The sequence below is a fragment of the Bufo gargarizans genome, chromosome 5 (genome assembly GCF_014858855.1).
Source record: "Bufo gargarizans isolate SCDJY-AF-19 chromosome 5, ASM1485885v1, whole genome shotgun sequence".
NCBI classification, from domain to species: Eukaryota; Metazoa; Chordata; class Amphibia; order Anura; family Bufonidae; genus Bufo; species Bufo gargarizans.
Window position 1 is genome coordinate 62,653,343 of NC_058084.1, and position 144,179 is coordinate 62,797,521.

At 45.1% G+C, this 144,179-nt stretch overlaps 1 protein-coding gene across 2 annotated transcripts; it reads left to right on the forward strand.

The window, feature by feature from the left end:
• Positions 1 to 11,233: 11,233 nt before the first annotated feature.
• Positions 11,234 to 119,955, forward strand: JPH1 (junctophilin 1). Of its 2 annotated transcripts, XM_044293372.1 has the most exons (6): positions 11,234 to 11,710; positions 29,538 to 30,291; positions 79,022 to 79,140; positions 110,445 to 111,079; positions 117,473 to 117,569; positions 119,876 to 119,955. In XM_044293372.1, the coding sequence occupies exons 1-5, from the start codon at positions 11,332 to 11,334 to the stop codon at positions 117,551 to 117,553; spliced, it is 1,968 nt and encodes a 655-aa protein (XP_044149307.1). In that variant the 5' UTR covers positions 11,234 to 11,331; the 3' UTR covers positions 117,554 to 117,569; positions 119,876 to 119,955. The 2 variants fall into 2 exon arrangements, with proteins under 2 accessions (XP_044149307.1, XP_044149308.1); XM_044293373.1 differs by lacking the exons at positions 79,022 to 79,140; positions 110,445 to 111,079; positions 117,473 to 117,569; positions 119,876 to 119,955 and adding an exon at positions 50,661 to 50,790 and having other exon boundaries at positions 11,236 to 11,710.
• The last annotated feature ends 24,224 nt before the right edge of the window (positions 119,956 to 144,179 follow it).

Genomic DNA, 144,179 nt, shown 5'->3' on the forward strand with positions numbered 1-144,179 from the left:
GGATGCTTCTTACAAAACCTATGGAAAGTTAATTCAGTGGGCCAGATTTATCATGACTCTGACAGCTCACTCCACTTTCATATGTGAAAGTGGAGTGAGCTGTCAGAGTCATGATAAATCTGGCCCACTGAATTAACTTTCCATAGGTTTTGTAAGAAGTCCATTTTAGCCAAGAAGTCAGTTTTAGCCAAGTCAGATTTATGATTGGCCCTTTAAGACTGTAATAAGTGTGGTTTGACGGTAGCAGTTTATCCGTCAGTAAGCAGCTTTACAAAAGTCGCATATCTTTACGAAAAAGTCGCACGTCTTTACGAAAAAGTCGCATGTTCTATTAAAAAGTCTCATAAGATAAGCATGGTCCTCACTGGAGTGAAATTGCACAATTTTTTGCGACTTTTAATTCGACTTTTTAAATAGTCTCAATAGTAAATCTGTCTAGAGATTAATTTACATAAGAAAACACGCCCACTTTCAGAAAACTGGCGAGCATAGTGCAGAGCAGAAAAAAGTTGCAAATTTTTGCGCAGTTTTAGTGATTGCGCAAAAATGTGTGACTTTTTCACTCCATTATTCTGACTTGAGCTAATGATAAATCTGGCCCAATGAGTTTAATAATATATGATGAATATCTGCAGAAAAAGTTCTATGCAAGGTATATTTTCTGCATTCGATCATGTATCCTCATTAGTTCTACCTAACGCAATGTCAAGTTCAGGATTTCATCCAGCTACATGAATCATTCATGTCATATGAATTCATAATTTTCCTCCCATGCTCACAATTTCAATTCCAGCTAAATTTGGAAACGTTATTACACATCTGCATCCAAATTTTTGTACACAGAGGATCATATAAGGCTCTCTCCATGTTACAGACGGTGCATAAAGCTCAGGCATATGTTTTTTTCTGTACTGTATGCCTATAAATGTATACCTAAAGGGGACCGGTCAGCTCTCTTGATGCATACCTCCCAACCACCCCAGATCTGGCAGGACAGTCCTGGATTTCAGTGGCTGTTCCGCGGTCCCGGAACGACTGAGGTATGTCCAACTCTCGTCTATAGAGACAGTTGTCTGTAATGGTGAAGCTTCACCACTCAGCTCAGTGGCCGGTGCGCCCCAGCACGATGCCCTCACATATAGCTGGGCTGTGTAGGAGGAGCGGTGCAGCCTGGGAATCAGCCTTTGTACTCAGCATGTGTGACAGTACCCTGCCTGCGGGAGTGTCAGCAGCTGAGCTGTGATCATCGGAGGAGCTAGGTGAGTATTTACTGTTTTGTATATTTTTTTACTTACTGTGGAGAGGCACATATTTAAGCATAACTACTGTGAAGGGGCACATCTGGGCATAGCTACTGTGATGGGGCACATATCTGGGCATAATTACTGTGAGGGGGAATTTCTGGGCATAGCAACTGCAAAAGTGCCACGTCTGGGCATACCTACTGTGAAGAGGGCACATGTAACGGGGTGCCGCAGACCTGCTGCTTAGCTTCGGGAGCGGGGATCTGTGTTCGGCCTCGTTCCCAGGGCGGCTTTGCTAGCTGGGAGGCTCCCTGCTGCTAGCTTGAGCGCTGAGCTGATCACTCGGTGCTCGACTTGTCTGTCTGTTGGTCATGTGACGCTGGCCACGTCACATGACCCTCACTCCCCACTATAAATACAGGCAACCTGCTGGCTACTGTGAGTTTGGTCCCTTAGGCTGTGTATTATTATTGTTATTAAGCTTACCTTTGGATTTGACCCTTGATCTGCTTCCTGACAGCCTCTTCTGCCTGCTCCCTGAACCTTGACGCTACCTCTCGGATTTTGACCTCGGCTTGCTTTTGGATATTGTCTTTGCCTCTTCTCTTGTACTGACGTGACCTCCCGGATTTTGACCTCGGCCCGCTCTCGAATCTGTCTCTGTCTCCTCCCTCGTACTGACGTGACCTCCTGGACTGAACCCCAGCTAGTTGACCCGCCTCGCCCATCCGTTTTTGGTGGCACCTTGCTTGTTCCACCTCTCTGTCCGGTCGAGTGCTACCTCTCATTGGCTGTCCGCTTCCCTGCTGTCTCTATCTCTCTGCTTGCACTTACAGTTGCGCCCCGTCACTTAGGGCGTATGGTGCAAGTAGGCAGGGACAGGGGACTGGGTGGCAGCTCAGGGGGTGCACCTCCGCTCTATCTTTTTACCCGTGACGCTACCCCGTGACAACACATGTGAGCATTACTACTGTGAGGAGGGCACATTAGGGTGGCCACTGGCTTCACCCCAGAAAGACTGACCTTACCGACCACACCCCCAAACTGCTAAACTACAACCCCGAATTTGTTAAGCCACGCCCTGCTATGTTAAGCCACATCCCCATCACCGGCAAAAAAAAACTTTCAGACGGGAAGTTGAGCTGGGGGCTCTAGTGACTGACTGGGGGTGAGAGAAGCCTCATTCAGTTAATATGTTGCTGCAGCTCACGCTCAGACAGAGCAATGCTGCTGTCTCAGTATGAGCTACTGAAAAGGAGGACATCCCTGCATCCGTCCAGGCCCTGTGCCGGATGGAGGACAGGGAGACAAAAAAACGGTCTGTCCGGCCTATAACCGGACGTCTGCCCACCCAGGGCACATATTGGCATAACCACTGTGAGGGGTCCATCTGGGCATAGCTGCTGTAAGGGGCAAAACTACTGTGAGTGGCACTTCTGGGCATAACTACTGTGAGGATCATAACTACTGTGAGGGAGACACATATGGGCATTACTACAGTGAGGTGCACATGTGAGCATAACCACTGTGAAGGGGGCAGATGTGGGCATTACTACTGTGTTCTGGCACAAAGAGGGATAATTACTATGTGGGGGGCATTGAGGGGACTGGGTGTGTATAGTTATGCATTGGGTGGAGTTAGAGGCGTGGCTTAGTATGGAAAACATTGCCTGTGGTGCGCACTGCACATATTGTTCCTCTATGTGAATTGCAAAAGTTGGGAGGTGTGCTGGTGTCAGTCTATTGACAAGGAATGGTAACGCCAGTTGTCACTTATTATACATTTCCAGGAGGAATAAGTACCCAGTCACACAAGCGATAGAAAAAACAGCATAGATTGTCCATCAGTTTTTATTCAGTGTTTTCTTGTGGGTATTTTTCTCAGCAGATGTCATCAATTTTCCTGCATGTGAAAAAAGGCTGAAGAATAACACACTGCATGTCCTAGTAACTACGAGTGACTTATGGACAGTCAATCAGCGTGGTTTAGTTTTTTTCACTGACCCAAGTCTTGCACGTAAAACGTAGCTTAACGTATGGGTCACTCACTTTTCACTGTGGGTGCTGTCCAGTTTAAACAAGGATGTCACATCAAGGTGCTAATGCAGAAACAGCAGAAGGCAGAGTTTAAAGGGCATCTGTCAGCAGATTTGTACCTATGACTTGGCCACATTACTGAGAAAAATGGTGTACAAATGAGCCTCTAGGGGCAACAGGGGTGCCCGATGATTGACAGGGCCAGGCATGATGACGTTTTCACCGCCTGGCCCTATCAATCAAAGTGCAGAGGGTGCGGCAGTTGCAGAGAGAGTAAAAATGATCATCTAGGAGCAACAGGGTCGTTGCCGTTACACCTGGAGGCTCTGCTCTCTCTGCAACTGCTGCGCCCTCTGCACTTTGATTGATAGGGCCAGGCGGTGAAAACGTCATCATGCCTGGCCCTGTCAATCATCGGGCACCCCTGTTGCCCCTAGAGGCTCATGTGAACATGGGACCAACACAGATGCCTTCAGCTGCCAAGCGCACATGGAACAGGTCAGCCAGTGTTTTTCAGTCTGGCGCTATTCGACATTCAGCATCACAACTGATACACCAGATGTATGAGAACATCAGTTACCCTCATTTGTTTTCTGCTTCATGCCAGAGGTAAACTGAGAAGGATTACCGGACATATGTGGAGGGGGCCATAGAAATCATTGGGCCCCATAGCAAGAATCTGAATTGGGCCCCCATGCCCTGTTCTTTACTCCTTCCCACCATTGCCCATAGCCCCCCTTCCCCTATACCTGCCAGTGGTGTTTGGCATGTACCGTATCCAGCGGCAATTTCAGTAATTCTGCTCCTATGCTGGAACAGAATACCAGATTCTGATCGCAAGTGTGCACCTAGCCTTACCCAATGAACTGTGCCTGCTGCTTATCATATTATTTGCCATACCCCTATGAACTGTGCCTACTGCTGCTTATTTTATAGTGTGCCATTGTGATACCCCGCCCATGAACTCTGCCTGCCTGCTGCTTAATATATTGTGTGCGATCGCCATACCCCCTCATGAACTGTGCTTGCTACTGCTTATTTTATAGTTCACCACTCCCATACCCCCTTTATGAATTCTGCCTGCTTCTGATTATACAGTGTACAACTGACATTGCCCTTTAATGAATTGTGCCTGCTACTGCTACCTGCTGTTTATTATATAGTGCACCACTGCCATACCCCTCTCATGAACTGTGCCTTCTGCTGCTTATTAAATAGTGCACCACTGCCATACCCCCCTCATGAACTGTGCCTTCTGCTGCTTATTAAATAGTGCACCACTGCCATACCCCCCTCATGAACTGTGCCTTCTGCTGCTTATTAAATAGTGCACCACTGCCATACCCCTCTCATGAACTGTGCCTTCTGCTGCTTATTAAATAGTGCACCACTGCCATACCCCCCTCATGAACTGTGCCTGCTACTGCTTATTAAATAGTGCACCACTGCCTCACTCCCCCTCATGAACTGGGCCTGCTGCTGCTTATTTCATAGTGTACCACTGCCTTACTCCCCCTGCCCATCATTGAACTGTGCATGCTAATACTACTGCTGCTGTGGATGGAGGGCACACCCTTTCTTCTCTTGGGCACACCCTGGTTTTGGGGCTCCTGTCTGGTATTAGGTAGGGTGCCCTTGATGTTAGTTTTTTTTGGGTGCAGGGCAGGAGTACTGACAAAGTGGTCAGTGGATGATGAAGTTAATAATCAGCCGGTTGATTGCAACTGATAACAGTCTCTTTAGTGAATTGATGATAGGAGTAGTAGTAGTAGTTCATATTGCACAAAGGCAAAGTTCCAAAGTATATCAAAGTTCTCTCAATAGCAGTTCAGAGGCAGCAATGATGGTAGTCGTAGTACTCCCTGAGTCTGAGTTCAAACACTTTTTCATCGTCCCACGATAACCACAAGCATGCTTTACTATCCTTATTAACTCCTCCTGCAGTTCCCGGGCTGAGGGGCGCAGAAACTTTAGAGACAGGCAGCCATTCCTCCTCAAAGTGTGGTAGGTGCCGAAGGCAATAATCCTTTCCACAGCAGCAAAGCCATTCTGCCATAAACGAGCGAATACCTTGCTGTCTGAAGCTTACGTGGCCTGGAGGTTTCTGGACCCTCGAAGATGACTGGACACTTCCTCTCAGGGGTCCTTAGGTGATAGAACAACTTCTCTGGCAGCTATGGTCTCAGGGACAGATGTTCTCTGGACATGTCCTAGCTCTCAGGAACTTGTACATGTAGGTCTTCTTCCTTCCTCTACTAGGCTCACATTCATTAACCAGAGGGCGGACCAAGTCCATCACCCTAGTAACCTAAGTATTCTGCCAAAGTTAACTCTATGTTTCCCATACTTTCCTATGAATGTGCACAGTGAATAGAAATACAATACAATACAAACAATACATCAGGACATTTAACTCCGCAAACACTGAGTTACACTAGTTAACCCTTTGCAGTGCCTCACTGGGATCCTGCAGTTGTTCTAAAGAGCTCACTGAATTTTAGCCTAGTAGTGTAGAAGGATGCCACTGTTGTAATAAGTCAGTTTGTGACATTTCTAGATCAAATGTGAGTAGTATTATTGCAAGGTGGAAACATTTAGAAACCACAGGAACTCAGCCACGAAGTGGCACTGGCCATGTAAAGGTGTTGAGCCGGCCTGGCACGTGGTGAGGTGCTCAGTACATAATAGTCAATGCTCAGTCAATAACTGCAGATTTGCAAACCTCCTCTGATATTAACATCAGCACAAAAGCTGCTCCAGTATTTTCATGGCCTGGGTGTCCATGGCCGAGCAGCGGCACGGATGGAGTGGTGTAAAGCGCGCGCCGCCACTGGACTCTGGGGCAATGGAAAAGTGTCCTGTGGAGTGATGATGAATCTATCTGGCTCTGGGTTTAGGAGAGGGCCACCTGTCTGACTGCATTGTGCCAACTGTAATGTTTGGTGGGCGATAATGCTATGGGGTTGTTTTCCAGGGGTTGAAAGATAGGGGTTGAGCGGCACTCCTGTTGGAGAGTGGGCAGGTGCTCTGTGGTAAGGGTATGTCCAAATTTATATAAAAAAACCACGGCACTCTATAATGAATTTATAAGTTGCTTTTTTTTTTTTTATTATTCTATTTCATATCTTTTTTTGTTTTTGTAAATCCATCCAAAATAGTAGCCACTGGCCAACGTTTCGGTCTAATCTTAGACCTTGTTCTTTATACTAGGCCGTGAACAAGGTCTAAGATTAGACCGAAACGTTGGCCAGTGGCTACTATTTTGGATGGATTTACAAAAACAAAAAAAGATATGAAATAGAATAATAAAAAAAAGCAACTTATAAATTCATTATAGAGTGCCGTGGTTTTTTTATATAAGTTTTCCAGGGGTTGACCTAGGCCAGCGATGGCTAACCTATGGCAATTAAGCTGTGGTGAAACTACAACTCCCAGCATGCCTTATTTATTTCTATGGAGTTCTGAGAACAGCCAAGCAAGTGTACATCTTGGGAGTTGTAGTTTTACCACAGCTGGCATGCCGGAAGTTAGCCCTCACAGGGATAGGCTATTAGTTCCAGTGAAGGAATGTGTTAAAGGGTTTCTACCACCAGAATTTCTGTTATGTAGCTGAGTGACATTGGCGATGCGCTAATGTCCGCACTACATAACAGTGTGTTTGTTACATTTCCCCCTGCGGCCGGTCTCCTAAAAAAAACACTTTTACAATATGCTAATGAGCCTCTATGTGCTATGTGGGCGTTGCTTCAGCACCTAGAGGCTCGGTCCACTCACCCTTTATCCCGCCAGGTCCTCCGTCTAGCCCGCCCCGCTCCTCTTGAGTGACATCTGAGTTCGCAGCATCGCTGATGAAATCCCGCGCCTGCGCCGTCCACTTTTTTATTCAGCGCAGGCGCAGTGATTTAACGACGCACTCCTGATGCCGACTTCCTCACTGTGACGTAGTCGGCGCAGGCACAGTGAGGAAGCCGGCACCAGGAGCGCGTCCTTCACTCACTGCGCCTGCACCGAATACAGAAGTGTACGGCGCAGGCGCGGGATTTGGTCAGCGATGCTGCGAACTCGGATGTCACTCAAGAGGAGCGGGGCGGGCTAGACGGAGGACCTGGACGGGATAAAGGGTGAATGGACCAAACCTCTAGGTGCTGAAGCAACGCCCACATAGCACCTAGAGGCTCATTAGCGTATTGTAAAAGTGTGTTTTTTAGGAGAACGGCCGCAGGGACAAATGTAACAAACACACTGTTATGTAGTGCGGACATTAGCGCATCGCCAATGTCACTCAGCTACATAACAGAAATTCTGGTGGTAGAAGCCCTTTAAAGGGGTTCCCATTATTTTTATATTGATGGCCTATCCTCTGGTTAGGTCATCAATATTGTTGGGGGTCCAACTACTGGCACTCCGCTGATCAGCTCTTTGAGGAAGCCGCGGTGCTCACTGTCCATTGCATAGTGGCTGTGCTTGGTGGTACAACTCAGCTCCATTCACTTAAAGGGAGTCTGTCAGCAGATTTACCCCTTTTTAACAGTTGCCATTATGCTGTAGCCGCAAAACAGACGATTAACACGGTACCTTTATACGCTTTGGTGGACTTTTAAATCTGCCAAAAACGAACTTTGATGAGGGCTCGCAAGTGCCCAGGGCGGAGTCCACCGTGTTGGAGCCCAGGCAGCTCTGCCTCTTCGGCTCTTATCCCCGCCCAGCCTCCTCCTCTGCTCGCCTATCTGTTGCCTCTCCCCCTCAGCGAGATCCCGCGCCGACGCGATGACTTCCTTGGTCGGGGCATGCGCATAAGCTACTGCGATGCCGTGCCAGCAATGGGCATTGCAGTGCGCATGCCCCAGCCAAGGAAGTTATCGCGTCGGCGCGGGATCTCGCTGAGGGGGAGAGGCAACAGATAGGCGAGCAGAGGAGGAGGCTGGGCGGGGATAAGAGCCGAAGAGGCAGAGCTGCCTGGGCTCCAACACGGTGGACTCCGCCCTGGGCACTTGCGAGCCCTCATCAAAGTTCGTTTTTGGCAGATTTAAAAGTCCACCAAAGCGTATAAAGGTACCGTGTTAATCGTCTGTTTTGCGGCTACAGCATAATGGCAACTGTTAAAAAGGGGTAAATCTGCTGACAGACTCCCTTTAAATGGGACTGAACTGTGCCTACGTCTTCTAACCGATGAAAATGATGTCACCGGCCTAGGAGGAGGCCTAAGTGCCCACGAAGGAGTGCGTCCTCTTCAAATAGCTGATCAGTGATGGTGCTGGGAGTCGGAACCCCACTGATCTTATGATGACTGTGCCGCAGTGCACAAAGCAAGGTCCATCAAGGTGTGGTTGGGTGAGACTGGTGTGGAAGAACATGACTGGCCTCAGTCCCATCAAACAACTTTGGGATGAACTAGAATTGAGATTGAGAGCCAGGTCTTCTCATCTAACATCAATGACTGACCTCACAAATGAGCTTCTGGAAGAATGGGAAAAATTCCCACAGAAACCCTCCAAAATCTTGTAGAAAACCTTCCCAGAATAGCAGAAACCGACGGGGGAGACAAACTCTACACAACTACCTATGGATGTAGATGTAGGTGGAATGTGTAGGTGACCAAGTACTTTTGTGCAGTTGAGGTTTGACCAAACTGTGTGCGAAAACCACAGCAGGAAAAACCTGTTAAACACCTTCAAAAACCACATGGTGATTCTCACCTGCAGAACTGCCAGACTTCATCTGCTATGATAGCCCCCCCCCCTTAGGCCTCATTTACACACAACTTTTAGCGCTCGTGCACACGACAGTATTTCGCGTTCAGTATACTGGCCGTTTTTTTAGTTCAGTATGCGGCACATATACTGAACCAGTCATTTCAATGGTTCAGCAAAAAAAAACTGAAGTGTCTCCGTGTGCATTCCGTTTCAGTATTTCCATGCCGTGAAAAGATAGAACATGTCCTATTCTTGTCCGCAAATCACGGTGCTTGGCTCCAGTCAATGGGTCCGCAAAAAAACTGAACACATACGGAAATGCATCCGTATGTCTTCCGTATCCGTTCCGTTTTTGCGGAACCATCTATTGAAAATGTTATGCTCAGCCCAATTTTTTCTATGTAATTACTGTATACTGTATATGCCATATGGAAAAACGGAACGGAAAAACGGAAAGGAAACAGAAACACAACGGAAACAAAAAACGGAACAACGGATCCGTTAATAACGGACCGCAAGAAACACTAAAAAAGGCCTCATGCACACGACCGTTCCGTTCCGCAAAGTGGGGTTCCATTATCCGTTTCCGTGTGTCTTTATTTTTGGAGGATCACCAGACATGAAGGAAAGTAAAAAAAAGTCTAAGGCCTAGTTCACACGAACGTATGGCTTTTATAGTTTTTTACAGTCCGATTTTCACGGATCCGTTGCTCCGTTTTTGAATTCCGTTGTGTTTCCGTTTCCTTTCCGTTTTTCCGTATGCCATGTACAGTATACAGTAATTACATAGAAAAAATTCGGCTGGCCATAACATTTTCAATAGATGGTTCAGAAAAAATGGAACGGAAACGGAAGACATACGGATGCATTTCCATATGTGTTCCGTTTTTTTTTTTGCGGACCCATTGACTTAAATGGAGCCACGGAATTTCTTTTTGTGGAACCATTGAAATGAATGGTTCAGTATACAGACCGTATACGGAACACAAAAAAACGGATCGTACACTTGCAAAAAAAAAAGTTTGTGTGAACTAGGCCTAAGTCAAGTTTGCCATGCAAATGATAGGAAAAAAACGGACACGGACGCGGATGACAATCTTGTGTGCCTGCGTGTTTTTTCACTGTCCCATTGACTTGAATGGGTCCGCAAACCGTTTTCCGTGAAAAAAATAGGACAGGTTATATTTTTTTCACGGACTGGAACCACGGATCACGGACGCGGATGACAAACGGTGCATTAGGCGAGTTTTCAACGGACCCATTGAAAGTCAATGGGTCAGCAGAAAATCACGAAAAAACGGAACAATGGACACGGAATGAAATAACGGTCGTGTGCATGAGGCCAAAGCCATACTGTCGTGTGCATGAGCCCTTAGGTGCACTTCAGTTATTTGGTCAGTTATTTCCATCAGTTAGGCCTCGTTCACATTTCCCTTTTTTTTCACTGACGTGTGCTGTCCGCATTTTCTGCGGACAGCACACATACCCATTGATTTAAATGTGACCGTGGGTCAGTAAAAATATCACAGGGACATGCACTACTTTGATCCGTGATGCGTACCAAGCACGCCTATTGAAGACTACGGGTCCGTGAAAATCACTGACACAACATGGATTGTTCATGTTGCGTCCGTTTTTCATTGAAGACTAATAGGAGATACTTTGGAAATTCATTTTCACCTGAGCAACTTCCGTGAATTTCGGACGAACCATGGATCCTTTACGGACGTTTTAACAGATAAAACACCTACGCTGACATGGATTTCATTTGCACCTACATTGTGTTTTTTTTTACCTGCACCTGGTTTTGGCTCACAATAAGGGCTCATGCACACAAACGTATTTTATTTCCGTGTCCGTTCCGTTTTTATTTTTTGCGGACCGTATGCAAAACCATTAATTCCAATGGGTCTGCAAAAAAACGGAAGTTACTCCGTGTGCTTTCCATTTTCATATGTCCGTATGTCCATTCCGCAAAAAAATAGAACATGTCCTATTATTGTTCACATTACGGACAAGGATAGGACTGTTCTATTAGAAGCCAGATGTGGGTATGAGGGAGGCTGGCACCCGGGCTGTCGTCCTCCCCCCTGCCGGCAGAGGGCGCTTCTCCTCGCGCGGAGCCTCCATCCCGGTTTCGGACATTACAGTGGGATGAGGGTGATGATAACGAGGAGGAGTGCGGGCGGGGGGCGTGGTGAGCGGCAGATGATGCTGGCGGGCTCGGCCGGGGATTGGCCGGGTGTTGGCAGCTGTGAGTGGGATGTGGGGGGTGTACATGCCGCGCCCGGACCAGGGTGCATGCCGCCGCCGCCGGGACACAGTCACTAGCTCCCCGCTCCTCTCAGCTCCCCTGAATGACGGGCGGACGCTTTGACTTCGACGATGGCGGCACTTACTGTGGCGGCTGGGAGGATGGCAAGGCGCACGGGCACGGCATCTGCACGGGGCCCAAGGGTCAGGGGGAGTTCGCGGGCTCCTGGTCGCACGGCTTTGAGGTAGTCGGGGTGTACACCTGGCCCAGCGGCAACACCTACCTGGGCTACTGGGCTCAGGGCAAGCGGCACGGGCTGGGCGTGGAGACCAAGGGCAGGTGGATGTACCGGGGAGAGTGGTCCCATGGCTTCAAGGGGCGCTATGGGGTCCGCCAGAGTCTGTGCACCCCGGCCAGGTACGAGGGCACGTGGAGTAACGGGCTGCAGGACGGCTACGGCATCGAGACGTATGGAGACGGAGGTGAGTGACCGGCTGTGTGTGCCCCCTGCAAGTGCTCCAGAGCCAGGTGGGCACCTAGAGTGGCACCTCCATGTCAGGCATGTGGTTCTGGAGAAATGCTTTTTGACTGCTGTATGCCAGGTGTAGTCTGGGTATACTCTATGCCAGGTGTACTACCGTATATGCCAGGTGTACCCTGGGTATACTCTATGCCAGATGTAGCCCATTGCTCCTGGGTGCCACTTTCAGTGTACCACTGTGCTAAACACCTCACACTACCCATCCCCTGTGGCATAGGTATGGCATAACATATCTCTAAGTGCAGCACATGGTTCCAGCGCCATGTTATGGTGTGCCCCTCACTGTGCCTATACCAGTCCCCAGTCGGTGCCACCGGCCATGTAGTTTTATTTTGTTCCAGCTGGACGTGGGCGGGCAGTTTGCCAGTCCCTCATCTATCATTGAACTATAAATCTTAGCATGCCCTAATTCAGGGGTGCACAACGTTTCCTGGTTGGGGGCCACATTGCCAGACTGAACCAATGACGAGGGCCGCAATTACAATTTAAAGGTGTATTAACATCTGAAATATTGTACTTATGGCATATTGAACACACATTATATACCATTAATGTCTAGTTACACTTCTAGGACTCCCATCTAATAGGAGAAATACATGAAAAATACATGTGAGCAGCCACAAGACATAGGCATACATGTCTGTTACCAGATGGTTGGGGGCCGCACAGAATGGTATCAAGGGCCGCATGTGGCCCCCGGGCCGCAGGTTGTGCACCCCTGCTCTAATTCATAAAACTGGCATACCTGGTGATGGTAACATGAACAAGTGACGTCACCGGGTGCCGCTAGGCAGCTGTCACATCTATAAATAATAGAAAGGGGGTGGGGTGAGAGACTGGCATGTGTGGGCACATGTACCAGGGTGGTCTGGCATGGCATTACATGTGGGTTTTGCCAGTATTGGCGGCCGCAGTTCTAGCGAACGTGGAATTTCTGCGGCTGCTGCCGCACAGTGTGAACAGTGCCCATGGTAATGTCACAACTTCTGCTGCAGGAACATTTCTCCATTTCAGGATAGTGACTGTAATAACGGACAGGCTGCACTGGGCACTTTCAGGGGCACGTGTGCCAGTAATGTCAGAAGACTGGTACTGAAAGTGCAGGCTGGAGAGAACTGGCGCGCTTCTTTTCCTAATGCCACCACATGTGCCAGTCCGTGTAAGGGTGAATTCACAATATCGGCAGAGAATTGTGACCGTCCCTGAAGTTTCTGCCCGTGTGAATGTACCCTTACAGTTGGCATGGACATTGCAGGTTCCCAGTTTTTTTTTTTTTTTTTTAACTCTTCCACTTTCGTGTACATGGCACATGTCTTATTTGCTAAATGTGCCGCGTCGTTGGGTGGTGCTGAATGAAAATTTCCAACAGTCTGCCCAAAAAGCTGCCCCCTGTCATGGAGTTAATTTCTGTCTGCCCTTGTATATGTTTCTGCTTTATAGAACTACAAGTTCCAGCATTCCTCCTGTATCTGGTGTAAGTCTGCCAGAAGGGGAAAAAAAAGTGGAGCTCGCGACAAAGCTGCAGTTAATTCCAGGAACAGGACAGTTACATGTGCCCCATTGTGCCCTGGCAGATGCCAGCAGATCAGGCTTCCAAGTAAAGCTGCCACCTGTCATGGCCATGCTGAACCAGAACCTTTCCAGCTGTTGTGGGACTACAAGTCCCAGCGTGCCTCTGCATGCAGTACGTATAGGAGTTACCTATGACTAGTACTAGGCTGATGTCCTCCAGCCTATGAGCGGATTGTGTCCTGCTGGCAGTGAGGAGGTTAATTTCCAGAATACACTTGGATTCTGTGCGGACTTTTTTCGGGGGAGCAGGTGGCCAGCGATCATGTTTCCGTAGACTCGGCTGAGCGCAGCTCTTGCTGCTTATGTGAACGTCTCGCAGAAGATGTGCGGGCAGATTTGGGTCAGTGGTGATCGCTGGGAAAATAGCCCACGTTGTATGTGTCATCAGTGCTACTATCTGCCGTAGCCGGTCCCTGCAAGGTCGTGTTAGGGCAGGTTCACACTGAGCTTTTTCTGTCCTCACAAAAACAGACAAGAATTCTGCGTCGGGATTCCACTTTTTTTTTTTTTTCTTTCTTTTTTAGCAGCATTTTTTTTATTCCGACGTGGTTTTCGACCCTAATCATTTCAATGGGAAATGAGGATGCGGAATCCGCGCCAGGAACTGAAGTGTCCTGTCTTTTTTCCACGCAGCGTTTTTTTTTTTTTTAAACCTTGAGCGGAAAAACAAACGCACCATGTAAATGAACAAGCCGTTTTCCCATTGAAAACAATGGAGATGAATATCAAGCATTTGATGCTTTTCAGGCACACGACCGTAGTCTTTGTCCGCATCCGATAGGAACTTGAAAAATACAGCGGGACCTGCGGAAGGGAAAACGCAGGATGCACAGGGCTAGAAGCTGCTTTTTGCAGACTGCAAAAACGGATACGGCCGTGTGCGTAAGACCTAAGGGTCACCAATCGATGATGCAGTAAGTCTATCGCCACTCGTTTAGATCCATTTACATGGAGCGTTCGTTGGTGCGGTATGTAACTGTAAGGGTCCAATCACACATCCGCAAAATGGGTCCGCATCCGCTCTTCCGTTCCGCAAAAAAAATAGAACATGTCCTATTCTTGTCCGCAATTGACAAAATTGACAAAACACATATGGACCCTTAGTGCGGTCATGTGAGCACATACAGAACAGCCCGCCGGATATCTGCATTCCGACACTAAAGGGGTTTTCCGAGACTTTAATACTGATTACCTATCCTCAGGACAGACCATCCGTGTCTGATCGGTGGGGGTCCGACACCCAGGACCCCGCCCGTCTTACAAAACAGCGCCGTTCATACTATAGCGGCTGTGTTGGTATCGCACTCGGCCCCATGCAGTTCTATGGGACGGCAGCACTACTGCAGCACTGCTTCCTTCTCAGCTGATCGCTTGGGGTCCCTGGTGTCGGAATCTGACCAATCGGATACTGATGACCTAGTATTAAAGTCTGGGAAACCCCCTTTAACGGCGCACAACAGTTGTCTTCCGACTGATTCTCAGCATCTTTGCCGGGTTGCGGCCGGATCACGGCCGGTCCCCGTTACGTTCGAGCTTCCAGCAGAGAAGATCCTGGGAAGAGCCTGCCGGATCTCTAGCGCTAGTGTGAAACCACATCAGATAATGATTAACCCATTATTGACCACCTATACCTGTTTTTAGGGGGGTCATTACTGGGCATCATTTATTTATATTTTTTTTACAGCAGCCTAGAATAAGCCCGTGCAGCGGAGAGCAGGAGCGCCGCTCTCATATGAGAGACGGGTCGGCAGAAGCGACAATCGGGACAGTTTAACCTCTAAGACGCCATGGTCAATAGTGACTGCAGCATCTAAGTAGTCTTGGAGGGATTGCACCCACACTTCTGTATATTGACAGTGCTGCTGTGTTATATATATCTCGGTGTATATACACTACAAGTTCATACAATTGATCTTATGGTGAATTATCATATTGTCTGATTAAATTGTCGCCAGTCGCTTGCAGCAGATCCCCCAGTGGTTGGGAGGTGAACACACATAGTATGTCATATGCCTCACCCCCAGGCCATGCTGGTCACACCCTAGGGCAGGCATCCTCAAACTGCGGCCCTCCAGCTGTTGCAAAACTACAACTCCCAGCATGCCCGAACAGCCTACAGGTATCAGCCTACAGCAGGGCATTGTGGGAGTTGTAGTTTTACAACAGCTGGAGGGCCGCAGTTTGGGGATGCCTGCTCTAGGGAAATAGATGTGTGTGTGTGTTTGACACCCACTTTAAACAGTATTATGAATGACTTCCTGATACAGCCGCTGCACCATTCACCTCTATGGCACTGCCGAAGCCGAGTACAGCGTGCATGAGCCCCCACTCCATTGCCTTATGCCATTCACTTCTATAGGACTGAGCTGCGGTGTTTGGGGGACACATCTGCTGTCTCCAGAGACGAGATATCAGAGATGCCTCTATGAACGTGTTTGGGGTTAGGGTTAGGATCTATAAAAAATAAATAAAGGAAAGGAGTAAATCTGATTCTTGTTTTTTTTGTCACTGGCAGGTCGATCACTGTTCCCTGATGTGACCATAGAAAGGCTGATCAGTGTGGGTGCCAGGAGCTGGACCTCCGTTGATCAGAATAGGACTGGTACATATGTAGCAGTGCCCAATACCCGTATTCTGGGACTGGGGGGTTGTCTCACCTCATACATTGGGACCTCTGGGACCGTCGCCTATCTCTAGAACAGAGCCCACAAAGTGAAGAAGAATGGACCAGGCATGCGCGGTCGTCCTCCATTCATTTGTATGGTCCCGAGCACTGGATTGGTTATTTCCATCAGTCCTATACAGGTATATGGAGCGGTGGCTGCGCTTGCTCAGTGCCCTTCTCATTCATTTCTATGGGACTTCTGACAATTCTTCCGTTTTCGGTACTCCTATTGAAATGAATGGAGCACGGTCCGTTCTCCACTTTGCAGGCTCCATTCTAGAGATAGATGCGGGTCCCAGAGGTGGGATCTGCAGCTATCAGACATTGGTGGCCTTTCCTATCGATACACCACCAATGCTTGAGGTGCCACCACCCCTTTAATGAGCTTTTAGTGCTGAAGTAAATGAGTCTTGAAATCCGACATATGATGATAGAAGAACTATTGTGTAGATAATGAAGTGGGAGCCAAGATGACGTGAAGACTTAGCACTATATATACAGCGGGCACCTGCTGTACAGGCTGGTAAGCCGGGGCATTTGTCTCCTGCCACTCATGCCTGAAAGCTGTTTTTCATTGAACATATTTGCTATGAGCGCACACTCCAGTTCTTGGATAAGATTGATGTGTGTGGGCTGATTGCTGCATTGCTATCCTTCGGATCGCGGAGAAAGGTTTCTATGGGAATAGCTTTTTCCTTGTTTGGTAAAAATCCAAACATATGAAGAGTCTTCAAGTGTCATTTGTAAAATGTAAAATGTTTAGAATGAACTGGCATCTGTTGTATAATGAAGGCACTGGTTGCATCTGTCCGCCCTTGTATCTGCTCCTCATGTTAAACTGAGCATGTTATAAATGCCCCACGTGCTTATTTATATACTGTGCATTTTGATTATTTTCATAGCCTTTAAAAAGTTGTATATTATTTCGCTCCATAAGACGCACTGGACCATAAGACGCACTTAGGGTTTAGACTAATAAAATAGGAAAATAAATATTTTTCATCAGACCTCAGATCAGAATCTAGACCCCCAATTTTCATCATACCTTAGATCTGACCCCTAGATCAGACCCCCATTCCTCATTAGACCTTAAATCAGGCCTCAGATCAAACCCCCATTAATTATTAGACCTCAGATCAGAACCACCCCCCCCCCCCCCCTATTCTTCGTTAGACCTCATATTAGACCCCCAATAAGTAAATAAACTTACTGCTCCATCTCCAGACTGTGCAGATCCGGCGGTCTCTCCTGCACTCACCGCTCTCTGGTCTTCTCCAAGCCCCCACAGCATCAGGTCATAGTGTGCGCAGTAGGTCCTGGCGCTGTACGCAGTCAGGGAGTGGTAAGTACAACCAGCAGCCTGAGTGCTGTATTCACCGCTCCTGATCATACTCTGGATACTGGACTAGTGATTGCATTTATAATGGAAGCTTTCACCAGTATTTAAACCATAAGGTGCACTGCCAAAAAAGTGTGGCTCATGGAGCGAAAAATACGGTAATATATTTTATCCTGTTATTTAAGAGTTCCTCATAGAATTTTTTACAGGCGTTTTTGGTGAGTTTTTGTTTTTACTTTTAAAACTTGCCTTTTTTTTCTGGCATTTTCCAAGTTACAGAGAAGCCTATAGGCAATAGTGGTGCAGCTCTTTGAGGGGAAAACAGATCATTACATTATCTTTAAAAAATAAATAAAAAATGAACAAAAATATATTTCCCAAAATTAAAGGTAACCGGTTACCACAAAAGGCAGTGCAGCCTGTAGGCAGCATGTTCTAGAGCAGGAGCTGTTCTGTCACCTGTGGTGACGGGTTCATTCAAAGCTATAAGAAATGCAGAATAAGTAAATATAAGTAACCAGCAGGATTCCAGATTTCACTAAATCCTAATATTTGGATTTGCTTGTTCCCGGCTCTTCCACAAAGGAATCATTGATTTAGACCTCTTGCACGCAAACATATTTTTTTTTGCGTTCCGTATACATTTCAATGGGTCCGCAAAAAAAACAATGTACTCCGTATGCCTTCCGTTTCCGTTCAAAGATAGAACATGTCCTATTAGGCCTCTTGCACACGACTGTATGGCTTTTTCAGTATTTTGCGGTGCGCAAAAAATACGGATGATGTCCATGTGCATTCTGTTTTTGGTGGAACAGAATAGCTGGCCCCTGATAGAACAGTACTATCCTTGTCCGTTATGTGGACAATAATAGGACATGTTCTATCTTTGAACAGAACGGAAATACGGAAACGGAAGGCATACAGTCGTGTGCAATAAGTCTTACAGACCAGAGACATAACAATTAACGTCATGTAAAATATTTTGTGTAAGCACACATGAGGCCAGCATGTCCCGTGTGCCCATAACCCCCACCGATTGCCGACGCTAGAATGAAGGGACCTTGCTGCTATGCCTACAGCATTTTTGAGTGAAAAAAGCAGTTAAAAAGTCATGAAAAATGTATAATATCTGTAAATCCAGCCTTAGGGCTCTGTGCACGACCGTTGGATATTTTGGGGTCCATAAGTTGCAGATCCACGTATTTTGCGGAATGAAACGCCCTTTATAGAGCAGTCCTATCCTTGTCCGTAATGCAGACAATAATAGGACATGTTCTATTGTTTGGCGGAACGGACATATGAAAACGGATTGCACACTGAGTCATTTCCTTATTTTGCGGCCCCATTGAAGTGAATAGTTCTGCATACAGGCCGCAGACACCCCCCCCCCCCAATTTGTGTGCATGAGCTCTTAAAATGCCATCTGCTCACCTGCTTTATAGCTTTCTACCCGTAAAATCTCTTACTTATTATCCAGATCTTGAGGGCATGTCATGGTTTTTGCCACAAGTTTCTGAAATTTGTGGAAAAAACACATTGGGGGAGATTTCTCAAAAACTGGTGTAAAGAAAAACTGGCTTAGTTGCCCATAGCAACCAATCAGATTCCACTTTTAATTTTCCAAAGGAGCTCTGAAAAATGAAAGGTGGAATCTGATTGGTTGCTATGGGCAACTAAGCCAGTTCTACTTTACACCTGTTTTGATAAATCTCCCTCAATGTTTTTACCAAGATTTCAGAAAATCACAGCAAAAAAAACTCCTACTTATTTTAGCACTGAGGGGCTGTCGCTTTCTTTCTCCGAGATACTAGACGAAGTGCTGGGATATGCTGTAAAAGCGTAAACGGAGCAGCTCCAACTATTGGGACCACAGCTGACCCAGAGTAGGCATGTTCCTGCACCCCAGGTCCCGCTGCAGAGGTGGGCCTGCGTTCACTATGACTTTTTATTGATATTTATAGTTGATACGGGAAAAGTAAGGGCACAACCTGGTAACGCATATCACAGTTGCGATGTGGCCATGCAGCGGCTGAGTACCATGCAGATATACCGGCTGCAGGGACATGTACCTGAACTAATGAAGACTGCGCTGTATTGAAGGTCCAGTGAAGATAGCCCAGGAGCCATGGGACTGCTTTCTTCCTGAAGGAACAGTGCCATGTTTGTCTGTAGGCTTTCTCAAGGCCTTGTTCACATTTCTGTTTTTCACTGACATGTGCTGTCCGTGCAAAATGCGGACAGCGCACGTCAGTGAAAAATGGAACCCATACCTATTTATTGATTTATTTATTTTTATGTGCCTTTTCACCCATTAGTAACGTTTTGCTGACTGTGGGTCAGTGAAAAAATGACGGAATAATTTTCAGCCTAGCAGTGCCTATGGAATAAGGATGGCACACAGACCAAACGCGGATACTTCATGGATGAAACACGGAAATGTGAACGAGACCTAATGCTGCTTTCACATCAGCGCTGTTTATTTCTCTTGTAACGGAAGAATGAAAATAACGGAACTGACAGATTCGACACAGATTCAGGAGAACGTTTTTTTTTTTAGCTGGGACTGCTTTTCAGGACTTTTCTTTCCACTATTTTTGACTATATTTTTGTGACGGAAGCCCCAGACTTGGCTTACGACGCAGATGTGAAAGGAGCCTTAGTACCATATAAGTAAATCAAGCTGGGAAAATGTGGCCCCACCGTACGTTTGTAAGGACGCTCCCAGTGAGCAGGAAATCGGTGCAATGTCTGTGCATTTCTTACTGGTTTCTGTGAAGGTTATGGCTCCTGTATTAATGTTTGGGTAGCAGCATACAGGACTGGCGGTGGGGGGTGACGCGAGGGATCCGGTTTATTACACCACTGCTCATTAGGTCCCGGAATGAGTTTACATATGGTTGGATGACGCTACAAGTCAGAATGGCGGCGAGCGCTGGAAAAGTAAATATTTCACTGTTGCGGTATTTTGCACAGCAAAGTGGTGCTGAGTTCACACGTGAAAGTATTTCCTTCATCTTGCTTGTACCCACATGTCGGTCTGCAGCGTATTCTGTTCAGCATGATAGCATTCCCAGAATCTTCCACTCTGGTCATCCTTTCCCCCTGATATCTGATGTCCGTATTGATAGAGAGCCTTTCACCTGCTCGTATTTGTGTGGGATAGTCCATGTGTCTCATATCTGGCGATCTAATAACATGGCAAGGAAGACTGTAGCCACTTGAAATTAAAGGGGTTGTGCCAAGGTTGCAAATGATCCCCTATGCACATTCTCTATGGGACTGCCGGAAATAGCAGGCCACATGCCCGACCTGCCACTCCATTAGATCGGGGGGGGACGGGGCTCTCGTTCTTGGAAACGGTGGGGCTTCCCAGTGGTCGGAACTCCAGTGATCAGTTCAAGTTCCCCTATTATACCCTGTGGATAAGGGAATCCTAAGTCTACTTTCCGTTTGTGAAATCCGTTCAGGGCTCTCACAAGCGGTCCAAAACGGATCAGTTTGCATTCTAATACATTCGGAATGGAAAAGGATCCGCTCAGAACGCATCAGTTTCCCTCCGATCAGTCTCCATTCCGCTCTGGAGACGGACACCAAAACACTGCCTGCAGCATTTTGCTGTCCGCTTGATGACACGGAGCCAAACGGATCCATTCTGACACACAATCTAAGGCCTCGTTCACACTTCAGTGTTTGGTCAGTGATTTCCATCAGTGATTTGTGAGCCAAAACCAGAAGTGGAGCCTCCACAGACATGAGGTAGAAGGGAAAGATCTGCTCCTGTTCTGTGTTTAGAGTTGTACCTGGTTTTGGCTCACAAATCACTGATGGAAATCACTGACTAAACACTGAAGTGTGAACGAGGCCTAAGTCAATGGGGACGGATCCGTCCTCCATTGACTTTCAATGTAGTTCATGACGGATCCGCCTTGGCTATGTTAGGCCTCTTTCACACTTGCGTTGTCCGGATCCGGCGTGTACTCCACTTGCCGGAATTTCACGCCGGATCCGGAAAAACGCAAGTGTACTGAAAGCATTTGAAGACGGATCTGTCTTCAAAATGCTTTCAGTGTTACTATGGCACCCAGGATGCTATTAAAGTCCTGGTTGCCATAGTAGGAGCGGGGGAGCGGTATACTTACAGTCCGCGCGGCTCCCGGGGCGCTCCAGAATGACGTCAGAGCGCCCCATGCGTATGGATGACGTGCCATGCGATCACGTCATCCATGCGCCCGGGGCGCCCTGACGTCACTCTGGAGCGCCCCGGGAGCCGCACGGACGGTAAGTATGCTGCTCCCCCGGACTTTAGCGTCCCGGCAGCCATGGTAACCATTGAGAAAAAGCTAAACGTCGCATCCGGCAATGCGCCGAAACAACGTTTAGCTTAAGGCCGGATCCGGATCAATGCCTTTCAATGGGCATTCATTCTGGATCCGGCCTTGCGGCAAGTCTTCAGGATTTTTGGCCGGAGCAAAAAGCGCAGCATGCTGCGGTATTTTCTCCGGCCAAAAAACGTTCCGTTCCGGAACTGAAGACATCCTGATGCATCCTGAACGGATTTCTCTCCATTCCGAATGCATTAGGATAAAACTGATCAGGATTCTTCCGGCATAGAGCCCCGACGACGGAACTCTATGCCGGAAGACAAGAACGCAGGTGTGAAAGAGCCCTTACAGATAATACAAACGGATCCGTTCTGAACGGATACAGACGGTTGTATTATCTGAATGGATCCGTCCAATACGGATCCGCACAAAACACGAGTGTGAAAGTAGCCTTACTTACAAGCTTGGCACAACCTCTTTAAAGGGGGTTTCCAGGATTTCTATTTTGATGGCCTAGATTGACAACCCCTTTAATGACGCATAAAAATAAATAATAGTAATAAACAATAACTCGGACAACCACTTTAGAGAGTTTTCCCATCATGCCTCTTGGCCTGCATCTATATTGAGAACAGGGTTCTGTATTTGTGTGGCCGTGCATGGGTGGCTCTCTACATCCACCATTATGGGAGTCCCAAATACTGGCGAGCGCGGTTACACTACATTAGAAGTGGATGGAGAGAGTCATGCATGCTGGGGCACCTCTCCATAAGCTGCAGCCCTAGGACGACAGGCCGCTCTTTTTGGCTAGTTGAAGGTATCTTTTCTTTATCATATGTGGCTTTTGTACCTCAGGCCAATTTGTATAAGAAGCTTAGGCTACTTTCACACTGGCGTTTTGAATTCCGTTTCTGAGATCCGTTTCAGGGATCTCACGAACGGTTCAAAATGGATCAGTTCAGCCCCAATGCATTCTGAATGAATAAGGATCCGTTCAGAACGCATCAGTTTGGCTCCGTTCAGCCTCCATTCCGCTCTGGATGGGCACACCAAAACACTGCTTGCAGCCTGGCGATGCGGAGCCAAACGGATCCGTCCTGACTTACAATGTTAGTCAATGGGGACGGATCCGTTTTCACTGACACAATATGGTGCATTTGAAAACTGATCCGTCCCCCATTGACTTTCAATGTAAGTCAGGACGGATACAAGCGTTTGCATTATAGGTGCGGATCCGTCTGTGCAGGTACCAGACAGATCCGCACCTAACGCAGGTGTGAAAGTAGCCTCAGATGAAGTAGTCGCGCTGTAAATAGTAGCATTACTTGTCCGGATATTTCAGCACATGTAAAACTCTTCAGAGGGGTCGGCACCTCAAGAAAGGAAGTTTAGCTTCTATATGATAAGACAAGAAGGATAAGATGAATTGGAAAATAAACAGGGAAATAACTAGGCATAGACCTGCTCTCCAGGATGTGAGGGGCAGCTGCGCGCTCGGAGGGAGGGTCTGATGTGTAGTCCTGATATTTGGCTGTGAAGATGAATAGAAGTGGTGGAGATTCCAGTGTTGTGTACAATTGTCTTTTACTATTGGCCTTTGAATGAATAATATTCAATTTTGAAATGGCTAGCATAATCGTAAAGGAGATGAGAAGTAGTGACTAGGAAGGTCTAATATGGTTCACTGGAAAATGGACCAAGCTAGACTAGTCAAAAAGTTTGACCCCCATGAGAAGCACCAAATCCCAAAGTGTTTCAGAAAAAAATCCAACAGATCAGCAGGTGATTAATCATCTGCCAGTTAACTCCTTAGATCACCTGCTGGTCTTTTGGATTTTTTTCTGAAACACTTTGGGATTTGGTGCTTCTCATGGGGGTCAAACTTTTTGACTAGTCTAGCTTGGTCCATTTTCCAGTGAACCATATTAGACCTTCCTAGTCACTACTTCTTATCTCCTTTACACGCTGATCCCTTTCGGCGTGAGCGCCCCCTTAGCTGCCTTCCCTGCTACTCTTGATTTTCTCGTTCTTTTTCCACTTTTTTTCTCTCTCCTCCATCCACTGGTGCCTCTAGTTATATCCTATCTCTTGGAGTTCTCCACTAGATTGGATTAACCCTCGTTTTTTTTCTTCTCTTTATACCTATAATAGTAAAGGAGCATTCACTTTTAAAATGTTCAAAAAAGTACCATAAGTGTGACCAATAATATGCTGGATATACAGAGGCAGCACCTCGTGCCTCCAGTGCAAAATCTTTTACACGGTCTTCAACCCACCATGTGCCATTTATAATACTGGTGTCTTCTTCTGTGGCAGAAGAACCTCTAAGCCCCACCAGGCCTGTGCCCCACCTGTACAAGAAGCACCACTGATTGAGTACCTGACGTATGTCCATATTTGTCTTCTTTTATATATCATTTGGTCAGGTCCCTGTATAATAGGATATAGCATGAACATCAAGCTGGAGCTCTGCCTTTCAAATTCTGCTGGAGAATACAAGGTGCCAAGTATAATGACCTGTATTCTGTCAATGGCATTAAAGACGTTGTCCTAGATATACAGATTACCTTCCTGTACTTCCTTAGTCCCAGCGTCTTCTCTCGTCCCTGCCATACCAGTGATGGTGTTTCGTATTGACTTGACAGCTGTAGCCGGCCTCGGTAGTATACGGCATGCGACCGTGGAGGGTAGTGATTGACTGCAGCAGTCACATATGTTATACAGGCATGTCACCGCTGCAGTCAGGACAACAAAGGCTAAAGGAAAGGATGGAGCTGTGGCGTGGGACTGGAGTCGGGCAGGAAATTATACCATTTTCTTTTTATTAATCTGAAATACCTGCTTCCAGTATTTTGCGCTCAGATGCCGTGGTCAGGATTGAACACGGCATCTGAAGTGAAAATTTTCCGCAACCGGTGACATTAGCCGTGGGTGTCTGCTGTGGAGCAGGTGCCATCTTTAAAGACCCGGCCAGCGCTGTACTAATACGGCGCTGGTCGGGAAGGCGTTAAGAAGCCTCTGTCAACATGATCAACCCTATTAAACCGAGCATGCTAGCTGGTAGGGTTTATCATGCTGATTAAAATGATAGCTTTCTGTTGTCTGAAAGTTAAACCGCTACAGCGATATCTGCATATAGCGCTGCTTTTGTAATGTCCCTGTGCAGCAGATGCCTCCATGCTTCTCCTATTTGTGACACTCCGCTCTGGCTCAGACCTTGCCTTTACAATGAGAACCAGATCTTGAAGTAGATAAGGGGAGTATTATGTGTAAGTTTCAGGAAAGAAGTAAAATTCGCCCTAGAGCTGTGTCATAGCATGAGGTTGTATACACTACTTACTAGCAAGCATAGCAGTACTTTCATCAGGCTATTTTGCCATACATATAAGATTGTAATTGTAACTTTTTATCAACTTGTTATGGGTTAAATGAGGGAGAAAAAGTAACAGAAGAAAACATTTGTAAGACTTCTCTCCAGATTATAGCCCTGCCATTTTAAGAATAGTGGCTTTCTATGCTTAGAAAGCTAATACTTATCACTGATTTTCAATATGTACAATATATTCTTGTGAAGAAACCAGTAATAACCGAGAGGTCCCATAAAAATTAATAGAAAGCGCAGCGTGCAAGTGCAGCCACCGCTCCATTCACTTCTATGGAGCTGCTGGAAGTAGCCGAACCAGTTTCCACACCCATAGAAATGAATGGCGTGCAGCTGCACATGCGTGGTGTGCTCTTATTCACTTTGGGGGCCCTGTTCTAGAGACAGGTGCTGATCCCAAAGGTGAGACCCACACTTATCTGACATTGGTGGCATATCCTAGCGATATGCCACCAATGTCTGAGGTGAGAGAACTCCTTTAATATTGCAGGCACATGCTTACCACAGTGACTGCTTCGCCATGCTTTCCTCGTGTCTTACTGTCTGGACAATCAGGTTTCTTGAAGAATGCCTGCTGTGCAAAAGTGTTTGCTGCCTGTGATCTGATTTTGCCCTTAAGGCTACTTTCACACTGGCGTTTCTGGGTCCGCTTGTGAGATCCGTTTCAGAGCTCTCACAAGCGGCCCAAAACGCATAAGTTCAGCCCCAATGCATTCTGAATTGATAGGGATCCGTTCAGAATGCCTCAGTTGCGCCTCCGTTCCGCTCTGGAGGCGGACACTAAAACGCTGCTTGCAACGTTTTGGTGTCCGCCTGACGATGCGGAGCCAAATGGATCCGTTCTGACTTACAATGCAAGTCAATGGGGACGGATCCGTTTTTTACTGACACAATATGGTGCAATTGAAAACGGATCCGTCTCCCATTGACTTTCAATGTAAGTCAGGACGGATCCGTTTTGACTTAGACTTTTGTTTTAAAGAATAATGCAAACGGATCCGATCTGAATGGATATAAGCGTTTGCATTATCGGTGCGGATCCGTCTGTGCAGATTCAAGACGGATCCGCACCGAACGCAGGTGTGAAAGTAGCCTAAGTCTCATTGCACGCTCACTTTTTGGCTTTCCGCCTGTGAGATCCATTCAGGGCTCTCACAAGCGGTCCAAAATGGATCAGTTTGCATTGTAATGCATTCTGAATGGATAAGGATCCGCTCAGAATGCATCAGTTTGCCTTCGATCAGTGTCTATTCCGCTTTGCAGGCGGACACCAAAAGGCTGCTTGCAGCCTTTTGGTGTCCGTCTGATGAAACAGAGCCAAACGGATCCGTCCTGGCACACAATGTAAGTCAATGGGGACGGATCCGTTTTCACTGGCACAATAGAAAACTGATCCGTCCTCCATTGACTTTAATGTTAAAGATAAAACAAACGGATCCGTCCATGACTGATCCGCACAAAACGCTAGTGTGAAAGTAGCCTAAAAGATGAGAAACCAATAAAAACGTATTGAACACGAGAAGTGTGCGGAATAAACCTTTGTTAGTGAGCAGCGGCCAACAACAAATGTCTCATTACGTAGTGTGAGAGGCTCGCTAATGAATAATTACAGCGGAAAGTCCCTTTTCCAGGATCTTCCCTTTATTTAAATTCTAGAAAACGGAATTGGTATCCGTCCAATGCTTTCCACAGAGCATTGTGGTAGTGGTGTAGCTAATTCACGTACAGAAAGGAGGGGTCCTATGCCTACAATGGCCGGGCCGTCTGTGAAAGCAGGACGCCTGACTTCTTTACCTCTATGTCTACAATCATACAAGGAAGCCTTGAAAATGACCTCTGTCTTCATTTATAAAGTTTCCTGAACCCAAAATAAGGTGCACTCGGTCATAGCGATGTACGCTGTGGTCCTTGGTGACTGGGTGGATGGGCATTTACCTGCTGCAGACCTATGTCATGTATGGGGTATCACTGGGGAGATGAGAACATAACACGGACACCGGCCGCGTGCTTCCCTCCTTTTCCCTTCCGCTGGTCCCGCGCTATGTTACAAATGTCTATTCTTGTCCGCAAAACAGACAAGAATAGGACATGTTCTATTTTTATTTTATTTTTCCCGTTGACATATATGGGCCCACATACGATCCACGAAAAATGCGGAACAAAACTATGGTCGCTGGATAAGGCCTAAATTTGAGTCTCTGTTCCTGAGATCAGTCCTCTGGGACCACAATGAATCCAGAGCATATTAGGGCTTGTTCACATAAGGGTTGTGTTTTCCATATTTCTTTTCTGCCAAAGGACCAGTAAAATGAAAAAAATAAAAATAAATCTGTTAAACGGATTGAATGACAGATACAAACGGCTCTGTATCCTCCATTGACTTTACTGTTAAAAAGATGGAAAGGTCCGTTCCTTCAAGTTTCCATCATTTATTCTCTCGTCAAAAATCAAGGAAATCTAACAGAATGGACACAAACTGAGCACAAAATGACCCAATTCAAACTATAGGCATTAAAACTGAGCCATTTTTTTACTTTCTCTGTTCCTCTGATGGAACAGAAATATGGGAAACGCAAGATTCCCGTGAACAAGCCCTTTGGAAGCGTCCACACGTTATGTTACTCGATTGTTACTCTGCCTCCTTTTGCAAACAATTGAACCCCTTTAAGACACTTCATTTTTCCGCATGTGTTGCTTCAAGTCTGTTCTATCTCAGCACGTGCTGTAAATGGGACTAAGTCCTGGTCACAGCCCTATGTGCTCCCAATCCAGAATGCCTCATGGCTCTGGAGAATGTCATCCCAGTAAGCTGTATCAGCGCGCTATAACAGCAAGCATGTAAGAAATGGCTAAAAGTGAGTGGTGAGCAAGTGCACCCCAGCAGTGAGATCATTCAGGTGGGTTGTGAAGCGTACCTACCTTCCTGCTCTCGGCCAGGTAGTATCAATCTAAGGTCCCTATCCGTATGTCTGTGGGAGGAAACCGGGGGAGAACATACAAACTGCATGCCGATCTTGTCCATGGTCGGATTTGAACCTAGGACCCCAGAGCTGCAAGGCACCCCTGCTAATCACTGAGCCTCGTGCTGCTACATGGGACATTTTTTGCTTTGGCAAACTACTATTGAAGGCTCAAGGCAATGAGGCGGATATTTGACAGTACTCGCAGCTCGAGTCCAGCCGTCGTTGCTCCAGTGTTTCTGGGGCACATCCCTTGCATGCTATATATTAACGCACTAAGCCTAAAAGTGTTTTAAAGGGAACCTGTCCCCGGGATTTTGGGTATAGAGCTGAGGACATGGGATGCTAGATGGCCGCTAGCACATCCGCAATACCCAGTCCCCATAGCTCTGTGTGCTTTTATTGTGTCAAAAAACTGATTTGATACATATGCAAATTAACCTGAGATGAGTCCTGTCCCTGACTCATCTCACGTACAGGATCTCAGGTTAATTTGCATATGTATCAAATCGTTTTTTTTGACACAATACAAGCACACAGAGCTATGGGGACTAGGTATTGCGGATCTGCTAGCGGCCATCTAGCAACCCGTGTCCTCAGCTCTATACCCAAAATCCCGGGGACAGGCTCCCTTTAAAGTGCAGCAGACTAGACATGTGTGTTTTTTTTTTTTTTTTTTTAAACCTTTTTGTCTGAATATAATTTGCGCCTTGCCTTGACCTAGTCTAAGCTATGCCGAGTCCCATCTGGTTGTCTAAAGTCATACGTGGTACAAAAATGGTGTAAAATACTGTTAAAACACGTAGAAAGACCTGCTGCACACTGTCGTCACTTACACAGTCTTCACACCTTTTACGCATCACAATGTATGATACATGTAACCAACACTGCTCATAAATATGGCACAAAATAAAAAATGACAGAGGCGTAATATTCTGGAGCAAAATAAAATCTATTAAAGGGGTTTTCCGAGACTTTTATATTGATCAGTGGGGGGTCCGACACCCGGGACCCCCGCTGAGCAGGGTGCTCGCTGTATCCTAGGCCATGTGACCTCATATTTATCTGTCGACTGGCCTCAGGGCCATTGAAGTGAATGGGGCTGAGCTGCGATACCATGCACGGCCACTATACAATGTACGGCGCTGTGCTTGGTGAGCACGGAGAAGCAGTGCCTTCTCAAACAGCCGATCAGTGGGGGTCCCAGATGTCGGACCCCCACCAATCAGATACTGAAGACCTGTCCAGAGGATAGTATAAAAGTCTCGTAAAACCCATTTAATCAATCTCCCCCAATGTGCTGAAAGCATTGATGCCGAAACTAGTAGTCATACCAGTCCACAAAGAACATAACAACCGTGCAAATATTATGCGCCATATAATAATGATGCCATAGACATCAGTGACTATAGTGTTCATGTCTGTCAGCCCAGAAAACCGGGTACCGTTGTACATTGTGCGAAGGTGCATGATTTGATGTTTGGAAAGTCCCATCCTATTTTATTCCTAACGCTCTGTTTCCGTGCAGGTACCTACCAAGGACAATGGATGGGAGGAATGAGGCACGGGTACGGCGTCCGTCAGAGTGTTCCCTATGGCATGGCTACAGTGATCCGTTCACCGCTCCGAACGTCGCTCTCCTCCCTACGTAGTGAACAGAGCAATGGCACCGTCCTCCACGACTTAGGAGCCGACAGTCCTGCTGGGACTCGCGGAGGTTTTGTGTTGAACTTTCACAGTGACTCTGAGCTTATGACGAGCAAGAAGAAAGGCTTGTTCAGAAGAGGATCCCTACTGGGTAGCATTAGGCTGAAAAAATCTGAGTCCAAGATCTCCATATCCAGCAAGCGCAGCTCCGTGAGAAGCGACGCAGCCATGAGTCGCATAAGCTCCAGTGACGCCAACTCTACAATTAGCTTTGGGGATCTGGACTCTGATTATTGTCCTGCAGAAGATCACGTTGATGCCACCACCACCGAAAGCTACATGGGAGAATGGAAGAATGATAAGCGCACCGGGTTTGGAGTAAGTGAGCGCTCAAACGGGATGAAATATGAGGGAGAGTGGATGAACAACAGAAGGCATGGATATGGATGTACCATATTTCCGGATGGCACGAAAGAAGAAGGAAAGTACAAAAATAATGTTTTGGTCCGTGGAACAAGAAAGCAACTTATACCCATAAAGAACACCAAAACGAAGGAGAAGGTAGACCGCGCAGTCGAAGCAGCGCAGAGGGCAGCAGCTGTGGCACGGACAAAGGTGGAGATAGCAGCCTCCAGGTAGGTAGCTTGTGAAAATATCTATTAAGCGGCTGATTTCTTCCTGTAGGACTTTTATCTGCTGATACATCCTGATGGCAGCAGACTTCCAGACTTATCATATGGCATGTCCAAAAACAATACCAATCAGTAGACCTTGCAATATGTGTATCACCTCAGCCAAGTGGCTCCTTTACAGTTAGGCCCCATTCAGACGATCCTATGGCCGCTGTACATGCGTTGCACACCGCAAACAGCGGGTCTGCAAAACACATGCACCGGCCGTGTGAACTCCTCACTGGTCAAACTTCAAACCCCTCTGCTCCAGCCATGCACTGCAATCTCCCCGTCACTGTAGCCATGACGTCCTGTTCTTGGCTGCAGGCAGTGACTTGCCCATATACAGCTCATGATCACTGCAGTCAGGCACTGGCCTCAGTGGGATATGGCACAAGACCACGGGGACTAGTGATTGGCAGCAGCTGTCACATGCGGTATATGGGCACGTTACCGATGCAGCCAGGCCAACAAAGCCCGGCCAAGAGGACTGGAGCACAGGGGGTTTGAACGAGCAAGTATAACTTCTTTTATTATTTTAACACCTTCACCATTCACCAGTTTTTAGTTAAAGGGGTTGTCCTGCGAAAAACATTCTACAGTTTTCAAACCAGCACCTGGATCTGAATACTTTTGTAATTGCATGTTTAATAAATATTTTGTATAGCCACTTATTCATTAAAATGTATCTGTATAGCGCCACCTGCTGTTTGTTCTTTTTCTGATTTCCTTGTCCAGCACACTGAGATGGCCACACGTGCTCAGTTTCATCCTTCCACTGAGACTCAAAATGCCCCCACCCTGAGCTGCAGCAGAAAGGACACGCCCCCAGTTTGAAATACATCTAGCAGAGAAATTTGAGCAATGAATGGGGAAATCTCTGGACCCATGTGAGGTACAGGGCTGGTTCTAGCTTTCTGCATGTAGATTTTTCTACAAGCTTACATTTTATTTCAACATTTTGTACAGCCCTGTTCACGTGATGCGGTTTCTCACACCCTGTGCTTGTGCTTTGCAGACAGACTTTCTTGCTTGTGCTGCTCTAGCGCAGTGTTTCCCAACCAGTGTGCCTCCAGCTGTTGCAAAACTACAACTCCCAGCATGCCCGGACAGCCTTTGGCTGTGTGGGCATGCTGGGAGTTGTAGTTTTGCAACAGCTGGAGGCACACTGGTTGGGAAAAACTGCGCTAGCCCAAGCGCGGGGATGTGGGAAGCGTATCATGTGGGGCCATTTTAATATATGTTCTTTGAAAATGATGCTTAAGGTGTGAGTCTGCGAGCTGATTGATTTGTGACATTATGTTACCACCACCCACTAGATGGGGGAGGGTGCATGGGTCTTTAAATTTCTCCAACCTCCCAGACCACATTGTTACGACTAAGGAGAAGGTCTCCGAAACGCGTAAACAGCTTGTTTGTGATACTGTCCTGAATATGATGTGATTTAATAAAGAGGAAGACTTTATGGGAAGAAAAATTAGTGCCGGAATCGGCTTTTTCTATTTCACTGGTTCTAGCTTTGTTACAAGGAGACTGTCATGTACTATATGATGTCTGATTTTAATTTTTTACAATAATCATGGGATAACCCCTTTAAAGTCGGACAACTCCTTTAATATATTTTAATTTGCTTATTATTCCTGTGTAACCCTGTTCTGCTGAGCACATTGCTGTGATATTCTTTATGCTTTGACTAAAGGGCATAATGCCCAGTAACGTACAGAGCAAGTGTGTTAGAGATAGGGACGCGCTGACGTGGTAATGAGACAGAGCAGCAGAGCGCTCTACACTAGTCTATATGCTATACAACACGAACCTGCAGCCGCTCTAAGAATGGGATGGTTATCATGGCTGGGCTTAGTGTGTAACGTCCTCTAATGGAAGGGAGTACGGACCGCCCCGGCCACATCGTGCAATTTGTGTCTCGTTTTTTACTCGCATGTTATTTTAGGTTTATACACACTAAAAGAGTCATCCCATGACTAATGTAAAAAATAAAAATAAAATCAAAGATCATATAATACATGACAATCTCTCTGTAACAAAGCTAGAACCAGCCCTGTACCTCACATGGGTCCAGAGATTTCCCATTCATTGCTACAATTGTCCTGCTAGATTCTCTTCAGCCTGGGACCTCAGGGGTGTGTCGTTTCTTAGGAGTGTCCTTTCTGCTGTAGCTTTTTCCCTGTAATTGCCACAGCTTCTAACAGAAGATATGACTTGTGGCAGTTGAAGATTTAAACGGAGCATGTGCGACCATCTCGGTAAGGTGGACAAGAAATGAGGAAAAGAACAAAAACAGCAGGTGGCGCTATATTAATTACTTGCTATTACAAAAGTATTCAGATGCAGACGCTGGTTTGAAAATTGTAGAATATGTTTTATGGCACAACCCCTATAACGGTAGTGAACGATATCTTTGTCAACATGGCATGAATATCAATTTTTTTGGCCCCCGACTAGATAGGTGACCCCTCTATTGAAACAAAGGTGTACTCGAGCACGTGTATTTTATTTTGTCTTCTAAAAAATCATCTCAAACATGGTAAAACAAACTAAAGGCGTTCAATCAGCTCACCCCACCGGGTGCCCGGATCACAGCAAACACGAGAGGGGAATCCAGCGCTATGAGCTAAAAGTCCAAGCAAAACAATCTCCATAATATGTACAAAATACCACAAGTCCCAGGATGCAAAAACGGTTGACACATTTCTGGCCCGAGCTGGGTCCTTACTCATAACTGGATAAAATAAAGCTTGGACATGGTAAAAAAAAAAAAAAATGTTTACACATTTCAAACTATGTGTAACACGTTCTTAGGGCTCATTAACCTGAACGTAAGGGCTTTGTGACCTCAAACAGCGGGTGCGCAATATACGGGCGCTGGCTGCCTGACGGCCTTTTTGTCAAGAAACGGAAATAGACAGGACATGTCCTATCTTTTGCAGAGCGGAGGCACAGATTGGGAGCCCTCCCATGGGCTTTCGGGTCTGTTCCTCCGCACCGCAAAAGATAGGCTCATGGCTGGTGCCCGTGCATTGCGGACCACTATTTGCGGTCCGCAGCACGGGCACAGAGCCCTTTCTCATAGCCCCTCTATTGACCTGCGGCTTCTGATGAGAAGGAGATCAGGCTCTGCTCGTGTCAGCAGCTTGCAATCAGGCGGCTATCTTACAGAATAGATGCGTGCGCTGTGGTTCTCCTCTTCCTCTCTGCAGACATTCCTCGGAGATTACTTTTACATGCCCGGGAGACAGCGGTGTGACGGTTCTTCTTCTCTTCTCGCAGGGAGGCAGGAGGATTAGGTGCACACAGCGTGCAGTGTTTGGCTTTCCGGCATATTAGCAGAAAAATATGATAAAGCCGGGCCATAGATTCCAATGGTTTAGCAGCATTTATTTTCTTAAAGGGGCAATTTGTAGGAAATGTCTAAAGAAAATGCTTATATGGGAAAACCACATAATGCCGCATCCTAATGGAAAGCTCTTCTTTCAATCATCTGCTTAGAAAGGTAAAAAACCTAGACCATGTTTAGGGGACAGATGTGACGGGACCCAGAGGAGGGCTATATAATGCCTGATGCAGGCACGTTGCTGGGATCCCCGTATAAGGAGCGTCCTTTACAATGAGCCACACAATTCTGGAACGTTTCTCGCTGCTGTCATGCTGATCCTATAGGGATGGCCTCTTACAGGGGTCGTCATAGTCCTTGTTTTTCAATGAGGCAGCTCAGTTTTTGGGGCTATGTGGATAGCGGCTGTGCTGGGCTGTATGTGGAGAGTGTGCGGTGGCACACTGATACCACTTCATGCAGCCCCCCTCCCCCCACTACCCTGGATACAGTGCTTTTCTGTAGTGAGGAATACCTCCATGATACAGCATCTGATGAAGCATTCCTCAATATTTTATATGTTGGAGTCATACTGAACTTAAAGGGGTTTTCCGTGATTTTATAATCTCCAGATAGGTCATCAGTATCTAATCTGTGGGGTCTGACACCTAGGACCCCCGCTGATCAGCTGTTTGAGAAGGCACCGACGCTCACAGTAGTGCAGCGGCCTTCTTTCAGCTTTGCCAAGGCCATGTGACGTCGCGCTAAATCCCGGAAAACCCCTTTAACACAAAAAATGGCTGCATGCCGCAGCAAGACATGTGACGTGCGGAGGAGGCACAGGATACTTCTGAAGGCCACGGTTTACCCTGGAGCTGTTTTTGCCACATGCCACTGCTCAGGGCACCCTTGCCTAAAATGTATAATCTCTCCTTTTTTTGTACTTTTCCAATCTTGTCCTGACAAGTAATGGTTTCTTGTGCAATTTTCTCTTGTGATCTGCTACCTGAGGGGTTTCCCAACCTGTAGATATTGGTGACCTACCCTCATGCAAGTGGGTGGGAGTTGAGCTGCGGTAACCTTCTGTTTCTGGCTCCATCCACTGCTTTGCTGCTGGCGGCTGCCAAAATTGGACCCCCACGATCTGATATTGATCCTGAGCAAAAGTAATCCTTATCTACAGGTGTGTAACCTGGAAAGTGTATTGAATAGCAGACGGACCTTCCTGTGACCACTTGAGGACATTCACCATACACCCAAACAGATGTCGGACGGTTGCCCGTAAACGTCACCTCACACCTTGTACAGTTTTGACCCACAGTGTACATGGGGACGATAAATATTGTGTGGTATTTACAGGCATTTACCTTATTCACATTTTACCTGCCCTAACATAGTATGGAGATGTAGCACCGTGATTGACTGCCGCTCCATACAGCAGTTTCCCCCCCCCCCGTGTAGTGCTGGTGTATGGGCACATGTACTGGGCGGACCCGTAGATCCACTGGCCCCCGTCTAATCTCGGGTAAATGTCTGAATCTTTGATTAAGGTGAAGCAGTGTGATTACCTGCCGCTGTCAGTAACCTGACTGATGGAGAAGAAGCTGCCCTGATGAATGTTCTCATGAATTATTCCTGCCATCTGGTGTCGCACAATCCGCGCTCAGTCTCATCTGCATTGTAGGCCACGTTCACAGATGTGAATATAGCTTTAGTATTTTAAATCAGAATTCCTAAGTGAATACCAGGAGTAAGGCCTCATGCACACTACCATATTGTCGATACACATCCAATCAGCCTTTTCGTATGTCCGTCCCACAAGAAAAAAAAACGGACAAGAATAGGCATTTTTACAATAGGACAGGATGTGCGGAATCGGAATGTGCAAGATTCAGTTCCGCGGTTTGCTGACCACAAAACGGATACGGTCTTGTGCATGAGGCCTAAGTCCGAAACATTGAAAAGTTGAAAATCTTTCCATTATAGTTCTGCAAGTTCTACTCCTGGATTTTAACCGATATAAAATACTGACCAGAATTACTCTATCGGTCTGTATGTCTGTCTCGTGCCCATCTGTCTATCTCATGCCAGTCAATCTCGTGCCCATCTATCTAGCTTATATCTATAGCATCTTAATGAGCTATCCTCAGAATAGGTCAATATCAGATTGGCGGGGTCTGACTCCCGGCACCCCCCCGATCAGCTGTCTCTGGGCACTGCCTTCTCTTCATTGCCGTGGCGGTGCAGTGTAAACACAGTGGGACGGAGCCGTTGTAAATACACTGAAATGTCAGTGGCGGGCATGTATACAATGAAGAGAAGGCAGAGCTCACTGGGCCTCTTCATACAGCTGGGATCCACGTCCCCACTTATGCCCTGGGTGAACTTGATGGACTTATGTCTTTTTTTCAACCGTATTAAGTATGTAACTATGTAAAGAGCTGATTGGCGGTAATCCTAGATCATCAGTATGGGAAGGGAAGAGCACACTGTACTCGGTGGTCCCTGATACAAACCCATGCAGCACATCTGTAGCAACAGGACCTCGGTCCTCAGGACCAGTTACTTATAGACCTGGGAAATATAAGGGAAGGTTTGCGGTATTGCAGATGTTCTGCACTGGTGAAGTTTCTCCACTTGTCTTCATTGAATATATGTGCAGATGTGCGTCCGTCATACACTGTGATATTTCCATGTTCCTCAGCTCTGCTGCATCTGTCAGATCAGTGACTGAAAGGATCCAGTTGTTGCATGAGCTGGGATTAGACCCGAGCGCTTCTCCGGTCGGCAGGGGCATGTGTATAAGCCGGCATTGTGAACAGTTGGCGCAGATCATTTGGGGTGAGGGTTCCTGCGTCCTCCTAGATGAGATGGCGTGTGACAACAAATGTTACATGGGAGATTTGTACCCGAGAGGTCATCGCCGTCTGCTTTCTGTCTTTTTTTAAACGGAATAATGTGCATTTTTGGGTTCAGACACCAGATGTTATTTTTCTGATATGAAATATGAAAGGATATGTGGCGCTGAGGCTGCAGCCTGTGTTGTATATAGCACCGTATTCTCTGCAGTGCTTCTAGGGTTAAATACGTCCTTATCTACATCTGTCATCTGGTAACTACAATGCACTTCTGGATCTGTCACGCGGCACACGGTGGTCCCCATTGACTTACAGTCTGGAGCCTCAAGGTCGACCTAGTTGGCCATTTTATTGACAGGAAAAATAGTGCTGCATGTATCATAGAAATGAAGAGAAGCATTAATCACCTCCACCGATACCCTGCCGCTGCAGTTGTATGGTGGTGTTATGCCTCGTTCACACATCAGTGTTTGGTCAGTGATTGTGAGACAAAACCAGGTGCGGCTCTACACAGAACGGCTCTCTCCCGTGTACCTTATGTCTGTGGAGGCTCCAGTCCTGGTTTTGGCTCACAATCACTGAGAGAACATGGACGTGTGAATGAGGCTTTATGTGTATACCTTGGCACCGTATGGTGATATGACGGTATCACATGGGTTGAATTTACAAGAAAACTTGATAAATACCGCTTTGGGTGGACTACCAGCAGCCAGGGTCTTCTTCTCTATACAACAGACCCTGACATGGGCCTCATCAGCCATTGTGACGGTGGGCTCCTAGGCAGAAACTGGTAAAACGTAGAGATCCTTTTCAAATAACACCCATCCCGTTAATTTATGATTTAATTAGGAGATGACACGGACCCCCAGAGCGGATGTCTTCATTTGTTAGACATGGTCCCACCTCGAAAGCCTGGTTTAGGAGATTGCCTGCCATTCTGTGTGGATAAATGGTTGCCTAAGTGCATTTTTTGGTGTTTACTATAATGCACTGGTCGGACGACTGATGGGTTACAGCTGGCAGACCGAGCAGCCGGAGGCCCACCTCCTGGAGGAGACGCACCATAATTGATGATACCGAGCCCCCCATCACGCTGGGGTTTACCGCTCTCTGTAGAAGAATCAACAGTGGCGCAGAAGTCTAATAAACCTCAATGGCGTTTACAGCAGATATGATGACGTGGGTTCAGGTAAATCTGGACGCTTAAATGCCCCCGTAATACACTCGTGAAAACCACGGCACGCCGAACATGGACTTGAGGTTCACACCTACCTGATTAATGCATTGCAGTCTGGGCTTGGGACAGATCTGATAATTCTGCGTTCGTTATGGGGACCACCAGATTACAAGCTGTTCTCTCTGGTAGGAATCCTCCTCTCCCTCTTACTACCTACATGCCTGCATAACAAAAAGCAATATAAAGGTCACATATGACTAAGAATATATTCCCTGTACAATATTAGAAAGACAATTACAAGTGATTGAGCAATGGTATTTAGGTGGTGCTAATACATACTGACTGTATGTTCCCAAAACTTGAGTCACAGCCATGTCCATTGGAAGGAAACATTTTCAATTTTTTTTTTTTTTTTTTTTTTTTTACTAAATCTGTATTTTCTCTCTATAAAGTAATCTCAGGGCAGATCCTGTATATTACTGTATATTATACAAGGGTCACATTTATTTGTTCCTGTTCGGGAGGGCTCAGTGGGCTTCCAGCAGCTTTCTTAGCACAGCGCTGTACATCGTATAGTGGCAGTACTTGGTATTGCAGCTCATCCCCGTTGACTTGAATGGGGCTTAGTGGCAACTAGGCCACATGACCGATGTACAGTGGCCTAGGAAGAGGACGTGGTGCTCACGGAGCACTGGCCTCTTCTAGCAGCTGATTGGCGGGGGTCCCGCGTATCGGACACCCACCGATCTGATATTGACCTATACAGAGGACGGGTCATCAATATAAGTTCCCGGATAAGGTGGTCTGTGTGGTGATTAAAGGGGTATTCCGGGAGGAAGTTATCCCTTATCAACAAGATAAGATATGACATAACTGTTAGATCAGTGGGGCTCTGACTGCCGGGATCCCCACCTTCCCCCATCTGACTGGTGTGGCAGGTCAAGCATGCACACTGATGCCCGATTCATCCTCTACACTGCCAAATACAAGCAGAGTACAGCGCATGACTATCTCTCCGGTGGTCCTCTAGAGAATAAATTGAGGGGTGGTGCACATGCCTTCCTTCCACACCATTCAGATTGGGGGATTGTGGGGATCCCAGCATTCAGAAACCCACCAAGCTTTGGATGATGGATAACTTTTTCTGAAATCTCTGCTGGGGACTGAGCCAAAAAAAAAAAAACATGACTACTTGATAAGAGAAGCTTTTTGGCCTGGACTAAAATTCACCCCATGTCAAGTGGAGCTGACGTTCCTGTTTGTTGGTGCTGTAATTATACCTCGTCTCCAAATCCAAAACTAAGATTAGAACAATGCCTTGTAAAATAGACTATCTGGTTACAATTACTTTAAGGCCAGGTTCACACTTGTGTGCTAATGAAGCACTCTATTTTAGGACTAATGAGTGGCACAACTGAGGCTCGGACTACATAGACTTCTGATGAGTCATAGTCGAGCAACCTTCAGACCATTGCTGGTTGGTACCCTGGGATCCTATATAGCGAGAATACTCCACCTTCTATACAGTGGCTTAGTCTTTGAGACGATCACCCTTTGAGGGCCATTTTTCCATGCAACTTTGGGTGGTTTTTCAAAGAGGTTTCCATGTAGATATATGGCATTCAGCCACAGTGTTAAAGGCGCTGTAATATTCATTACCTTCTGACCATAAGAGCCAAGCAGCTCTCATAAAGTGAATGGAGAGAGGCTCACTGTGCAGCCTCTCTATATACTGCAAGAGGATCCCTGTTCTCTAGATAGATGCCGATCCCAGAGGACTGTGGATATGTCCAAGATAGGCGTACCCCTTTATTAATATTATATTGCATAATGGCATACCCTCAGCTAAACAGTTGGTTCTTCTGCTATGCTCTAATAGGCCACAGCTGAAGCCTGGAGCTGACCATGATGATGGCTGGAAGATTATGTAGGTCTAATAACTGCTACTACCAGGAATGTGGTCTATATCAGTGCATTCGGAAAATCTTCAAACCCTTTCACTTTTTGGCAGTGATTACGGCCTCCATCTTCTTGGGTATGATGCCACAAGGTTTGCACCCCAGGATTTGTGTTTTTTTTTTTTTTTTTGCCTTTCTTCTCTGCAGATTCTCTCAAGCTCTGTCAGGTAGGACTGGGACCATTGGTGGACAGCTAATTTCAGGTTTCTCCAAAGATGTTTGATTGGGTTCAGGTCAGAGCTCTGGCTGGGCTACTTAAGGGCATCCACAGAGTTGTCCCAAAGCCACTCCTGTGGTAGCTGTGTGCTTAGGGCCATTGTCTTGTTGGAAGGTGAACCTTCAGCCCAGTCTGAGGTCCAGAGCACTCTGGATCAGGTTTTTATTAAGAATATCTCTGTACTTTGTTCCTTTCCCTTTTTTCCTCAACCCTGACTAGTCACCCTGTCCTGTGTACTGAAGAACGCCCCCCCCCGCCATGATACTGCCACCGCCATGCTTCCCTGTAGGGATGGTATTGAGCCTGGTTTCCTCCAAACATAACACTTAAAGATTGAACTTTTTGGCCTCAATTCTATTTCATCCTGCACAAAGGACTTTTTCTTCCATCTAAAATAACAGATCTCAGACAGAAACAGTTAAAATGGAATCAAAATGAGCATAACGGATGCTCCAAATAAAGCATCTGTGCTTTTTTTTTTTTTTTTGCTTTTTCTTTTTCTGACGGAAAACGAAACATGATGTGAACCCCCACCCTAAATGCTTCACAAATCCACAGCAGATGGTGTCAGACTGTGGAGGTAACACCCAGACAGACCTTTATTAGGACTGCTGGCAATACATGCATACATTTCTAGCAGGAGTAATGGGGGAACAGCACAGCATAGAGAGAAGAGAGAAATGATGATCGACAATTGTTATTTCATGGGTTATGCAAGTACGGTAGTTACTAAAACAGACATGTCAGGAGAGGTGACCAGAGCTAGGTGTGGGCGATATGGCCTAAAATCTATATTGCAATATAATTTTAAGCATGTGCGATATGCGATATATTCTATATTTCGGGGGGGGGGGGGTAAAACTTTTTTTTTTTTATAACTATTAGCCTCCTTAGGGGCTAGAACCCTTGTCCTATTCACCCTAATAGATATCTATTAGGGTGAATAGGATTTCACACTCTCCCTGCTGCTCTGTGCATAGTGCACACAGCAGCAGGGAGCCGACTATGGCAGACAGGGCTTCGGTAGCATCCTGGCTGCCATGGTAACCGATCGGAGCCCCGCGATTACACTGCTGGGGCTCAGATCAGAAGCTGCCACCCTGGGGCTACTGCCACCAATGATTTAAGCGTGTGGAGGGGGGCGCAATTAATATAATACTTCGAAGAAGGGGAGTAGAAGGGAGGAACTGTGGCAACTGCGCCACCAATGAATATTTAATATGCCGGAATACAAACGTAGCCTGCATGTGCCGGCCATATCCCATACCTGGCCTCTATTACTGCGTGCCGTGATCCGCCGCAATTAACCCCTCAGGACCTGAGGGGTTAATAGCGGCAGATCACGGTGCGCAGTAATAGAGGCAGTGTATGGGATATGGCCGGCATATGCAGCAGTCTACGTTTGTATTCAGTCCCTCCCCTCCTCCTCCTCTCTGTTCTCATTGGTTTCGCGGTGGCCACAGTCCCTCCCCTCCTCCTCCTAGTCTGTTCTCATTGGTGGTCAGCGACAGCCGCACACAGTGGGAAGGGAGGGACTCCTCCTTCTCCACTGTGCCGGCTCAGGAGAACATGGTGAGTGCTGAGAGTGGCACATGCCATGTTCTACTGCGATATGGCGATATAAACGAAACCTCTATCGTTGGCCAGATTTATATATTTATATTGCATATCGTCTATATCGCCCGCTCCTAACAAGAGCATTTTAGTTTTTTCTATTTTTGCATTACCAAAAGCCATAACTTTTTTTCTGTCCATGTAGACATATGAGGGCTTTTCTTTTTTATTTATTTTTTTCGTTGTATTTTCCAGTGGCACTATTTTGGGGCACATATAGCTTACTCTTTCTGGGAGGGATTGAAAAAAAAAACTGTCATTCCGGCATGGCTTCTTTATGTTACTTTTTTGTGTAAAAAAAGTTGTAAAACAATATTTTTTTTATCATTGTCGTTTTCCTTACATTACGGTATATGCTGTCTGCATTCTTCTGGGATAAAGAATATGTATACTGTAAGGCCTCATGCACACGACCGTATGTATTTTGTGATTCGCAAAAAACAGATCCGCAATTTATTAATAAGCCCCTGCGCTGGCGGTGGATCTGCTGAAGTTATGAAGAGGTGCCGGCCTATGAGGCAAAAACGGTAGCAGTTTCTGCCCCGAAATAATGTGAATAATAGCCTAAAAGAATGGAGTAGATTTTTTATTTATTTTTTTGCTCTTGCTCTGTTGTAAGGAGACTATGAAATCCGTCCGTCTCTGAACAGAATGAGATCCGGATGGTTTGTCGTGTCAGCAGCGATGTCTCTCTGAATCAGGCCATATGGGAGCCGAGCGTATCCACATCTGACAGTGCAGGCCACTAGCAGATGATAGAAGGGCAGGGGCGAGGACATGGAGACTCTTCTGCTTCACCCATCTATGCACAATTCATCCACAGCCACTCTTATTTTTTCTATGACAAGATCTACCTATGTCAGTGCCCTGTACACCACAAGTAAAGATGAGTTTCCAGTGGACAGTGAGAAGATTAAAAGGAGTCCTCCAGCGCCATTTTGTCTGGCATAATGCCATATTGCATGCCGGAAACCTGGTAGGCTTGAATATAGTGAATGGGAATCATTGGGGCAGATGAGGACTTAGCCTGCGGCCTTGTTCACATTTCCATGTCCGTTTGATGTCCATGAATAAATCAGTCCGTGTTTCATCCGTCAAACTATCCGTGAAGGATCTGTGTCTGTTTTTTGCCCTCCGTGTGTCATCTGTAATCCATGGACACTGCTAATTTCCAGAGAATCTTCTATTAGTGGTCAGTGAAAACAGACCAAGCACGGACACAATACGAATCCCATGCTTTTTCACAGACCCATAGTCTATAATGAGCATGTTTGGTCTGCATCTCTGACCAAAGTCGCATGTCACCGTGATTGGTCCAACAGATCCGCCACAAGTGAGCAAGATCTCCGGTAATGTTCAGATCCATATTAAAGGGAACCTGTCACCTGGATTTTGGGTATAGAGCTGAGGACTGCTAGATGGCCACTAGCACATATTTTTTTAATACATATGCAAATGTACCCGAGATGAGTCCTGTCCCTGACTCATGACACGTACAGGACTCATCTCAGGGTAATTTGCATATGTATCAAATTAGTTTTTTTTACACAATAAAAGCACAAAAATTTGATACATATGCAAATTACCCTGAGATGAGTCCTGTACGTGTGATGAGTCAGGGACAGGACTCATCTCGGGTTCATTTGCATATGTATTAAATTGTTTTGTTTTTTTACATAATAAAAGCACACAGAGCTATGGGGACTGGGTATTGCGGCTGTGCTAGTGGCCATCTAGTAACCCATGTCCTCAGCTCTATACACAAAATCCAGGTGATTGGTTCCCTTTAAATCTGCTTAAAAACTGCCTTCCTTTGTCGATGGAAAATATGCACCGTTTATAAGATATGGATTTGGGGGGAGTGCAGTGCGTCACTTCTTCGTGGATTCCAAACACGGAACAGATCGATTGAATGGGGCTAAATTCACACGAGGGGGCAAAAATGTAATCTGAAGGCCAGCGGATGGACAAATCTTTAAACTGTATGGGCATGTCCACATGGGATGTAAAATCCTCAACGAATCCAACACAAAATCCACGTTTGTTAATTGCTGAATTTTTATTTATTTATTTTCTATGTGGATTTGCTGCACATTTCACCCTGGGCATTGCAAAGGGCGAAAACCACAATGGAAATCCAGGTCAATTTCCGCTGCAGATTTATTTCTTTCCTTTTTTACTCTGCGTGCGCTGAGATTTGTGTCAGTCTCCTCCGCTTCGCTGCTGCACAATTCTCCAGCATGAAATCTGCAGCACTGCCCGAGACAGGGAGACTTGGAGCTTGTTTGCCCCGTCTCTGTTACTTCACCCTTATGATAATTCCCCCTGAAAAATGCTCTCCTTAAGCCTCTTTCACACGAGCGAGTTTTCTGTCGGGGTGCGATGCGTGAAGCACTGAATCCTGGCCCATTCACTTCAATAGGTCTGTGCACATGTTTTTCTCGCAGCATTTCTGCGTTCAAGAAAAATAGCAGCATATTCTATATTCAGGTTCATAGAGTGAATGGGGCTTGCGTGAAAAACGCATTGCATCCGGAGGGTTGCTGGGAGATGTAGATTTTTATATTTTTTTTTTGTGTGCTGGGGAAATCTCGGTGCAGGCGCATTGAGGAGGCTGGCAGCTGGTGAGCGCCCTTCATTCACTGCGCCTGCGTCGAATACTGAACGGGACGGCACGAGATTTACACGGCAGACAGGGCTGGAGGTAGGAGACCAACGCTGCCTGCCGCTGTCAATCTAGTGTAGCAGGGCATGACCAGAGGTGGCGCCTCTAGAAGCAGGGGCAGCGCTTGGTCACTGCTAGAGCCAGAGACAGGAGAATGTCCTTCTTATGGGGGCGCTCTGCGATTTTCAGCATAATAATCTCCATTACACATGTACAGGATAATCGCACTGCTGCGTCTCCTGAATATTTATTTTATAGGGAGAGGATTTCTTTCCTGATTATTTGTGTGCTAAATCCTCCTATATATATAACATCAACCCCAAGTGCTTTGTGAATGGGCTCGCTAATTACAGTGCCTACAAGAGCTTCCGAGGTCTTAACTGTAAAATCCTTTGGCCGCCTTATTTAGAGCCGCGCTCGCAGTGTTATGGGTTTTGTTTGCCAATTTAATTTTCATGTAGCAAATGTCTTGTTACAAGGTGTCGTTCTCTCTCTTTCTCCAAGCCTTTCACTTTCTCTCTTTTTCCTATTTAAAGGGAATCTGTCCCCGGCGACCTTCATATCTAGCTGTTTGCACAGACACATAGCTGTGGTTCACAAGATTAAAACGCTCTTTTTCTTTTGTTGATCTGAGGCTCTGATCCCGAGTTATGATACATTGTCTTCATATGGAAATTAGGCCTTTGGAGCAAGGAGGCCTGTCACCCAGGGGCGCACCACCAATGAGGTCAGGTGAGGCCTCAGGCAGCACCAGATAAGGGCAAGAGGGGGGCAGCAGAAGGGCCATGGACAATAAGTGCTCACATTGTGCCAAAGGGGTCAGGAAATTGGCATTGGGGAGGGGGGTTTCAGTTTTCGCCTCAGGCACCAGAAAGTCTAGGTGCACCCCTGGCATCACCATTGCTCTTGTCACACCCAAGCTCCGTTCCTTTCTTTAGCCAGCCCCTCTCTTACTGCTTTACCACTGCCCGATCCTGTCAATCAAAGCAGCGAGGGAGGGGTGCATCAAGAGCAACGGGGATGCCCTCATTGCACCAAATATCTAATTGGCATATTCAGAAAAAGTATGATAACTCAGAAGTGTGGCCTCAGATCAACAAAAGACAAACAGCATTTTTGAACCCCCCCGTTATGTGTCTATGTAAATAGATTGGTAGGTCACTGGTGTCGGAGTCCCCTCTTTCTTTCTTCCTTCCTTTTTTCTCTCCTTTTTTCTTTCTTTATCTCTATCTTTCTCATATAGGGGGTCATTTATGAACAGATATACACCACTTTTGTGGTGTATATCTGGCACAGATTCTGTTGCACGCCATGTTGCGGCAGAATCTGTTACTTCTTCCCCGCTCCTGCCAGGTCTATAAAAGTGGGAAGGGGGCGGTCCAGCATTCATAGCTTTCTGCATCTGGTTTAGGCGTAGAAAATGGTCTAAATGTAAGACGGCAAGGAAGCTGACTCGCATTTAGACCAGCGGTAGATCCGCCGAAGTTATTTAGTGGTCAGCGCCTCTACATAACTTCAGAAATCCAACGCAGGAGTTTATTAGGACCAGCGTCTAAAACGCTGCTCTTAATAAATGTGCCCCATAGTGCGTATTTCTCAGTCTAAATTGCATCCTGCAGGTTTGATCACTGGTTATCCAAAGTTACATCTGCTGAAATATACAAATTCATATATATGTTTTCTAGGACGTTGATGTATTCGCAGTTTAGGCTTCAGTCTTCTAGGTTTTCTTCTCTCACTATCCAGCATAAAATGTTGCAGTTTGGGTGTAATAGATAAAGACATGGCTGCGCTGTAATCTGCTGTATTCAGATGGTAGTTTGGGATGTTTAGACTGAACAGCTGACCTCAGTTACACTGTCAGTATAATTAGACGTTCATTAAAGGGGTTGTCCAAAAATATTTAATTTCTTGGCTATGCCTTGAATGGGGTAAAAAAAAAAAAATTATGGCATGACCGAGATTTTAAATTTTCTTAGATAACGCCTTTTAAAGGCTATGTGCACGTTTACAATAATTTTCTAATTTTGATCTAGTGCATGTAAGAGGAAAAATAAAGCAACTTTGCAAATAACCTTCATCAAAAATGTCCTACCACTTTGTGACTGCTGCAGTATGCTGTGTCTCCATGGTAACAGACAACAAACAACACCTGTGTAGTCTGATCCAGCAGTCACCTTTCTTTCTGTCCCCAGACACACGAGTCTGTGGACACAAAGCAGTAGCAAATTAATTGAATAGGTTTTAATTATTTTTTAATTTTAGATACATGGGAACAATTAATTTATATAGATATTCTATACCTGTGTGTGTGTGTGTGTATATATAATATACAGTACAGACCAAAAGTTTGGACACACCTTCTCATTCAAAGAGTTTTCTTTATTTTCATGACTATGAAAATTGTAGATTCACACTGAAGGCATCAAAACTATGAATTAACACATGTGGAATTATATACATAACAAAAAAGTGTGAAACAACTGAAAATATGTCATAGTCTAGGTTCTTCAAAGTAGCCACCTTTTACTTTGATTACTGCTTTGCACACTCTTGGCATGCTCTTGATGAGCTTCAAGAGGTAGTCATCTGAAATGGTTTTCACTTCACAGGTGTTCCCTGTCAGGTTTAATAAGTGGGATTTCTTGCCTTATAAATGGGGTTGGGACCATCAGTTGCGTTGTGGAGAAGTCAGGTGGATACACAGCTGATAGTCCTACTGAATAGACTGTGAGAATTTGTATTATGACAAGAAAAAAACAGCCAAGTAAAGAAAAACGAGTGGCCATCATTACTTTAAGAAATGAAGGTCAGTCAGTCCGAAAAATTGGGAAAACTTTGAAAGTGTCCCCAATTGCAGTCACAAAAACCATCAAGCGTTACAAAGAAACTGGCTAACATGCGGACCGCCCCAGGAAAGGAAGACCAAGCGTCGCCTCTGCTGCGGAGGATAAGTTCATCAGAGTCACCAGCGGCATGCTATTCCATCCGATTTGCGTTTAGTTGGACCATCATTTTATTTTTCAACGGGACAATGACCCCAAACACACCTCCAGGCTGTGTAAGGGCTATTTGACCATGAAGGAGAGTGATGGGGTGCTGCGCCAGATGACCTGGCCGCCACAGTCACCGGACCTGAACCCAATCGAGATGGTTTGGGGTGAGTTGGACCGCAGAGTGAAGGCAAAAGGGCCAACAAGTGCTAAGCATCTCTGGGAACTCCTTCAAGACTGTTGGAAGACCATTTCAGTTGACTACCTCTTGAAGCTCATCAAGAGAATGCCAAGAGTGTGCAAAGCAGTAATCAAAGCAAAAGGTGGCTACTTTGAAGAACCATAGAATGACATATTTTCAGTTGTCTCACACTTTTTTGTTATGTATATAATTCCACATGTGTTAATTCATAGTTTTGATGCCTTCAGTGTGAATCTACAATTTTCATAGTCATGAAAATAAAGAAAACTCTTTGAATGAGAAGGTGTGTCCAAACTTTTGGTCTGTACTATAGTACTATATATATGTATAACTTTATATATATATGTATATATATATGTGTATATATATATAGTGTATATATAAAGTTCAGACTTTCAGCTTTAATTCAGTGGACTGACCAAAATGATTGCATAAAAATGTGAGGAACTAAAGCATTTATTAAACTCAATCTCTTCATTTTAGGGGCTGAAAAGTAATTGGACATATTTAAATAACTGTAAATAAAATGTTAATTTCTAATACTTGGTTGAAAACCCTTTGTTGGCAATGACTGCCTGAAGTCTTGAACTCATGGACATCACCAGACGCTGTGTTTCCTCCTTTTTAATGCTCTGCCAGGCCTTCACTGCAGCGGTTTTCAGTTGCTGTTTGTTTGTGGCCTTTCTGTCTGAAGTTCAGTCTTTAACAAGTGAAATGCTCTAATGGGTTCAGATCCAGTGTAGGGCTGAAATGATTACTCGATTAAATCGAGTAATTCGACACCAAAAAATCCTCGATGCAAATTTTGTGCATCGAAGATTCGTTTGTGTCATGTGACCACGGAGCGGGAGTGAAGCGATTGCTATTACTCCCACTCCGTGGTCTCCCGCTGCGCTTGGAATACTCACCTTTCCAGCAGGCAGCCTCCGGACACTCCACAGTACGTCCATGGTCCCGCGCTGCTCTGACCTCCTGACGTACGCCAGCCGCGACCTGACGCACTGCGTGACGTCAGGAGCAGAGCAGCGCAGAACGATTGAGTGTCGGCAGTGCCCCTGCTGGAAAGGTAAGTTGGTGAAACCGAGGGGGTGGGGCGCAACTAAGGCCAGGCGCCTGGAGTGCACAGCGTCATAGAAACCAATGACGCTGTGCAATCCGGGTGTCAGGAGGAGCATGGCAGCAGAGCTGATGGCACAATGGGGGCAGAGCTGATGGCACAATGGGGGCAGAGCTGATGGCACAATGGGGGCAGAGCTAATGGGGCAGAGCTGATGGCACAATGGGGGCAGAGCTAATGGGGCATGGCTGATGGCACAATGGGGGCAGAGCTAATGGGGCATGGCTGATGGCACAATGGGGGCAGAGCTAATGGGGCATGGCTGATGGCACAATGGGGGCAGAGCTGATGGCACAATGGGGGCAGAGCTGATGGCACAATGGGGGCAGAGCTAATGGGGCAGAGCTGATGGCACAAGGGGGCCAGAGCTGATGGCACAAGGGGGCCAGAGCTGATGGCACAAGGGGGCCAGAGGGAGCTGATGGCACAAGGGGGCCAGAGGGAGCTGATGGCACAAGGGGGCCAGAGGGAGCTGATGGCACAAGGGGGCCAGAGGGAGCTGATGGCACCAGGGGGCCAGAGGGAGCTGATGGCACCAGGGGGCCAGAGGGAGCTGATGGCACCAGGGGGCCAGAGGGAGCTGATGGCACCAGGGGGCCAGAGGGAGCTGATGGCACAAGGGGGCCAGAGGGAGCTGATGGCACAAGGGGGCCAGAGGGAGCTGATGGCACAAGGGGGCCAGAGGGAGCTGATGGCACAAGGGGGCCAGAGGGAGCTGATGGCACAAGGGGGCCAGAGGGAGCTGATGGCACAAGGGGGCCAGAGGGAGCTGATGGCACAAGGGGGCCAGAGGGAGCTGATGGCACAAGGGGGCCAGAGGGAGCTGATGGCACAAGGGGGCCAGAGGGAGCTGATGGCACAAGGGGGCCAGGGGGAGCTGATGGCACAAGGGGGCCAGGGGGAGCTGATGGCACAAGGGGGCCAGGGGGAGCTGATGGCACAAGGGGGCCAGGGGGAGCTGATGGCACAAGGGGGCCAGGGGGAGCTGATGGCACAAGGGGGCCAGGGGGAGCTGATGGCACAAGGGGGCCAGGGGGAGCTGATGGCACAAGGGGGCCAGGGGGAGCTGATGGCACAAGGGGGCCAGGGGGAGCTGATGGCACAAGGGGGCCAGGGGGAGCTGATGGCACAAGGGGGCCAGGGGGAGCTGATGGCACAAGGGGGCCAGGGGGAGCTGATGGCACAAGGGGGCCAGGGGGAGCTGATGGCACAAGGGGGCCAGGGGGAGCTGATGGCACAAGGGGGCCAGGGGGAGCTGATGGCACAAGGGGGCCAGGGGGAGCTGATGCAATTGGGCTGATGGCAGGGGTTCTGATGAGTTTTTATAAAGGAAAACAGTGTATTATTTTTTTTCTTATTAGATTACTCGATTAATCGTAAAAAATAATCGATAGAATACTCGATTACTAAAATAATCGTTTACTGCAGCCCTAATCCAGTGACTGACTCGGCCATTCTAGAATATTCCACGTCTTTGCTTTTAATAAACTCCTCTGTCCATCTGTATTATGAAACTCCTGCCAATCAGTTTGGCTGGATTCCAGCACACCGTATGTCTCTGAAAACCCCAGAATTCATCCGGCTGCTTCTGTCCTGTGTCACATCATCAATAAACACTAGGGACCCAGCGCCACTGGCAGCCATGCATGCCCAAGCCATCACACGGCCTCTGCCGTGTTTTACGAATGATGTGGCATGCTTTGGATCATGAGCTGTTCCATGCCTTCACCATACTTTTTTCATTCCATCATTCTGGTAGAGGTTGATCATAGTTTCATCTGTCTAAAGAATGTTCTTCCAAAAGTGTGCTGGTTTTTTAGGATGTTTTTTTTTTTTTTTTTTTAGCAAAGTCCAATCTAACTTTCTTATTCTTGAGGCTTATGAGTGGCTTGCACCTTGCAGTGAACCCTCTGTATTTACTTTCATGTACCGTAGTCTTCTCTTTATGGTAGATTTAGATATTGATACGCCTAAAATCCTGGAGAGTGTTGTTCACTTGGTTGCTGTTGTGAAGGGGTTTCTCTCCACCATGGTAATTATTCTGCGATCATCCACCACTGTTGTCTTCCTTGGGCGTCCAGGTCTTTTTGCATTGTTGAGGTCACCAGTGCTTTCTTTCTCAGGATGTACCAAACTGTAGATTTTGCCACTCCTAATAGTGTAGCAATTTCTCAGATGTTTTTTTTCTTCTGTTTTCGCAGATGAAGGATAGCTTGTTTCACCTGCATGGAGAGCTCCTTTTGACCGCATGTTTAATTCTCCCCAAAATCTTCAAAATGCAAGCACCACACCTCAAATCAACTCCAGGACTTTTATGTGCTTGAAGAGGACCTTTTACCTTTCATAGTAGGCGGAGTCTGCCCTTGTTCTGCTGTAGCGCTGGCCAATCGCAGCACAGAGCTCACAGCTTGGGAGAAAATAACCTCCCAGGCTGTGAGCTCTGCGCTGCGTTTGGCCAGCGCTACAGCAGAATAAGGGCAGACTCCGCCTACTATAACTTAGTGGCCGGAGATACCGGAGGGCATAGCAGGAGAACGGAGCGGCGCCCAGGGATAACAGTAAGTGCAGTGAGATCCACGGGCGCCGCTCTCCATGTCTGTATTCTTAGTTCACAATGTCAGGATAGGTGAAAGGTCCTCTTTAATTGAGAATGAAATAATAAAGGAATCGCCCACACCTGCCCATGAAACCATTAAGTCTCTTTAAAAATGGAGTGCCACATGTAAAGGAGCTGAAACTCCTAAACCCTTCATCCAACGTTAATGTGGACACCCTCAAATAAAAGCCTAGTCTAGACTTTGTCCATGTCTACTATATAACTATAACTTGAATATGATTTAGTAAACGGGTAAAATCCGAAATACTAAATTTGTCAGTCTCAAAATATATATATGGACCTAACTGTGTGTGTATATATGTATGTGTGTATATATGTATAGGCCTACCCACGATCATGGCTTAGGGCACACAACAAGCCATTTAGTCAGGTCAGCTAAGACACGCCTAGCTGGGTTAGGTTGTTCCCGTTGTTTTCTCCCTAGGGTCCTTCGGATACCTCTTGGCCGTAGCCATGACCACAAATATATATATATATATATATATATATATATATATATATATATATATATATATATATATATATATATATATATATAATTACATTAATAGTTGAGTAAATTTGTAGATACTTTGTTGTATGGCATATCTTGTACTGACCCCGATTTTAGCGCAGAGCTGCATTCACAATTCAGCTGTCAAAAACAGCAAGTTTGTCTTCAGCTCCGATAATGTAGAGAAGCAGGTAGTTTTCAGGCCATTTAATGGTAAAGATCCAAGAAACCAGGTTTCTCCTAAAAGTCAGCTTTTTAGTCACATTTTAACGTGACAGGCAACGTTTCAGCCGCTTTGGGCCTGTGTTAAGGCCGGACAAAGACAAGAATACATACACGTGCAGTGCCAGGTGTCATGGTGGCAGTTCTCGGGATGCAGCTTACCAGGACAAGTTCTGATCAAACTTTGAGTCTGCCCATAATGGTGAAAAAGTAAAGCTCTGAAGCCAGCAAAAAAAAAGTTAATGTAGTTCTGTACTGTACTACAGGTTACAACTCTGGATCAGTGCAAGGTAAGGTCTCGGGCACACGCCGTTGCCGTTTTTGCAGGCCGCAAATTGCTGATCCACAAAATACAGAGCCATGTGTGTACCGCATCTTTCAGAACAGAATGTCCCGCCCTCTATAGAACTGTCTTATCCTTGCCCGTAAAACATGTTCTATTTTTTTTGAGTGCCGCAGAACGGACATGCGGACATTGCACTCCTATTAAAATGAATGGGTCCTGCAAAAATAGCGGATCGGATGCGGACAAAAACAGTCGTGTGCATGGGCCCTAAGTAACATAAGGTACAGTCGGGTCCATAAATATTGGGACATCGACACAATTCTAACATTTTTGGCTCTATACACCACCACAATGGATTTGAAATGAAACGAACAAGATGTGCTTTAACTGCAGACTGTCAGCTTTAATTTGAGGGTATTTACAACAGTTTGCATATGTGCCTCCCACTTGTAAATGGACCAAAAGTAATGGGACAATTGGCTTCTCAGCTGTTCCATGGCCAGTGAAGCAAGCCATCATTAGGCTGAAAAAACAAAACAAACCCATCAGAGAGATGGCAAAAACATTAGGCATGGCCAAAACAACTGTATGGAGCATCCTTAACCACCTCCGGACCGCCTAACGCAGATTCGCGTTCCGGAGGCGGCAGCCCTGCGCAGAGTCACGCATATATGCGTCATCTCGCGCGAGCCGAGATTTCCTGTGAACGCGGATATACAGGATCGGAAGGTAAGCGAGTGGATCTCCAGCCTGCCAGCGGCGATCGCTCGCTGGCAGGCTGGAGATACGATTTTTTTTTTAACCCCTAACAGGTATATTAGACGCTGTTTTGATAATAGCATCTAATATACCTGCTTCCTGTAAAGTACCACAAAACACTACACTACACCCCCCCCCCGGTCACTTATTAACCCCTTATGAACCCCTGATCACCCCATCTAGACTCCCTGATCACCCCCCTGTCATTGATCACCCCCCTGTAAGGCTCCATTCAGGGTGATCAGGGAGTGTATATGAGGTGATCACCCCCCTGTCATTGATCACCCCCCTGTAAGGCTCCATTCAGACGTCCGTATGTGTTTTGCGGATCCGATCCGTGGATCCGTAAAAATCATACGGACGTCTGAATGGAGCCTTACAGGGGGGTGATCAATGACAAGGGGGTGATCAGGGAGTCTATGTGGGTGATCACCCCCCTGTCATTGATCACTCCCCTGTAAGGCTCCATTCAGACATTTTTTTGGCCCAAGTTAGCGGAAATTGTTTTTTTTTCCTTACAAAGTCTCATATTCCACTAACTTGTGTCAAAAAATAAAATCTCACATGAACTCACCATACGCCTCACGGAATCCAAATGCGTAAATTTTTTTAGACATTTATATTCCAGACTTCTTCTCACGCTTTAGGGCCCCTAAAATGCCAGGGCAGTATAAATACCCCACATGTGACCCCATTTCGGAAAGAAGACGCCCCAAGGTATTCCGTGAGGGGCATATTGAGTCCATGAAAGATTGAAATTTTTGTCCCAAGTTAGCGGAAAGGGAGACTTTGTGAGAATATACAAAAAAAAAATCAATTTCTGCTAACTTGTGCCAAATAAAAATATTTCTATGAACTCGCCATGCCCCTCATTGAATACCTTGGGGTGTCTTCTTTCCAAAATGGGGTCACATGTGGGGTATTTATACTGCCCTGGCATTTTAGGGGCCCGAAAGCGTGAGAAGAAGTCTGGGATCCAAATGTCTAAAAATGCCCTCCTAAAAGGAATTTGCGCCGTTTTGCGCATCTAGGCTGCAAAAAAGTGTCACAGATCTGGTATCGCCGTACTCAGGAGAAGTTGGGGAATGTGTTTTGGGGTGTCATTTTACATATACCCATGCTGGGTGAGATAAATATCTTGGTCAAATGCCAACTTTGTATAAAAAAATGGGAAAAGTTGTCTTTTGCCAAGATATTTATCTCACCCAGCATGGGTATATGTAAAATGACACCGCAAAACACATTCCCCAACTTCTCCTGAGTACGGCGATACCACATGTGTGACACTTTCTTGCCGCCTAGGTGGGCAAAGGGGCACACATTCCAAAGAGCACCTTTCGGATTTCACAGGTCATTTTTTACAGATTTTGATTTTAAACTACTTACCACACATTAGGGCCCCTAGAATGCCAGGGCAGTATAACTACCCCACAAGTGACCCCATTTTGGAAAGAAGACACCCCAAGGTATTCTGTGAGGGGCATGGCGAGTTCCTAGAATTTTTTTTTTATTTTGTCACAAGTTAGCGGAAAATGATGATTTTTTTTCTTTTCTTTTTTTTTTTTTCTTACAAAGTCTCATATTCCACTAACTTGTGATAAAAAATTCCAAGAACTCGCCATGCCCCTCATGGAATACCTTGGGGTGTCTTCTTTCCAAAATGGGGTCACTTGTGGGGTAGTTATACTGCCCTGGCAATTTAGGGGCCCTAATGTGTGCAAAGTAGTTTGAAATCAAAATCTGTAAAAAATGGCCAGTGAAATCCTAAAGGTGCTTTTTGGAATGTGGGCCCCTTTGCCCACCTAGGCTGCAAAAGGTGTCACACATCTGGTATCGTTGTACTCAGGAGAAGTTGGGGAATGTGTTTTGGGGTGTCATTTTACATATACCCATGCTGGGTGAGATAAATATCTTGGTCAAATGCCAACTTTGTATAAAAAAAAAATGGGAAAAGTTGTCTTTTGCCAAAACATTTCTCTCACCCAGCATGGGTATATGTAAAATGACACCCCAAAACACGTTCCCCAACTTCTCCTGAGTACGGCGATACCAGATGTGTGACATTTTTTTGCAGCCAAGGTGGGCAAAGGGGCACATATTCCAAAGAGCACCTTTCGGATTTCACCGGTCATTTTTTACAGATTTTGATTTCAAACTACTTCTTACGCATCTGGGCCCCTAAAATGCCAGGGCAGTATAACTACCCCACAAGTGACCCCATTTTGGAAAGAAGACGCCCCAAGGTATTTTGTGATGGGCATAGTGAGTTCATGGAAGTTTTTATTTTGTCACAAGTTAGTGGAATATGAGACTTTGTAAGAAAAAAAGAAAAAAGAAAATCATCATTTTCCGCTAACTTGTGACAAAAAATAAAAAGTTCTATGAACTCACTATGCCCATCAGTGAATACCTTAGCGTGTCTACTTTCCGAAATGGGGTCATTTGTGGGGTTTTTCTACTATCTGGGCATTGTAGAACCTCAGGAAACATGACAGGTGCTCAGAAAGTCAGAGCTGCTTCAAAAAGTGGAAATTCACATTTTTGTACCATAGTTTGTAAACGCTATAACTTTTACCCAAACCATCTTTTTTTTTTATCAAAGACATGTAGAACAATAAATTTAGCAAAAAATTTATATATGGATGTCGTTTTTTTTTTTGCAAAATTTTACAACTGAAAGTGAAAAATGTCATTTTTTTAAATCAAAAAATAGTTAAATTTCGATTAATAACAAAAAAAGTAAAAATGTCAGCAGCAATGAAATACCACCAAATGAAAGCTCTATTAGTGAGAAGAAAAGGAGGTAAAATTCATTTGGGTGGTAAGTTGCATGACCGAGCAATAAACGGTGAAAGTAGTGTAGTGCAGAAGTGTAAAAAGTGGCCTGTTCATTAAGGGTGTTTTAGCTAGGGGGGTTGAAGTGGTTAAAAAGAAGGAACGCATCGGTGAGCTCAGAAACACCAAAAGACCCGGAAGACCACAGAAAACAACTGTGATGGATGACCGAATAATTCTTTCCCTGGTGATGAAAACACCCCTCACAACAGTTGGCCAGATCAAGAACACTCTCCAGGAGGTAGGTGTAAGTGTGTAAAAGTCAACAATCAAGAGAAGACTTCACCAGAGAGAATACAGAGGGTTCACCACATGATGTAAACCATTGGTGAGCCTCAAAAACAGGAAGGCCAGATTAGAGTTTGCCAAACGACATCTAAAAAAGCCTTCACAGTTCTGGAACAACATCCTATGGACAGATGAGACCAAGATCAACTCGTACCAGAGTGATGGGAAGAGAAGCGTATGGAGAAGGAAAGGAACTGCTTATGATCCTAAGCATACCACCTCATCAGTGAAGCATGGTGGTGGTAGTGTCATGGGCGTGTATGGCTGCCAATGGAACTGGTTCTCTTGTATTTATTGATGATTTGACTGCTGACAAAAGCAGCAGGATGAATTCTGAAGTGTTTGGGGCAATATTATCTGCTCATATTCAGCCAAATGCTTCAGAACTCATTGGACAGCGCTTCACAGTGCAGATGGACAATGACCCAAAGCATACTGCAAAAGCAACCAAAGAGTTTTTTAAGGGAAAGAAGTGGAATGTTATGCAATGGCCAAGTCAATCACCTGACCTGAATCCGATTGAGCATGCTTTTCACTTGCTGAACACAAAACTGAAGGGAAAATGCCCCAAGAACAAGTAGGAACTGAAGACAGCTGCAATAGAGGCCTGGTAGAGCATTACCAGGGATGAAACCCAGCATCTGGAGATGTCTATGCGTTCCAGACTTCAGGCTGTAATTGACTGCAAAGGATTTGCAACCAAGTATTAAAAAGTGAAAGTTTGATTTATGAATATTATTCTGTCCCATTACTTTTGGTCCCTTAACAAGTGGGAGACACATATGCAAAGTGTTGTAATTCCTACACCGTGCACCTGATTTGGATGTAAATGCCCTCAAATTAAGGCTGACAGTCTGCAGTTAAAGCACATCTTGTTCGTTTCATTTCAAATCCATTGTGGTGTTGTATAGAGCCAAAAATGTTATAATTGTGTCGATGTCCCAATAATTATGGACCTGGCTGTATGTAGTTCACCACGCTTTACCACCGTTTTACAGCACTGACAGATGTAGCTCCCGCACATCCGTTTCTTGCTTCCTGTAACATACAGCTGACACTCTGCTGCAGTCCTTCAGGTGCCATGATCAGTCAGAGATGGGGGGGCTCCGTGATCATGGGTTGCCGATAGTTTACCAGAATCTGTTATGGACTACATTAAGCGTACCTCCAGATTCTCCCCCCAAAAATAATTAGCAAAATAATAATTTGGCTAAATCAGTGCATTACAGAAATTTGGCGCACAGACCGGCCAAGTGGTGTGCTGCAGGCTTCACTTGACTAGACTGCATCCAGTTCTAGCTGCTAAGCCATCGTCTTCAGTGCGAAAGCCGGTGCAGAAGGATCCTGCAGCGTTGGCCCCTAGCCTGTTAAGCAGAAAAGGACCCCGTCTAGTTAAATGCAGCCTACAGCACTGTTCTCAGCCGGTCCATGATGGGTGATAACAGCAGAACTCGCTAATGCAAGCCTTTAGAAAAACTATTATATTGCAAAGTCCTTCGGTATAAATAGTTTTCTTGGGAATCAGGAGGTACGCTTTAAGACAGGACCTTATTAGATAAGACTGTGGAACCCTGAAAGAAATGATAGCTGCATAACCGAGGTATTGCAATGTATTGTGAAAGCACTGAAAGGGTTACAGACATTGTCATTTTCTGTTCTCAGAATAAAAAAAATCTAAAAATCAAACCTGTTTTCCATAGAAAATGTATTCTTATGGGGGAAAAAAAGAGAAACTACATCGCCAGATCGGTAACTACTTGTACTATAAAATAACCCTTTTCTGCTCGGCCGGTATAGCTGCCTCCCAAAAGCAGAAATAAAAAGTATTCAAGACGCCTTTTGTATCTAAAAATGATACCTAGGAAAACTACAAGCCTCATTCAGAACTGTCAACAGAAGAAGAAAAATGTTATGGATTACATTGTAAGTCTGGACGGATCCGCTCGCCTCCGCACGGCCAGGCGGACACCCGAACGCTGCAAGCAGCGTTCAGGTGTCCACCTGCGGAGCGGAGGCTGAACGCTGCCAGACTGATGCATTCTGAGCGGATCCGCGTCCACTCAGAATGCATTAGGGCTGGACGGATGTGTTCGGGGCCGCTTGTGAGCCCCTTCAAACGGAGCTCACAAGCGGACACCCGAACATTTTAACTTGAAGCGTCCCCATCACCATGGGAACGCCTCTTCCCTCCCCCCCCCCCCCCCACCGATCATTGGTGGCAGCGGAGTAGAAGCATAATACTTACCTGCTGGCTGCTGCGATCTCTGTGTCCGGCCGGGAGCTCCTCCTACTGGTAAGTGACAGGTCTGTGCGGCGCCTTGCTGTCACTTACCAGTAGGAGGAGCTCCCGGCCGGACGCAGACATCGCAGCAGCCAGCAGGTAAGTATGATGCTTCTACTATTGCTAAGGCTAAGTAACCATGGCAACCAGGACTGCAGTAGCGTCCTCGTTGCCATGGTTACCGATTGGAGCCCCAGCGATTAAACTGGGACTCCGATCGGAACTCCGCTGCCACCAATGATCTGGGGGGGGAGTGGGGGGCGCACACTGCCACCAATGTATTAAAAGAATAGAGGGAGGAAGGGGGGTCGCACACTGCCACCAATGTTAATGCAATAGAGGGAGGAAGGGGGGGGCGGGGGGCGCACACTGCCACCAATGTATTAAAACAATAGAGGGAGGAAGGGGGGTTGCACGCTGCTACCAATGTTAATGCAATAGAGGGAGGGGGGGCGCACTGGCCAATCTTGTGTGCATCCGTGTTCTTTCACGGACCCATTGACTTGAATGGGTCCGTGAACCGTTGTCCGTCCAAAAAATAGGACAGGTCATATTTTTTTGACGGACAGGATACACGGTCTCGGCTGCAAAACTGCATTTTCCGATTTTTCCACAGACCCATTGAAAGTCGATGGGTCCGCCCAAAAAAACGGAAAACGGCACAACAGCCACGGATGCGCACAACGGCCACGGATGCACACAACGGTTGCGTGCATGAGGCCTTAAAGGGATATTCCAGGATATGTCTCTCGTTACTGCTGTCCCCTAGCTGCCAGATTCCTACTTACCTGCTGCACTGAGCCTGCGTGCGTGCTGGCTTCTGATCATCTGTCTTCCTGCTTGATGTCTTCTGGCAGGTCCTGGACCGCTTCAGTGGTAACATGTCCCCAAATAACACCACCACTGAAGCCAGTCATTGGCTGCAGCGGGACACAAGACCATATCCATATGACTTCAACCAAAAGAAACGGGGAAGTATGAATCTGTAAATAGGCGATGCAGGTTATGGGCCAGAACTAAATAGTTAAATATTCTTGATAAAACCCTTTCATAGGTTCAAGTATATAGCGATCTTGATAAATAGAAATTCTACACAGGGTCATTTTCAGGTTATATCTTTAAGTTCACGTGAAAATATCCAGGGGTAGAACATTTACATTCACGCGAACATGGAAAATGGATGTGATGGCGTCACACTGCCCTTTCCAGAACCAGTAGAAGTCTATGAGTTTATTCACGTGGCGTTTATTTTTTATTTTTTTCTTAATGGCTAGTGAATCGAGGCCATCAAGAAATAGACAGGACCCTTTGAAATCAATGGGCTTGTTTGTAACAGTCATTTAGACAGGAGTGCGCCCATCTAATAGCCGTTAAAAATGGGTAAAAGTGCTTTTCAGGGATTTAAAAAACAAAACAAAACGTCATCCACTTGAAGACAAGGGAACACTTACTATGCACTGTTGGGGGGCATTTTATATACTGGGGCCACTGTTTGGGCACCTTATATATACTAGGCCCACTATAGGGGCATTACAGACACTGGGGAAACTGCAGGGGTGCATATCCAGAGGGCAATAAGGTGACTATTATTTATATTGGGGTCAGTGGGGGTATATAGTGAGGGCACTGCAGCGGTTGGAGTGTTCAAAAAGAAAAAATAATGATAACAACTTATTATAATGGACACGAAAAAAAAAAAGAATGCAAAGGGGCCATTAAAAACAGACAAATGGCCAGAAAATGGATGAAAAAACTGACAGTGCGTCCTTTTGGCTGTTTTTTAGTATTGGTTACAACTGATGCCACTTATGAGCTCATATGGGAAAGGTACACACACCGCCAGACCACGACACTGTGCAACTGTAATAGTCTATAAAAAGCGGATTCCAGAGTTCGGCAGATTTTCTCTGCTCCGTGTGGATGACGCCTTTCACCTCTGGGTTTTCAGACAAATGTAATCTATACCTCCTTCTCTGCCATGCCCCGGTTATGTGACTGGTGCTTCATCAGGTTCAGCAAGCTGCAGAATACGGACTTTTCTTCCTGTTCCCACGTATTCTACCCCCCCCCCCCCTCCTCCGCCACATAAAAAGACCCAGCGTGTTCTAAGGAATGAGGAAAATGCTGACACAGGCCGTGATTCACACACCTTCCCGACACCATGTTCTCTGGGTCTGTGCCAAGGATTACCAGTCATGAATGGACAGGTGCCCTGTGCTGTACAGGGAGAAAAACGGGGAAATGTAAACCCTTCTAAGGCTAGGGCCACGTGACGGGTGTCGCACGACCCAGGATCGCAGTGTAGTGCTGCAGCCATAGAAGTAGCAGGACTCCAACCCTAATGGATTATTTGCAAATCTGTGGTCACAGAAACGTGCGAGTCGCGCTGGGACCCCATTCTTTTCTATGGATGCAGTGCTGCCCCTGTGACACCTGTCAGCGTGTAGCCCCAGCCTTAGGGCTCATGCACATGAACATGTTTTTGGGCCACATCCGATACGCATTTTCTGTGGGTCAAATGCATTCACTTCAGTGAGGCTGCAAAAGATGCCCATGTGCTGTCCGCATCCGTATTTGTGCCCAAAAATAGAACATGTCCTATTCTTCATAGGACAGTACTATAGAGGGCAGGACGTTCCATTCCGTAAAGTGCGGAACACACCCGGCTGGCATCTGTGTTTTGCGGATTGCAAAACGGAAATGGCCGTGTGCATGAGTCCTTCTAAAGGAAATTCGTAATAATTGATGAAAGGGTGATCTCAGCGCATGAAAGCGGCACTTCTGTTTCAGTTTCTCGTCCTTTCCTATATGTATTATTAGAGCGGATTTACACAACACACAGTTTTTTTGCCATGGACAAACAGGCTGCAAAATTGATGTTTCTTACAAATGGATTTTGATGTGGATTTGACGTTCTTCCCCACTGATTTTGGTGCGGAAATAACTAAAATCCAATCTTGGCCTTCTGTTGTTTTCGGTCTGAAAACCTAATGCAAAGTGTTTTTTTTATTTTTTATCTCCACTCGTGGACCGGTGCAGATTCCACGTGGATATTCCCATTGAAATTGAATGGAGATCTTTAATAACCACATCAAAAAAATGCACCAAAACCTCTTAAAATGGAGCGCTACATAAAACCAAAGGATTTTGATGTGAATTCCATGTTCTAATACAACTGTGTGAACATATTCAACATACACATTGGGAGAGTCCGCAGCAGCAAATGTAGGCTTGGCCGTGGCATGAAATTACCCTTAGGGCTCATGCACATCACAGACCCATAGAAATGGGTCCACAATCCGCAGGAGACGGTCCACACTGCAATAAAGAAATAGGACATGTTCTTTTTTTTGTGGTGCGGAGGGAGGCACAGACCGAAATCCCACTGAAGTGCTTCGTGGGCTTCCCATTCGTGCCTCCGCACCACTCCATATCGTGAGGATTGCAGACCCATTCAAGTCTATGGGTCTGTGATACGGAGTGCACACAGACGGTTCCGGTCCACAATACAGGCGCCGCGGCCATGTGCATGAGCCCTTACCCACGTAAGGGCCTCAGAAAAAAGGGTTTAATCTTACTTTTCTAGTGATAACACCCCAATGTGTTCTTATTTTTTGTGTCAATGCCTTCCACACACTTTGTGTGAATACTATGGGAAGCGGGGTGACAACTTTGTGAGCACTAATATCTGGCATTAGTGGTTGTCAACCACTAATGTGATACGTTTGTGATACGTTTCCCCACTTAAGGGCTCATGCACACGAACATATTTTCTTTCTGTGTCCGTTCCCCCTTTTTTTGAGGACCGTATGCAGAAACCATTCATTTCAACGGGTCCTCAAAAAAATCGGAAGTTGCTCCGTGTGCATTCCATGTCCGTATATCCATTCTGCAAAAAAAATATAACATGTCCTATTGTTGTCGCATTACGGACAAGGATAGGACTGTTCTATTAGGGGCCAGCTGTTCCGTTCCGCAAAATATGGAATGCACACGGATGTCATCCGTATTTTTTGCGGACCGCAAAATACAAACGGTCGTGTGCATGAGCCCTAAGTCAGGAGATTTATCCAGAGCTTTCTGTGCCGATTTTGGTATCCCCTGCTCTAGCGGACTAGATACACGCCAGTGCGCAGAGCTGCCGTAGATTTCTGGCTTCATTTGTGCCTGAAAACTGTCGTCAATAAAGATACATTTGTCGGGGGGGGGGGGGGGCTGGATATGAAAGCCCCCTTTAAGGAAATGGGCGAGGGTGGAGTAAAAACCAAGAGGTACAATTTTTTTTTAAAAAAAACTTGCAAACTTTTATAGTTTATGACTTTTTAATGCCACTTTTCGGATGCAATATCTCTCACCTTGTGTTGATCGTGGCTCCCACAGTAAGACCCAGAGATTAACAGAATCCAGAAATACTCACGCCTTGTATTTCGGAGGTTGTAGGAGGACACGCTCATTCATCTATCCTCGAAGTGAAAAACTGCAGCAACACAGAGAACGTTTCCGATGCAGGGGACACCTAGTCAATAGCGGTTAATTGAGGTCATATCGTCCATGTGCAGTGGGAACAGTGCCAGGTGCGCCCGTGGAAAAGTACCACCACTTGTCAAGCCTGTTATGTAGCATCTCTAACAAAGCCAAGGCCCCGCAGGACTCGCTGCACTCCTGATCCGGAGTCCTGTAATTAGGACGGCGGTAAGCAGTGATCTGGATCTTTGTGACTATTAGGCCCCTTTCACACGGGCGTTGCGGATTGGGGCGGGATGCGTTCAGTGAAACTCGCACTATTTTGCAAGCAAGTTCAGTCAGTTTTGTCTGCGATTGCGTTCAGTTTTTTCCGCGCGAGTGCAATGCGCTTTGATGCGTTTTTCACGCGCGTGATAAAAAACGGAAGGTTTACAAACAACATCTCTTAGCAACCATCAGTGAAAAACGCATCGCATCCGCACTTGCTTGCAGATGCAATGCGTTATTAACGCAGCCCCATTCACTTCTATGGAGCCAGGGCTGCGTGAAAAACGCAGGATATAGAACATGCTGCGAATTTTACGCAATGCAGAACTGATGCGTGAAAAACAACGCTAATGTACACAGACCCATAGAAATGAACCGGTCAGGATTCAGTGCGGGTGCTCTGCGTTCACGTCACGCATTGCACCCGAGCGAAAAATCCCGCTCGTGTGAAAGGGACCTTATGCTCTCACTTTCCGCTCCTTTTATATTGGAGTATTGCATCCGGAGAGCGTACTGGTGGAGTGACTGCAGCCGAGCCGTACAACAGAAAAACGCTATACCAAGGAGTCTGCTATATCTTACCTTGCGTCAACTTGTGTTGAATGAATTAACCGCCTAATAAGGGCACATGCGCACGGCTGCTGTTCGGCTGTTCCATGCATTGGGGGGGCCGCAATTTGCGGTCCCCAATGCACAGGCACCATCTGTGCGGCTGCTGCGATGGATCCAGAGCTATTCAACCGCAAAAAAGTAGAACATGTTTTTTTTTTTTTTTGGGGGGGGGGGCGGTGCGGAGGCACGGAGAAAAACCCCACAGAAGCACTCCTTAGTACTTTTGTGGGGGCACAGCTGTTTGTGGGCCCCAATACAGGCACGGCCGTGTGCATGAGCCCTAACTATTTTATTTTTTAATTCACATACCTGAGGGGTTGTTTCTCGCGAGACAAGTTGTACTTTGTAATGGCTCCGTTTACTATGGCCTATGATGTAGTGGGAAGCTGGAAAGAAATTCCAGATGGGGGGAAAAAAACGTAATGTCGGCACAGTTTTATGAGTTTCGTTTTTACAGTGTTCCTTATGCAGTAAAATTCACCTGTTACATTGATTCTACGGGTCACTCTGATTACAGCGTTACCACCTTTAGGCCTCTTGCACATGACCGTATCCGTCTTGCGGTCTGCAAATCGCGGGACCCACTGTAAAAAAAATAAAAAGGCACAAAGCGGTTCTATGTGCTGTCCGATTCTTTTTTGCAAACCCATAGAAATGAATGAATCCATGTGCAATCCGCAAAAAAATGTGGGTCGGCATTGACCAAATATACGGCCGTGTGCATTAGGCCTCATGCATTTTTTATTTTTTTTTGTGTTTTATTTCTTAAAAAAAAAAATGAAAAAAATGTTTTTCTTCGCCATATTCTAACCCTCATAACTTTTTTATATTTATGTCTACAGAGCCGTTTGAAGGCTTTATTTTTTCATTTTGGGAAGTGTGTGACTTTTTGATCACCTACTATTTAGTTTTTAGGGGAGGTGAAGGCCTGGGAGCCTTCAGAAGGTTCAAGGCTACCACGGCCACCAAGTGGCATCTAACAGAAAGGCATGTAACCTGATGTAGGAATGTCATTCAAAAAGTCAAAAAATACAGAAAAAATAGTGAGGGTCATTCATTATAGCTGTGAACTAGTTTTCTGGCGTCAAAAAGTCGCAAATTTTGTCGCAAGGGCCAGTGTGTGGCAAACTCCTAATAAACTGTTCAGATCTCCCACCCGTGGAGTCTTTACTGGCGTGTCAGATGCCCCCCAGTATGTGTAACGGGGAGGTGTTCTTAAAGCACTGCGCCAGGTTTGTTTTTGTTTTATAAGGTCCCGTTTTGCTACTTTTTAAACGCTCATGTGACAGTATTTTTTCACACTGGCGTCACATTCACAAACATTTACACATTTCCAGGCTTAAAGATGTCGAAAAACGACTCTGCCCAGGCAATGTAATAGAATGCGACTCCGGACGCACACATGACCCCCAATAGGTGGGAACATGGGAATACATGGAACGGACGATTTGGAAAATAGAATTTTTTTTTAAAATTTTTTTTTGGGGGGGGGGGGGGTTTAATGCGGTAGGGCAACAAAAATGGTTGTAGAGGTGTATCCATTATGAGGCTGTATGTTCCCATACACCACATTTACTACATTTGCTTCATAGCGTACGTATGTTTGGAGGTAATGGGGCGTGTGATGCTGGTGGAGGCTGCACTGCAGGATATCGTGTAGTACTATATGGCGGTTTTTACATGTGCTGTCATAGAAATCCCCTTCAGCTTTACAAGTCTGACATCAAATTGTTTACTGGGGCCTTTAGCAAAAGATGAGCCGCCCCTCCCCCTCTAGTTTTAAGAGCTGCCTCGTTGCCATGGAGACGCTTCTTTCCATCTCATCTGCTATAACCTGGTTTTCCACATCACCAGAACTGCTATGAGCAAAGCCTGATCTTTATTCAAATTTCCTATATGTGTAAATGCACGGCGTGCGATGGCTGCGCCCATACAAGCGAGTCTGGCTCCGCAGCGCGCCTCGTAGCTGAGGGGCCCCACTATTCACAGGCAGCTCATGAGGGAAAAAGCGACGTCTGAATTGGGTCAGAACGTGGTCAGTTTTGCAGTAGGGCTCTGTTCACATTACTCCTATTTTGGTGCATGACTGATTTTGGACTATTTATACCTGAAAAAGAACTGCGCAGTTAACCGTTTCAGGGTGTTTTGGACATCCAGGACCAGACGTCATTTAGGCACTTTTCATACATTAGTTTTCTGGCTATACCTTTTATTTTTTTTTTATTTTTTTCCCCACTATTAGGCCTCTTTCACACGGGCGTCATGTTTTTTGCCCGGATAAGAGGCGGGTGCGTTGCGGGAAAATGCGCGATTTTTCCGCGCGAGTGCAAAACATTGTCATGCGTTTTGCACTCACGTGAGAAAAATCGCGCATGTTTGGTACCCAGACCCGAACTTCTTCACAGAAGTTCGGGCTTGGGATTGATGTTCTGAAGATTGTATTATTTTCCCTTATAACATGGTTATAAGGGAAAATAATAGCATTCTGACTACAGAATGCTTAGTATAATAGGGCTGGAAGGGTTAAAAATAATAAAAAAGTTAACTCACCTTCTCCTCTTGTTAGCGTAGATCCCGGTCTGTTCTTTAGCTGTGGACTGAATGACCTGAGGTGACGTCAGATCACATGCTCCAATCACATGGTCCATCACCGTGGTGATGGAGCATGTGATCTGACGTCATCAAAGGTCCTTCAGCCACAGCTAAAGAACAGACCGGGATCTACGCTAACAAGAGGAGAAGGTGAGTTAACTTTTTTTATTATTTTTAACCCTTCCAGCACTATTATACTAAGCATTCTGTAGTCAGAATGCTATTATTTTCCCTTATAACCATGTTATAAGGGAAAATAATACAGTGAATAGACTGTCACCTAGAACCCATGCGTGAAAATCGCACCGCATCCGCACTTGCTTGCGGATGCATGCGATTTTCACGCAACCCCATTCATTTCTATAGGGCCTGCGTTACGTGAAAAACGCACAAAGAGGAGCATGCTGCGATTTTCACGCAACGCATAAGTGATGCGTGAAAATCACCGCTCGTGTGCACAGCCCCATAGAAATGAATGGGTCAGGATTCAGTGCGGGTGCAGTGCGTTCACCGCACGCATCGCACCCGCACGGAAAACTCGCCCGTGTGAAAGGGGCCTTAGTGATTTGGGACTTGTGGTCACACGTGGAGATGTTTCCTATGGAAAATGCGGCATGTCTTAGACCACCTGCACACGTTGCGGAAAATGTGCGTTTTTCCTAGTGGATTCCTGCAGCGTAGTACAGCACCAGCGAAGTGGGAGATGACACGAATCTCATGTACGCTTTTCCTGTGCAGATTTCCAAATGCACAGAATGTCAATTATGTTTGCGGCTTTAGCTGGGAATTTCAATTTGGGGGGAAAATGGCAGTGCGCCTTATAAAGCGATGGTTGACTTTTTACGTGGTTGACACGGATGTATCGCGGCCGCTATGCTGCACAGCGCGGCCGGCGATACATCAGTTACAGTATGGGGAGGGAGGAGGGGCTGGAGGCAAGTCGTTATTTTAATGAACAAATGTTCTTGTATTTATTCTATTTTATTTATCTGTTCTGTGCAGCGCTATTAAGAAAATGGCAAGTTTTGTATTTTGTACTTTTGCAGTAATGCAAATATGTTATTTAATTTAGTAAAAGATGTTTTATTTTGAAAAACACTGCATTTCAGTTCTTGAGTTAAGCATAACTACATTTCAGCATTATCAGTAATTTGTGTGTGCTTTTGCCTTGAAAATCCAAGCAAATAGACCTCTAGCACAATTCCCTTAAAATATCGCATCGCATACCGTTATCGCAATTTTTAGGGCCCTAATCGCAATCGCACAAAATTCCCATATCGTGCAGCCCTAGTATCGACCAAACACAGATATCGGCCGTGTGCAACCTGCATTTTCCCTTCCGTATTGCTCACGCTAGGTTACAAATGTCTGTTCATGGACAAGACTAGGACGTGCTCTATCTTTTTTGCGGGGTCACGGAACGGACATGCAGATGCGGACAGGACACGGTGTGCTGTCGACAAATGTCATGTACACTTTGTTTTTTGTTTTCTTTAAATTGAGGAAACAGACCTGTCATGTGGATTTTAAAATCCGCAACTCGTCAATTCCTTGTACGGTTCTTTTGTGCGGATTTTACCCTTTTCTTTGCAAGACATCAAATCCGCACAAAAAAACGTTTTGTGCTTTTGGTGTGGAAATGCATTTCTGCAAAACAGCCTTACAGACCCATGGTCATTCTTTTTTCCATACACGTATTTATGTAACAGAACAGCAAAAAAATATTTTTTATTTTTATTAACAGAATTAAGCAAAATATGGAACAAAATGAATAAAATTCTTAAACCGTCCACATTGTGCACCTGTTGTAGATATTTTGGATGTTCCCGAATATTACGGCTCCTCCAGAGTACTCGCGCTCTTCGCGCCGCCGTCTTGCTCGGGCTCATGTTTGTAAATGGCTGTCAGGAATGGAGTGGAGCGGTTTCCCACTTGAGCCTGCTGATTAGATTTTGGCCGTATCCCTAGTGTTTCTCGGTCTCTCACAACCGCTGCCTCTCGGTGCCCGGCCATCTGTTCTCTGTCCTTCTTGCTATGTGTCCTACCCACTGCCATTTGTTGGAAGGATTTCATTCCGCACTATTTTTATACTGGACAATCTGTAGCCGCAGGGTACGTTCACAAATGTCACAGCCGTGTCGCTAATTGTGTGCTTTTCAATTGCACCTATTCGGCTACAATTTCTAGCCTTTAGTAAGTTGTGTTATTTCCATTACACACGGATCGCGTTATTGTTACTGTTTATTACTATAGAGCATTTATTTCCACTGAAACCTGGAAAAACCGACTGTAATGCCCAGCAGTTGGCACGATGTATATGGGCATAAAACGTCATGTCGCACAAGGACAGCTCCTCGCCGCAGAGAACATGTTAGGGTACTTTCACACTAGCGTTTTTCTTTTCCGGCGCTGAGTTCCGTCCTAGGGGCTCAAATCCGGAAAAGAACTGATCAGTTTTATCCTAATGCATTCTGAATGGAGAGTCAGTCCTTCAGGATGCATCAGGATGTCTTCTGTTCAGTCTTTTTGACTGATCAGGCTTTTCAGAAAAACGTAGCATGCAGTATTTTTACCTCCGGCCAAAAAGCCTGAACACTTTGATTGAACGCCTGATCAGGCTTTTTTCCCATTGACTTGCATTAACGCCGGATCCGGCCCCGTGTGTTCAGTCAAAACGGATCCGGCTTTTGCATGTTAAACCCGAAAAATGTGAAAAAAAAGTTAAGTCTATAAATGGCGGATCCGTTTTTTCCAATGCATTTTTCCATTGTGATCGAAAGCCTGATCAGGATTCAAATGTAATCCGTTTTCACAAGTTTTTCCGGATCCGGCGGGCAGTTCCAGTGTCGGAATTGAACGCCGGATTAAAACAACGCTAGTGTGAAAGTAGCCTTACCACTGCTCTTCAGTAGGGCCCATGCAACACCACCGTTGGATGTTTTACAGTCCGCAAATTGCGAATCCGCAAAACACAGATACCAGCCACATGCTTTCCGCATTTTACCGAAAGTCTCGCGTCTAAGGCTACTTTTACACTTGCGGCAGAGTGATCCGGCAAAACGTATGCCAACTGATGGCATTTGTAAGACTGATCAGGATCCTGATCAGTCTTAAAAATGCCTGTTCAGTCAGAAAAATGCATTGACGTGCCGAATCCGTCTTTCCAGTGTCATCCGGCAAAACGGATCCAGCATTTATTTTTTTTTTATTTTTTTCGGTCTGCGCATCCAGTATTTCGGTATTTTGAATGCCGCATCCGGCACTAATACATTCCTATGGAAAAAATGCCGGCATTCAGGCAAGTCTTTAGTTTTTTTGGCCAGGGATAAAACCGTAGAATGCTGCGGTTTTATCTTTTGCCTGATCAGTCAAAATGACTGAACTGAAGACATCCTGATGCATCCTGAAACGATTACTCTCCATTCAGAATGCATGGGGATATGCCTGATCAGTTCTTGGACGGAACTCAGTGCCGGAAAAGAAAAATGTAAGTGTGAAAGTACCCTTAGGCCCCTTTCACATGGGTGAGTATTCCGAGCGGATGCAATGCGTGAGTTGAACGCATTGCACCCGCACTGAATCCCGACCCATTCATTTCTATGGGGCTGTTCACATGAGCGGTGATTTTCACGCATCACTTATGTGTTGCGTGAAAATCGCAGCATGCTCTATTTTGTGCGTTTTTCACGTAACGCATGCCCCATAGAAATGAATGGGGTTGCGTGAAAATCGCAAGCATCCGCAAGCAAGTGCGGATGCGGTGCGATTTTCACGCACGGTTGCTATGAGACGATCGGGATGGAGACCCGATCATTATTATTTTCCCTTATAACATGGTTATAAGAGAAAATAATAGCATTCTGAATACAGAATGTATAGTGAAAATAGCGCCGGAGGGGTTAAAAAAAAAAAAAATTTAACTCCCCTTAATCCACTTAATCGCGCAGCCGGCATCTCTTCTGTCTTCTTTCTGTGCTGTGCGCAGGAACAGGACCTGTGGTGACGTCAGTCCGGTCATCACATGGTCCATCACTTGATCCATCACCATGGTAAAAGATCATGTGATGACCGGAGTGACGTCACCACAGGTCCTGTTCCTGAGTTTGGGTTAGGTATTCTGTAGATTTTTATATTTTCCCTTATAATATGGTTATAAGGGGAAATAATAGCATTCTGAATACAGAATGCTAAGTAAATTAGGGATGGAGGCGTTAAAAAAAAATAATAATAATTAAACTCAACTCATCCACTTGTTTGTGCAGCCCGGCTTGTCTTCTTTCTTCTTCCTTGAGGACCTGGGAAAAAAGAACCTTTGGTCACGTCACTGCGCTCATCACATGGTCCGGGCTGCGCGAACAAGTGGATGAGGTGAGTTAAAAAAATGTTTTACCCCTCCATCCCTAATTTACTTAGCAACCATGTTATAAGGGAAAATAATAAAGGTCGGGTCTCCATCCCTATCGTCACCTAGCAACCATGCGTGAAAATCGCACCGCATCCGCACTTGCTTGCAGATGCTTGCGATTTTCACTCAGCCCCATTCACTTCTATGGAGCCTGCTTTGCATGAAAAACGCACAATATAGAGCATGCTGCGATTTTCACGCAACGCACAAGTGATGCATGAAAATCACCGCTCATGTGCACAGCCCCATAGAAATGAATGGGTCCAGATTCAGTGCGGGTGCAATGCGTTCACCTCGCCTCATTTCCATTTTTCTTTGCTGCCTCATTAAAGTGAATGGTTCCGCATACAGGCCGCAAAAAATGAAGGGACACAGGAAAAAAATATAAGTTTGTGTGCATGAGCCCATTCTTTGGTGCTCTTCTCGTGTGATCATCGATGCTGGTCAATAAACCTGCCACACAATAGTTTGGTGTTGCTTTTTTTTTCCACCTGCGATTTTTGAAGCATTTTTTGAGGTTTTTCTGGCGTTTTTTGCAATCAGTGGGTCACATTTACTATAGCCTTGTTCGCCAGTTTTTTGTTTGTTTGTTTGTTTGTTTTTTTGACTAAGGCTACATGCACAAGACCATATGTGTTTTGCGGATCCGTATGCCATCCGTTTTTTTTTTTTGTGTGGATCCATTGTAACAATGCCTAAAAGGGACAAGAATAGGACATGTTCTATGCTGATGTGGACAGCATACGTTGTGCTGTCCGCATTTTTTGCAGACCCGCATCCTATCCACAAAAAAAAAAGTGAACAGACAAGCAACGTTTGTGTGCATTTAGCCTAATTCAGAAGTGTTTTTTTTTTACTTTTGTGACTTTTCTTTCAACCTGTGTATGTAGGTGCGCTTTTTTTGTGCCTGAATTTGTTGCAATAGCAGTCTAATTTCTACTCCACTCCAGGGCTGGTGTACTTTTCCGTGTGCAGTCCGTAACAGTATATCCATTCCACGGCCCCTGCAAATTATAGCACATGGTCTATTCTTGTCCGTTTTGCGGACAAGGATAGGACAGTTCTACGGAAGGCAGGGCATTTTGTTCCGCAAAATGGGCAACGCATATTTTCCGTGCGAGTGCAAAGCGTTTTTAATGCATTTTTCAGTACCCAGACCCAAACCCGGACTTCTTCAGTTCGGTTTGGGATCGGTGTTGTGTAGATTTTATTATTTTCCCTTAACATGGTTATAAGGGAAAATAATAGCATTCTTAATACAGAATGGAGGGGTTAAAAAAAATAATTAAACTCACCTCATCCACTTGTTCGTGCAGTCCGGCTCGTCTTTTATCTTCTTCTTTGAGGACCTGGGAGGAAAAGGACCTTTGGTGATGTCACTGTGCTCATCACATGGTCCATCACAGCCCAACACAATATCCTTTGTATGCAGCAGTATTTTGTCTGGCAGAGGGACCGAAACCGGAACAGAAACCCGACGGACCTCATTACAGACAGTAGGGTTCTTCAGGTGACGACGATGTATGAATCCAGTGCTTTGTTTTTTGTTTTTTTTTTACTGTACCTTTTTCTGCAACAAAAACAACAAAATATATTGGAAAATCTGTTGGAGATTGTCTTGTTTTTGTTATGAAGGAACCCCTCTGGGCAAAAGTGAAATAGAAGAATCTTCCATCCTCTAAGACTTTAGTTACTTGGGTTATGTGATCCCGAGATGTGAAGAGTTTGTTCTGCTCACTTCATTCAGTTAATGACACCATCGGCTCCTCTATGAAGTGCTGAGTATAAAGTAATACTCCCTCTGCTACCTATATTCTCCAATACAGGGTGTGTATATTTATGCAATGGACCTAATTCCATACAATGTATCATGAGCTGTGAATAGATTGGTCAGTCGGTGGGTAAAATGTAATATTTCTCTCTGCCCGAAGAATAAATAGAATTGATAGAAAATCCAGGTTGTATTACAGCAATGAGGTGTGTCGCCAGCATGTCTGCACAGCCCCCTGGTGGGGCAATATCATGTCCTGACAAACCCCTGGTTCTCTGAATTTGGATGTAACGTTATGGCCCCTCACACAAGGGTATTGAAATCCGTCCGTATTTCGGCTCCTGAAAAAGCATGGATTCCAGATTGTCATCAGTATTGCGTCAGTATTCCATCAGGATTTTCATGTGTAGTCTTTCCTACCTGCGGTTTTGATGCACTCCCATAGACTGTAACGTGCGTATTTGGAAACAAATATGCGCAAAACTTGGACATGCTGTATAATTCAAATACCGATGGAAATGAATCTCCCCAATCTGCGCCGTATACGGATTACAAATACGCTTGTGTGAACGAGGCCTAGTGTATGGTACCCTCTGCATGCAGACCTCCCCGATGTGTTTGTACGATAGCTCCTGACTTGTAGTAAGTCTGCTACCTGTCAACCAAGGCATTCCAGGTTTCCCAAATCTGTACCATTCACAAATCTGTATATAAATGAACATGAACAGGAGGCTCAACTTGTGATTCCATAATATAACATTTCGCAGTCGCTCGACGGCATGGACGTAACCTAAGGGCTCATTCACACAAACGTATTTTTTATCCGTGCCTGTCCTGGTTATTTTGTGGCCCTTATGAAGAACCATTCCCTTCAATGGGGCTGCAAAAAAAAAAAGAAATGACTCCATATACATTCCGTGTCCGTTCTGCAAAAAAATAGAACATGTCCTGTTATTATCCGCATTACGGACAGGGATAGGACTGTTCTATTAGGGGCTGGGCGTAACGTTCTGCAGAATGCAAGCTGTTTTGCATGAGCCCTACGGGTAAGACACGGTCATGCAGCATGGTCATACAGGCTGCAGCGGGCTGTAATAAACTGATGAGACTGCAGTGTACTGTGGGTATGTATTGTTAATGGCCGTGTGTCGCCTTCAATACCGCGCAGCCATTAACTAAACAGTTTAATAGAGCGCGGCAGGTACGCATTACAGGGGCCACACGGCCGCGCTTTGTGGTTGTACCCTAAATGTATCGGGCTCCTGTCTATAGCAGTCTGTGAACTGGTCGGGTTCTCCTGAGTGCACGCAGAGAGGCGAAGGTGGTCCATAGGAGGTTCAGGGTCTTCTGGACTGCAGCCAAGAGGAGTGGACAGCGCTCAGCATGGCATCACTGCCCATACGTGTGGCAGGCAAGACCAAGAGGGGATTTTTTCTTTGATCGGCTCACCAGGTTTCCCCGTGATCCTATGGGAGACTAAAGGCTCATAGGCCACTTTCACACGGTCAGTATTTGGTCAGTGGAGCCTACAGCGAAAAGGTATAATACAAATATTTGTGTCTTTTCGTTCTTTTGGGATCGCTGATGGAAAATACTGACAGTGTGAAAGTGCTCTTAGGGCTCATGAACACGAGCGTGGATGAAGACATGTCCTGCGGCGCTGCTCCCATTGACTGCATCCTCTCCAGAATGGACGGACCTGTGTACAGTGGTTCCAGTGCCTACTTCCAGCACCAAGGCTACCATGGAAGCTGATTGGTGGGGGGTGCAAAGTGTTGGACCCATCCTGAGGATTGCACATCAAAATCCTGGACCACCGGCCTAGTCATTAAGGGGTTAATTGTTCTGGGTGAGCATGTGGCAGAGTGTGCTCTTGCCATTGTGTGCTGTCAGCCAGCAGGTTATACATCAGAAAAGCAGAGATGTCAGCTGTTCACTGTCAAGAAGATTCCAAGAAGCCCAGATTGTTTTCTAGAAAACCAGGCTAGTTGTCATGCGGCAAGCAACCAATATGTCAATTTACGTCATTGAAACGTTTCACTTTTTAACAGCAATGTAATTAAGATCCGGAACAAATGGGAGCAATTTTTAAACGGCCACATGCTGCAAAAGGTAAGAAAAACCTCAGATACAGAGGAACGTGACTGGAAAGGGTGTTCGGTGCAGTATTTAATGCTGCTGGTTGTCAGTCCGTTCATCTCAGCCACTCGGCATAATCATGAGTGTTTTCAGCAATGCTGAGAGGCAGGGCTCTACTCACAGAACTCCTCCTTAAAGTGGGGCCGACAGCACTGCCGAATCACTGCGTCACAGCCATTCCCCACTGCTGTGAGTGAGAGCTGTAGGGGCCTCCTGGTTGGATGCTGCAGCTGTCACTCACAGGGGAGGGGTTCGGAAGTAGCTCAGAGCAGAGGGCACTTCCTAGTGAAGCACCACCTCCTGGACAATTGCCTGAGCAGAGCCTGACAGAATAAAAGTTCATATTCACACTACTCCTGGTAACAAAATGAAAGGTATGTTTTTCTGATCTTCCCACCTCCTAAATAGCGCTGTCAGCAGATTTGCATGGTCAAAACTGCTGACAGGATCTCTTTAATGTCCTTTCTAGCTGGATGCCTAGCACTCTATAAACCCCCCCCCCCCCCCCAAAATCTGGTATCTGTATATTGGGGACATTGGTTTTACCCTCTTACAAGCTTATAATCTATTCTTAATATAAAAAGTATTTACAAAGGTAATTATCATTTTATGTATATTTAAACTGTAGAATATTGTAAATGCACTGTGTAAAAGAACAGTCAAGTGTCAGTGTACTTATAGCAGGCATGTCCAAAGTGCGGCCCTCCAGCTGTTGCAAAACTACAACTCCCAGCATGCCTGGATAGCTTACAGCTATTAGGGCATGCTGGGAGTTGTAGTTTTGCAACAGCTGGAGGGCCGTAGTTTGGACATGCCTGACTTATAGTTTCACTTTTTACTTAATTTTGGATTGTTACTGAACTCCAAATGCCCTGCTTCTCTTGACCTAATCCTAGTCAGATGATAGCATTATGATGATTATGCCGTCCGCAGCCACCACCAGGGGGAGCTCACTAAATATTCCATATATGTCTGCTCAATGGAGGCTCATTTGGCACTTAGTCATATACTGTAGTGTAGACCTTAAGAGGAGAGTGACTGTGTATGCAGGGCCTGGGGACAACCAGTGGGCAGACCTCACCTATAAGGCCCCTTTCACACGAGCCTGACGGATTAGGTCCAGATGCGTTCAGTGAAACTCGCACCATTTTGCAAGCAAGTTCAGTCAGTTATGTCTGCGATTGCGTTCAGTTGTTTCTGCGCGAGTGCAATGTGTTTTGATGCGTTTTTCACGCGCGTGATAAAAAACGGAAAGTTTACAAACAACATCTCTAAGGGCTGTTTCACACGAGCAGATGCCGTGCGTGACATCCGCTGCGTAAATGACAGCCAAGACCCGATGCGGACAGCAGAAGCACGGAGCAGTAACATGACTGATAATGCTCGGTGCCTCTCTGTGATCTCTCTACTACGAAATCACAGTGAGATAAAGTTGTCACCCTGATTTCGTAGTAAAGAGATCACAGAGAGGCACGGAGCATTATCAGTCATGTTACTGCTCCGTGCTTCTGCTGTCTGCATCGGGTCTTGGCTGTCATTCACGCAGCGGATGTCACGCACAGCATCCACTCGTGTGAAACAGCCCTTAGGGTACTTTCACACTTGCGGCAGAGGATGCATTGCAATACCGGATCCGTCTCTCTCCAGTGTCATCCAGAAAAACTGATCCGGTATTAATTTTCTCCAGTTCCGTTTTGCCTGAACACTTAATGCCGCATCCGGCACTAATACATTTTAATGGAAATCAATGCTGGATCCGGCATTCTGGCAAATGTTCAGTATTTTTGGCCAGAGAGAAAACTGCGGTATTTTCTCCGTACAAAAAACGTAAGAGGGACTGAACTGATGCATACTGAACGGAATGCTCTCCATTCAGAGTGCATTAGGATAAAACTGATTAGTTCTTTTCCGGTATTGAGCCCCGAGGACAGAACTCTATTCTGGAAAATAATAACGCTAGTGTGAAAGTAGCCTTAGCAACCATCAGTGAAAAACGCATTGCATCCGCACCTGCTTGCGGATGTTATGCGTTTTTCACTGAAGCCCCATTCACTTCTATAGGGGCAGGGCTGCGTGAAAAATGCTGAATATAAAACATGCTGTGTTTTTCACGCAACGCGGAACTGATGCGTGAAAAAAAACGCTCATGTACACAGACCCATTGAAATGAATGGGTCAGGATTCAGTGCGGGTGCTGTGTGTTCACGTCACGCATTTCACCCGCACGGAAAATTTGCTTGTGTGAAAGCGGCCTAAGTCTTTGAGATCACAATGTTAATTGCCCACCCAGGCATCTAAGCAGTTATCTGTTGTGTAAGACCGGCCTCATGCTGCGTAACATGCACAGATATGGGCAGTGAGTGCCAGGACTCGGCATGGAAAGTATGCCGATCACGGCACTTACTTATCAGGCCTTCCTAAGGGGCACGTCATTCCGACTGGTTTCCTTATCACCCATATAGCTTCCATCTCCTCACCGAGTACAGGATGTTTTGTCCCCTGGATGGTGATTGCCTCATTCATTCTTAGTGTTATTCCGACCATGCTGCGCTGCCTTCAGGAGACCATCACGAGTTCGGATTTCGAGCCTTCTGACCTGTATGAGAATGTCCAGTGATAAATCTACGCGACGCGCTGGGACCTCGGCACAGGATCTTCACGTGTACAGAGTGAAGTGGAGCTGTGTTTGTTCGTGGGTCACACTGGAGACATCTGTCTTTTGTTTTCTCTGTGAGCAAACAGTTTGTTTCCTCTACCTCTGTCACCTGGCAAAGCTGCAGAAAACCCAGGAAAAGGAGTAAGGCTCAGTGTAACCCTTAGGCTGCCACGCATGCTGTATCTTAAGCTACTTTCACACTTGCGTTCGGGGTTCCGCTTGTGAGTTCCGTTTGAAGGCTCTCACAAGCGGCCCCAAACGGATCCGTACAGCCCTAATGCATTCTGAGTGGATGCGGATCCGCTCAGATTGCATCAGTCTGGCAGCGTTTGGGTGTCCGCCTGGCCGTGCGGAGGCAAACGGATCCGTCTAGACTTACAATGGTAATGCAAACGGATCTAAGCGTTTGCATTATAGGTGCGGATCCGTCTGTGCAGATACCAGACGGATCCGCACCTAAACGCAGGTGTGAAAGTAGCCTTAAAGGGGTTGTCTCACTTTAGCAAATGGCATTTATCATGTAGAGAAAGTTAATACAAGGCACTTACTAATGTACTGTGATTGTCCATATTGCCTCCTTTACTGGCTTGATTTATTTTTCTGTCACATTATTCACTGCTCATATCCAGTGGTTACGACCACCCTGTAATCCAGCAGCAGTGGTCGTGCTTGCACACTATAGGAAAAAGCGTCGGCCTCTCTGGTGGTCAGGACTGTGGGAACGCACATAGGCACGCATGCGCAGCAGCTCTCGTCCAGACCACCTCATATCTGCTCGAGCAGTGTATAAGGCAGGGATGCTCAACCTGCGGCCCTCCAGCTGTTGTAAAACTACAACTCCCACCATGCCCTGCTGTAGGCTGTCTGGGCATGCTGGGAGTTGTAGTTTTGCAACAGCTGGAGAGCCGCAGGTTGGGCATCCCTTTTGGAAAAATTTAATAAGGCTACTCTCACACTAGTGTTTTAGTTTTCTGTTATTCAGATCCGTCATAGGGGTTAAATACTGGGGGGGAAAAAACGCCTCAGTTTTGTCCCCATTCATTGTCAATGGGAACAAAACTGAACAGAATGGAGCGCTCCAAAATGCATTCCGTTCCATTTAGTCGCGTTCCTATACCGGAGAGCAAACCGCGACATGTTGTAGTTTGCTTTCCGTCCTGGGATGCGAAGCAAGACATCATGACCCCCTGTGCAAGTCAATGGAGACGGATCAGTTTTCTCTGCCGTCTTGGCAATGTTACAGATAATACAGCCGTCTCCGTTCATAACGGACGCAGATGGTTGTATTATCAGTTACGGAAGCGTTTTTGCTGAACCCTGCCGGATCCAGTAAAAATGCTAGTGTGAGAGTAACCTAAAGCCAGCAAAGGAGGCAATATGGACAATCACAATACATTATTAAGTGCCTTGTATTAACTTTCTCTACATGATAAATGTCACTTAATGTAAAAATGTTAATTAATGTAAAAAATGAAAATCAGACATCATACAATACATGAGAATCTCTAGAACAAAGCTAGAACCAGCCCTGTACCTCACATGGATCCAGAGATATCCCCATTCATTGCTCAAATTGCTCTGCTAGATATATTTCAAGCTGGGGCGTGTCCTTTCTAAGGGAGCGTGTCCTTTCTCAGGGGAAGTTTTTCTGCCACACTTGGTGACAGCTTAAGGAGGCCAGGGTGGACAGACAAATTAGTAAAAGAACAAACAGCAGGTGGCGCTATACAGATACATGGTATTGAATAACTCGGTGGCTAAACTAAATGTTTATTACATGCAATTACATACGGTATGTATTCAGATACTGGTTTAAAAAATGTGGAATACTTTTTGTCGATCAACCCCTGTAACAGAATGTTTCCTCTGTTGTAGGACAGCTCATGCTCGTGCTAAGGGGGATGCCGCTGACCAGGCAAGCCAAGCTGCACGCCAGGAATCGGACATTGCAAGGGCCGTGGCGAGAGAACTGTCACCGAGCTTCCATCAGCCTGGTGAGTGCGCTCACTCTCATTCCACAGGCTTTGTTTTTGTGAATCCGATTGATTTGAATTCACCTTTGCTGTCATTATAATATCGGGGTCCAGGGTGTGGCCCCCACGGGGCCTTCTACATGATACCTTATGTTTGAAAGTTTTCCAACCTTGTATAAAGTAACAAATGTGGTGACCTTGCTGCTCCCATGCTGATGCTTCTCTGTTCCCTGCCAGTCTCTGATCACTCGGCATTAGCAATGTGATGCTATCTTGTCATGTGACTACTGCAGCCAATCACTGGCCACAGCAGTGACCTCAGTGGTGTCAACACATGCATTGATTGGCTGCGGTGGTCACTTGTCGCCGTGCCACAAGGTGTAACAACAGTGTCATGAGGCTGGACGACACATTTAACAAGTCACACTAATATAATAGTAAGGAGAAAACGTAAAAGTTAGCATATTATTGCCTATAATATGCCGGTAGTAAAGGAGGAAGTATCTCCTATACCGATATCAGGTAAGTGGGCCATGACGTGACAGAGATCAAAGCTGCAGGTGAGTTAGAGTATTAAATATAGGCACAAGGTAATTACTATGATGTTAAAGGAGTTACACCCCCCCCCCCCCCCCCCCCCTACGACTCCCTGCGCCACTCCTGGTCCGCGCACAGCCGCTGCTGCTTTTCCGCGTGTTCGGATGAAAACATCCGGTGTTGGGGGGGGTAGACAATGGCAGGCGGTGACGGGGATGAGCCTCCCTAGCATCGCCTAGGGCAGCTCTAAAGCCCGCCCATAAGAGTCGGTGACAATAATGAGGCTATGTCCGTGTTCAGCTCTGAATGTGGACAATCCCTTTAAGATAGCCAAGTGGGTGCTGCAGTAGGGTATCTTGGAAGCTTCCTTATGATCCAAGTTGCAGAAGGCAGTGAAGATGGTATAACAACCTCATCACTATTATTTAGTGGATCCCATGCAAAACCCTAAGGCCTCTTTCACACGAGCGAGTTTTCTGTCTGGATGTGATGCATTTAGTGAATCCTGACCCGTTCATTTCAGTGGGTCTGTGCACATGAGCGTCCTTTTTTGAGCATCATCTCAACTTTTAGGGGGAAAAAAACAGCACGTTCTATATTGTGCGTTTTTCGCGCAGCCCTGACTCCATAGAAGTCAATGGGACTTGTGTGAAAAACGGAAGGCATCACTGATGGTGCTAGGTGTAGATTCTTCAGTTTTTCTTTATGCGGGTGAAAAATGCATGCAAGCTGGTCTCAATCTATACAGAAAAAATGTGCGCAATGAACGCAATCGCAAAAAAAAGTGATTGAACTTGCATGCAAAACCATCAGTTTCACAGTCCGTATCGTTCGTGTGATTGAGGCCTAAATGGAAAAACTTTCAGACAGCCTTTTAAAGAGTGGATTTGTATTGCCTTCTTCCCAGTGCACGGAGCCGATCAGAGCGCTCTTTGTTATTTACTACATGGTGTGCGTTTATAAATGGCTTCATTGTTCTAATTGTCTCTTCCAAGTAACCTATTAATTGAGATTGCCAAAGTCAGGGCATTGTGATCACTTATAAATAGCAAGCTTTGGCAAGCATGAAAAAGAATGTCAGGGCTGGATACAGCAGGTGAAAAAGACAACGCTGCTGATTCGACACTTGTGTAGCGTCACCAAGCAGACTAGGAGGGCCAAAAGAGGCGCCAAACTGTGGCAAGCTTCTTAGAGGGGTTCTCAGAATGTTATATTGATGGCCTATGCCTATGATAGGTCATAAATATCAGATCAGCGGCTTTCTGACTCTCAGCTCCCCTGCCAATTAGCTGCTCTGCAGTAGCTCCAGCAACAGAACTACACAGCTCCATCTACTGCTTAGAGGTAGGTGCTGGTTACTGCAGCATTGCCCCCACTGAAGTGAAAGGGGGCAGTGCTGCAGTAACCAGCTCCATTCACTACACAGTGGAGGGAGCTTTGTAGCTTTGGCACCTATTTCCTTTGTAGCTGCTACTGTGGAATAGCTGATCAGCGGGGCTGCAGGGAATTGAACACTTAATGATCTGATATTGATGACCTATCCTAAGGATAAAAACCAGCCGGGTGCATGCCGCCATTTTCATATTCCCTTAATTAAAAATGTCTTATCCTTGCCCACAAAACAGACAAATATAGGACACATTCTAATATATATTTTTTTTTTTTGCGGGACTACAGCATGGACACATTTTTTTTGCGGCCCCATTAAAATGAATTGGTCTTCATACGAACTTCACCAAATATACGGTCGTGTGCATGAGGCCTTCTGGCCTTTCTTTTATACAGCTGCATGCCCTGCGGTGCCCATTAGGCCATGTTCACATGTTTTTGTGAATTTTGTCAGGTTTTAGGTGCAATCCTGACATTCCATCATTAATGCAAATGAAAGTCACATATTCCAGAAAAACTAAATCCAGCTGACCGTGCTGAAGATTTCATAATTCACAGTATGTTCAGCTAGTCCGCCTGTGGATCCACATGCCAGTTCAGCTTCTATTCTCTGCCTCAGATTTGACAGTGGATTTGCCGAAGGCTAACTGTGTGAACAGACCCTTACATTCCACTTTCCATAATGCATTTTAAGGCCTCTTTCACACGAGCGTGACGGATTAGCTCCGGATGCGTTCAGTGAAACTCGCACCATTTTGTTCAGTCAGTTTTTTTCCACGCGGGTGCAATGCATTTTGATGCGTTAAAACGTGATAAAAACCGGAAGCTTTACAAACAACATCTCTTAGCAACCGTCAGTGAAAAAAGCATCGCACCCGCACCTGCTTCCGGATACAATACGTTTTTCACTGAAGCCCCATTCACTTCTATGGGGCCAGGGCTGTGTGAAAAACGCAGAATATAGAACATGCCGCGATTGTAACGCAATGCAGAACTGATGCGTGAAAAAAAAAAAACACTTATGTACACAGACCCATTGAAATGAATAGGTCAGGATTCAGTGCGGGTGCTATGCGTTCACGTCTCGCATTTCACCCGCGCGGAAAACCCGCTCGTGTGAAAGGGGCCTAAGGAAGAGTCTTCGTGTTACCATAGAAGAGAAATCGGGCTCCCCTTTCTGCACTGCCTTGGGTCCTCAGTCAGCTAATTCTGATGACACATGGCCAGATGTCTCCATAGCCAGCAAGCCATCTGCTTGTCCTTGAAGACATCTTGATAGGAACAAGGCTGCAGTAGTTCTACTTGCCATAACCCTTTTGATTTTAACACATTTCTTGAGCAAAAGGTGATGCAGCGCTAAGACCCTACGCACACAAATTTACTATGTCGTATTGTGTTCACTTAACTCCATAGAACCAGCTCATGTTTTTTTCATACTACATACCTTTTTGTATTTTTTTGAGTGGCTTTTAAAAAAAAAAACAACAACGTGAACCACATTTTTATTTCTGGTGTTTTTTTTAACATTGAAAAGGAGATGTCAAAACGCTAGCAAAAATGGCAAAAGCTTCCACATGTGTTTAAAAGAAAAGAGGGAAAAAAATGCTAAAGACTCCAAAAAAGCCACCTAATTAACCGCTTGCCTACTGTCCATTAACTATAGTAGGGATTTGCTCTGGTAGGCAGGGTAAGCGGACGCAATGCAGAGGCAAAACCACAGTTGAAAAGCAAAAGTCAGTGTTTATTCACACAGAAAGGCAGAAAAGAAACACAATACTTGGCAGGGCCCAGGTGTTAATTCACACGCAGGAATCCTCGTGTTAATTCACACAGTAAAAGTCCACAGAACTCAAAACATGTCACCTGGCAGTCCGCAGCAGGGATTAGGGCGCCTGGCTTCCAGCTGGCAGCTCTCAGCCTTGCAGTATCGCAGAACTCGGCTCCCAAAACACAGAGCTCCACTATCACCTGGAGGTTCATTCCACAACCAGCTGAGCTGCTGGCTGGGCTTTTAAACCCCAGCCCAAAACCTGGCCTGGACGTAGGGAACAGCCACCCACGCTGCTCTTGGCTGCTCCCAATAAGAACCGGCCCAGATTGGCTTTACAGCCACACTAAGTAAAACCGTGTCAGCGAGCACTAGCTGCCGCCGACACACAAAACTACCGGTTCTTATCTCACCGAGGCCAGGAACCTTAGTGACACGTACCTTCCGTCAATGACGGACCCCTGCGCCTTCCTACATACCTCCCCCTTTATTCAACCCTTAGGCGGTGAACACACGCCAGACAGTGTACTCGGGACAGGGCATCCGCGTTTCCCTGTAACCGGCCTGTCCTGTGTTCTACTGTGAACTTAAAGTTTTGCAGAGACCAGAACCACCTGGTGACCCGAGCATTCCTCTCTTTGGCCTGGCTTATCCACTTGAGAGGGGAATGATCGGTCTCCAGACGGAACTTTCTCCCCAACAGATAATAGCGGAGAGACTCAAGTGCCCACTTGATGGCCAGGCACTCTCTCTCCCTATACTGTACCGGGTCTCTGCTGGAGTGAGCTTACGGCTGAGGAAGACAACAGGATGCTCCTCCCCATTGACTTCCTGAGACAGTATCGCACCGAGGCCTACTTCGGAGGCATCAGTCTGTACCACAAATTCCCTCTTGAAGTCGGGCGTCACCAAAACCGGGGACCCACACAGTGCCGACTTCAAAGCGGAGAAAGCCTCTTCCGCCTGGTCATTCCAGCGAACTATCACGGACTTCTGTCCCTTTGAAGGGTTTCTACCACCACATTTTGACCTAATTAGCTGTCTGACACTAGCGATCTGCTAGTGTCTGCTGTACCTAACCATGCTATTGTAGTCCCTCTCTCTGGAGCGGTTACCCTAAAAAACGAACTTTTATTGCTATGCAAATGAGCCTCTAGGTCAGTGATGGCGAACCTTTTACAGACCGAGTGCCCAAACTGCAACATAAACCCACTTATTTATCACAAAGTGCCAACACAGCAATTTACCTTGAATACTACAGTCCAATATAGAATATCTTCCATGTACTTTATCATTTATCTACAATAGCCTGCCTACATTCAGTGCGCTGCCTGTGCTGTTCATAGTGCGCCCTGCGCTGATGAATGGCAGGAAAAGTCTAAGGCATATTGGTACACCATATACTTTTTCCAGGGTGTGGGTGCCCACAGAGAGGGCTCTGAGTGCCGCCTCTGGCACCCGTGCCATAGGTTCGCCATCACTGCTCTAGGTGCTATGGGGGCATCTTTTCAGCACCTAGAGGCTCCGTCTACTCACCATGTCTGCCGCCCAGGTCGTCCCTCCAGCCCGCCCGTCTCTAGATTGACGGCCTCCATCGCGGCCGAATTCTCGCGCCTGCGCCGTGTGCGTCTGTATTCGGCGCGGGCGCAGTGACTGTCAGACCACTCACTGGAGATGCCGGCGCAGTGAGTGTTCAGACAGTCACTGCGCCTGCGCCGAATACAGACGCACACGGCCGCAATGGAGGCTGTCAATCTAGAGATGGGCGGGCTGCAGGGACGAGCTGGGCGGCAGACATGGTGAGTAGACGGAGCCTCTAGGTGCTGATAAGACGCCCCCATAGCACCTAGAGGCTCATTTGCATAGCAATAAAAGTTTCGTTTTTTAGGGTAACCGCTGCAGAGAAAGGGATTACAATAGCATGGTTAGGTACAGCAGACACTAGCAGATCGCTAGTGTCAGACAGCTAATTAGGTCAAAATGTGTTGGTAGAAACCCTTTAAGAGCCCTGTCAACGGAGTCGCTAAAGTGGCAAAATGGGGGACAAACCTCATGTAATATCCCACGTACCCCATGTATCACCGGAAAAGGCACAAAAGTTATTTACATAACCAAACAGAAAAAAGTTTATGACTTTCAAAGACGCAGGTACTAAAAACATGAAAACGCTCCTAGTCAGGAAGGACGGTAAATGGCCTGGTCTTCAACTTAAACAGTTTTTGTGTGTCCTGCACTTTATATTTCCCATAAGCTTTCAGCTAACACCTGGAGTTGGCGCATTTACTGAAAGAAAAAGAAACACAAAAAACTCAAAAGTGTACAAAACACCATTAAAAACTTGTGTGATCCTCCCTAAGGACCGAACGCAGCATGCTCTAGGTATGCACGTTTGTTTGTTTTTAAGCGTTTTTCCCATCGTCATTTCTGTAGTACTTGAAAAATGCCTGTTTTTCACAAGCAAAAAAATGGGATTAAAACTAAAAAAAATTGCATGTCATTTTTTTTATTTTTTTTATTGCCATCAATATACATATGAAGTTTTTTTTTTGCCTCTTGCTGCCGTCTCAATGTCAGGTCACATAATTGGACTCGGGAAAATTCCCAAAAATTCCATGAGTGGATGATTCATTGTATGAGGGGAAAATTGGAGATGATGTAGGACTCCTCCGACCATTGTTGAGCTTGGCAGGGTGCTGTTACTGGTAATGTGTGCAGGACACATCAGGCTGGTGTCACCTCAGAGATGTTGACCTACTCCAGACGTGTGGAAAGTACAGCAGTCATTCTGGTTCTTGCCGTGTGGTGTGTTCAGGTGTTTACTGTGTGGCACAGGTCATATCTCCTGGACTAGGTTCACAAGTGGCATTTAAGGGATTCTGTCATATGCCTATAGAGCCGTTTATAGGTTACGGTAGTTCTCCTATAGCATGTCACAACTATACCTTTGTCAAATTTATCATTACTTTTGTTTTGCCATAATTATTTTTTTTTATATACCTGGCAATCACCTTTGGAAAGAGCCCAAGGGGCTGTGGAGCCCAGCCGCACCCATTCCAAGGGATCCCAGCACCGCATCCCAAAGTCCCCACCTAGCCTCTCTGATGTCATTCAGAGGACTCATTATAATCTCACGTGAGCACCTGTACTCCTCGCGTACGCGCCTGCGCAGTCTTTCATCCATGTATGTGTTGTCCCTAGTGCTGAACACAGAACTTTAATGTTTTGAACTTTCCGTGTTGATGTGGCCCCCTCACCCAGTACTTGCTGGGGTATTCAGATATTTAATTTTCCCTCTCGTTCCTGAAATAAAAAGGTGTCCTAAGACTGTAGTTCTGGGGACTATTACTTAATAAATTTACAGACCCAAAAAATCCCATGTAGGCATTATGTGGAACACATACCTATTCTAAACACCCAACAGGCTGATCGTACCATCGCTTGAAAGGGATATGAAATAGGTCTTTGCCACTTTTTGTGTTCACTTGCACACCTAAAAAAAAATTGACTAGTAGTGTCACTACAGATTTATCACAGAATTATTATTATTTTTTAAGTAACAAAAAAGTAATTGGGGGATATTTCTTAAAACTAGTGTAAAGGAAAACTGGCAGAGTCCACCTTTTATTTTTCTGACCTCTCTGGAAACTGAAAGGAGGAATCTGATTGGTTGCTGTGGGCAATTGAACCAGTTTTACTTTGCACCAGTTTTGATAAATCTCCGCCAGCAACTTTTTAAAAATAATCTAAAGTGAAACTCATGAACCAATCCCACTTTCCCACCACCTGCTTTTGCTTTTCAGAACTGGAGTAAGCGATATAAAGATGCAACCCCCCCCCCCCCCCGCATCCCCATAATCCCCACCCCCCGCAATATGTAAACAAATAAAAATATATCTTTCTAGTATATTTGGTACAAAATACTCCAACGCAGACTCAAGCAAAACTGACCCCAGACATACATTTCCAGCAATATCTGTAGGTTCTTTTTTTTGTTTGCCCAAAAGGAAAAGGCAAATTTCTAGCCAACAAATAGGGAGAATTCGGCCACAGAGTCTGGGAAGTCGTCCTATGTCCTCCTATGTCTGAGACCATCTTTACAAGCCCTCTGTATTACATCTGAAAAGACTCCAAGATAAAATCTAAGTGCTTTAATACGATGCCGTTTATCGGCTTTACATTTCCCTCCAGATTATGACCTGGATTACAGCGCGCTCTTCTCCGCGGTGGAGATATCACTGCACAATGAATCTTTGTTATTCAGATACTACGTCTGTTATCGAGCAAATTGCTGCAGTCCGCGCAGGCTGTAAAGCCATTGTTCACGACACACAGGCCTCCAGTGTACTAGGTGTCACCGAAACAAGCCACGCTTACCATAATAGGCTTTAATGCTATACGGGGCCCTGGAGAGTACAGAAGGGTATTGAATATGATATTGTGTGAAGATTTTATTAATAACCGTTAATAGAATGTGACAGCTTGTAAGGTCATCGGGAGGAATCCATGCGCGGCTAACCGGCTTGTAAAATACTGGCTGCTTGTAAACTGATATATCCGTTATTAGCTTTGTATCAGGACATGACGGTACGTAAAAGTATATGTCTGTGCGTATAGGATTCCTACATTTAGCAGAATTAAAGGCAAAATAATCTACTTATACTGTAACTCTTATAGCACCTTGAAGGCTGCCATTAAAGGAAACGTGTCGTCAGAAAATGACCATTGTTTAAATCACGTTTTTATGTTTAACATATTTTTAAAGAATTTTTGATCATATTATTTTTAATTTTCCTGGTCAATATTGATATTTAAACAAAAATAATAAAATCCTGCAGTTTTTGCACCACTAATAATAATAACAGGCGCCACTTCTTGGTCTGTACAGATCAGTTTACTGCAGTTATCTACTTATCTGTACACAGAGGTGATATCATTACAGGCAGGATTAATGACAGATAAGACAGGCTCCACCATTCACAGTAGGTGATTGTCACATCTTATCTCTTCTCTCCTTGTACAATGACCTCTGCGCAGGTCACAGAACATGCCTAGAAAACTCTCCCATAGAAGTCAATGAGGACCCCTCCTGACCATTGTGTCTGTGGCCCATAAGGGCTGCTGTAAAAAAAAATTCTAATGCTTTCTAAATGCTATTAAAGGGTTTCTGTCATGGGAAAAATCGTTATGTAGCTGACTGACATTGGCGATGTGCTAATGTCAGCAGTACATAACAGTGTGTTTGTTAACTCCCCGCCTGCCGCCGTTCTCTTAAAAAACAGACTTTTATAATATGCAGCCACAAGGAGACGTTAATTGTATTAATCATTGGTGGCAGTGGGCCCCCCTCCTCCCTCCCTCCCCAGTATTAATCATTGGAGGCCACAGGGTTGTCCCCCCATCATTGGTGGCAGTGGGCCCCCCTCCTCCCTCCCCAGTATTAATCATTGGAGGCCACAGGGTCGTCCCCCTATCATTGGTGGCAGTGGGCAGTTCCGATCGGAGTCCCAGCAGTGTAATGCTGGGGCTCCGATCAGTTACCATGGCAGCCAGGACGCTACTGAATCCCTGGCTGCCATGGTATGTTAGTGAGCAGCATTATACTCACGTGCGCCGTGGCTGCCGGGCGCTCCTTCTTCTGTCTGTACGGCTTCTTCTGTCTGTATGCTAATGCGCCGCATAGACCTATGAGAAGAAGGAGCGCCCGGCTACGGCGCACGTGAGTATAATGCTGCTCACTAACATACCATGGCAGCCAGGGATTCAGTAGCGTCCTGGCTGCCATGGTAACTGATCGGAGCCCCAGCATTACACTGCTGGGACTCCGATCGGAACTGCCCACTGCCACCAATGATAGGGGGACGACCCTGTGGCCTCCAATGATTAATACTGGGGAGGGAGGAGGGGGGCCCACTGCTACCAATGATGGGGGGATGACCCTGTGGCCTCCAATGATTAATACTGGGAAGGGAGGGAGGAGGGGGGCCCACTGCCACCAATGATGGGGGGACGACCCTGTGGCCTCCAATGATTAATATTGGGGAGGGAGGGGGGGGGGGGGGCGCACTGCCCACTGCCACCAATGCAGGGACTTAAGAACATTCCCGGCACCCGAACTCTGAGAGGACGCTGTGATCACCTGAGGGGTTAATTGCGCGGATCACAGCGTCCTCTGAGGTCGGGTGCCAGGAATGTTCTTAAGTCTCTGCATTCCTTCCCCCACGCCGGCCGAACTGCTAAGAGCGCCGCCGCAAGCTGCCAGCAGGTATCGGGGACATTTGCACAAGTACTCTGCAAATGTCCCGTATCGGTTCATGCTGGGGCGGGCGGCCGCGGACGCAGATTTACTAGCGGTCAGCGCACATGACCGCTTCTATGACGTCACGAAATACTGCGGTATTTAGGAAACGGCGATTATCGCCAGTTTTTTAATACCGCAGTATATCGTGATACCGGTATATCGCCCAACCCTACGTGGGCGTGCCAAAAGGCGAGTAGACGGAGTCTCTAGGTGCTGCATAGCACCTAGAGGCTCATTAGCATATTATATAAGTCTTTACTTTAAGAGTACGGTGGCAGGCAGGGAGTTATAAAGCACACTGTTATGTCCTGCTGACATTAGCACATCGCTAATGTTAGTCAGCTACATAACGTTATTTCTGATGACAGAAACCCTTTAAGAACAACTCAGACAAGATGGCCGCCCCCATAATCATGTTTAGTAATAGAATAAATAAATATGCAAACGGAAAATAAAAAGAGATTAGATAAAAAAGGAGTTGTTACCATCCGGTATTAACCGGCAGATAAAATCTTTGGTGACACATTTCCTTTAAAACCCGTTCACCGTGAGGAGGCTGAGAGAATCTCGGTGTCATGCACCTCCCCCTTAGGCCCTGCAAGATAGTAGTTTTGTGCAGCCTGTACCCTGTAAGACCCTGTTCACGTGCATTAGCCCTAAGGGAGCAGAATCTCTGTGTGTGTGTGAGACATCATAGCAGCTACTGTCTGAGGGAAAACTACAGATGGAGCCTGCAAAGGGGAAAGATGGCAGAAAGTGCAGGATACAAGTCATATCATAGCATGAATTATGATAAATGTGTCTCCCATCCACTTCTGCTAAACTCCATCTACATTTTAAGATGTTCAGTGAATTTCAAAAATACCTCTTGCACAAAAAAATTCTGACTTTTGGACACTGGAAAACTGACATAGAAGCTTGATGAATTCAGGTTAGTGTGAAACTTAACGGAATCACTGGAAGTTTATTTTACTTGCGTGAAATATGTTTCTTTATTGGCACATTTTCTGTTTTACTTTTATTACAAAAATGTAATTATTAAAAACAAGAAGTGCAGATTAATTCTAATTCCCACACTCCATTGTCTTCTACAATTTACTTTTACGATCCCTTCAATTACATTAAGTGCAGATTAAAAGTAATACAGATGTAGCAGGGTTAGCACTCCAGCTCTTAAGGCTACTTTCACACTTGCGGCAGTGTGATCCGGCGGGCAGTTCCGCCGTCGGAACTGGCCGCCGGATCCGCCGATCTGCTGCTGCCTGAAAGCATTTGTGAGACGGATCCGGATGCGGATCCGTCTCACAAATGCATTGCAAGGACGGATCCGTCTCTCCGCTTGTCATGCGGACCGACGGATCCGTCTTGTACATTTTTCGCATTTTTACCGATCTGCGCATGCGCATGCCGGAACGACGGATCCGGCATTCCGGTATTCTGAATGCCGGATCCGGCGCTAATACATTCCTATGGGAAAAAATGCCGGATCCGGCGTTCAGGCATGTCTTCAGTTTTTTTCGCCGGAGAAAAAACCGTAGCATGCTACGGTTTTCTCTTTTGCCTGATCAGTCAAAACGACTGAACTGAAGACATCCTGATGCAAACTGAACGGATTACTCTCCATTCAGAATGCATGGGGATATGCCTGATCAGTTCTTTTCCGGTATAGAGCCCCTGTGACGGAACTCTATGCCGGAAAAGAAAAACGCTAGTGTGAAAGTACCCTTACTCATTGCGTTATCTTGAGACATAAGCCATTGAAAAGCAATTGAAGGATTTAGCTTAACGCATTTAGTTTAGATAACACGTCTCATAAAGCATGTGCGTTAACTCTACTACATCTGTAATTGGACCATTTCAGCGCTGATATATTACAGCAATCCATGGATTATATGTTTCAGCATCCCTTAACATTTTATAGGGTAAATATATAGACTTGTGTTTCTATATATTGCAGCATTCATTTCATCTCATCTAATTGTTGAAATAATCTGTATGAGATGAGAAAAACTTTATTTTCAGAAAGAACTTAAACTCTTGAAAATCGGGGGTGTACAGTATGTACTTGAATGGGGATGAGCCGCAATACCAAACTCCAGCCAGTGAAGAAAAGGGGCACTGTTTCTATCAGACCCTTTTTACAAAGGACTTTATTTACAGTTCCTTTGCTTTTCTATGACGTTGGATATGAATGGATTATTATGTATAGGTTAAAGTGATACAAACCTATTTATTACAAACTTCTTATGTTTTTTTATTTATTTATTTTTTACGTTTTATTATAAACTCTCTTTAACCCTTAGGATACAAGAGGCTTTTTGGTTTTTGCATTTTCATTTCTCTTCCTTATCCTCCTGGAGCCATAACTTTTTTATTTTTCCGTTCACATAGCTGTATTAGGACTTATTATTTGCGGGACAATTTGTACTTTCTAATGCCACCATTTAATATGGCATAGAATGTAGTGGGAAGTGAGAAAACAATTCCAAATTGGGTGGAACTTGAAAAAAACGCAATTCCTTCACCGTTTTAAGGGTTTAGTTCCCATGCATTCCGTTTCCAGCAAAACTGACCTGTGAACTTCATTCTCTGGGTCAGTACGATTACAACGATAGAAGCCTATACATATGTGGTATGTCTAAATAGTGTAAAAATAAATTTGAAACTTTGAGAAAATGTTTATATATATATATATATATATATAATTTTATTTTTTTTACATCATCATATTCTGACCCCCATAAATGTTTTATAGTTATATCTACTGAGCTGTGTGGGGGCTCATTTTTTTTTTTTTAGCGGAACAATCTGTAGCTTTTATTGATAACATTTTGGAGTGTTTGACTTTTTGATTACATTTTTTCGGGTTACAGAAGCGATGAAAAAATGGCAAATTTACCATTTTGACACTTTTTTCCGTTACGCCATTCGCCATATTGGAAATTTATTTAATATTTATATAGTACGGGCATTTTTTGTCGGGGTGATACCCAAGATATTTATATTTTTTGTTGTTTATGTATTTATTTTTTTATTCAACGGAAAGGGGGGGTGATTTTAAACTTTTTTTTATTTTTTATATATTTTTAACAGTATTTTTAACTTTTTTGTTTTGATTTTGAAGCTCGTATTTGAGCCTACAAAATCCCCCCAACAATTTTTATCATGAATTTTTTATTGCTCAGAATTGTTCATTTCTTATGTTGGCCTGTCACCTGCTGGCCAAAATAAGAATTGCAGCTTAAATGCCCTGGGTCTCTTCAGCAAGACACAGCGCATTTAAATCAATTACCGACATCCTCATTGGCCGCAGAGGGTGCCGGGAGGATGCCGGCAAGAAGCCCGGAAGTGCGAGCTACATACAACTTTTTGGGGGACATGATGACAAAAAAAAATGGCAAACTGCATGTTTTTATTTTTTTTTATTTTTTTTTCATTACAGCATACACCATTCTGAAACCTTTTTTAATTTTTTAGTAGCTCAGACATTTTTGGTAATACCTGATATTTTTTTTTTATTGTTTGTATTTTTTATATGTAAAATTGGGAAAGGATTTAAACTTTTAATATATTTGTATTTTTTTGATCTTTTGAATCCTTGTCCCATTCACCCTAGAGATTCTATTAGGGTGATTGGCATTTTGACATGCTCCCTGCTGAGCTGTGCCTCGGCACAGCTTAGCGGGAAGCTTACTGTGGCAGGCCTGGGAACCTTCAGCAGCACCCAGGCTGTCATGGTAACTGATTGGAGGCCCACAATTTCACTGAGGGGGCTCTAACCTCATAAATGCCACAATATCTGTTGAATGGAGTTAATTGACCAGTTTCAGCGTGAACGCCATTCCCCATCATTGTAGCCGTGTGCCAACTGTATTTTACAGCCAGCACCAGCCACATATGGAGTGGGCCCAGCGCAGCAACCTGCTGCATACAATTCCCTGCGCATAATTCCATACATGTACAACGTTATGCGTTAAAGGGTTAATGGTAGGCACTTGGTGTTGTTAATTTTAAAACCTACATGTGCCTCATATTAATAGTAAGTGACACCATTATTAACCCTGTGTTGGACATTATATGAGGACATGATGGGGTCACTTGCTATTAATTTGAGGCACATGGCAGTACTATTATAATAACACCATGTGCCTCACATTAATACAGGCACAGAGCATAAAGCACATACCTATAAAACTGCAGGAAACCTCCTGCAGCAAGATCTTCCTGGAAGCTGATAAGTTAACAGACCCTTGATGATGTCATGTGATCAGTAACAAGTGGATGTTATTTTACATGATGATGTCACCACCAAAGGTCCATTCACTTTTCAGCTTCCAGCAGCACGCGGACGAGGTGAGTTTCCCTCTCCCCTGCCCTCCTATGCTCCCCCCCCTGACACCCCACCATCGGCCCTTCGGCTTTTTCATTGGTGAAAGTAGCCGCTGTATCACAGTGAGGAGGGACGCTCTCCCTCCTTCTCCACTGGTGCAGTCGCTTATCAGACCACAGCGCACTGTGATGTGCACCCGCCATGTTCTCAGACAGTGACTGATTCTAGGCTGCCCAGTAGCGCAGCTTAGTATCGGACAAATGCCTATCCCCGTATTGTATCGAACAAGTGTTGAAATGTCGATACCCGTTGCCGCCTTAGTATGCTGACTCCGTGGTGCAATGCTCCGTGGAAAAAATAATATGCAAGCCGGTATCTCCCAGAGAAAGAGAACCGTTTCGCTAGTGTCACCTATTGGAAGTGACTTCCTATAAGTCAATATATAAAAGAAAATAGAAGACGGGAGGCCGCGCCTCGTGTGTGTGGCTGTATAACAGCTGAATCGCACTATATATAAGAAGCGCTTACCATTTGTTGTTGTGATGAGCCACAACAACTGTAGATAGCCTTGCTGGTATTTGCCCGTCCAGCATGCGGGATCCTGTACTGCTGCCAAGGTCCTTTTCTCTGCCGCAGATGTGGCAATAGAAATAAAACTTAAAGCAATAAAAAGGGGGATTTTGAACCTTTTATAGCGGCACTGTAAACAGGAGACTACATGCCAGGTAATATTATTAAAAGAAAGATGGATTTTTATTCTATGGTCAACACGTTTAGAGAACGTACAGCCCTCTTCATCAGGACAATAATAGCGTATAAGTCACTGTTCGACCTTTCAACAAGCCTTTGAATATGACAAGGGAAAATAGCCAAGCCATATATCCATTCGAAGAACGCTTCCTGGTGCATGCCCCTCATCATTATAGAGTAAAGGTGGATTTAGACGGGTCGATGAGCAGCAGACTGTTAGGAAGGAGGCATTCCTTCCCGACAGTTGGCTGGTCATTGGGGGTGTTTGGGATGAAGCACTGCGTTTACATACAGCAATCGCCTCCACGGTACAAGGCCTTATGCACACGACGGTTGTTTTTCTCGGCCTCGTTCCGTTTTTTGCGGATAGGATGGGGGCCCATTCATTTCAATTGGTCAGCAAAAAAATGCTGATAGTTCATCTATTTGTGTTCCGCATCCGTTGTCCGTGTTTCCCTTGAGCAAAAAAAAATAGTGCATGTCCTACTTTTTTTTACATTTGCGGACAAGGATAGGCATTTATTATTAGGGATCTTTGGGGGAAAAAAACGGATCCTCCCAAAAAAAACAGACGCACAATTTGCGGATGCAAAAAACAACTGTCGTGTGCATGAGGCCTAAGAACGAGCAGTAACTATTGCGATCACTTCATACAGCTGCATTGTTTCTGGGCAGCAGATCACTGTTTCGACCACACAACCTGCTGCCCAGAAACGATCATTTAGGTGCCTGCACTAACGACAGTTTCACTCTATGAACAAGCGTTTCGCTCGTTCATCGGGTGATCTACGGCACCTTTACACAGGCAGATTGTCAGGAACGAGCATTTGCAGAAACGTTAGTTCCTGATAAACTACTCGATTCGATTATCTGGGTGTCTGAGTTCACCTTAAGATTCTGGCTGGCTGAGTGAGATGCGGTGGACACAGGTTAGGGGAGGTCCTAGCACTCAAACTCCTTAAAGGGAATCTGACAGCAGGATCTTGGACTATTATCTGCAGTCATACTTCAGATAATGAGTCCAGACTGCTATTTTTTATTTCCCTACTGTGTTCTGCTCCCCCGCTGTTAGCATTTAAGGCCGCTCTGAAATACGTTGTCAGGACTACGCAGTAGGAAAATGTTTTAAAAAAATGGCAATCTGGACTATTTATATGCAGTACTTCTCATGTATTACTGCAGATAATAGTCCAGAATGGTGGTGACTGATTCCCATTCAGAAGACCAGCTGACCGAAGATGTCCAGAGATGATCCTCTTAATGTTGAGATCAAACCGGCTACCTGTAAAACCATACCATAAATGAGGAGAGCTCCGCACCCTGACACAGTGTTTTGCTAGGAGCCGCCACCAATGTTGATCTGATTTAGGAACGGGGACAGGGAACCTCCACCATCAGGGGGTCGCCCTGGGCTAAGAGTTATACAGGGTGACGTAGGGATAGATCACCTTTTTTTTTACCTACGCCCCCTTCCTCCCTATTCACATTTTTGTTTATTATTCATTCCATAGAAATTTCTTTTTTAGTTTACTCTTCTCTTGTGGATGTTCGTCATTAGCTATTTAGCAATTTTATTAAGGGCACTTCCGTTCCCTTACCAATCTATGAAATATATTAAAGGTATGTTTTATTAATTCAATGTTGATCTGACCTTTGGTCTTACAGCGGTTGTCTGAGATAATTAAAAAATCTCAGACAACTCTCTGAATGGTCTAAAATAAAAATTTTTATACTTACCTCTTTGTTCTGCAACGTTCTCTGTGATGCCGGTTCTCCTGCCACTGCTTGTTTACAAACTGCAGCAGTGGCATACGGTGATATGCCAGTATACAGCTGAGGACAGTGATAGACTGCAGCGGTGACATGCCAGTATACAGCTGAGGACAGTGATAGACTGCAGTGGTGACATGCCATTATACAGATGAGGACAGTGATAGACTGCAGCGGTGACGTGCCAGTATACAGCTGAGGACAGTGATAGACTGCAGTGGTGACATGCCATTATACAGATGAGGACAGTGATAGACTGCGGCGGTGACGTGCCAGTATATAGCTGAGGACAGTGATATACTGCAGCGGTGACGTGCCAGTATACAGCTGAGGACAGTGATAGACTGCAGTGGTGACATGCCATTATACAGATGAGGACAGTGATAGACTGCAGCGGTGACGTGCCAGTATACAGCTGAGGACAGTGATATACTGCAGTGGTGACATGCCATTATACAGATGACGACAGTGATAGACTGCAGCGGTGACGTGCCAGTATACAGCTGAGGACAGTGATAGACTGCAGCGGTGACGTGCCAGTATACAGCTGAGGACAGTGATATACTGCAGTGGTGACATGCCATTATACAGATGAGGACAGTGATAGACTGCAGCGGTGACGTGCCAGTATACAGCTGAGGACAGTGATAGACTGCAGTGGTGACGTGCCAGTATACAGCTGAGGACAGTGATATACTGCAGCGGTGACGTGCCAGTATACAGCTGAGGACAGTGATATACTGCAGCGGTGACGTGCCAGTATACAGCTGAGGACAGTGATATACTGCAGCGGTGACGTGCCAGTATACAGCTGAGGACAGTGATAGACTGCAGCGGTGACATGCCAGTATACAGCTGAGGACAGTGATATACTGCAGCGGTGACGTGCCAGTATACAGCTGAGGACAGTGATAGACTGCGGCGGTGACGTGCCAGTATACAGCTAAGGACAGTGATAGACTGCAGCGGTGACTTGCCAGTATACAGCTGAGGACAGTGATAGACTGCAGCGGTGACGTGCCAGTATACAGCTGAGGACAGTGATAGACTGCAGCGGTGACGTGCCAGTATACAGCTGAGGACAGTGATAGACTGCAGCGGTGACGTGCCAGTATACAGCTGAGGACAGTGATAGACAGCAGTGGTGACGTGCCAGTATACATTTTAGTCTGTTGCAGGGCTTGTCTGAGATTGCTACTAATATGAGACAACCAGGGGCGGATTGGGAACTTAAAGTGGCCCTGGAAAAAATACTAAAAGTGGCCTCATTTTGTAGTCTGGTCAAAGTTGATGGAAGGCAGGACCAGCAATACCATACTGTGGCACATTATACCACCCCAACAGAGCCAAATACCACAGTCCATAACAAAATACTGCCAGCAGCACAAAATGCATCCCCAAAAACATCCACTGGCCAGCTGTGAGGAAGACTCAGGCAGCCCCCGGGGCATCGGTCCACCAGGAAATTTACTGTAAGGTCTATAGCCAATCCTCCCCTGCAGACAACCCCTGTGAGATGCGTGTTTGCCCAGCTTAAGCTCCGTACATGATTCCATATCTTGCATTGTTCGAAGACCTTTATGTTGCAAATAGATGACTTGCTTCCCGCTGAGTGACTGCTTCTTCTGCAGAGCATAATGAACACGAAGAGAAATGTTCTCAGAATAGTAATTGTTACCAGGAGATCTTTAAGACCTGTAAGTGGAGGAGTATGTGCGGGATGTAATAAATTGGCATGTTAAGAAATGCTAATGATAAGCATTATCATAAACCAAATGGAAATTATACCAACGTGAATAAAAGATCATTTCAGTAATTAAGATAGGTTTGGTTTCAGCAGTTTGTTAGATAAAAATCAGTTTTCATTCCGCTCTTTTGTTTGGGCTACAGTTTTGATGGCGAAAGTCTAAAGGTCTTCTTCTTTTGGCTGTAGTGTGGTACATCTCTCGATCAGCGGTGCTCAGCTTGTATTTTCTGCTATTGCTGTATATCATACACATTATATTGTAAATGTACACATAAATTTGACACTGAAGCATAATCCCAAACTGGCCTTGTGCATTATTGTTCAGGACTCTAGATCATACCTCCCAACTTTTTGGACGGTCGAAGAGGGACACTTATAGTTCATTATGTGAGAGATCCATTTTTCCTGTATATTTATACACGTCAATGGTTTTCTTTTGCACTAGCGCACAAATGATCTGAATATAGAAATTTCTAAAACCCAGATCACATAGAATAATGAAATATTATACAAGGCCCTAATATACAGAGATGAACTAAACACTTTCCGGCTCAATATTGTAGACGTATTAATGCAAATCTACACATCAGATCAAAGAGGGACATTTATAGAGCAAAGAGTGGCAAAGACTTGTGTCAAGTCTTGGAAGGTTTGGTCTAGTTTTCAGTATCTCTTTCTAGAAGTCAAATCACCTGGCTGTTATAGGGAATCCATTTGAAGGACCAGGAAGTAATTATTGGCACACTTATCCATACTGGATACGTTTAGTAGTAATAGTTATATGGGTCACTTGCACTGCATGTCTTGTGTGGAATCCAAGGGCCGAAGTGCAAACCAATAAACCAAAACCCCATACAAATAAATACTCATATACTATTGGATTGGGTAGAGTGGCAGAGGCCACAAAGTTATTAAAGGGGTTCTCCAGGAATAAATAAAAAAAAGAAAATACTTAAATATAATTTTATAATAAATATATTCACAAATACCTTTCATTACTTAGAGTGGCTTGTTTTGTCTGGGGAGCAATCTTTAGGAGAAATAAAATGTCCGTCATCATAGTAGTCCACAGAAAACCTGTCCTAATCACACAGAAGAACAAGTTACTTCACAACACTGAGGTAAAGAGCTGCCTCATCCTCCTCTCTGCTCTACTTGTCAGGAATCATGATCCTGAATACAGGTGAATCTCTGTGGGAATGGAGATGATGAGGAGACATGAGAAGAGGTGAGGTGTGGCTAGTGAGTAGCAGCTCTTGTTTACAGTCTCCATTACCACAGCATGTCCTGTCCGTTCTCTCTGTACTTCATGTCTCCTCATGAACTAAATTCAGCTGAAGATCTTATCGGCATCCAGGATCATAATCGCTGACAAGTAGAGAGGAGGCGGCAGCTCTTTACCTCACTGTTGTAAAGTAACTTGTCCTCATGTGTGATCAGGACAGGTTTTGTGTGAACTAATGGGACAGCAGCCATTTGGTTTCCCCTGATGATTGCTCCCCAGATAAAACAAGCCATTATAAATAATGAAATGTATTTGAGAATATATTTATAATAAAGTACCGTATTTTTCGCCCCATAAGACGCACTCCGCCAGCATTCGCTCCTGCGTCTTATGGGGCGAATGCTGGCAATTTACATCGCAGTCTGCTATGTATTAGTGAGGAGGGACTGTAGTAGGCGGGGAGAGCGGCGGGCAGTGCAGGCACTGTACTCTGTCCCCGCCGCTCAATATGTACTGTATTATACGTAGTGTTAATCATAATATCTAAACTGAATAATGATGCGCTCCCCCTGCGCTTACCGGTACATGTCACGCTCCTGTAGTACCTGTAGTAAGCACTAGCAGCTAGGCCGGGCGGCCGTAACTCGCTGAGGTCACGTGCCTGCTCCGCCTACTTCATTCATATATTATGATTAACACTACGTATACAGTACATACTGAGCTGTGGGGCCAGAGTACAGTGCCGGCACTGCCCGCTGCTCTCCCCGCCTACTACAGTCCCTCCCTAGGAATCTGTGGATGGGATAATGATGGGGGAAGGTCTGTGGATGGCATTATGATGGTGGAGGGATCTGTGGATGGCATTATGATGGTGGGGGGGGGGGGGGGTCTGTGGATGGCATTATGATGGGGGGGATCTATAGATAGGACTGTTATGTGGGGATCTGTGGATGACAAATATAGCAATGCCATCCACAGATCTCCCCACCATCATGCCATCCACATACCTCCCCATCATAATGCCATCCACAGCACCCCCCATAACAGTGCCATCCACAGATCCCCCACATAACAGTGCCATCCACAAATCCCCCACCCCATAACAGTGCATAACCCACAGATCCCCCATAATAGTGTCATGCACAGAACGCCATTAGTTCAAACCCACCAAAAGCACACCTTTTGGTTAAATAAATTTTTTTTTCTTATTTTCCTCCTCAAAAACCTAGGTGAGTCTTATGGGCCGGTGCGTCTTATAGGGCGAAAAATACGGTAATATTTAAGCATTTTTATTTTCTTAATTCCCAGAGAACCCCTTTAGCAAACTAATACAAGTATGTTTCCCTGAATTTCCACTGTCTGTAATGACTCCCGACACCTTCAGAGCAAACTTTCCATCATGCTGTGAAATCTGAAAACAAGAATACAAACAAACCCTCTAACACATGAATACAATGGAGGAAGGCCTCTTCTCACAAAGATAGCTGCACAACTCTCTGAAATGAAAATCCATTATCTTTTATAGATCGGTAAAAAAAAACAAAAAAAAAAAAACATTGCCTCCCAAAATTTCTATAGGCTGGGTTCACACCTGATCATTTTACAGCGCGTTCCTACACGCTGTAAAACGCTCAACAAGGAGAAGCCAATGCTTCCCTATCGGCGTGGTTCTCACCTGGGCGTTTTACAGCGCGTACGATCGCGCTGTAAAACGCCCGACGCCCCAAGAAGTACATGAGCTTCTTTGTGGTGTCTTGTCGCGCGTTCCCGTACATAGACTACCGGGAACGCGCGACAATGGGTGTTTGCATACTACCGGAGCCACGTATGTGAGACGCCGGAGAATCGCACATACACAGCACTCAGGTCAGTACGCTCAGGTCTGAACGCGGCCTAATGCATTTATCTCCCGAGCTCCTTTGTTTTTTTAAAGTGTTACAGCCATTATAAATAAATTCCAGTGTAAATCCACTCGTCCTTGGGTAGCTTATCAGTCCTGAACACTCCCTAAATGCCTTTGGGGTATAAACCACCCAGATATTGAACAGAACTATACTGCTATTCACTTACAATAAGCACTCAGGCATTTCTTTATCTGCTGCCCTGGAATGGACACTTCTAGATTCGTCATTACTTCATACCCTTTGGTTTGGTGATCCCATCACTTGTATCAACACCATTTCTAACCCTTTGATTAGAGATTTCATCCATATATGAGACCACCAATGCTACTCCATTCATTTAGCTCCCCGACTTTCTCTGATCACATCAGCAAAAATTCTCCCTTCTCCACCATTCTGACGTTTGGGAAATCTGGGCCCATTTAGATCTTCCAATCTCCTCCCTTCTACAGAATAATCAGTTTCTCTACAGGGACACTTCGCTTTTCCAAAACAAGCCTCCATCATGCCAACTTTTTGGAGTAATCCCATTTTTCTGCTATCTCATCAGTTTGTGAAATCCTATCCATAAAACATGGCAGGGGCTGGTGGGTGGTAGCCCCCGACACCACATTGTTGCAGGCCTGCTCCTGTCCCACCATTCATTCTTGGCAGGGCCGCACGTGGGACGGCTGACAGGAACCTATGGCTCCTTTTGCCGTCATGCCACTAAGCCTAAAGCATATGAGAAAGTCCCTGTATTGTGGTAATACTGGTCTTTGTATATTGTATTACATGCAGCATCAGTATGGTGTAATATTCGGTTTCTATATGTGGTAATACGTGTTCATGGTGTTGGCAGTATTTTTTGTCACATATATAGGTATTGTTGGTAATGTTGACTTTGGTATAGTGTTTTTTTTATTCAATATCAGTATGGTGATAATATTGTGATCCTGTGTTACAGCAGCGGCTGCGAGTTGTCACTGTCATGTTAAACTCGCCCTGTGGTCTGGACCCGCCTCCTGCTCAAATTCCCCGGGGAGACCACTGCCGGACGTGCTCCACAGAGGTTGTGGCCTCCTTGCCAGCAAAGCCTCTCCATCTCTGCTCCTCATCTTCACAAGCCAATGGCTAGACATCTTCCCCTGTGGGTTTCTGCAAAATCTGTTGCTTGCTGTGGTTTCTGTCCAGCCGAAACCCAGCACTCATGCCGGAAAGCTGCCGGATCTCATTATAGTTTATAGGGTCCGGAGGTGAACGGTAGTATCCAGCAATGCCGGATCCATTGAACTCCAGCAGGCTGCCGGATCAGATTACCGGTGATGTGAACATAGCCTTACTCTCCTGTGCAGCTACAGTGAGGAATTAATCTCCCTTTGCCTTTACTGCAACCTGTCAATAGTTGACATATTATTGTACTGTATCCTGTAAACTGTGCTCCAGACGCAAATTATAGACCAAAGTAAATTGAGGTCTGTAGTTTGGTTTGCTGGTGGCTCCAGGGACAAGCACAGAGATCTGTATTTTACCAGCTGCTTTACTTCTGGATTGCTGTGTAATTTTTGCTGCTGTGTGCATACTGTGGGGTTTCGCTCTGGTAGACAGGATTAGCGGACGCAGTATAGAGGCAACAACAAGTTCTTTGGATCAAACAGTTCAGTGTTTTATTCACACTTTAGGCAAGTGACAAAACAAAAAGTCACCTTGTGGTGTTGGTGGTAATTCACACAATGCAGGAATTTTGCCTTTATAGAGTCCTTACTGATAGCAGCACCAACCTGTTTTTACTCCAAACAGGTAGCAAGCCTTCATCCAGACACAAGGCTCCCAGATCCCAACACAGAGACATGGCTTCTGAGCCCAGCTGCCTATTTTAGGACATCCAGGTGCTGCCAAAACCCGGACTGGCACTTAAAACCCGGTCCGGTATTTGACCTCACCTGGCTGTAAATCAGCCCAGCAGCACATGCTGGGAGGAAAATACCTGTTTTCCCAGACCAAACCTCTGACTGTTTCACAATACATATTCTTATGGAATTAACCTGTGCGCCCCAAAGGTCTGCTGTAAACCTAAGTGACAAAGGGGGCGGTTACTTAGTTCTCACGCAGGAATTAAAGGAAATGTGTCATCAGAAAATGACCTATTGTTTAAATCACATTTTTATGTTTAACATTTTTAACCCCTTCCCGACACATGGCGTACTACTACGTCATGGAAGCCACTGCGTTCCCGCAATTTGCCGTAATAGTACGTCATGGTGATCGGGCGGGCACCGGAGCGGTGCGCGCACGATCATTGCAGGGGCCCGGCAGTCTCTGGTAGCCGGGCCCCTGCTGTATCCACCGGCATCGCTTTAAAAGCCGCTGCTGGTGGATTAACCCTTCTATGCAGCGGTCTGCACTGACCGCGACATACAAGGGTTTTTTTTTACCTCACCTGGCTGTAAATCAGCCCAGCAGCACATGCTGGGAGGAAAATACCTGTTTTCCCAGACCAAACCTCTGACTGTTTCACAATACATATTCTTATGGAATTAACCTGTGCGCCCCAAAGGTCTGCTGTAAACCTAAGTGACAAAGGGGGCGGTTACTTAGTTCTCACGCAGGAATTAAAGGAAATGTGTCATCAGAAAATGACCTATTGTTTAAATCACATTTTTATGTTTAACATTTTTAACCCCTTCCCGACACATGGCGTACTACTACGTCATGGAAGCCACTGCGTTCCCGCAATTTGCCGTAATAGTACGTCATGGTGATCGGGCGGGCACCGGAGCGGTGCGCGCACGATCATTGCAGGGGCCCGGCAGTCTCTGGTAGCCGGGCCCCTGCTGTATCCACCGGCATCGCTTTAAAAGCCGCTGCTGGTGGATTAACCCTTCTATGCAGCGGTCTGCACTGACCGCGACATACAAGGGGTTTTTTTGTCAGGTGAGGAAGCGCATCGAGTCCCCGCGCTGCTGTGGTGGGGACTCTGTGTCAGAAGGCAGCCTGATGCCATGCAGAGGCTGCCCAATGCCTTGCACGGCATCGGGACCTGCCTTCTACAGGTGCCGAGGAGATCCAGCCTCAGGCTGGGTCTCCTAGGCAACCTGTTAGTGTACTACTCACTGTAGTACACGAAAAGCAATGCATTACAATACAGATGTATTGTAATGCATTGCAGAGGGGATCAGACCCCCAAAAGTGAACATCAGAAATAAAGTTTAAAAAAAAGTGTTTTTAATAAAATGAATAAAGTAAAAAAAGAAAAAAAAATGCCCCTTTCCCCTATTTTATAATAAAACCCCACACATATTATATCGCCGCGTACGTAATGACCGACTCTAAAAATATATCACATAATCCAAAAATGGTGTAAAAAAAAAAGCCATTTTTGTCACCTTGCATCACAAAAAGTGCAATACCAAGCGATCAAAATGGTATGAATAAAACCGTCACCTCATCCCGCAAAAAAATGAGCCCCTACCTAAGACAATCGCCAAACTAAATAAATAACTAAAGCTCTCAGAACATGGAGACACTAAAACATCAGGGATCGCCACGTCCGTAACAAACAGTTCTATAAAAATATCACATGACCTAACCCCTCAGATGAACTCCGTAAAAAAATAAAAACTGTAAAAAAAAAAAAAAGCGATCAAAAAGGCATATACCCCTAAAATAGTACCAATCAAACAGTCACCTCATCCCGCAAAAAAGCGATCAAAAAGGCATATACCCCTAAAATAGTACCAATCAAACAGTCACCTCATCCCGCAAAAAATGAGTCCTTACCTAAGACTAGGGATCGACCGATTATCGGATTTACCGATATTATCGGCCGATATTCAGGATTTTGAACACTATCGGTATCGGCATCTATTTTGCCGATATTCCGATAGTGTATGGGGAACACAGATCGCGCTGCTGACATCGCTCTCCGTGTTCCCCTTAGCAGCACAGGGGAGAAGGAGCAGTGTCTCCTCCCCCTGTGCTGCTCCTGCCGCTGCCGCCAATGAAAGGACAGGGGACAGGAGGAGGGGAGGAGCTATGGCCACTGCTCCACCAATGAAGATTAATCTATCATTCATTCATATACAGGAGGCGGGAGCTGCAGGATCACATAGCCGGCTCCCGACCTCTATGAGCTGTAGCTGCGATCTGCGGTAGTTAACTCCTCAGGTGCCGCGGATCGCAGCTACTGCTCATAGAGGTCGGGAGCCGGCTATGTGATCCTGCAGCCAGCTCCCGCCTCCTGTATATGAATAAATGTGAGATTAAGCTTCATTGGTGGCGCAGTGCGCCCCCCCAAGCCCCCCAGGATCAGACATTGGTGGCGCAGTGCGCCCCCCCCCCCAGTGGTGGCGCATAGGGCCCCCCCACCCCAGTCGCAGTGCGCCCCTCCACAGGATCCCCTCTCCCTTGCTCCTCCGATCGGAGCCCCAGCAGTGTAATGCTGGGGCTCCGATCGGTTACCATGGCAGCCAAGACGCTATTGAAGCCCTGGCTGCCATGATAAGCTCCATTCTGCTGTGTGCACAAAGAACACAGCAGCAGGGACAGTGTGAGCTCCTATTCACCCTGATAGATCTCTATCAGGGTGAATAGGACAAGGGTTCTAGTCCCTAAGGGGGCTAAAAGTTAGTTTAAAAAAAAGTTACAAAAAATAATAATAAAAACACCAAAATATTAAATATAAATGAAAAAGAAAGATTTACAAAAAAAATAAAAAAATACACATTAACAATAAACATTAATTTTCAGCAGATTTGTGGGAATTTTTTATTTTTTTTCAAAAATGAAAATTCCCAGAATATCGGTATAAATTATCGGCTATCGGCCTGAAAGTTCACAAATTATCGGTATCGGCCCTAAAAAATCAATATCGGTCGATCCCTTACCTAAGACAATTGGTAAAAAAGTAAAAAAGCTTTGGCTCTCAGACTATGGATACACTAAAATATAATTATTTTGATTTCAAAAATGCTATTATTGTGTAAAACTTAAATAAGAAAAAGTTGACATATTAGGTATTGCCACGTCTGTAACGATCTGCTCTATACAAAGGTCACATGACCTAATCCCTCAGGTAAGCGCTGTAAAAAATAATAAATAAAAACTGCACCAAAACAACCAATTTTTGGTCACCTTGCCCCATAAAGTGTAATAATGAATGATCAAAAAATCATAGGTACCCAACTATTCCAGCAAAAGACGAGCCCCTGCACAAGACAATCAGCAGAAAAATAAAAAAAAATAGGGCGTTCAGAAAATAGAGATACAAAAACCTAATTTTTGTTTTCAAAAATGCTTTATTATGTAAAACTGAAACAAACATCATAGAAAGTAGACATATTTTATATCATTGCGTCCGTAACAACCTGCTCTATAAAAATAGCGCATGATCTAACCTGTCAGATGATTGTTGTTAAAAATAAAATAAAAACGGGCCAAAACATCAATTTTTTGATTACCATGCCTCACAAAAAACGTAATATCGAGCAATTAAAAATCATATGTACCCCAAAATAGTACCAATAAAACTGTCACCTTATCCCGTAGTTTCCAAAATGTTACTTTTTTTTTGTTTCTACTGTAGGGGTGCATAACGGGGGCTTCAAATGGGACATGGCATCTAAAAACCAGTTCAGCTAAATCTGCCTTCCAAAAACCATATGGCGTTCCTTTCCTACTGTATCCTGCCATGTGCCCGTATAGCAGTTTATGATCATGTGGGGTGTTTCTGTAAACCACAGAATCGGGGTAATAAATATTGAGTTTTGTTTGGCTGTTAACCCTCCCTTGCTTTGCTACTGGAAAAAAATTATCAAAATGTAAAATCTGCCAAAAAAGTGAAATTCTGAAATTTCATCTCCATTTTCCATTAATTCTTGTGGAACACCTATAGGGTTAACATAGTTTGTAAAATCAGTTTTGTATACCTTGAGGGTGTAGTTTCTAAAATAGGGTCATTTTGGGGTGGTTTCTATTATGTAAGCCTCACAAAGTGACTTCAGACCTGAACTGGTCCTTAAAATGTGGGTTTTAGAAATTTTCCGAAAAATTTCAAGATTTGCTTCCAAACTTCTAAGCCTTCTAACGTCCCCAAAAAATAAAATGTCTTTTCAAAATGATCCAAACATGAAGTAGACATATGGGAAATGTAAAGTAATAACTATTATTTGAGGTCTCCCTATCTATTATAAAAGTAGAGAAATTGAAATTAGAACATTTGGGAATTTAAAAATGTTTTGGGTAAATTTGGGATTATTTTTACAAATAAAGGTGAAATATATTGACTCAAATTTATGACTATCATGAAGTACAATGTGTCACGAGAAAACAGTCTCAGAATGGCTTGGATAAGTAAGTGTTCCAAAGCTAATGCCACATACAGGTGAAACTCGAAAAATTAGAATATCGTGCAAAAGTTCATTTATTTCAGTAATGCAAATTAAAAGGAATTGCATTAATGCAGCTTAAAATTAGAATTTTGAGAAAAGGTTCAATATTCTAGGCTCAGTGTCACACTCTAGTCAGCTAATTAATCCATACCCCCTGAGCAAAGGGGACCTCAAAATTGTGACTTTGGGGTTTCATAAGCTGTAAGCCATAATCATCCAAATGATAACGAATAAAGGCTTGAAATAGCTCGCTTTGCATGTAATGAGTCTATTTCATATGTTAGTTTCACCTTTTAAGTTGTATTACTGAAATAACTGAACTTTGCATGATATTCAAATTTTTCGAGATTCACCTGTAAAGTGATACATGTCAGATTTGCAAAAAATGGCCAGGGCAGGAAGGTGAAAACAGGCCCGGGGTTGAAGGGGTTAAAGACTTTGATTATGTTATTGTTAATTTTTCATGTCAATATCTATATTTAAACAAAAAACATAAAATCCTGCAGTTTTCGCACTGGCCACTAGGCCTAATAGTAAGGCACCACTTCTTGGTCTGTACAGATCACTTTACTGCAGTTACCTGCTTATCTAGTCACAGACATGATATCATTGCAGGAAGAATTAGACAGATAAGACAGGATCCACTTAGAATTACAAGTTCCTATGGAGGCCTACCACAAGCATGCTCTCCATAGGAACTGATGTTCGGCAGCCTCCTATCACTGAGGAGGACAGGGGCTGCCGCATACACACTCCGGCTCCCCTGATCCTCACGGGGAGGAGCTGCAACACTCCCAGAAGCAGGTTTTTGCGCCTCCCGATGCTGTTTATTTACGTAAGTCAGGAAGGGGTTAAATTTTTTTTTTGTTGGGCTGCCTAAATTATTTTTGCTCCATTTTTTATATGTATTTTAGAGATTATTTTTTTTTTTTATAGTTTGATTCAGGGGAAAAAGTTCAAATGTTAAAAAAGTCATTCTTTTCAAACTGTAGCTCTTTATGCTTTATATATTCAATTTCTACTAAATTAAATTATAAAAATTAGTTACCTGTTTTATGTTGGTCATTTTGATATATAATATGTATAGTTTTACGTGAACAGGGTGACTGGTGACATTTCAGTTGGGGTGGGTTTTTACAATAGCAGATATTACCTTTGTATAGAAAACACAGGCTCACACCATACACAATAGGTAATATTACAGCTCATCTCCTCCTCCTCCCTGCACAGTGACCTCTGCACAGAGCATACCTAGAAAACTTTCCCATAGAAGTCAATGAACTTCTCCTGTCAATTGTGTCTAACGGATTCCTGGTCCGTATCTGCGAGAAATAAGACAGATGCTAATGCTCAGACTCACAATCAGTAGAGCGCATGTGTCACGGGCAGAATTGAATGAAAATCGTTACGTCACAGAAGAGGGACGGACTGGAAGGCTCAAAGGGGAGGTACTGGGAACAACTGAAGAGGTGAGTACTTGGAGGAGGCAGTCTTGCTGTCTTGGGCTCTTGGAGGAGGCGGCTTTGGGCTCTTTGAACAGTTGTTGACGCCCCGCTGAGCACTTTGGACTTCATTAACATACCAATCAAAATTCATTTTCTGGAGTTCAGAAAGAAGGATAATGCTAACAAAGCTATGGTTGTAATTATGTTACGCAGCACTACATTGCATTGCCATGGGTTAAATCTAATATATAAAGCTGAGTGTATGTGTGTGCGTATTTATGTCCGCTAAAGGAATCACATTTACAATCACAAAATTTGGTACACAGGTACATCAGGTGTCCTGGAAGGTTTTAGATCGGGTCTCAGCTCTCTAGGATGTACAGTTCCTGAGATATTCCCAAAAAAATGCATTAGCCAATAGAAGCTTGGTCACATGACCCTTATCAGCCAATAGAATCTCGCAGGCCGTTAGCCTCCACAAACACAGTTTTACTCCAGGTTTCCATAACAACCCAGCCATTTTTCTTCACTGCTGTAGGTGAGCTTTAAAGGAAATCTGTCACCAGGATAATCACTATTGAAGTAAAGCTGTGGATGACACTGTTAAGGGAGCATAGTGCTGTGGAGGTCACAGATCACGGGCCAGGTAGGGTGGCCTGAAAAGACTTAAAACCCCTCCCACAGGTCCCAATAGGCCATGCCTCTGATCTGGTTAGGCCACACCCCTCCCACTCCTAAGCCGACAGGGATTTAAAAAATGAAGTTAAAAATCAATTTCTGCTGCAGGGGTGGGAGTGACGGTGACTTTCTTCCCACAGCTCACGCTCAGACAGCACAATGCTGCCGTCTCAGAGTGAGCAGTTCAAAAGGATATCCCTGTGTCTGTCCAGGCTCTGCGCCAGATGGTGGACAGGGAGTCTGAAAGCCGTACTGTCCGGCCTAAAACTGGACCTCTGGCCACACTAGGGGCAGGCTGCTGTGGAGGTCACAGTTTAGGGGATGGTCCGCTATGGAGGTCCGTGTAAAGGGGCAGATTGCTGTAAAGGCCACTGTTAAGGGGACGGGCCCCTGGAGGTCATTGTCAAGGGGGTGGTGTGCTGTGAAACTCACTGTTAAAGGGGCAGGCTGCTGTGAAGGTCAAACTGAAGGGGGTGGGCTGCTGTGTAGGTCCAATTTTAAGGAGACAGGGCACTGTGGTGGGGGGGGGGGGCAGTGTTAAGGCGGTGGGGTGCTGTAGATGTCACTTATGGGGGGATACTGTCAATATCTTTTAATGACACACATTAAACATTAAATTAAATAGATGAAATATACCTGAGCGAAGCAGGGTCCTTCAGCTAGTATAGTAATATTAGGTGACAGATTCCCTTTAAGGCAACCATTTTATAGATGTTCAGAACAAAAATTAATTTGCCGTTGTTGTTGCGTTGATGGCTTCCATTATTTTCAAGTGTCTCAGCAAGGTCCTTTGTTCATACTAAGAATAAGCTTATGTTCTTCACATTTTTATCATGTTACTAAACTAAGGTCATGTGTTGAATGTTTAGCCTAAAAATGAATATACTTCATCTTGTCTCATATAACTGTAGGTAGCCAAGAGTTCCTCCACAATATACAATTGTAGATGAAATGTGTGTCTTCATTTCTTTACAGCTTATGTACAATATTAGAGGTTCTCTGAGATTAGAAACAATGGTCTTTTATAGACACAGCACCATGTTTTCTCCAAGTTCTATTCAAGTAACATGGTTCACTTGTATGCATGGTTCTCACTTTATTTTCATTTAATAATTTCAGGGCCAGATTACATCAGGCAAAAGTTTCAAGATGTTACTGAAGTAAAAGAAAACATAGAGGAAAAGTTACCCAAAAAGCCACCTACTCCAAAAGAGTCACCTCATTTTTATAGGAAAGGAACAACTCCTCCAGGAACGCCAGAGGAAAAACGAAAGCAGCCTCAACAGTCTTCTTCACAGGACATAAAGAGAAAAAATTCTAACACTGCCCCAATAGCACCCTCAAATCTTGAAAGAAAAAGTGCTTCTACTGATAACTTACCTGTTGCTTCCTTGAAACCCCTGCCTGCTAAAGCTCCCGTGAAAGAGGAGACCCTTGTCAAACAGTCACCAAAGGCTTCATTTGGCCATAATCCAAGCAGCACTGGGAATGGGGAACTTCATGCTGATTTCCATAGCTACTATGGATCAGTGAAGCCCTCATTGCATTTAGCTATAAAAGAAGAGTCCAACCAAAAAAAGCTACCATCAGCAGTGAATGTGCCACCATCCCAGAAACAAAGCCCTAAAAAGCCACAATCAAAGCCAGATGCCAAAGAAAGCACACCTGAGCCAAAAGTTATGCCCAGATCTGTGGCACCAAAGAATCAAATAAATACTGATTCAGTATCACCTGTTGGAAATGGAATTAATTCAGTAGGTATCAGTTATAATTTTAAGGCTGGTTTGTTAATTTTTTATGCAGTCTTTCCTTTATAGCTGTCCTCCATTTGTGATTGGTTTCTGTCTTTTGGCTTGAAAGGCTACATCAAAAATCCAGACTGGAAACCCAGCCTAATGGTTTCTTAATTGGATTTGGTCCAATTTCGCTAAGTTTTAGGTTTGGCTTAGGCTACCTTCGTTAGAGCGTTAGACATCTGACAGGCAGCATTCGGTCTGACAAAAACCATGGCGTGCAGCCACTTTTGTCTGGCTGAATCCCATCATATATGCCGGGAGCGTCCGGATCGCCTCTAATTTCCCACTATAGTCAGTGGGGTCCAGGGACAGGCGGCAGTTTCCGGCTATGTCTCATCCAGATAACTCCGGCAGGCTGTTCTCTGCTGGAAGTCTCTAATGGTGTGAAACTAGCCTTATTCATTATTATCCTTCAAATTTCCCCTGGGAAATACTGTGTAAGTCAGTGACTGTTTCCTCGCAGCATGTGGAGTCAAAAGCCAAGCTAGACATGTCATCAGTCTAAGGCCCCATGCACACGGCCGTGTTTCACAGCCGTGTGCGGGCCGTGGAACCGCGGCCTGGATCCCTCCTGAGAGCAGGAGCGCACGGCGTCTATGACGCCGTGCGCTCCCTGCTGCCGGCACAGTACAGTAATACACTGGTATGATCTATACCAGTGTATTACTGTACTGTGCCGGCAGCAGGGAGCGCACAGCGTCATAGCAACCAGTGACGCCTTGCGCTCCTGCTCTCAGGAGGGATCCAGGCCGCGGTTCCACGGCCCGCACACGGCTGTGAAACACGGCCGTGTGCATGGGGCCTTAGACTATAGTGGCTAGGATAGGGTATAGCTATTAGATCATTAGGGCTCCTACCTCTGGGACCCTCATCAGTCACAAAAACAGGGACCCCGTACCCCTCCGAGCCCCACAAAAACAAGAGAGTTCTGGTGACTGCCGAGCACAGCACTCGGCTATCTCTCAAAGCTCCCATAGAGATAAATAGAGCGGCAGGTAACATAGTACATAAGGCCGAAAAAAGACATTTGTCCATCCAGTTCGGCCTGTCATCCTGCAAGTTGATCCAGAGGAAGGCAAAAAAAACCCTGTGAGGTAGAAGCAAATTTTCCCCACTTTAGGGGAATAAAAATTCCTTCCCGACTCCAATCAGGCAATCAGAATAACTCCCTGGATCAACGACCCCTCTCTAGTAGCTATAGCCTGTAATATTATTACGCTCCAGAAATACATCCATGCAAGCCATTTATTTTGGGCAGCTCTGAGGGGCGTACAGGGTGCTCATAATTGTTGGGGGTCACTGCAGAAGGACCCCCACCGATCTAATATTTGTCCCCTATCAAGCCAGTGATGAAAACTATTTAAACATTAGAATTTAATCTATTTAGCCATTATTTCTCTTTTGGAAATTGAATACCCTGGCCGATGTAAGTCACAAAGTGTAAGTACTGATGATTGTCATTTATGTTGGAATTATTTTGGGTTCCCGCTTTACCCATGGTACATGTTGGTTTCATGTGTCTATTCTTCCAGTTGGCAACTCTGGAAGACAAATGCAAATGCAAATCTGTAGAGAATCTCGCTGTAAAGCTACGCTGGTATCGTTAACAGCTCATTTAAATTAGTCGGTGAAAACACTGTATAAAAGCTCGGATTCTCCGATCCGATGGACACTCTAGTGTTGGAACCGCCTGTTATCCATTTCTAGATATTTCTTCTGCTACTCTGAAACAGGGAGCCATGTAAAGACTGGCCATAACAGCAGAGTGTTTGTCAGGGAGAGAATCCGTGTAGGAGATGGTGTCTATTAGACGCCGTGATAAATCTAAGCCAATGGGTGTTACCGTATCTTCTGATTTCCTAATGGAGTACCTCCTCTTTCATGACTGTCGCAAGGAATAGTCACTGTAAACAAGGACCTATATAATATGCCCACAAAGAGTTAAACTAGTGGATGGTCAGCTTTACATATCATCATTGATTATAGAAAATGCTTTGTAAAAGGCTATGGACACCTTGGGAGCAATTGTTATTTTATTTATTTTTGGCTAAAAATAATTTTTTGTCAAGTGGTCTTTATTAATAGTTGTTTTCAGTTGTTTTTGAGATACGGGGTTAAAAAATCAGTCTGCTAACAGACTGATCACTTCTGAGTCCCCTCAGCTTGATGGCTCGATGTGAAGCCTCATCTCTGATCTTCTGACCTCACAAACACTAATTTAATCCATATTCTTATCAGTTTGATAAAAGTTTAGCTATAATGAGTGTTTAATGAGGTCAGGAGATCAGAGAAAAGGCTTCACATGAGCCATCAGCTGACAGGACTGAGAAGTGATAGTCTGCAAACAGATTAATTTCTTAAAGACAGCTGAAAGACTAGTTGAAAAAAACTATCTTTAGCCCAAAATGAGTAAAATGCAATCATTAACTAGTTGCAAAAAGCAAGACCATCAAGTGAGTTGGCCAGTTGAGCACCTGGAATATATCTGTGAAGGTTTTTTTTTCTCAAATGCAGACAATAGATAGTAGTTTTTGTAATTTCTACCTTCATTACCCTCATAGCTGAGCCAGAAGACAGCTTGACTTAAAAGTACCCTATAGAGGTTTCTCTACCTTTTTAAATCAGTATGATAGGCCATAAATGTATGATGGCTACACATTCAGTCTATGCGTGTCTTGAGCTCCCGTCAGCTTCACTTGGGAAACATTATGCCGATGCATTATAGTCCATAAACCAACCAGATGTCTCCTAGGCAGAGAAAAGAGGGATGGCACAAAGTAGGCCTTTACATTTTAGGCTACTTTCACATCTGCTGTTTTAGCCTGATCTGGCAGGGATCAGCAAAAGCACTTCCGTTAGGATAATACAGCCGGCTGCATCTGTTCTGAACGGATCCAGGTGTATTATCTCTTACCCTAACCCTGCTTTCACACCTGAGCGTTCCGAAAGGAGCGCTCTGTATGCGCGCTTGTACGGGCGTTTACAAGCGCGCATACAGAGACAGCCGTGCACACATTGTCGCGCGTTCCCGAATATCTATGTGCGGGAACGCGCGACAAACGCCCAAAAAAAAGCTCAAGCACTTGTTTGAGCGTCGGGCGTTTTACAGCGCGATCGTACGCGCTGTAAAACGCCCAGGTGAGAACCATTCCCATAGGGAATCATTGGTTCCTGCCTGTTGTGCGTTTTACAGCGCGTAGGAACGCGCTGTAAAACGCTCAGGTCTGAACCCAGGGTAAGTTCACACCTGAGCGTTTTACAGCGCGTTCAAACGCGCTGTAAAACGCTCAACACATGAAAAGCAATGCTTCCCTATGGGAATGGTTCTCACCTGGGCGTTTTACAGCGTGTACGATCGCGCTGTAAAACGCCCGACGCTCAAACAAGTACTTGAGCTTCTTTGGGGCGTTTTGACGCGCGTTTGTGGCCATAGGACACTGCAGTCAATGACACAAACGCGCGTTTACTATTACAAAAACGTGCGTCAGAAACGCGCGTTTGGGAAACGCTCAGGTGTGAAAGCAGGGTAAAATGACCAAGACGGATCAGTTTTCTTTTGTGTCTGAGAAAATGGATCTGGCACCATTGACTTACATTGTGTTTCATGCCAGATCCGTCATCAGTATCCCATGCCGGACACAAAAACGCTGCTTGCACTGGTTTTCTGTCCGGCATGGGAACACAACCAAACGGAACGGAATGTATTCTGGTGCCCTCTGTTCTGTTCAGTTTTGTCCCCAAGACTGGTTTCCTCCAGTCTTGAGATCCTATGACAGATCTCAGTACCGGAAAGGAAAACGCTGATGTGAAAGTACCGGCGGTCAGACCTCCAACCATTATATACTTACGGCACATTCTTCTGGTCTGCCACAAACTAAGTTCTAGTAAAAGACAATTAAAGGGAAAAATAGTGGCATTCTATGAACGTGTATAATTTAGTTTTTTTCATATTATTACTATTTTATCAAATAACAGTATGGCCTAGGCGGCTACATTGCAGCAACCAAGGTGATAGCTAGGTAAGTAGCACCAGCTCTTACATCCCTAGAAAATATGTATACAAATAGTGCCTTCCCCTGTGTGGTACAAACACATATTTTCTCATTCACTTCCATCTATAGAAAAGCCAAAAGAAAAATCTCATGGCTGCCGGGCTCAGAAATCAAAAGATGAATATTTCAGAAAGAGATAACTGTGAATTATTGGGGGGACTGGAGTTTTTCTGTAATGACTGAACTTTGCGGACAGGGGTGCACCTAGCCTTTCTGCTGCTTGAGGCAAAAACTGAAACTGCCCCCCCATGCCAATTTCTTTACCTAACCCCTTCGCCACAATAAAAGCACTCATTGCCCATGGCCCTTCTACTGCCCCCCTCTTGCCCCTACCTGGTGCTGCCTATGGCAATCGCCTCATTGGTGGTGCGCCCCTGTTTGCGGAGTCCCCAGAATGATTGACTGGCCCCTCTGTCGCTGCCTGGTAGATACCAGAAAGGCAGAAAATGACGCAGTACATTCTGTAGCCCACATAGAGTTAGCAGGCATTGTATAAATAGTACGAAAACAGAAGTCATAGCCCGGGGAGTCGCGATTGCTTCTTCACTGTTACCAAGCTGCTTGTTATTCACGTCTTAAAGGAGACTACTCGCTATCTCATAAGGCTCTCTTACATACTGCATTGATTCAGAATGATATTTATCAAGGCATCTAATCAAAGGACCACCAACCAGTTTATTTCTGTTGTGTTTGTGGAGCCTGGGATGGGAGGTAATTGAGTAAATTGTGGATATGCTATCCAACTCCAGGGCCTCTCATGCCCTTCCCAGCAAACACTATGAAGAGGCACCAATCTAGGGACAGCCCTGTATGTAGAAATAAGGTTTTAGTATTTTAATCAGTATCTTACCTGATTATGTAATAGTTTACAGTTTAAGAACTGCTGAGAACTTGGCTTACTTTATATTATTTATGCACAATGTTGGTAAATTCCTGAGCATAGAAGGTATGAAAGTCTACAGGCTTCAGAATGGTGCAGAGACTATAAACAGAGAACACACATTAAAGGGGTTATCCAAGTTTAAATTCCCCCCTCTAGAATGCCTGGACCCGCGGCCCTGCACCCACTTACCTGGCCCCCAACGCCGGCTTCCTCCAGAGTCACAACACGGCAGTGGCTGCATCTCCGCTGCCGGCAGAAATCTACATTTGTCGACGTGTGTACCAGGTGAGATGCATCCCCTGGAGGAAACCGGAGTCAGGGACCAGGTAAGTATGTGCAGGGCCGGGCATCCTATAGGGCAGTGATGGCGAACCTTTTAAAGGCCGAGTGCCCAAACTGCAACCCAAAATCCACTTATTTATAGCAAAGTGCCAACAAAGCAATTTAACCTGAATACTATAGTCCAGTATAGTATATCCTCTATGTACTTTATTATTTAGCTATAATAGCCTGCCTACATTCAGTGTGCTGCCTGTGCTGAAAAGTCAGGAAAAGTCTAAGGCATATTGTACACTACTGACTTTTTCCAGAGTGCGGGTGCCCACAGAGAGGGCTCTGAGTGCCGCTTCTGGCACCCGTGCCATAGGTTCGCCATCACTGCTATAGGGGGTTACTCAAACTTGGATAACCCCTTTAAGGTGGCCATACACATTAGTCTAAAGTTGATTATTAAAAAAAAAACAGTAGTTTTACCAGACTGATGATAGACCATCAACGTCATGTTTGAAATGTTAGTCCGGTGGGCAGACAAAAGAGCTTTCATTGCCTACTTCTCTCTCATTTGTATGGTCATTTTGAAGCCTCCTGCACACGACCAAATCAGTATCCGTAAAATATGGATGCAGTCCTATTGGAAAAACAGAAAAGAGTAGGACATGTAGTATAATTTTGCACACAGATGCAGACAGCATGTGAGTGACGTCTGTATACTCTGTGCATTGTTTACTCCCCCATAGAAATTAATGGGTCTACGTTTGATCCGCCAAAAATGTGCATTGGATGTCGACCGAAAATACGGACGTCTGCATGAGCTCTAAGGTTACGTTCACATCTGCATTGGAGCCCCCATCACAGATTCCACAAAAAAAATTCAATATTTTTTCTGGCGAAATGACAGACTCCATTGACTATTGTGATGGACCTGGCAGCACCTCCTTCATTTTAGATGTTCTGCTCCTTTCACAGAGGAGGACAATGGAAATGATCAACGCAGGTGTGAACTGGGCCTCAGCCCGAGATGATGTAAAATGTGCTGCCCTGTTCTGCTCTCAGATTGGGTCATTATATCAAATTGCTTTATTTGCCATGATTGACGTGGACTGTGTTTCAGTACAATAATTATTACTTTATTTGCAGGGGCCCAATTCGGTTATGATTGCCCTGGTTATGCTTCTAAACGTTGGTTTGGCAATTCTTTTCGTCCATTTTCTCACCTGATTGGATGCTGGTACAGGTAACATCTTTCTTCTTCATCATGTACTTTCACACATAAGAGCAGTAAATGCAGCTTATTTACATCCTTTTCATAGCCCATCGACTGTGTTCTGTGTGACCAGGAGGTTTTAAGGGGAAGCAGAATTATAAATACAGCTCTGGATGAGAATGGGACACTGTTACTCATAGTTACTCAACTCATTATATAAATAGTTCTGAATGTAAAATGGTGCCGAAAGGTAAACGTATACTTAACCCCTTAAGGACCTGGCTCATTTTCACCTTAAGGACCAAGCCATTTTTTGCAAATCTGACCAGTGTCAATTTATGTGGTGATAACTTTAAAACGCTTTGACTTATCCAGGCCATTCTGAGATTTGTTTTTTTTCATCACATATTGTACTTCATGACATTGGTAAAATGGAGTAAAAAATAAATAAATTATTTATAAAACAAAAACAAAATTTACCAAAAATTTGGAAAAATTTGCTAATTTTCAAGTTTCAATTTCTCTACTTCTATAATATATAGTAATACCTCCAAAAATAGTTATTACTTTACATTCCCCATATGTCTACTTCATGTTTGGATAATTTTGGGAATGATATAAAATTTTTTGCGGATGTTACAAGGCTTAGAAGTTTAGAAGTAAATCTTGAAATTTCTCAGAAATTTTCAAAAACCAACTTTTTAAGGACCAGTTCAGGTCTGAAGTCACTTTGTGAAGCTTACATGATAGAAACCACCCAAAAATGACCCCATTCTAGAAACTACACCCCTCAAGGTATTCAAAACTGATTTTACAAGCGTTGTTAACCCTTTAGGTGTTCCACAACAATTAATGGAAAATAGAAATACAATTTCAAAATTTCACTTTTTTGGCAGATTTTCCATTTTAATATTTTTTTTTCCAGTTAAAAAGCAAGGGGTTAACAGCCAAACAAAACTCATTATTTATGGCCCTGATTCTGTAGTTTGCAGAAACACTCCATATGTGATCGTAAACCGCTGTACTGGCACACGGCAGGGCGCAGAAGGAAAGGAATGCCATACGGTTTTTGGCAGGCAGATTTTGCTAGACTGTTTTTTTGGGCACCATGTCCCATTTGAAGCCCCCCGATGCACCCCTAGAGTAGAAACTCCATAAAAGCAAATACAGAGGAAATTTCTGAATTTTAATTTTTGGGCAAGTTTTCCATTTTTTCCAGTAACAAAGCAAGGCTTAACAGTCAAACAAAACTCAATATTTATGGCCCTGATTCTGTAGTTTACAGAAACACCCCATATGTGGTCGTAAACTGCTGTACGGGCACACGGCAGGGCACAGAAGGAAAGGAATGCCATACGGTTTTTGGAAGGCAGATTTTGCTAGACTGTTTCTTTTTTTTTTACACCATGTCCCATTTGAAGACCCCCTGATGCACCCCTAGAGAAGAAGAAGAAACTCCAAAAAGTGACCCCATTTTAGAAACTATGGGATAGGGTGGCAGTATTGTTGGTACTAGTTTAGGGTACATATGATTTTTGGTTGCTCTATATTACACTTTTTGTGAGGAAAGGTAACAAGAAATAGCTTTTTTGGCACCGTTTTTTGTTTTGTTATTTACAACATTCCTCTGACAGGTTAGATCATGTGGTATTTTTATAGAGCAGGTTGTCACGGAAGCTGCGATACCGAATACATATACAATATTTTTCTATTTATGTAAGTTTTACACAATGATTTCATTTTTGAAACAAAAAATCATGTTTTAGTGTCTCCATAGTCTGAGAGCCATAGTTTTTACAGTTTTGGGGCGATTAAGGTAGGGTCTCATTTTTTGCGGGATGAGATGACGGTTTGATTGGCACTATTTTGGGGTGCATATGACTTTTTGATCGCTTGCTATTACACTTTTTGTGATGTAAGGTGACAAAAAATGGTTTATTTAGTACAGTTTTTATTTTTTACGGAATGGCTTGGGGCTGCCATGGCAACGATCGAGTCCCCGCCACAGCATAGCGGGGACCCGATCCATCAGGTGAGGGAGCGCAAACCTCCCATATGCCGTGGTCAGCGCTGACCGCGGCATATGAGGGGTTAATCCACCGATGCTGAGGGGTTATCGCCGATGCTGGTGGATGCAGCAGGGATCCGGCGGTCAGTAACCGCCGGATTTCTGCTGCTGACCGGGAGGAGGAACGACTCCAGGACGAGAGCGCTCGTCCTCGAGCGCTATGTACCGGCGCTTGAGGTTGAGCCATCTCGTCCTGGGGCGTTAAGGTGTTAATGGAAGTTCTTCAGGCTGATGTACAACCATGAACCATGTATTTCTGTTTTTGTAGAGACATCTGGACAATGAGAGATGTTGGCACACAGTTCCCGTTACTAGTGTCACCAGCTGTTCTTATGGCACCTACTCTGTCATGATACAGGAAAAAGAAGGATGAAACTATTGGAAGCAAGATCGATCGACTAAAAAAAAAAGCAAAAATTAGAAAATATGTGTATGTGTGTAAGCCTGTGGGGCCTATCTGATATTTTGGTAGTCATTTACCATTCTCGAATTCCACAGAACGGTAGGTCAGTCACCGTGTCAGAAGGCAAAACACAACCTGCTGAGAGCCTGGTCAGTGAAGATGGCCGCCGGCCACCACCAGACCAGCACTTTTCGTTGATGGAAGCTAGCAGCTGCCTTACTATTTGCCGCCTGACGTTTATAGAGAAGGAGATGGGAAGAAGGACTGCCAGAGGAATGTGCTCAGAGGATTCAGTTGCTGTGGACGCGGTTCTCCTATCTCAGATGAAATAGTTAGCAGCATCACTCACCAGTCTTATTCCATTATCTGCTGCTTTTAACATCTACTGCAGCGCTGTGGAAGATAGTATTTTATTTGCTTGTGCATGGAGGCTAATCGCGATCATCCTGTATGCCTTATGGATAGCCATAATTAATTGCTCCAGTAACCGGGGAAGCCGAGACAAAAGCCTCTTAAGTTTGAAAGATAACTTAGCAAATTTACATCTATTGCAGTTTTTGAAAGAAAATGAGCACAAATTTTATTTTATTAAATAATACTTTTTCTGTCTTTGCACGGTGAAGATGCAGCAACTTTGCGAACAGCACCAGTATTCATGAGTCTGTAACCCTCTCAGAAGTTGGGGTGAGACCCGTGGTTCCCCATAGCCATTTCATTTTCTCTTATGGCTTTTGGTTGAAGATACAGATGATTCGCCTCCACTGCTCAATGACAACCAGCAAAGCTTCACAGTGTGTCTGAAGTTATTATTATTATTTTTTTTTACTTTGATTAAATTTTCACTTTTTTTTTTTAATTTGATTTTTCTTTTTTTTGCGTTGGTTTCCTGAACCCATGTAATGGTACCTTGCACTGTCAATATATGTATGAATATGTACATAACTAAGGGCTGGACAAATCCCTGGAGCCACAGACTCTTGACACTTCAGTGTTTCTCTCAATGTATAATTCAGGTTGATGAATTTGCTTCCATGCTTGTTGTTTAAGAGAAACCAGGCTGGCTCCTATATTCTACTCTTTACCTGTGCACGCCTGCATTAGAACGCCAAAATATATTTATATATATATAACTATGTACACTCCTTTATTTATTTGCGGACTCATACACACAAGGATCGGCATGTCTGATTCATGTCATGAGATGATTTTATTTTAAGAAAAATCTTTATTGAAATGAAAGTAGAAAGTCTTTTAGATTATGAAAGGGATTTCTTTGTATAGAAGAGGGCCGTGTGCCCAATATAAGAATATAGTCATGGTGGAAAAAAGGGGAAATGTTTCTGGCCTCTGCACATTACACAACGGTCACAAATATTTAGTTTTATCAGAAGAGCAATGGCACAATGATACATTTGGGCACAGTTTGTTCTTCAGTGAATGGCACAGAATAATAAATAAAAAAAATACACCTTGAAATGTCATTTTTAAATTGCGATTAGATGATGGCTATTTTATTTTATTTTTTGTGGATTTCATATTGTACAAGAATAAATTAGATATTAATTCTATAGAAAATGCTATCCCTGGCAAGTTCAGACAACGACTGTCAGCAGTTTAGAATAGACTTTGCTGTCATGACTTGTAATGGTCACTGACACACAAATTATAGATTATATTAATGCCGCTTACTATTGCTAACGCTAGATCTAGTAACAGATGTAATTGACATTTTATTTTTTTCCACTCGGTTCAGTCATTCAGGCAAATCTCACAGCAGTAAATCTGCCTTAGATTTTATTACAGGGGTATTGAAGCATTTATCACCTGACCAAGCGCGTTCTCCTGGTACCATCAGACCTTGAATGGAACAGCAGGGTGCATCCTCAATCCCCCTAGCCACGGTCTGGCGATCGGTGGGGGTCCCAGTGGTCAGGCCCTAATGACCATGGGCGTAGCTGCAGGGGAAGCAGCTGCTTTGGGGCCCGAGCTCAAAAGGGGCCCGTCCAGGAAGAGGACTAAAAGATTTTGTTAGGGCCCATTCAACAATATTATACAATTACATTATATACAACGATATGACATACAGTATATATATATATATATATATATATATATATGTGTGTGTGTGTGTCGGAAACAGATGGAGCGGCTGCCAGGCCTGGTCTTAGAGGAAGAGATCTTGACTGGCTGTAGGAGAGAGGGTTGCACAAGAGGAGGAGGTCGCATGAGGGTTGCAAGTCGCCAAGTTGCTGAGGTGGGTCCTGTTTAAAAATTTGCTGTGGGGTCCAGTCATTTCTAGTTACCCCACTGCTCATGAGCTAGCATTTATTACCTATCCAGTGTACCATACAACGGTCCCTCAAGTTATAATATTAATTGGTTCCGGGATGACCATTGTACTGTATGTTGAAAGCATTGTAACTTGAGTCCATAACGCTATGGTAAATTAGTAATGGTTCCAATACTCCAAAATGGCAAATTAAGATTTAAGAAAAATAAGCAGATAACTAAGACAGATAACGCAATTCCTTACATGTAATAGATGCTGGAGGCTGGAAATCACGTTCTATGCTGAACACAGGAGTTTTTTCAGGGTCTTGTATAACATACAGTGCACCAAAAAAGGTAATTGCATCCAATTGAGCAGCTGATTCTGGGCCAGACAGAGGGCAGTATAGGACATGTAGTACTCCAGAGGAGCTACCAGACAGCCGATACAGGTGTTTTATAAGAGAAACGGACATGTTGATTGGTTGGATCCAAGTCTGAGGCAATGTATATTGAGCCTACTTTCCAGGAAAGACTATTGTAAGTCTAAACTTTTCTATCCTGTGGTTGTTGTATCTTGGGGGACCACTGTATAAGCGATAAATGCTTCAGTCTTGAAAACCTCTTCAACTTTCTGGCAGATCCTCCAACCAGTGGAAGAGCTCATGCATATAGCAGCTAAGCTTTATTAGGCACAATATTAGCGCCTCTAGGGAAGAATACCCTCATAATACAGCATGCCATGATAGTCCATTGCCTCGGCATGTCTCTAGTTTGATACGGTACAGAATGAGCCCACAGCAGGCTATGGGCACCATACTGTGGATCTATAACATGGCACATGAGGCCTAAATCCTCAGAGTGTTGTCTGTGTCTCTCCTTTGGGTTTCATTTGGGAGTTCTTCTTGAGTAGGCAAACTATTAGCACGTATTCACACAGTGTAGTTTTGTTGTGGTCTTGAAATGCAGTTTTTGATCAGCAAATATAGGAATGAATTAATGGGGTTGTCTCAGGATAGACATTAATGATTTAGCGTTGGGGGTCTGACCACTGTGATCCCTATCGATCGCTAGAAATTGGTCTGCAACTTTGTCTCCTGCCTGCCCAGACATAGACATGAACGAATCAGTTTGTATAAATCGATTCATGTCATCAACAAGCAGCCTTCACCTGTGAGGGACTGTCCCTGCTACTGATGAAGCTCCTCCTCCTGTTTGAGAACCGGACGTCTTGCCCGGCTCTGACAATCATACGCTTGCGGGGGGACTTCTACAGCAAGCAGGGACAGCCTCTTGAGGCTGGGTTCACACCTGAGCGTATTTGATAAGCGCTTTTTGTATCGGGCGTTTTTAATGGGCGGAAACAAGCAAACGCCCATTTAGGCGCGTTCCCGCTGAAGTCTATGGGCGGGAACGCGCGACAATACGCCCCAAAGAAGCTCCTGTACTTCTTGTGGCATAGGGCGTTTTACAGCGCGTTCGTACGCGCTGTAAAATGCTCAGGTGAGAACCATGCCCTTAGGGAAACATTGGTTTTTGCCTGTTGAGCATTTTGCAGCGCGTAGGGACGCGCTGTAAAACGCTCAGGTGTGAACCCAGCCTCAGGCTGAAGGTGAAGAACCCTTGTGAAGGTTCATACAGACTGCAGTCAGTAGATCTGATGGATCAGAAGGTTAATGAAGTGACCCGTTTACTGCTGTAAGATCTACCTGCTCATAGTTTGACCTGAATTGGGAGCTACGGTACGTACTCTTTTCCTTTATTGCTAGTTCGCCCTCTTTAGTGTCTTAAATGGGTTTTTAAAGCCAGGCTTCACTTGCTGATTTAATGTGTGACTGGTTGCACAGCTCGTATAATATTTTATCTCTCGGAGCATGTTTTCTAGGATATGTGGTGTTTTTTATTTTTTATAATTTATGAAATTTTTTTTTTTTCCCTTTTTGTAAGCCAGAAACAAATAATTGTAACTTTAGACTAGGGATGTCCAACCTGCAGCCCTCCAGCTGTTGCAAAACTACAGTTTCCATCATGCCTGGAGAGCCTTCAGCTATCAGGGCATGCTGGGAGTTGTAGTTTTGCAACAGCTGAAGGGCCTGAGGTTGGACATCCCTGCTTTAGACCATTATTCAGCTAGGATCTAAGATACTGAGTTGTATCTTCATGAAGAGTGTATCCTGCTTTCTGATCTGCATGGCCATGGCAAAGCTATTTCTGGTGTCCGCTTTGAGGCGTCATATATAAGCATGGTGTGACGGGAACAGAATGGGAGCAGTGTTAAAGGGACATTGTCGTTTCAGCTTATAAAGCTTATTTATTGTGTGAAGAAAAATGAAATACTGTACTTTCAGTGTTGATTCCTTACAGCTGTTAAGACCTCTGCTTGCTGTCATTTAATAGGAACTTTCATTGCTTACTTCCAGGAGATTTTTTTTTTTTAAATCTCTCCTGGTCATGTGATTATCACACAGGTACAGGGCTCGTTACAAGGCAGAGCTGTGATAACGAACCGTGCTTCTGCGTGTCCGTCACATGATCATGAAGTAAACAATGAAAATTCCTGTTGCATGACAGCAAACATGAGATTTTGAAAAAAAAAGTGAAGAATTGAACTTAAAGTACGTTATACTGAAAAAGTATTTAAATAAAAAGATAATTAGCTTAAAAATAGAGTCCTCCTTTTAATGTACAGACGGTCTGGGTTTGAGCGTTGCGGCCTCGGTGCCGTTTTTGATACCGTTTTCCACAAGTTAGTGCATGTTTTGCCACAAATTCAGCAAACCGCAGAAAAAACTGCTCCAGAGCTACAGTGCCCCCGAAACCTGTAAACCCAGCCATAGGGTGCATATTTTTATATATATTTTTCTCACTCCTTTAGTGTGATTGCCTGTACTGAGAAACACTGATAGAAATTTAAAAAAAATGTATATTTATTAACATATTGTTCTATATAGATTTAGCTACAGAGTAACTAAGACACTAAATTGTTATTTAACTTTTGTATGTGTAGATATATATATATTTGACAACTTCTTTGCCTCCTGTATAGCTCAGAAGCCTCTTTGATGGGGTTTATACATTTCTTACTGAAACCTTGTTTGTTCTAAGTGTTTTGCCCTTATTTCTCCTTGAAGATAATACCGGGTAATAAACCACTAACCGGCATGTTGGCTACGTTTCTATGTACGATTTTTAGGCTTTTATAAAAACGAAGCTGAAACAAAAAATGTTGGTATTTTTCTAAAGATGTGCACAGCTGTATTTTACATAAGATGCTATTTATAATTGGTTGTTATACTGTACACTACGTTTTGGACAGCGAGCGGTCTGCCAATGTACTTACCAATGGAATGTCGTAAAACGTTTCTTGCTGTGGAAATAAAATTAAAAAAAAAGTCTTTCTTTACAAGTTCCCTTATTTATAATCCTGAACCGAAAATGTTTAACTTATGGTTTTCAGAGCTTCACTCGATCCAATAAAAATGTTCTTTATCAGGCTCCGTCTGCTGTTTTGTCTCCCTGCTTGCTTTCTTAGTAAATGTGTGTTAATATATGGCGCAGGAAGTCAGAATGATAACAGAGACACAAAGCAGGAATTTTAGCATTTTATTTCAGAAAAGTTTTTTGTTTTAAGAAAGCATTAGGTGTTTAAAGGGGTTTTCTAGTTTGCATAATAATATCTGACAATAGCTGAAATTTTAGTGTATTTCTTTTACTGCTCTTTATTGCTCCTGTTTTGACTTCTGGGCTGTGGTCACATGACAATGCAGTTCTTTCTTATTTCCTGTGATGTTATGTCCATGGGTGGGGCAGTGATAGGGGAGGGTCTATGTAACTAGGTGGGTGGGAGGAGCTATAAACTAGCTGGGCGTTGTTACTGGCGGTGCTGGAGCTGTGTCAGAGAAAGGAGAAGTGCATCATGGGTTTGGTTGGATACAGCAACAGGAAGTGCTGCATACAGGTACATGGTGAAAACGGGTTAGGAGAGTCCAAAATGGAAAAAAAAAGCATGGGGAAGACGTACATGTGAACAGGTAAACAACTACATAAGCATATCTGTTAAAAACCAAAGTAATCCCGGAAAACCCCTTTAATGTACCAGAAATGGTATTTCGTTTGATCACTGCACAATGTCACCAGATAGAGACACCATAAAGACCAAAGCAAGCCATTAAAATGGATGTCAACAATTGCTTATCTATACTAATAAGATTATATAAATGATTGCCCTCCAGTAACAGGTATGACGAGAAGTTAGAGGAAATGAAGGTACAAGCACTGATCTATAGTCAACATTTTAGGCTACTTTCACATCTGCAGCATATATTCTGGCAGATAACCTGCTGAGATTCTCTGGATCCGGCACTGTCAGATACAACCGGAATACCCGCCGGCCACATTCCGAGAAAATGGCGAGAATCAGGCGACACAAACAGCAGCACGCCGCGGTTTGTGTCCGGCTGACTCCTGGCTTTCTCTGTCAGAACGCAGTGCCACAGATGTGTAAGTAGCCTTAATCTAAACAGGTTGGGAAAAGTTTCATCATCATGGTATTATAATTGAAAACAAAACTTTTATGTATTGTGGGGGGTCGCTCTGGTGGACACTTGGTATCTGTGCAGGAAGCAGGGACACAGACACGATAAAGTCCGATTTAAGTGTTTTTATTTCACACTTACAGTATATATTTAAACATAAGCATAGCCTTGAAGGGTAACTGTTATTTTTGTATTTATTTGCTAGTTTATTAGAGCTAGGCATGTATACCTGAGTTAGTCTGTCAATGATTGTCAAAAGATCTGTAATTACCTTATAATAACAGCTTTCATTATGTCCTCTGTCCCTTTCCACTACTCCCTTAGAAGACCGTTGCTTGTCTGTCTTCCTTTTAGTATAAACAGAAGACAGAGGGGCGGTCTTCCTCACTGCATGCCTGCATTAGGATTCAGAGTGAGGAGGCGTGTCTCTCAGTAATCCAAACTGATTGGCTGGCAGGGAGCTGCTGGCTACAGCAAGTGTGTATGGGAAGGGAGGGAAAGCAGTTTTGGCCTCAGAACTGGCAGAGGAGCGATCTTGAGAATGTCCTCATATTTGTAAATGTTTAAACAGCCACAACTAAGGGGAAAACCTCAAGGAAAACAGTGGTATGTGAAGAAATCGTTAATTTCTAATGATAATTTGTTTTCCCTTAGTCCTAACAGCAGCACAGATGGGGTTAACTGCCCCCTGTGGACTGGTAGGACCGGCGGAATTTTTTATAAGCCCAAGAACCAATAAACGATCTTCAGCTCCCTGAAAGGGAGGAGATCGTCCCCCAGCCCACCGTGTTTTTAACAAGCATAATGTACTTAGGGTGGGATATTTGTGTGCTGCTGTTAGGACTAAGGGAAAACAAATTATCGTTAGAAATTAACGATTCCCTTACGTCCTACCAGCAGCACAGATGGGGAGATAGCAAGAAGAATCCCCTAGGGAGGGTCCTCATGCCTGGCAGAACTAAGAACTGTCTGCCCAAAGGCCGAAAACTCTGCCATCCTAGCATCTATCCTATAATGGGAGATGAAGGTTGACTCAGAACTCCAGGAAGCCGCCTTATAGATCAACTCTAAGGGGAGAAGTCTTCTCTCCGCAACAGAGGTGGAGACAGCCCTAGTAGAATGGGCTCTCACAAACTCCGGAGGATCTAGGGATTGGGAGACGAAGGCCTCCCTGATGGCTTCCTTAATCCAGCGACTAATGGTAGCTTTAGACGCTTTACGGCCTTTAGACTTACCGGCAAACAGGATGAGGAGATTCTCGTCTATCCTGAACTCTCTGGATCTATCCACATAGACCTGGAGGCATCTAGAAATGTCCAGCGGGTCTCTAGCTGGAGTATCCGAGGAGGAGGCTGAAAACAAAACTGGTAAAGAGATTACCTGGTTGATATTTTGGAAGGTTGGGACCTTAGGCCTGAAGTAGGGTAAAAACTTCAGGAGTACTCTGTCCTGCAGAAAAATGATATAGGGGTGAATTGCGGAAAAAGCCTGCAATTCAGAGATTCTTTTGGCTGAAGCTACAGCCAGAAGAAAAACCATCTTTAAAGTCAAAAATCTGAATTCCACCTCCTCCAATGGCTCGAAGGGGGGAGATGCTAGCCCCCTGAGCACTACTGAAAGATCCCACTGGGGAATAGGTTTCAGTATAGTAGGCTTTAGTCTTTCAGCTCCCTTAAGGAAGCGTTTGATGAGTGGGTCCCGAGAATGTGGCCTGTTAAGACAGGCCGAGATGGCACAAATCTGTACCTTCAATGTAGCTGGAGAAAGACCTTTGTCTAATCCATCTTGAAGAAATTGTAATATCGCAGGAAGGGGCGGATCTGCAGACGCCACCTGTTTGGAATCACACCATGACATGAAGATTCTCATGATCCTGGAGTAGGCCTTCTTTGTAGACTCTGCTCGGGAATGCGACAAAGTTCTCAGGACCGACTCGGAAAGCCCTTCTATGTTGGGAAGGGACTGATCAACCTCCAGGCTGTCAGGTTGAATCTGGGCAGAGGTGAGTGTCCCACGACACCAGGGTCTGCTCCGGGGGGAGTCTCCAGTATTGTCCCCGACTCATCTGAATGAGCTGGGTAAACCAGGATCTCTTGGGCCAGAACGGTATGATGGCAATTAAGGAGGCCTGATCCTGACGGATTTTCGTCAATACCCTTGGTATCATGGAAAACGGAGGGAAGATGTAAGCCAGCCTGAACCTCCACGGTATCGACAGAGCATCTATCGCCAGGGGGTTGTCTTCCCTGTATAGGGAACAGAACCTCAGAACCTTGGCGTTGAACCTGGTTGCCATGAGATCCACCTCTGGCATACCCCATCTGTGAACTAACTGCCTGAAGATCTCCGGGTGCAGAGACCACTCCATGGTCGGTAATCCTCGACTAAGGCGGTCCGCTATCATATTGAGGGAGCCTTGAATATGAGTGGCAGATAGATGGGAAAGGTTCGACTCTGCCCACCGAAGAATTACCCCGATCTCTGAAAGAAGGGGCAATAATCTTGTGCCTCCCTGCTTGTTTATATAGAGAACCGCAGTCATATTGTCTGACTGGACTTTCATAGCTTTGCCTCGAATCTGAGGGGCGAAGTGAAGGAGGGCTAGCCGGATAGCTCGCATCTCGCGAAGATTGGAGGAGAGACGCCGCTCCAGGGGAGACCAAGATCCCTGTATTGGGGATCCGTCTAGGTGAGCGCCCCAGCCTACAAGGGACGCGTCCGTAGTCAATATGAGCCAAGCTGGTTCGGTCATAGACTTCCCTGCTGGCAGATGGAACCACCATCTGAGGGAATGCCTGGTTTGACCGGACAGGGAGCACAGAGAATCTAGCCCCGCAGGGCTGCCTTTCTATAAGCGTAAGACCTCTGACTGAAGAGGACGGAGGTGCCATAGTGCCCAAGGGACTGCAGCCGCTGACATGAGCCCCAGCATCTTCATGAGAGTCCGGATGGAGACTCGACAAGGGACATAAAGGACCTTTGCCAGGTCCTGAATCCGCACTCTCCTTTCTAGAGTCAACCGGAGGGACATCTCCACAGAGTCGAGCACGAATCCTAGATAATGGATTGAAGTCGATGGGCTCATATTCGACTTCTGCCAGTTGATGATCCAGCCCAGGCGGAGGAGAAAGGAGATTGCGATCTGAAGATGGTGGGTAAGGATCGGAACTGAAGAGGCTATGAAAAGCCAATCGTCCAGATAGGGAATAATAGTCAGTCCTTGAAGTCTCAAAGCTGCCACCACCTTGGTGAAGATAAGGGGGCGGAAGAGATTCCGAAGGGAAGCGCGGCGAACTGAAAGTGCCTGCGAACCCCTAAAATCTGGACCGCGATCCTGAGGAACTTCCGGGAAGTGGAATGGATCGGGATGTGAAGATACGCATCCTTGAGGTCCAGAGTAGCCATGACGTCCCCAGAGTTGAGGATATGGCTGACTGACCTTATGGTTTCCATACGAAACCTGTTTTTCCTTATAAATCGATTGAGGAATCTCAAGTCGATGATCATCCGGAGATCTCCCGTCTTCTTGGGAACCAGGAACAATGGAGAATAAATCCTTAGGCCTCTCTCCCCTGCCGGCTCCCTTGGAGATATAGTCCTGAATATAAGACTCTAGGATCTTCTGTTTGGCCGACCCGAAGTTTCGCGTGGTGATGAATCTCTCTGGGGGGGGGGGGGGGGAGAGAGATGAGATCTACCCGGTAATCGGCAGAAATTATATCCTGAACCCAGGGGTCTGCAATTTGCTGGGCCCAAAAGTCTTTGAAGTGGGAGAGACGGCCCCCCACGGGAATCTGGGGGAGGGGTACGGGAAAGTCTAGAGGAAATACTGCGGGGGTAGCAGGGCTTATCCAAGAGCCTCGAGGAGGCCCATAGTCAGGAGGGTTTTCTTCTCCCTGGTGGGTTTGCGGGAGCGTCTCGCGAATCTACGAGACGGCCCCCCCCCCAATCTCTGCGCTTAGCCTGCTGCCCTGAACGGTCTCTGGGGCATCCCCGAAAGGGCTGCTGGGGGAGACTCTTCCCTTTCTTATCGGAGAGTCCCTCCATGATTTTGTCCAATTCGGACCCGAACAGCCTATCCGGCTCGAAGGGGAGCCCACATAGATTAAATTTGGACGCTTTGTCCGCGATCCACGGCTTCAGCCGTCATCATTGACTGATTTAAACTCTGTCAAGATGTCGTCTCTAGAAACGCTCTGGTCCACGTCTGTCTGGATCTGATTAAGTTTGGAGCGTAAGAAGGAGGCTACTTCAGTGGCCGCAATGGATGTCGATGCAGAGGCAGCAGCCGCCGCGTAACCCCTTCTAAGGGTGCACTCTGCCCTCCGGTCTAGAGGGTCCTGCAGGCTAGACCCATCGTCTGCAGGGACCAGAGTGCGCCTGGACAACTTGGCTATTGCCATGTCCACCTTGGGAACGGAACCCCACGATTCCACCAAGGTTTTAGCCATTGTGTACATGAGCTTAAATTTCCTGGTGAGGACTGGACCTTTTTCAGGCTTTCTCCACTCTGTACGCATCACAGAGAGAAGGGTCTCATCCGCTCTAAAGACACGCTGTGTCTGTCCGGCGGGATCGGAGGACTCCCACATGTCAACATCCTGGTCCCCCGACCTGATGGACTTCAGCAACTTCTGCGTTTTCTCTGGAGGAAAAAAGCAAGAAGTTGATTCTTCCTCCTCAGAAGAAGACCCCACTGAACAGGGGGTAGGTCTCTCGACCGGTGCAGCCACTTCCATGGGAGTCTGAGAGGATCCTGGTAGCCTCTCATTAAGCAGGCGCACTACTCCTTTAATGGAATCATCCACGTAAGTCTTCATCCACTGGAACATCTCTTGCATTGTGGGTTCCGTGGATGCCTGTGTGCGACAACCTTCACACCTTGAGTAAGGGCAGTTGTCGTCCAAAGGTGTGCTACACTCGTAACAGGCCAAATGCTTCCTTTTGGCGGTGGACTTCCGCTGATCAGAATCTCTGGGGGAAGCCATAACTGTAAAGAAAAATAAAAAAACTGGTCAAAACACCTACAGGCACCGGGTGGAGGTGAAACGAGACCATATGGGTGCCCACCAGCACTGAAGCAAAATAGAGCTGTGAAGAAAAATACCCAAGCGAATCAATATATCTATGATAATATATCAAGCACAGGGAACTCTGGAGCTAGCTTGTGAAAGTGATGCAACCAGAGCACTGAATGACAGGCTCTGGGCGTTTAAAAAAGGGAAGCCCCGCCCCCTGGGCGGGGCCTCGATCGGAACAAGCCCAGAGAAGTAAAAGAGCCTAAATGAGGCTCGGCTGGACCCTATGTGTCTCCCCAAGCTATCCTGACAATTCAGGATGTATAAAAGGAGAAACAACCGAGCGGTGAGAAGAAAACCCCACCGCATCGGAGATAGCAAAAAAAAAACGGAAGTGACGAAGCGCAGCTGGTGTGCGTCACTTCCGCACACATGCGGCAGGGAGAGAACGGGACACCGCAGAGATGCCGAAATCCAGGCGAGTTAGAAGAGGGGAGGGGACAAAAAATAGCCGCGATTATGCCTAGAATAAAGGCAAACAGCAACAAAAAAAAGGGGGGGGGGCGATTTCCTTAGAGTTTAAGAAAACCAGAGCCCCTGCGACACGCCAGTCCACCTGTCCAGAGGACAGAAAAAAACACGGTGGGCTGGGGGACGATCTCCTCCCTTTCAGGGAGCTGAAGATCGTTTATTGGTTCTTGGACTCATTAAAAATTCCGCCGGTCCTACCAGTCCACAGGGGGCAGTTAACCCCATCTGTGCTGCTGGTAGGACGTAAGGAAACTAAAGATTGCTTTATGCATAATGCTGCTGCAGCAGTAACATATGCTACAATTTTTTTTTTTTATGACCGTTACCCTTTAAGAAATAGGCTTAAACAAACAAACCCTGCTCGGCTGAGCAAGTACCTAATATAACAAGACAATCCCTGACTATATGTGGGACCAGCTGCCCGGCCCACAGGTACAAATGGAAAGTATTGGGTGGCACATGCAATACCTTCTGTAGTTCAGCAGTCAGCTTCTCCAGGTATGGCCACACTGCTCAGCTCTACACTGAGCTTTAAATTGGGCCCTAATGACCCATGTGCCTCTCAGCTGTGGGCTATGGAAGCCTGGGTGGAGTGAGCGTCCCACTGCCAACCTCACTCACTCCAGTATAAGCAGGTCCCAGTACGTATTTTACAATCTGTCTATGTTAGATATGGCTAACATAGACAAATCAGTCGAGCAACCCTGCTTAGCCTGTGTCTGGGTTAACCTTTCAGTTCCCAGAGACACACCCAAGGCTTACCACACAGTTTAGGGCTCTTTCACATCTGCGTTCTTTTCTTCCGGCATAGAGTTCCATCGTTGGGGCTCTATGCCGGAAGAATCCTGATCAGTTTTATCCTAATGCATTCTGAATGGAGAGAAATCCGTTCAGGATGCATCAGGATGTCTTCAGTTCAGGACCGGAACGTTTTTTGGCCGGAGAAAATACCGCAGCATGCTGCGCTTTTTGCTCCGGCCAAAAATCCTGAACACTTGCCGCAAGGCCGGATCCGGAATTAATGCCCATTGAAAGGCATTAATCCGGATCCGGCCTTAAGCTAAACTTCGTTTCGGCGCATTGCCGGATCTGACGTTTAGCTTTTTCTGAATGGTTACCATGGCTGCCGGGACGCTAAAGTCCTGGCAGCCATGGTAAAGTGTAGTGGGGAGCGGGGGAGCAGCATACTTACCGTCCGTGCGGCCCCTGGGGCGCTCCAGAGTGACGTCAGGGCGCCCCACGCGCATGGATGACGTGATCGCATGGCATTCTGGAGCGCCCCGGGAGCCTCACAGACGGTAAGTATGCCGCTCCCCACTACTACTATGGCAACCAGGACTTTAATAGCGTCCTGGCTGCCATAGTAACACTGAACGCATTTTGAAGACGGATCCGTCTTCAAATGCTTTCAGTTCACTTGAGTTTTTCTGGATCCGGCGTGTAATTCCGGCAAGTGGAGTACACGCCGGATCCGGACAACGCAAGTGTGAAAGAGGCCTTAGATGTTTCAATGGCAGATATCGGTTCTCCCAAACGATACCCTTCTCGCAGTATTCATTACAATTTAATAGGTTTAATATTTTGGAAAAAGTTTCAGCATCATGGTATTATAATTGACAACAAAACTTAGATGCATTCATTAAAATAAAATATTTGTAAGTTTTTTGGCAGTTGGCCTTTTACCACATCTAAACATTATTAAAGGGGTTGTCCACTTTATTTCAAGTGTATACATGTGAATCTCTAGCACTATATGGCACTTACTAATGCATTTTTACTTCATCTTCAGCACCTTTTTCTAGATTATTGAAGCTATGAAGCCTCATTCGGGCAACCTCCTGTCACACTCACACTTAAACTAAATTATCCAACCCCTTTAACGATCATTTGCACATTAAATTAAAATTGTTAAATCTGTAGTTAATTTTCAGTCTGTCCACATCCCATTTCTAAGTGCCTTTACTTTTAGGCCCCTTGCTGGCTATGCTGCGAATCGCAAACTGAGGTTCGCAATGCACGGGCACCAACCGCTGGGTAGCCGCATGCAGATCGCGTTCCTATTTACTTGAATGGGGTTTGCGATCCGTCTGTCCTGCAAAAAGATAGGACAAGTTCTATCTTTTTATGGAAAGGGAACCCCACGAAAGCATTCCGTAGGGTTCCGTTCCGTATCTCCGGATTTGTGGACCCAGTCAAGTGAATGGGTCCGCATCTGTGATGCGGAATGCACACGACCAGTGCCCTGTGTATTGCGAACCCGCCGTATGCGGTCGTGTGAAAGAGACCCTAGGGTACAACTACACAGCACGGTCACAGTTGTGATGCAGCAGCCCTGTGGTTGAGTACTGTGCAGCCATACAGATGCAGCGGGCTCTAATTAAGCTAGTGACATCGCACTGTTTAGTCGTTATTGGTGGGCCCGTACCGCCATTAACAATGCAGACTGATTAAACACTGCGTTCTCATTAGTTAAATTAGAGGCCTCTGCTGCCCGTACGGCCACGTGGCACTCACCTGCAGCGTCACAATCGTGTGGTTGTACTCTTGACAGCTGCGATCCTGAGGAGTGCATGGTCCTCTGGCCTACGGCTGTAGCTTACAAGTTTACATCAGGTAGTTGGTTACTCCCATTACAAGATGTCATCACTGAGCCATAGCCAACACTGAAGCAGGATGAGAAGCAGCAGATCTGGGGGTACACCGTTTGTGGGAATACAACTCTCCACTTTCTATACACTACAAGGTTTAAAAAGAGATCTGGTGATCTCACTCATAGGATAGAATGACTGCTGGCGCATACACAGTATCTCACAAAAGTGAGTGCACCCCTTACATTTTTGTAAATATGTTATATATCTTTTCATGGGACAACACTGAAGATCTGACACTCGGATACAATGTAAAGCAGTCAGTGTACAGCTTGTATCACAGAGTAAATGTGGTGTGTCCTCAAAATAACTCATCACACAGCCATTGATGGCTAAACCGCTGGCAACAAAAGTGAGAACACCGCTAAGTGAAAATGGCCAAATTGTGCCCAAAGTGTGAATCTTTTGTGTGGCCACCATTATTTTCCTTCACTCTCTTGGGCATGGAGTTCACTAGAGCTTCACAGGTTGCCACTGGAACCCTCTTCCATGACGACATCACAGAGCTGGTGGATGTTAGAGACCTTGGGCTCCTCCACCTTCCGTTTCAGGATGCCCCACATATGCTCAATAGGGTTTAGGTCTTTAGTTTCTTTAGCAAGGCAGTGGTCGTCTTGGAGGTGTGGTTGAGGTTGTTGCGTCCCAGTTTCCCCAGGGAGGGGATCACACTCTGCCTCAGTATGTCTCAGTCACAGTACATGTTGCCATTCATGGTTCCCTCAATGAACAGTAGCTCCTCACAGCCGGCAGCACTCATGTAGCCCAAAGCCATGACACTCACTGCCATGCCTGACTGTAGGCCGGACACACTTGTCTTCGTACCCCTCACATGGTTGCTGCCACACACACTTGACATCATTTGAACCAAATAAGTTTATCTTGGTCTCATCAGACCAAAGGACATGGTTCCAGTAATCCATGTCTTCAGCCTGCTTGCCTTCAGGAATTGAATGTGATTATTACCTGTAACACCGGTGTATCTCCTTACAGTCACCACTATGTGTGATTATTACCTGTAACACCGGTGTATCTCCTTACAGTCACCACTGTGTGTGATTATTACCTGTAACACCGGTGTATGTCCTTACAGTCACCACTATGTGTAATTATTACCTGTAACACTGGTGTATATCCTTACAGTCACCACTATGTGTGATCATTACCTGTAACACTGGTGTATATCCTTACAGTCACCACCATGTGTGATCATTACCTGTAACACCGCTGTATATCCTTACAGTCACCACTGTGTGTAATTATTACCTGTAACACCGCTGTATCTCCTTACAGTCACCACTATGTGTGATCATTACCTGTAACACTGGTGTATATCCTTACAGTCACCACTATGTGTGATCATTACCTGTAACACCGGTGTATCTCCTTACAGTCACCACTGTGTGTAATTATTACCTGTAACACCGCTGTATCTCCTTACAGTCACCACCACGTGTGATCATTACCTGTAACACCGCTGTATATCCTTACAGTCACCACTGTGTGTAATTATTACCTGTAACACCGCTGTATCTCCTTACAGTCACCACTATGTGTGATCATTACCTGTAACACTGGTGTATGTCCTTACAGTCACCACTATGTGTGATTATTACCTGTAACACCGGTGTATCTCCTTACAGTCACCACTGTGTGTGATTATTACCTGTAACACCGGTGTATGTCCTTACAGTCACCACTATGTGTAATTATTACCTGTAACACTGGTGTATATCCTTACAGTCACCACTATGTGTGATCATTACCTGTAACACCGGTGTATCTCCTTACAGTCACCACTGTGTGTAATTATTACCTGTAACACCGCTGTATCTCCTTACAGTCACCACTATGTGTGATTATTACCTGTAACACCGGTGTATCTCCTTACAGTCACCACCACGTGTGATCATTACCTGTAACACCGCTGTATATCCTTACAGTCACCACTGTGTGTAATTATTACCTGTAACACCGCTGTATCTCCTTACAGTCACCACTATGTGTGATCATTACCTGTAACACCGGTGTATCTCCTTAGTCACCACTATGTGTGATTATTACCTGTAACACAGATGTATCTCCTTACAGTCACCACTATGTGTGATCATTACCTGTAACACTGGTGTATGTCCTTACAGTCACCACTATGTGTAATTATTACCTGTAACACCGCTGTATCTCCTTACAGTCACCACTAAGTGTGATTATTACCTGTAACACCGGTGTATATCCTTACAGTCACCACTATGTGTAATTATTACCTGTAACACCGGTGTATCTCCTTACAGTCACCACTAAGTGTGATTATTACCTGTAACACCGGTGTATGTCCTTACAGTCACCACTATGTGTGATTATTACCTGTAACACCGGTGTATATCCTTACAGTCACCACTAGGTGTGATTATTACCTGTAACACCGGTGTATCTCCTTACAGTCACCACTATGTGTGATTATTACTTGTAACACCGGTGTATCTCCTTACAGTCACCACTATGTGTGATTATTACCTGTAACACCGGTGTATCTCCTTACAGTCACCACTATGTGTGATTATTACCTGTAACACCGGTGTATATCCTTACAGTCACCACTATGTGTGATTATTACCTGTAACACCGGTGTATCTCCTTACAGTCACCACTATGTGTGATCATTACCTGTAACACCGGTGTATCTCCTTACAGTCACCACTATGTGTGATTATTACCTGTAACACTGGTGTATATCCTTACAGTCACCACTATGTATGATTATTACCTGTAACACCGCTGTATCTCCTTACAGTCACCACTATGTGTGATCATTACCTGTAACACCGGTGTATCTCCTTACAGTCACCACTATGTGTGATTATTACCTGTAACACCGGTGTATCTCCTTACAGTCACCACTATGTGTGATTATTACCTGTAACACCGGTGTATATCCTTACAATCACCACTATGTGTGATTATTACCTGTAACACCGGTGTATCTCCTTACAATCACCACTATGTGTGATTATTACCTGTAACACCGGTGTATCTCCTTACAGTCACCACTATGTGTGATTATTACCTGTAACACCGGTGTATCTCCTTACAGTCACCACTATGTGTGATCATTACCTGTAACACCGGTGTATCTCCTTACAGTCACCACTATGTGTGATTATTACCTGTAACACCGGTGTATCTCCTTACAGTCACCACTATGTGTGATTATTACCTGTAACACCGGTGTATCTCCTTACAGTCACCACTATGTGTGATTATTACCTGTAACACCGGTGTATCTCCTTACAGTCACCACTAAGTGTGATTATTACCTGTAACACCGGTGTATATCCTTACAGTCACCACTATGTGTGATTATTACCTGTAACACCGGTGTATATCCTTACAGTCACCACTATGTGTGATTATTACCTGTAACACCGGTGTATGTCCTTACAGTCACCACTATGTGTGATTATTACCTGTAACACCGGTGTATATCCTTACAGTCACCACTATGTGTGATTATTACCTGTAACACCGGTGTATCTCCTTACAGTCACCACTATGTGTGATTATTACCTGTAACACCGGTGTATGTCCTTACAGTCACCACTATGTGTGATTATTACCTGTAACACCGGTGTATATCCTTACAGTCACCACTATGTGTGATTATTACCTGTAACACCGGTGTATCTCCTTACAGTCACCACTATGTGTGATTATTACCTGTAACACCGCTGTATCTCCTTACAGTCACCACTATGTGTGATTATTACCTGTAACACCGGTGTATATCCTTACAGTCACCACTATGTGTGATTATTACCTGTAACACCGGTGTATGTCCTTACAGTCACCACTATGTGTGATTATTACCTGTAACACCGGTGTATATCCTTACAGTCACCACTATGTGTGATTATTACCTGTAACACCGGTGTATCTCCTTACAGTCACCACTATGTGTGATTATTACCTGTAACACCGGTGTATGTCCTTACAGTCACCACTATGTGTGATTATTACCTGTAACACCGGTGTATATCCTTACAGTCACCACTATGTGTGATTATTACCTGTAACACCGGTGTATCTCCTTACAGTCACCACTATGTGTGATTATTACCTGTAACACCGCTGTATCTCCTTACAGTCACCACTATGTGTGATTATTACCCGTAAAACTGTGGAGAGTGCAAACTTGTATCAGTCATTCTAAATGACTGAGTGCTAGAAGCAGATACATTCCATGGCTATGAGTAGTAAAAATAGATTTGCACATTGAATTTCACACATTGGTTTAATTACTTCCATATATTAAATACAGGAATAGGAAAAGATTGCTTGAGAGATGTCAGCCTCCAGTCAGTAAAAGGGAAGGTGCTGTTACACTTTCTCTCAGAACCGCCATTTTAGTCATCTAGCAAATAGTCCCAAATTTTATAAACTGGTTACATCTTAACTAGCAAGACCCCTAACAGCTTCACAAGCCTTGAGCATTACAGGGGTTGTCCCATTACAAGATGGGAGATGGGTTTCTGATCAGTGCCAGTCCGACTGCTTCCACATAGGGGATGCAACAAAAACAAAACCCATCATTGCATTTTATTTTATTTTTTCAATTTCACCCCATTTGGGATTTTTTTTTCCAACTCCGCACTACACTATAAAAAACTGCTGTAAATGTTAGAAAATAAAAAAACACAAGTCACCTCTTCTTTATCGGTGGTCCCCCCAGTCATTGCTTACAAGCGGCCAGAATGGTCATGTGTTATATTACCCACATGGGAACCATGATGCCAGTAATTTGGCACATGACGCCGCTGCCACTGATTTGCTGCAGTGGTCACATGCTGGCTGCTAGTAAGCAAGTCCCTGGCACACCAGAGCGTATGTTCCGGATCCTCAGGGGGAAGAAAAGTTAGGTTGCACTTTCTTTCTTTTCTAACATTTTATTTAGTCGCAAACTGCATGCCTCCTTTAAAGAAAACTGTGAATAGACTCTTCTGTACAGATCACATTTCAGGAGTCATCTCATTATCATTACAGACAGGATTACAATGTCAGATAACAACTATATATATTAAAAACACAGAATCGCAATGAAAAATAACACATGTCTATACATAACACAGAAATGCATAATTCACAATAGGTGAGGTCACAGCTCAATGATTCCCCCTCCCTGCACAATGACCTGTGCACAGGTTACATAATAGTGTAGAAAACTCCCACAGACGTCAATGATTTATCTCCTGTCCATTCTGCCTTCAGTCCATGTGGCTACTGGTATAGCATATCTCTTAATGATGCTCAAGGCAAGATGGTTGACCCCATAATCATAGGAAGAAAATAACATCTGCAATAAATAAAATTAAAACAGATTTAATAAAAAAAAAAAAAAAGGATACGTATCGCCACCCGGTTTTAATTAGTTAAATAAATTGTGGTGATACATTCCCTTTGAGTCGAGTGGCTACATTTGTGATGGTGACGCTGTATAGAGGAGAACATTCCAGCCTGAGCATTGCTGATCAATCACAGTGACTAGAGGGCATGGAAAGGAACGAGCAAATGACAACCAAATGGAAATGCGTCCTGCGATATCCCACAACGGCTGGAGCCGTCATTAGCTTTCTAATCAATGGTAACAAAGAGCAAATTGGGAACACAGGAGAGCGAGCCTACATGAAGAAGTGTGGTGTGGGCCACGGGCAGCTCGATCCCAGCAATGTCAACAAGGACGAGGCTGCTGCTTTCAGATGAAAGGCATTCCCACGGTGTGAGTTCCTGGCTGCCATTGTAGCAGGTGCTATGGCGGTAGGATTCTCTGTTGTCTACAACCGTTTATTACAAGTTGAAAGATTTATTGGTAGTTTTGTTTAACCCTTCCTTATGCCATGTATGAGCGCCAGTCTCCCGCTGGACAGAATCTTTTGTTATCCAAATTGGCACAATCGACACCATTTTCGTAGGGCTTATGCACACGACCGTATGTATTTTGCGGTCCACAAAAACAGCGGATGACATCCATGTTGCATCCGTTTTTTTTTTGTAGTTCCATTGTAACAATGCCTGTCCTTGTCCACAAAATGGACAAGAAAAGGTTAGTTACATTTTATTTCTGTGGCACAGACACGGAATGCACACAGAGTCATTTCCATAATTTTTTTTTTCAAGCCCCATTGAAGAGAATGGTTCCGCATACATACCTGTAAAACACGACAAGTATTTTGCATTCAGTATACTGGCCGTTTTTTTAGTTCAGCAAAAAAAAACTGGTGTCTCCGTGTGCATTCCGTTTCAGTATTTCCGTATATCCGTACCGTGAAAAGATAGAACATGTCCTATTCTTGTCCGCAAATCACAGTGCTTGGCTCCATTCAAGTCCATGGGTCCGCAATCCGTTCCATTTTTGCAGACCCATCTATTGAAAATGTTATGCCCAGCCCAATTTTTTCTATGTAATTACTGTATACTGTATATGGCATACGGAAAAACGGAACGGAAACACAACAGAAACAAAAATCGGAACAACGGATCCGTGAAAAAAAGGACAGCAAAACACTAAAAAAAGCCATACGGTCGTGTGCATGAGTCCTTATGTGTAGATTTACAAGCTGGTGCTCAGGAAAGTCACATGTGACTGGGACAAAAGTTATAATAAAGCATGGTTAGTAAAGAGTTAAGGCTCCTGCGCACGATTCTATCCTTTTTTGCAGTCCGCAAAGCACGGGTACTGGCTGAGAGCCTGCCGCCATTTTTTTTACACCTGCAGGGATTTCCTATGCTTCTCCACAAAATGGTCAAGAATAGGACATGTTCTAGCAGGGCTCCGGAACGGACTTCTGAGTGTGGACAGCACACGGGTGGGCTGTCAACATCTTTTGCGGCCCCATTGACAAAAAAATGTCCACATCCCATCCGTATAAAACGCGACACAGTCGAGTACATGAGCACTTAATCTGCCTCTTAATTGTTAGAAGAAAAGGTTCCTTCCTGACAAAATTCTATATAAACTTATCATATATATATTTTCAGTGGGAAGGGAATAATTCCCTGTGATAAATCATCAAAATCCTCAAGTTCATCTTTATTTCATATCTTGGCGGTACGCCATCACACATTTTGTGGTCTCAGATCCCCTGATGACGCTGCTGTGTTCAGTGAAACATGGGCAATGTAGAAAACTGGGGCGAAGAAAGATAAAAGTAGCGGCCTGCGGTACCACCCACTCTATGGCACTTCTGAAAAGTGGCGTAAAGGGGGAAATGTCACAGTTTTTGCCACACAAATGGCGTACGACAAAATGTGCAACTTATTAACGTGGCATAAATAGGTTTTTAATATAGAGCTGGACCTGTTATTTAATTGCCTGGTACTCTGACCGCTTGGCATTGTATCATATAATAATTTTATACTGATAATGTAATGTTATATTTGATCACCTTGAGAGCACTATTCTACTTCCAGGGGTGGACTGGAAGTTTAAAATGGCCCTTGAAAAAAAATAAAAGAGGCCCCATGTTGTAGGTGGATCCAAATTGACAGAAGACGGGGTAACACCAGTAGGCAGGGACAACACAAATAGGCAGGAACAACAGAAGTAGTCGGGCCAGCTATACCATAGTGCAGCATAAAATGCCACCCCAGCAGAACAACCCCCAGCAGTGGAAGGACAGTATTCAACTGTATCATAGTCCTGAGGATGGCGATACAGTTCAATTCTGGAGGGCACCTGCAGCCACTGGCCAGGCGCATAAGTACCTGATGCCCCTTGCAACAATTACTACTTAGAGCATCAGATCGTTAGATATCCAGCTGATGGCCATGAGGACAGCTCGGGCAGCTCCCTGGGCATCATCACACTGGCCAGTCTGTCTCTGTCTACTTCTAAGAGATCAGTAAAGCCAGCTATACATTTCATAAAGTTGTCGGTAGACTGAGGTCCCCTCATATAAACCAAGCACTACTTAACTTAGCCGTTAGAGATGATCAACCTCTCCCAATAACTTCCTGCCAGTACCAAACTAATCCTGGGGGACGGAAAAAAAATTGTTTGTGCCAGCAACCCTACATCCTGCCATTTTGCTAAATTCTGTTTGGTGATTCAGCAAGAAACTGACATCACCAGCCTCAGATCAGGTGAATTAATCAAATTCATTCATTTAATCATCCAACCCTATGTATGTCCACTTTCACCGTGTCATCAACTGACCATGTTTTTTTGGACTGGCTGGTCTTCCTCTGTTTTTGGAGAGCAACCAGAAATGATAGAGGAGGAACTGAAGAGGAACCTGATGTGGGGGCCAGCAAAGGTCAATTTGTTGGTTTGTACTCTGACCTCCGTGAGCATCCTGTGAAGTTCTATAATTATTGCCGCATGTCGGTGGCTACATATGATCGGCTTTTGGGGGAGTTGAGGCCTGCCTTGACTTTCCAGGACACCAACACGTGGCGGAGTGTGTCACCCGAAGAACGTCTCATTATTACTTTAAGGCAGTGGCGTTGCTAGGGCTGGTGTCACCCGGTGCGGTAGAAAATGGTGTCACCCCCCTTGGGACGAGTCACGTAGGGGACGTCCATCAAGCTCCGCCCTGCCGCCGCCGCGCCGCTGACATCCCTTCACTGAGCCTGCCGACCGACCCAAGCGGTAACTCGGGGGGGGGGGGGGGGTGTGGTTTGGATAGTAAACAAACCGCTGACTGGGGGGGGGGGGGGCTAGGCAGACAGATTGGCAACAGGGGGGGGAATTTTTTGGGGGGGATCGGAATATGCCCCCCCACATTGCCCCACATTAAGTAATATGCCCCCCTACACTGCCCCACATTAAGTAATATGCCCCCCTACACTGCCCCACATTAAGTAATATGCCCCCCTACACTGCCCCACATTAAAAAATATGCCCCCCACACTGCCCCACATTAAGTAATATGCCCCCCACACTGCCCCACATTAAGTAATATGCCCCCCCACACTGCCCCACATTAAGTAATATGCCCCCCCACACTGCCCCACATTAAGTAATATGCCCCCCACACTGCCCCACATTAAGTAATATGCCCCCCACACTGCCCCACATTAAGTAATATGCCCCCCCACACTGCCCCACATTAAAGGGGTTCTGAACTTTGTTTTAACTGATGATCTATTCCTCTGGATAGATCATCAGCATCTGATCAGC

Coding starts and splice junctions, on each gene's coding strand:
- JPH1 (XM_044293372.1), top strand. CDS start 11,332: ATGACGGGCGGACGCTTTGACTTCGACGATGGCGGCACTTACTGTGGC. Junction 11,711..29,537: donor CGAGACGTATGGAGACGGAG/GTGAGTGACCGG, acceptor GTTTCCGTGCAG/GTACCTACCAAGGACAATGG. Junction 79,141..110,444: donor ACCGAGCTTCCATCAGCCTG/GTGAGTGCGCTC, acceptor TAATAATTTCAG/GGCCAGATTACATCAGGCAA.